We start from the raw sequence: 144,179 nt of genomic DNA on the forward strand, positions 1-144,179 counted from the left end.
AAACAGTGACAGACTTTCTTCTCTTGGGCTCCAAAATCACTGTAGATGGTGACTGCAGCCATGAAATTAAGAGATGCTTGCTCTCTGTAAGAAAAGCTATGACCAAGCTAGGCAGCATATTAAAAAGCAGAGACATCACTTTGCCAACAAAGGTCCATATAGTCAAAACTATGCTTTTTCCACTAGTCATGTACGGAAGGGAGTGTTGGACCTTAAAGAAAGGTGAGCATTGAAGAATTGATGCTTTTGAACTGTGGTGTTGGAGAAGACTCTTGTGAGTCCCTTGGACTGCAAGGAGATCCATCCAGTCAATCCTAAAGAAGATCAGTCCTGAATTTTCATTGGAAGAACTGATGCTGAAGCTGAAACTCCAATACTTTGGCCATCTGATGTGAAGAACTGACTCATTTGAAAAGACCCTGATGCTGTGAAAGATTGAAGGTGGGAGGAGAAGGGGATGACAGAGGATGAGATGATTGGATGGCATCACTGACTCGATGAACATGAGTTTGAGCAAGCTCTGTGAGTTGGTGAGGGACAGGGAAGCCTGGCATGCCGCAGTCCATGGGGTTGCAAAGAGTCAGGCGTGACTGAATGACTGAACTGAACTGCATGAAGCTAGAAATGCCTTCGATATACAAAGGGACACATTTCTGGTGGTGACACTTCCTATCTGCTTTCCTTGAGCACTCATCAAAGGCCCTCATAGATATAAGCCTCTGAGCTACTGATCCTAAAGGCCAGAGTGAAAGAGGATGGTGGAGGCCCAAGGTCAGGGCCTAGTGGTGTTTCTTAGTTGGAAACAGCAGTGACAAATGAGCGGCCTGCACATTTGCCAGAGCCCATGACTGGGTATAGCCAGCCCGGCATGAGGACTGAGTTTAAACAAAAAACACAGGATGGCTGTGGGGCTGGCTGCAGCAGAATTCCCACTTCGACACCAAGACAATTTTCTTGCTGTTGCTGAGTTTTATGACCGTGATGTCACCGAATGCTGCTGACAACAAAGCTGTTATATCGCAAATGAAAGGCCTGAAAGCTAACTGAGGGCCCCCATTATGCCAAGACTGGAGCTTGTCATAAAAATCATCAGTTGCTGATGCCTCTGAACTTCTGATTTGGGCCTGGAGAGAAGAGAACTGTGAAATTTGGGTTCCATTCAGTTGTTTTGATCTGGACCTCTTTATAAATAGAAAGAATGAAATTGGCCACATGTGACCTTGTATTTCAAGGAAATCAAATCATTCAAACAAGAGAATTTAACCTCTTGCCTAACAATTCCTCTGTTTCTCTTCAATGCCAGGGTAATGGACTGAGGCCCGGCCTGGCTACCTTTTACTAGAGTTTAGAAAATTGTAAAAGTTGCATCCTTTCTCTGGTTACACCCCAAAAATGCATTGCATATTTCCTCCCTGCCATTAATATATTGTTGCAATGAAGGGTTGATTTCAGCACTTAAACTACACCAGCGGAGGGAACACCATCAGGCAGTGCAAACAGTCTGACTCCTTTATTCCTGTCTATTTGTTCATCTCTTCACTTGACAGGTATTCTCTGAGCAACAACTATATGCCAGGCATTTGCATTAAAAACTGGAAATATGATGGGACCCTAGGAAAAAATTGTCATTCTTGCCCTCATGGAGTTTTGCATAGGTGGTAGGAAATATGCTTTTCTTTTGTTTCCTTAACTCCAGATCAAATCAGTCCATAATACCTAGTCATTTGGTAGCAGGAAATGTTACCCTGGAAAATGATGGGTCAATCACAGAAGCTGGCCTCGAATCAAAAAAATAAATAAATGCTCATGGAAATCCACATAGGAGTTTAAATAAATAAACAAACATACAAAGCAATCTTCTCTGAATAATGTTTATGGGAATATTCTGAATACCCAGCCACAAATGAGGCGCTTCTCTGTGTGTATGGAGGAGAAAGAGCTCAGGGTCCAGGAAAGGATATGGATATATTTCAGTGAATATTCAATATTTAATTTTTTAGCTGGATGCTGGGTACACAGGTGTTTGCTGTATATTATATATACATATTATATGTACATGTATAATGTGTATAAATATGTATACACAGTAAGTATACACACAGACATATACAATACATAGAATATTTTGAAATATACATAATTTCAATTTTACAATTACACTTTCATTATGAAATTTCACAATTTCAATTTTACAATTAAATTTTAATTGTAAAACTTCACAATTCTAGTTTAATTTCACAATTGAAAACATACAAATAACCAAGAGGCACATGAAAAGATGCTAAACATCACTAATTATTAGAGAATTGCAAGTCAAAACTACAATGAGGTACCACTTCCCACTAGTCAGAATGGCCTTCATCAAAAAATTTACAAACAATAAATGCCGGAGAGGGTGTGGAGAAAAGGGAATCCATCTACACTGATAATAGGAATGGAAATTGGTACAACCACTAGGAAGAACAGTATGGAGGTTCCTGAATAAACTAAAAATACAACTATCATATGATCCAACAATCCCACTACTGGGCATATGCCCTGAGAAAACTATAATTCAGGGCATGGACTTAGAGTCATACAGAGTGAGGTAAGAAAAAAACAAATATTTTATATTGACACATATATATGGAATCTAGAAAAATGGTTACAGATGAACCTATTTACAGGGCAGGAATAGAGATGCAGATGTAGAGAATGGGCATGTGGACACAGGCAGGGAAGGGTAGGGTGGGATGAACTGGGAGATTAGGATTGACAGATACATATTATCATGTGTAAACTAGATAGCTAGGGGGCAGCCGCTGTCTAACACAGGGAGCTTAGCTTAGAGATCTGTGATACCTAGATGGATGCAATGGGGGTTGGTAGGAGGGAGGTCCCGGAGAAGGCAATGGCAACCCACTCTGGTACTCTTGCCTGGAAAATCCCATGGACGGAGGAGCCTGGTAGGCTGCAGTCCATGGGGTTGCACAGAGTTGGACACGACTGAAGTGACTTAGCAGCAGCAGCAGCAGGAGGGAGGTCCAAGAGGGAGGGGATATATGAATACATATAGGTGATTCACTTCATTGTACAGCAAAAGTAATGCAACATTTTAAAGCAATTATACTCCAATAAAAAATAAAAATAAATAAATGAGCTTGACCACTTTCTAAAAAAGCTATGGCTATAGAGTCATAACATAAAAGTCAGCTACAGAAAATCAGGTATGATCATTGAGAACTAGAAGAACCCACCTGTATCTATTCTTCACTACACCCTTATTTCTAAACATAATTCTCTGAAACACACCTGTCCATTTATTTAATATTTTAGCTTTTTTATTAGTCTCTGCTCCTTGTCTTTCCAAGATCTGTCTCTCTAGATACAACCCTTTGTTTAAAATCTCCCTGGCAAGTGAGAGAAGATTTCAAGGAAGCAGCAAGGACTAAAATCAGTCCCTTTTTGCTCACATACCCACATTTAAGAGGAGATGATGAGCAGTCTGAGAGCAGCCTTATGAAGTGCCCAGTTCAAGGAGTTAACATTTCTTTATTACATTTTACAAATTTCAAAGATGGTGTAGAAGCTGAGATACAGTGGAGTACTAACACTTACCATATGAGGGCTAGAATGACTCCTTGGGATTTCTCAACTGGAATACTCCCATGAAATTTTGTGTTGGATTACCCTGGAGGAGGGGAGGGATTAAGTTGTTTAATTACTGTTGCCATTCTACGTTTTATGCATTTTAACTAGCTTTAATTTTGTATTCTGTCCCAAGTCAGTTTCACCAAAGGCACAATTTTGAAAATAATAATGATAAAAGCATATCAATTTTTCCAGTAAATGGTTATATGCTCATCACAGCAGTGGAGAAATCTGACAGGGTCAGACTATGGTATCTGTTCTATTTTATGACTGTGTGAACTTTGAACGTCTGAACTGTCCAAGACAGATATTGCATTTATCCAGACTTTAGACCTACCTTGACTTCTATGGATTTTTAATGCAGCTGATGTATCAGTGAACAATTTACTCTAAGATGCCATGCATCCAAATTGGTGTTTCAAAGGTTGGTCTGAAATGCCAGAGTAGAGTATGCTAAGTGGGTTAGGGCTTAAATGATGCTAGTTGGTTGATAGGGATGAAGGACAGAGGAATAGGGCATGAAAATGAAAAACAAATGAGAATTTCACAAACTGATTTCATTTGGAGGGCTGAGCTCACAGTGGAGATAAGGTCATCCAAGTACAGGCTTGGCTGAGAGGACTTTCAGAAGCGTGCACTGTCCTGACAGCCACATGTGTTAGTCAACACTCCTGTGCTCATAGCCTGAGCAATTTCTGTCCCATGAATGCTGAGACAAAAATAGATTATGTTTTTACATGTGAGGAAATAAGAACATATGGTCTGACATGGTTTGCTCATAGTCACAATGGGAAAGAATATTTGAAGTCCAGACTATTTGAGAAATCAAATCACTATAGTGATGCTTTAAACAGATCAATTCTCTGATTTGAAAATGAAGTGAATCAGTTGTACATATGCATATACCAACTCTCTTTTTAGCTTCTTTCCCCTGATAGGTCATTATAGAGTATTGGGTAGAGTTCCCTGTGCTATACAGTGGGTACTTAGTGAGAGTGATAGTTGCTCAGTCGTGTCCGACTCTTTGTGACCCCATGGACGGTAGCCTGCCAGGTTCCTCTGTTCATGAGATTTTCCAGGCAAGAATACTGGAGTGGGTTGCCATTTGCTGCTCTAGGTAGGTACTTACTAGTTATCTATTTAGTATGTATCTGTCAATCCCAATCTCCATTTATCCCTCCCCCTCCTTAACGCTGGTAATCATAAGTTTTTATACACCTGTGACTCTATTTCCATTTTGTTGTCTTTCTTTTATTCCCCCTCTTTGTTCTTTCTTCCTTGGTTCTTTGTTTCTTGCTCAGATTCCATTTATGCTTCTTTCTCCTTTAACTGTCTTTTCCACTATACGTTCACTGGTGTATCCTCTTTCCTCTGTCCCTAATAGTCCTTTTCAGTAAAATAAGGGAGGACAAGTTACATAGTCAATAAGGCTGTTTATTGATCTAGCACTAAATGTGTATGCAGTATATATACAGAATGCTATACTGTGTATGGACTTAGTATTCTTTGAATGATTTAGTTTAAAAAGAGGTAATTCAAATGTCTTCTATTTCTAAAAATAATCTCAGTAAAGATGACTATATAATACTTAATAGTTATATTCATATACCTTTTCCTTTTTTAACATACTAAGTAAAAAATACATATAAGAATAAAGGAAAGCAAAGAATTTTCATCCATGATCTAGAATTAATTTAGAAATCTGAGCATACATTTTATTTGACAAAAGTGTATTTCTCCTTGTGAGATGGGGATGGAATATATGCCTTTGAGAAGAGTTAAGAACCACTGCTGCCCAGGAGAAAAACACATAAATGTATTCAGAGGATCTGTATGACTGGGTAACCTTTAAGATCTCTTTTATCACCCTGAGGTTCTATGAATCTTGGCAAAGCAACTTAGTGCAGCCACATTAGAATTAGCTAGACTTTTCCAGCAATACTCTAAAAATAGACTAGTTCTAAACAAACCTGCCTACCTGTATCTTAAAAGACAACTAGACAGACTACCATCTTCATCTGTTTCCTTGGATTCAAGTTCATCACAACAAACATTCACCAGTGCCTGCTTGAGGGAGGAAGTGGGTTAATCATTGTGGCTACTGGGAAATGAGGTCAGAGCCACACCACAGAAGGGCTCAGGGGTCAGGGTAGAGACAGATCAGAGGCACAGACAGTAAAGGCTACATGGTCTTGCTGAGCTGTCCACCCAGCAATTAGAGGGGCATGAGAAGCTGCACAGTGACAACCACAAGGAAGTCATCAGCATGAGTCATCTGCAAATATAGCCAACTCCATGTCATCTCCTTGCTTCAGCAGGTGGATCATTTATATTTTCCCTGGAAGCCATCCATTCGTCTAAATGCTGGGGTTGATTTGTTTTTCTGTTGCAGGGGAGAAGGTGGTTTTCCCAGAAGGAACTAGAATATGCCTGGCTCTGGCAGAGGTCCAGACACAGGAGAAAGGCGGGGAGTTTTTGAAGTTCTCTCTCTCCTACTATGCAAATTAAAGGTCCACTCATCTTTCCAACACTCCAACCCTGAGAGAAACACACAGCTCAGGTAGGGTCACTGTGGATCATCTCTGTTGGCTTTCTGATCTTTTGCTCTTTAGCGGCTGGTAGCTAAGATTTAGGATGTAGCTTAAAAAAGGCGAATTTATAGCTCATCTTTTCTGCACACTATTTAATTCCTCTCACCTCTAATGTTTAACCAAAAAAACATTCTGATAGTTATTGAGAAAGAAGAGTGGCAGCTATTGACTATTTCCATGCACAGCTTGGTTTGGAAATGAGAGATCCTGAGATGACAAATCAAAGAATATAAAAGTCTAAAAGTGTGTTAGTTGCTCAGTCATGTCCGACTCTTTCTATTTCATGGACTGTAGCCCACCAGGCTCCTCTGTCCATGGAATTCTCCAGGCAAGAATACTGGAGTGGGTAGCCATTCCCTTCTCCTGGAGAATCTTCCCAACCCAGCAATTGAACCTAAGCCTCCTGCATTGTAGGCAGATTCTTTACCATCTGAGCCATGAGGGATTTCCATAAAAGTCTGAACATGTGAACATTAGAGTGCGGAGGTTTAAAGGAAGGTGTCCTTTATCTACTGGAACACAAGTGTTCCGATAGTATGACAAAATGGAATTTCTCCTGTATGTATCTATTTTTCCCTTAGAGTTGGAGCCATATATTCTTGTAAGTTCTGTAGAATCTGAGCGTAATAAAATAATAATAAATATTACAGTGGACTTTAAATCATAGAAGAAAACTAATGGTCTAGTTAATGACTATAATGATGAGATCAGCAATGATGCTATATTATTTTCACAGATGGCAAAATAACTCTCTGGAAGGGAAGAGGGAATCGTCTTGGCCAAGTGATTGCCTACCTCAGCTTACATGTTCCTCTCAGCTTGCAATCTCAACATGTGGCAAATTCTCTTTCACAGTGTGACAGTTGTTTCCACTGAGGCAAGAGAGCAACACAGCTGGTTTTCACTCCAGTCCAATACAATTCTGTGTGCTGGAGCCACACTAATTAAGCCTCACCCTGCTTCCACATGGTGGTCCTTAAGATATCTGTAAACAGCTGTGTTATCTGTCCTATGCTCTTTCCTCTCCAGAAAAAAACATCTTGAAATGCTGAAGTAGCTCAGCTTGTTCTGGAATAGTCTTTCTAGTTGCATCTTGACATGAGTGCTCTTATTTGACATCACCCAAAGCAAGCTATCAGTGAAATAAAAATTCACAATGTCTTTGGGACTTGTGTGGGCAGCAGTGTCTGGAGTAAGGGAGTAGGAAGTGGGGGGACAAGAGAGGAACACCCCACAGATTGGTGCAGAAGAGGCTATAGGCCATTCCCTTGTGAGTGGCTTATTGCTTTTTCCTCTGGTCAACAGTGGGAGGAACCGCAATTCCCCTTGGCTAGCTTCAATTTACAACCAGTCTTTCCAGTGAACGAGGTTCCCAGGAAGCAGACCTCTGACTCTTGCCTCATTTTCAGATAAAGGCCCACCTTCAGACATCTGTCCAGCTCTTGGCATTGTTCTACAGAGTTGACTTTTCATTACAAGTGTATTCACATGTGTCAAGTTGATTGTAAAGCTGAGGTTCTTCATATTGTTTCGTTTTATGAAAGAAGAAACCAAACACTTCCTGTATCAGTATGTTCAGTGTGAACAGAGTTGAGAGACAGGAAATATAGGTGATTTAGCATTAAAATGTGAAAACAATATTTTAAAATGGATTCAGATAAATATGACCTCATTTGAATATAGGTTGTAAGTTCCGGGAGCATTCTGCTGCTGCTGCTGCTGCTAAGTCGCTTCAGTTGTGTCCGACTCTGTGCAACCCCATAGACGGCAGCCCACCAGGCTCCCCTGTCCCTGGGATTCTCCAGGCAAGACCACTGGAGTGGGTTGCCATTTCCAGAACTGATTTAATCCCACCCATTGGTTTTGGAGAAGATCAGAGGTGATTGACACTAGGGAGTTGATTTTGAAGAACTACAAACATGGCTACATGCAGAAAGATCATGCTGACAAAAAGCCCTCTGTCTCCTAGGCAGTGTGAGTTGAGTTACAGAAGTAAAAGGGGGCTTGGTCTGCAAAGATGTTAACATCAACGCTTAAGCTTTCATCACACATGGCAAACATGAGGGGGTTCTGGGCTCTGTCCCAGCCTTGCTGCCATTAACTTGTTTTGCTATTTTGTACTCATAATTCCTCTGGACCTCATAACTGTTCATCACACACCTTTATAATGAATGTTTTATGCCAGAAAAAAACTGCAAAGTAACTTCTCAAATTTGAGCATTTAGTCTCCACAGTTCTTAGGCAAACAATGCAGTGAAAGACAATGGTTACATACAAGTTTCTTTTGTCTTTTCTTTCTTTTTTAAATTAATTTTTATTGGAGTAGAGTTGCTTTGTAATGTTGTGTTAGTCTCTGCTATAGAGCAAATTGAATAGAGTATATGTATAGATATATCCCCTCTTTTTTGGATTTCCTTCCCATTTAGGTCACCACAGAGCACTGGGTAGTTTCCTTGCTATAGAGTTGGTTCTCATTAGTTATTTAATTCATATAGAGTAGGGTATATATGTCAATTCCAATGTTCCAACTCATCCTGCTCCTCTCCCTTTGGTGTGCATATGTTTGTTCTCTACATCTGTGTCTCTATTTCTGCTTTGCAAATAAGATCATCTCCAGCATTTTTCTAGATTCCACATGTATGTGTTAATATATGATATTTGTTTTTCTGACTTAGTTTACTCTGTATGCCCGTCTCTAGGTCCATCCATGTATACAAGATTCTTTTCTTTTTCTTTCTTTTGTTTATTCCCACCGGAGACCCTTCTGGTTGTAGAATCAGGGGAGATAGTGTAGGAAACACATGTAATGGATCATCCTGGTCTTCTGGTCCCTTTCTGTTAAGTCTTCTGAAGTACTGGGGCCTGCTTTCCTCCATCTGCTTCTCAGAAGGAGACCCCAGGCAATCTAGATGACCTGGTGTAGATTAGGGACCATCTTTTTCAGGCTCTTCATGAGGCAGGTCTGCACACCTTGCTCAACTCATACTGGCCTCCTCTTTTCTCCTCCTTCCCCCTTTCCATGTGTTCTACAATACCAACATTTGTTCTTTGCCCAAGGAAAGTTCCTTTGCATCTTAAAATCTCCAACCCATGGGATCATATCTGTCAGGAATGCTCCTTCTCACTCCTCTTCACCCACAAAAGTCCTACTCACCACTAAGCCTCGACTTAAATACCACTTCTTTAGGGAAGCTTTCCACAGCCCTCTGTGCTTATTAGGTACTCTATGGCATGCTCTTTATTTTCTTCCCAGTGCCATTTGTGAATTTAATGATGTAGTTCTATGAGTATGTACATGTGTGTGATCATTTATTTATCTTTTTCCATCTCTTCACTTTCAGCTTACGTGTGTCCTTACAGTGAGTTTCTTAAAGGCAGCATATTATTTTCCTTTAAAAAGAATTCAGTCACTCTGTGTCTTTTTGATTGGATAAGTTTTCATCTATTTCCATTTAAAGTTCCATTTATTCAATAGATAGAACTTAGAATTGCCATTTTGTTAATTCCCTACTATCAAATCTCCTATTCAGCATCATCCTAGAGTGTTACTTAGAGCAATAAAGCAAAAAGGGAAAAATAAAGGAAAGAAAGAAGGAAGGAAGAAAGGAAGGGGAAAAGAAAGAAAAGGTTTACAGATGGGAAAGGGAAAAATATATCTGTATCTATTTAGATAACATGATTGACTATGTAGACAGTGCCAAGAAATAAGAAAATAACTTCTAGAATTAATAAGTGGGTTTAGCAAAGTTGCAGAATACAATTTCAACATAAAAAGATCAATACTTTGAAGTATATAGAAATATATTTTTGTACACTAGAAGTGTATATGGAAATCAAAATTTTCATAACAATATATGTGAAATAGGTTCAGAAATGAAATACTTAGAGATAAATTTAACAAAACATACATGCCATCTGTAATCTGAAAACTACAAAGTGCTGATGAAAGGAATCAAGTAAGAACTAAATAGCTCTAACTAATAGAGCTACTAACTCTAATAGCTAATAAAATAACTATTTATTTATAATGATATTTATGAATTGAAAGAATCAATATAGTAAATATATCAATTATCCCAAAACTGATTTATAGATTTAACACAAGCCCAATCAAAATCCCAGTAGAATTTTTTGTAGATATAGGCATCAGTTCTGTTCAGTCACTCAGTCATGTCCAAACTCTAGGCAACCCCAAGGACTGCAGCACGTCAGGCTTCCCTGTCCATCACCAACACCCAGAGCTTACTCAAAATTGTGTCCATTGAGTTAGTGTATACCAAAATTTATATGTATAAGAAAGGAACTTAGAATAGCTGCTAAAACAGTTTTGGAAAAGAAGATAAAGCTGGAGAAATTATATTATAAAATTTTAACATTTACTGAAAAGCTATGGTAATCAAAGTAGTGTGACATTGATGGAGAGACAGACATGGAGATTAATGGAAGAAAATAAAGAATATTAAGAAAATAAAGAATAGACCCACATAAATATGGCTAGTTAATTTTTTGACAAAGGTGCAAAAGCAATTCATTTGGGAAGTGGCAGTCTTTCAATAACTGATGTTGGAACACATGGGTATTCGTATGGAAAATGAATAAATAAGTAAAGAAAGAGAACTAACCTAAACTTCACATCCTATACAAAAGTCACCTCAAAATAGATCCAGGATACAGCTAACATTAGGATACCTCCAGAAGAAAACATAGACAAAAAATCTTTATGACTTTGTATTAGGCAAAGCATTCTTAGACATGACACCAGAAGTACTGCACATAGAAGGAAATGTTGATAAACTGGATATCACTGAAGTTAAATACTGTTATTCTGTTAAAAGAAATGGTTAAGAGACTGAAAACACAAGGTTAGACTAGGTATATTTGCAATCACAAATCTGATAAACGATTTGTATGCAGAATATATAAAGAATGCTCAAAACTCAATAATAAGAAAATTAAAAACTGAATTACAATGGGCTGAAGAGCAATTATATTTGGACTCCCATATTCACTGAGCTTTAATGACCTTCTCAAACTATTTATCAATGAGTTAGACTAACCCCTGCTTTCTGTGTTCCTTCTCTGCATTGTTTCTTGGTTTTAGGTAAGCTTTACAGGAAATTCATTCAGATCTCAATGTGAGTACATGCACACACATTTAAAACTACGGGTCTCCTTTTTCCACATGGAAAGTTTTATTGAGAATTCCTTTACACATATGCAGAGGTGAAAAGAGGGAATGTTCAAAGACCCTGTATTGGTTTAGGAGCTGTGTGTATAGCTGGGCACTGTGGGAACAGGTAAGGGGACTCTGGGGGTAAAGGGGTCTTCCCAACTCTCCCGAAATTGTGCCACGTGGGTGGTGTGCATTTCCCTAGAGCAGAACCAAACAGCAAAGGGGAATTCTCGATTTTGTTCCAAGAATGTAAGAAATTCGCTCGCTTGACAAGCAAAAGGGGAGAAGCTAACCATTTAAAGAAAGCCCCCGCATAATTTACTAAAACAACTGCAGCGACAAAACTCTCAGAAGTCTGTGTGAAAGGAATACCGCTTGCTGGCTCGGTTTTCTTTCTGGTCCGAGGACCGCTGATGCCCTAGCCTCTTTTCAGAGATGCGGAGCCAGGGGTTGGGGAGGCGGGGGCCTCCTCCTCCGCAGCCCAGAGGGCTGGACTCTCACCTGGAAGACCCTACTGTTGCCTCAAGGGACGCACTAGGAGGTCTTCCTGTGGCTGCGTAGGGGAGGGACCACAGAGGGAGCAGAGGATGGTCCCCACCCCACTCCCTGCCTCTGTGCAAAGGAAACGCGCTTTCTGTCTCCCACCCGGGGCTGCAGCCATGATTAATGAGCCTGCCGACTGCGGCACTCCTTCCTGCGCTGGCCTGGAGCAGCCCCGCGGGGACTGTGGTGAGCGTGTGTTAGGCTCCCCTCTCTCTTCTCACTTCCCGTGTGATCATCTTCCGCATGCACTGAGCTGCCTTCTTGTTGGGTTTGTTGCATTTTCTTTTTCTTTCCAGTTTATAAATCCCTTAACTAGATAACCACCAGTCTGTAGAAGAAGCGTGACATCCCTAAACATGCATCAGAGCCCCCCGTGGATACAGCTGATTATTCTACTGATGGTGACAATAAAATAACTTGAGATTTAAGCAGTGCATTTCCAAAAAGCTGAAAACGCTGTATATATAATCAGTCATTTACTCCCCGAATAATCCAGTAAGAAAGGGAACATATTGTATTTCCTCCCTTTCTCCCTGTATCCTCTTTCTTTCCTTCCCTACCTCACTCCTTCCCTCCTGATAATTGTATCAGACAAACCATATGAAGTCTGGCTTGGTAGGTCAAAAATGGTAGAATATTTTTTGTGGTTCAACCTAATATATTCTAGTAAAGGTAATAAAAGCTACATTTTAAGTGGACTTAAATTTTTTATTGAATACTGTAGAATCAGGTTTTTAATTGGACATGATCTCTTAAGATCTAAGACATTTTTAGCTTTAACTTAATGTTAAAGAAATCTTTCTGTCAGAAGGAAATTGATATATTTCTTTCTCTTCCTTTCCATCCTTCTTCACTTCTGGGAACCCAGCTCCCAGATCCTCTAGCCTGAGCCAACAGCCTCAAAGATCTTGTAAGCCTGGGGACTGTAACTAACTTACAGATGCATGGAAACTTGTGTGACTTTAGCATGGCATGGAAGTTCAACTTATGGAAATATCCATACTTTTCATTTTTCACACTACATTAGCACAAAAATTCAGGAGCCGACCAGAAATGTCAATGGCACTGGGCTCAGCTTTCTCTATCTAACCATCTATTTCTCCCTTTCCTCATGTCTTCACTGGATGCACTTGCCCTGATGGACTGATGCTCCACGGCAGGTCTCCATTCAGCCACTCACATCTATCTTGGTTTGTTTGGCTTTCTTCCTTTCTGTCAGAAGGATCTGATTTGAAGGTTTGCTGTGATTTAACAAAGGGGGAAAGTGGGGACCATTCAATAGAATGTGGTGATGAATGCATAACAGAACTACCAGAGGATGCGAGGTACCAAAGTCAAGAGGAACCTTGATTTGGGGACTCACTCTATTTTTTAGGGATTCCTATTGGCTTCATTCCTCAGTTTTAGGAGCTTAAGGATACCTCAGATTGATTTATTAATATCTCAACTTTATTCACTTTTCAAGAGAAACTGTGTGACATCTTTGTAATGGTTCAGCCAGAAAGCTCTTATGCTGCTCAGGTCTGTTCCAAATGGAAGAGAAAAAAATGGAATTTTGAAACTTATTCCTCAATATTGATTTCTTTTTTGTACCTGCTTCTTCTTGTGTACTCTTTAGCTTCTGGACTAGTGTTTGTAGAAAGGGTTTATTATAAATGATCATTGTTTCCCTAGACAACTAAAAAGAGTTATGTTAGGGAATTAAATCAGCTGAAATTGTACACAGCAACACAGATACCCACACAGTGCTGGGATACTCACTCATAAAGGAGGCATACAAAGATGGGCTACCATCTGAGAGGTAACTTTAGGGCCCCAGCTGCTACCTAGGTTCTTAACTGGCTTCACACCTCCAATGTCCATCCCCATAAAGCCCATAACTCCTTGCTTGGTTAATCTTCTCCAACCACCGATGTTTTCTTGTTACTCCACTGCTTAAAGACCTATCCTTAAAGACCACATCCTACCCTTCTCTTGTTATTAAAAATGGACAGCATTCAGCCTGGACTGGAATATAAACCATATTTTTCCATGTTAGCATCACCAGGTCAACTCTTCCACTTGTCCATCACAAATCTGAAGCACATGGAGCTCCCCATTTAAAATGAACATACACTTCAGGCACAGTTCAAAACCTAATCCTCAAAGAGTTCCTGCCAAAAGTACTGTGGAAACTATTGTTTAGTAGACATCATATAAGGCTTATACTCTCCATCCATTTTTGCAGTTCCTTTACTTACTCATAAATTAGGTTACCAAAAGCCAGTGCATGTGCTTGTCTGTCTCAAGAAAGCTTTTCCAGAGGATCATGAATTCTACTTGCCTTCATTTCAGGAATGCTGCAATACAGCATTTAAAAATGGACTGTGAAAGTACAAATAAAGATAGCATTGCTGATTCCTCCATGCATTATGTGGCAAGTGCACTGGATAACTCTCTGGCTGGCACTTTTTTTTCTTTTGTATCAGGAGTGTTGCTGACTCTAGTTTGGCTTTGCCCCCCCCCCCCCCCCCCACTTTAAAACTCTTTTATTCCTCTACTACATTACCCAAATGTATTTCAGATAATATTGCAGGCCATCCTCGATTCTTTCTGAAAAAATGTAGGTTACCAGTAAGTACCACAGACAGACCTTCAGCTGGATACTTCAAGAACTAGGTATGTCAGGTCTCAAATATCAAGAAGTGCTCCACATGGCACTGACTAGAGCTGCCACCTCCCTGACCACATCACAGCCCCAGATGCTCTGAGCTTCCCTGCTAGATCCTTTGTTGACCATCCTATTTTCTCCATGGTTCCCATGCTGCCCTATGTTCTTGGCTTCCTTTGGGCCTTGTGGGTAACTTCATTTTCAACTTAGATGCCTTCCAAATTGCCCCTTAACCTGACTTATAATGTTCAGTCATTTGAACTACCAAAACCAGCCTGCCTGGGAAGGAACTTCTTTTATTGCAGCATTTTTCAAATTTCAGTCAGTTGTATCCTGCTTCACACCTGAACCTTATTTTGCTTAGTATCTTTCCTTAAATCCTCTTCCTTCCATTTCTAATTGGACCTGAAATACACAGAATTGAGTTCATCATTTTTTGTTGCTGTTGTTGTTCTTGACAGACTCTCATCATCAAAGCTTATGTTTCCTTATTTTGTTAATTATTTAATTTCTTTGACTATGTGTCTGTAAACCGCCACCCCAAACAAAAGCCAGGATGTCTATATGACCCCTTCCCACAACCTATCCACCTACCCACTGCCCCCAGAAAAAACATATTGAATCTTGTGGTCATCATTCCTTTTCTATATAGTCTCATTTCATCAATATGTAGATCTAAAATGTGCATGTTTTACTCTAATTGTTTTTAACCTTAAAAAAATTAATCTAACTGCATGTAATCTTTTGAGTCTTGCTTTTTTTTTTCATTTTATATAACTCAGATTTATCTCTATTATTCTCAGTGGTGGTAGTTCATTCATTTTGACTGTTATATAATATTCTGTTATGTGAATTCACCACCATTTATTCATCTACTTTTTTTTGCCATTGGGTATTTATTTGGTGAAGTTCTGTGATTTCCTTAGTGTTCAGAGGACTGCTGTGAACCTTATTCCGCATATCACCTGCATTCAAGTGCTAAAATGTATCTTGGACATGAACATACAGGCTGGGATGGTGACTCATTAAAACAGGCAAATATTCCATTTAAGGAGGCAATGCCAACCTGGTTTCCAAAGCAGTCACATCAGTTTACTCTGCCACCAATCATTAAAGATAGCTCTGAATTCATACCTTCCTCAATGCTTGCAAATGTTAGACTTCTGAGTTTATACCAACAGGATAGGTGAAAAGTCTCACTTTAAAAATTAAGGGGAAATGCTATATTTTTAATCATAAGTAGAAAACTCATATCATTTCATACAAATAGAAAACCATGAAAATAAATAAATAAACCAAAACCAAAATCATGTTCAAAATCAACACTGGATACTTCTACCTATTGAAAGCAATTAGCCTGAGGTTGCCATTTCTTTTTTAAAAGGGAAAGTCAGCAGACATCAGCAAGTATTGGAGTTTATGACAACAAGCTGAGATGGTCTGACTGAAAGAACTTTGTAAAGAAGCTTCCTTTATCAATCTGTGATTTACTGTATTTAATTTTGAATACTCTTAATTCTTAACATCATCTGTGTTGCCACCCACACACTTGCCCTAATTTGGTTCTCTGCAGTATTTCCTTAAATAATCTCTTATTAATCACAGCCAATTCCCAAGTGATCCCATGAGGTTCTGATATCTTGTTGACAGTGTCAACTTATATTTTGAATTTATTCAAATAAATTCATTACATTTCATAGCAAGAAAGAGTTCATTCTTTGGCTTTACCTAATGAGGACATCTCTGGAGAAGGAAATGGCAACCCACTCCAGTACTCTTGCCTGGAAAATTCTATGGATGGAGGAGCCTGGTAGGCTGCAGTCCATGGGATCGAGAAGAGAAGAGTTGGACACGACTGAGTGACTTCACTTTCACTTTTCATTTTCATGCATTGGAGAAGGAAATGGCAATCCACTCCAGTGTTCTTGCCTGGAGAATCCCAGGGATGGGGGAGCCTGGTGGGCTGCTGTCTATGGGGTTGCACAGAGTTGGACACGACTGAAGTGACTTAGCAGCAGCAGCAATGAGGACATCAAAGTCTGTTTGGATTTTACTTTCTGCTTCAGTAGTAAGGGATTCTTGTTGTACTTGAGGGCTCTTAGTCGAATATTTTTTTGTCTGAACTGTTTCTGATCTTTCTGGTTTATTTTTTAATGTTTTGTATCATACGTATTTTAACACTGGAAGCTATCTCAAGTGTTTCAGCCATGTGTGCTAAATAAATTATGCTATAGAAAAGAGCTTCTACTGTGATGACTGATGATCAATTCTACTCTGCATTGTTTTTATACTGTTCTATGTGGTGACCTCATGTTTTTCACCTAGAATATAAGCTTATAGGAGACAGGAATTGCCTCACATTAAATGTATGTATATGGCTTCCCTGATAGCTCAGTTGGTAAACAATCTGCCTGCAATGCAGGAGACCCTGGTTTGATTCCTGGGTTGGGAAGATTCCCTGGAGAAGGGAAAGGCTACCCACTCCAGTATTCTGGCCTGGAGAATTCCATGGACTCTATAGTCCATGGGGTTACAAAGAGTCAGAAACAGCTGAGTAACTTTCACTCAAATGTATGTATTCCTTGGTTTTTAGCAAAATGTTGGATAGTAGGCATCACCTAAACACTTGTGTTCCAGGGGGACATCCTCTAAAGTAATGGCAGGAAATCTGGAGGTGGCAATGACCTTAAAAAGAAAAACCAACAAAAAATAGAATGAGAAAGGCTTTCTAAAATCATGTCACCTTCCCATGCAATAGAACAGCTACAGTACTGTTTTTCTTCATAAAACCAGTCTGTCGGTGTGCTGAGTGACAATTTTGCTTCATTTCTGAACACTCAATGTTCCTTCACTTCATACATAATCAGGGAGAAAGATATTCAGGATTGTGTGGATACTGCATCTCTCCCAAAGGATTTTATTGACCCTGAGAATATGTGCTGGAAATGAGGGATAACATTTGTGTTCCGTGTGGGATAGGGCCTTGTATACTCCAAGACACCCTGATGAGAAGGCTGGAGAATGTTATTCACACGAGGCCAGCATCAAATCCTGGGCTAATCAATGGGGGTGCTTGTAAGATATGAATCATGCCCATTATTTGGCCCACACTTAAGATTCTGAGTCTGTCAATGAAGTTGGTCAAATTGGCAGACATGTCCGTTCTGGTCTCTGTGAACACTGGAGAGCTATAAAATTGCTCTGAGTGGAAAATTCAACTCAAGCAGGAATTACGCGTCTGCAGCCAACACCACCAAGCAAACTGAAAACCAACCAGAATATTAAAAAAACAAATGACCACAAACCATACAAAATGTTCAGGTCCGTGGTATAAAGAAAAATACTCCAAGGACTCCAAAGGTCTGATTTATTAAAGACTTCGGTTCTTGCAAATGCATAAAATTGCACAATGACTCATAGAAAATCAGTCCCTCAATGCATTTTGCACCAGGTAGAAGATATATGAAGAAAACCCCCATTTACACAAGGAGCCCATGATCACTGTGATTTATTAGGCAATTTCCCCATGTGCAATACTGTGTGAGCACCAGACCCAGCGTGGAACCCTAACCAGAAGAAGAAATCAGGATGAAGCCAGAGGGGCCAGCAAAAGTCTGGATTCAAAGGCGTGTTTGTGTGCAACTTGGCAGCAATGAGACCAAGTAGGGAGGTTGGAAATCTTAAAGAAAGAAAAACATTCCCCATTGGGCTCCAACAACTACAGAAGGAAAGTTTTCCCAGAGGAGACCATTCATTCTCAGCTAGCTCTCCTGTTCTACAAAATAGTACGGCTTTGCCAGTGTCCCCACATTTTTCCCAAGAAGAGAGAGGTGGCCTGATCCACTGTGGACTAGCTCCCTTTATTGGAAATGTCTGTGCTCCTGTGGACCGACCCCCCTCCGCCACCTTCCCTGAGGGGTGGTTCCATCATGCTGGTCCAGAAGATTAAAATCTGCACTGAGCTGAATAGAAATATTATGCCTTAGGGATGTAAAGGCAGGGAAGAGGATGCTAGATGATAATCCTGAAGTCATGCTGACTGAAAACAAAGGGTGAATTTTAGTCTCAAAATGCCTGAAACCACTCATTCTGTGATCCTGGCTGCTCCATCTAAGATGGAGTCTGTTTGGGACCTTGACGTCTATTAAGGAAAGTTCATTTAACCAGATGACTAGAAATAAGGCTGGATCTCTTTCATGTTTCCATGTCATGATTTTCTCCAGGTAGATTCATGGAATATTGCCACGTGGGGCATATTTCTGTCTCCAGACACAAAGTATCTAAATTACATGGCTGGAACTCAACATGAGACGATATTAAAAAGTTTAATTAGGAAGTTCATATATATATCTGTAACAAATGATGTATGTGTGGAAAAAAATGTATATATGTATGTTTTCCACAGACAGAGAATTCCTGGGCAACTTTGTCCTGGAAAACCCATTCCCTTTCCTTTAAAAAATCTCAAGGTACATGCAGCCCTATTTCAGACTTTGAAGTTTGTGTCATGGCAGAATTCTGTCTAATATGCTGGCTAGAGTTGCGGAAGCTGGTGGGCCTCCATATCTCTTCTGGTATCTCTGGCCTTCCTCTGGGTGTCAGCACTGGAGATGCTCAGGTTCCACTCTGTGTCTGAGTTTTTTTTTTTTTTTTTTTTTTTTTTTTTTTTTTTTTGATATTATTTTATTAGTTGGAGGCTGTGTCTGAGTTTTTAACTTGTGGCTGCAGGTCAATGAGATCAGGATCCTTCTGGGTGTGGGGATGGGGGAAATGAAAACAAAATGAGTATTTCACTTGAGGGCTCTCCTATCTTCTTCTTTCTCTAGTACGATTTTCCTAGGGCTTCCCTCGTGGCTCAGTGGTAAAGTATCTGCCTGCCAACGCAGGAGACACGAGTCCAATCCCTGGTCCGGGAAGATCCTACATGCTGTGGGCACCACAACTCTTGAGCCTGTGCTCTAGAGCCTGGGAACCGCAACTGCTGAGCCCATGCACCGCAACTACTGAAGTCGCCATGCCCTAGAGCCCATGCTTTACAACAAGAGAAGCCACCAGAGTGAGAAGCCCATGCACCACAACTAGAGAGTAGCCCCAGCTCTCTGCAACTAGAGAAAAGTCCATGCACTAATGAAGACCCATCACAGCCAAAAATAAATAAATAAATAAAATTATTTCTAAAAATTGTGTTTCTAAAAAAAAAAAAAAAGATTTTGCTATTTGCAGAAAATCATTCCTTGATTTCTTGTTTTACCTTCCCCATATTTACCTACTCAGTTCTCCAACTGCATTAAAAACATGTATTTAAGTAAAACAAACAAGCAAACAGTTAACTCACCAAAGCACCTATTTTCTTTTTTTTTACTATGCATTTTTTAATTGAACATAGTTAATTTACAATGTTCTGTTAGTTTCAAGTATGCAGCAAAGTTATTCAATTGTATATATATACATTCTTTTTCAGATTTTTTTTTCCATTATAGGTTATTACAAGATAGTGAATAGAGTTCTCTGTGTTACATAGTAGGTCCTTGTTGTTTACCCATTTTATATATGGGCATGCATGCTAAGTCACTTCAGTTGTGTCTGACTCTATGCGACCCTATGGACTATAGCCCACCAGGCTCCTCTGTTCATGGGATTCTCCAGGCAAGAATAGTGGAGTGGGTTGCCATGCCCTCCTCCGGGGATCTTCCCAACACAGGGGTCGAACCCACATCTCTTATGTCTCCTGCATTGGTAGGCGGGTTCTTTACCACTGGTGCTACCTGGGAAGTCCTAGATTCCTAATTTATCTCTCCTTGTCACCATCTCCTTTTGTAACCATGTTTGTTTTCTACTATTTTTCAAAGAAACCATTTGAATTCAGGTAGATACAGGTTCTAATATCAGCTTCACAATCTGTGAACAGAAAAAGCCTAAGCGATACAAGAATACTACCATCACCCTAAGCAAAAATGTCTGCTTTTCAATCTATAAACTGATAACTTCCCGTCAATTATTGTAAGTGGACTATATTAGGCCACTGTGTTTATTATCAACCTGAATTTTCAAAGCCTTGTGAGGTTTAACTGTTAAAAGAATAATTTATAAAATTCCATGGTTAAATGTGGAAAATACATCTCAGTTCAGAACTAAAATTATATATTATGGTTTCAAAAACTGTATTTTAGAGAGATATACTTAATAATTACCAACATTAATTAAGTATCCATGAATATTAAATGCCTTGCTTTCCTACTTTTTGAGTGAGACCATGAAATACTAGGCTTCTCTAATAGCACAGAAGGTAAAGAATCTGCCTGCAATGCAGGAGACCCGGGTTCGATTCCTGGGTCGGGAAGATCCCCTGGAGAAAGAAATGGCAATCCATTCAAGTATTCTTGACTGGAGAATTCCATGGACAGAGGAACCTGGCGGGCTACAGTCCATGGAGTCACAGAGTCAACACGACTGAGCGACTAACACAGACAAACACACATAAAATACAGATTGTCTTTGGCAATTGTGAGCATTTGAAGGGAAGGAGGGAAATGAACTTTAAAAATTCCTTAATTTATTCCTCTCAAATAAATTACTTAAGTCTCATTCTGCTTTGCCAGTGAAACTTTCAGGGACTAATTGGTTAATTAGAGGACATATTTGAGAATATCCCACTCATTTTTTTTTTTTTTCTGGTAAGACCAAATGATGGAAAAGAAGTATAAAGCATAAGAAATGGATGAATTTATGACCTAATATAAGTGGAATCATGCAGAAGTTTTGTGTGTGTGTGTTTTCTTATTTTGGGGCCCATCGTGATTCACTACTAATATGTTTTTAAAAATCAAGGAGGAACTTGTCCAAACCTCAGTTCATAGGAATGGAATTAATATTGCTGTAAAAACAAAGAGTGGGGGGAATAAGCTCTGGCACTCTGACTAACAGGAACCGTTGAACTGTCTCTGTGAGGACCGTGTGACTCATTCCGGGAAAGAACTTTCCTCTGCCATTCTCTGAAGGGGGTTCGACCTCGTCCATCAGCTATTAGCTCAGCTTTTTAAATTAACCGCATTAAGACCCACCAAAATTGCCTAGAAAAAATCATATGTTGCTGTGTTGTCCATGTATTTGAAGACACAAGGACTGTGAGAATCGGATGCTCTAAAGAATTTTTCTTTTCTTTTTGTAGCATTTATTGTAAACTTTAAAAAAATCTTAGTTGGAAAAATTGGAAAAATAAAGTTTTATGGAAAAATGTCTGAATCCTGTTCAAATGAGAAACATTACAGGGAATTTTTTTTTTCCTACCTCAATTGGTTTTGTTTTCAAGAAAACATGACACATGCCACTTAAAAACTTCAAGATGGGAGAAGAAAACTCATGTGCTTTCAATTAAAATAGGTTCTTTTTGTCTCCCAGAGAGTATTTAAGTATTCCATGGGAGCCTGAGAAATCAGTGCAGTTTTATACTTTTTTTTCAGAAGGGATGTGCTACATTATCCCACAAATTCTTGTCTATGGTCTGGTCTCATCCAAATTTCCCAATTTGCCTGAAAGAGAAAGGCTATTTCCTGGTTGAAACAGGTTTCTCTTTCACATATTTTATCAGACGAGGCTTCACTGATGAACTCTCACATATCAATGGCTAAACCACAATGGTTTATTTCTCATTCATGTTACACAACTACACAACCATCATGGTCATTATGGGCATTCAGGGACCCAGTTGCTGAGAGTCAAGATGGGTTGAAAGACGGCTTTGGAAGATCTTGCCTTAGCAATTAAGTGTTTTGCTCATAACTGACCCAATTCAGATTTTGGCCAGAATGAGTCACATGATGCCATCCCACCTCAAGGAAGTCAGGAAGTACAGTCTTCCTGTTTGCTAGCTTTGTGTGATGAAGTGTAAGAACACAACCACACATATAATTGCATACCTACATTAATTACTTAAAGCTTGGCTTCCAAAAATTCCTCCCTGGCATGGAGGTGTCTGTGAATTCTAAAATCACTTGCAATTCTTGTAATGTGTTTGTGCATATGTGTGTGTGTATGTGTGTCTGCTCAGTCATGTCCGACTCTTTGTCATCCTATGGATTATAGCCACCATGCTCCTCTGTTCATGGAATTTTCCAGGCAAGAATACTGGAGTGGATTGCCATTTCCTCCTCCAGGGGATCTTCCCAATCCAGGGATCAAACCTGCATCTCTTGCATCTCCTGCATTGGCAGATGGATTCTTTACCACTGACTGAGTCACCTGGGAAGCTCTATTCATGTAATATGTTGATCCATCTCTTCCACCTTGTATTTATGGACAGACATTAGTTTAGGTTAAACATATGGACATTTTGATTGTGGTTATCATCAAGCCAGTGGTTGGACATATATTTTCCTTTGATTCTTGTATTTTCATAAGCCAGTTAATTCACCAATCATTATCCAATTGATAATTTATTTCTGCTCTCTTTTTCATTGACATGAGATTTTATATTTTTCTATTACAACTCACCAGAGACATCATTAATTGGAAACTGCTTCCCCTCTAGGAATTCACAAAATCTGACTCAGCATTCTGGCTAGAAAAAGAGATGTTTTAAAAAATTAATATAAAAAATTAATTTTAATAGCTGTCCATTCAGTGAATATTTTGAAGATAGCATGAGGATTTTGCAACTATTTTGGAAAGCACTTCAAAATGTCCTAATAGTAATTTCAAGATTATGTCTAAATCTATTTTCACTCTAACATTTAGTATGTGAAGGTATTTGGCAAATGCCTTGAAGCTGTAAATGCTTTGAATTCCTAATTTTAAAGATATTAACCATAAAAAGTTCAGAAGCTGCTCTAATTAGGCACTACTGCTAGGAAAAATATCCTAAAAATAATAAATGAAAAAGTTAAAGAAATGATGAATTTAAAGATCAAGTGCAGTGGTCTTGAAACTTTTCTCATCCCCCCAATAAATATTTACTCAGAACGCTAAAGTATTAATAGGTAAGAGCAGGTCTGCTTTCCTTGACATGGAGCCACTGCAGGTGGTAGGGATGGGAAGGAGGGAACTGAGACAGGGCTATGGTGGAGGGTTTTCTGCCCTAACCATCTGATTTTTTCCTTGCACCTGCCTACCTCATGATTGCTTTGGGGGCACTTTCAAAACCTCTAGGGTTACATAGAGTACAGCTTCAAATTTGCTGATCTACTTCAACTCCTTATTTAGCAGACGAGACAACCAGAAACAGACAGGTCAACCAGGGGACTAAAGAGGCATAGCTAATTGATTGAAAAGCCAAGTGTCTAGAAGTAAAAGATTGAGGTTTAGGGGTTTCGTGAAATTATTTTATTGACAGATTCCTTTTCTGGCAATGTATGCTAAATATACATGTAACACCTCAAATGACATGTATTTATTAAGTAAGACCTTGATGCTGGGAAAGATTGAAGGCAAAAGGGGAAGGGGATGACAGAGGATGAGACGGTTAGACAGCATCACCAATTCAATGGACATGAATTTGAACAAACTCTAGGAGATAGTAAAGAATAGAGGAGCCTGGCATGTTATAGTCCACGGGGTTGCAAAGAGTCGGGCATGACTTAGCTACTTAACAACAAAAACAAATGTCTCTACTTACTTACTGATAAGGGCAATATATCCTAGATGCCATGGGATTAAGAAAAATAAGTGACATTTCCCAGCCCTGAGGAATTTGTTGTCTAGTTGGAAGAGAAAATTCTTCTAATCTATTTCTCTGAATCTAGTACTCAACCATTTATGCATTCCATGAGCACTTATTCCATAAATATTTAATGAACATCTGATTTATCAACTATACTCTATGTCAGTTCATATGCCTCTTCAATCTCTTGCATATCTTCTGCTTTTCAACTCATTCCTTTTCCCCTCCTTATTTCTGGTCTTTTTCTTCTTTCTCCTTTACTACTACCATCTAAAATAGGCTGTGAGCTAGTTAAAGCCTTGTAACATAGAAAATAGCCTTTCATTCCACATTGGAAGATAAAAGGATTAAAATGCAGATGAACAGTTGAAGGCACAGGTTATTCTTGTGTGACTAGATTTCAGTTAAAGTGCAATTAATCAATCCATCATCAAGGGTAAGTGACTGATAACAGAGTCTTTCCTGTTTTCATAGGTGTGTGGTGAGTGGGAAAGGGAGTGAAGAGAGTAAGAGGCCTTTGGGCAAAGGGAGGGCGAGGGGGAGAGGTACCATCAAGAAGCAGAGGGGATCTGGGACTGCCCAAGTTTGATAGTTTTGCCTGGGACAAATAGAAGCATTACCCTGAAGTATCAGCGCCGTGCAGCTGCACCGCCAAGGCAGCTCCATGTGATTTATGAAAGAGCTCACATGATTTATGAAGACTTAAAAAAACATCAGCACACAGCTGACTTTCTATAAAGGAGCTTCTTTCCCCCGGGATTCAAGGAGCTTGGAATTTAATGAGGGAAACGGAATCTACAATGAGAAACGATAAGGAAACGGGACTGTTTCTCACACAGACAGACCAGAATTGATGTATTCTGATACTCTGGCCTTCACAGGCCTCAGCCAAACCCAGAAACTCCTTGTTCTCAAAACACTCTTTGGAACTCTTCCACTCTGCCCATCACCCTGACACCCTTTCTAATATGGATCACCCCTGAGGGTTTTCTCAGAACCTTTAGTTGGCCTGGAATGCCGGCCCAGCTCCTCACCGCCCTCCGTCACGGCTGCCAGTTGAAATCCTATACAGCCTTCAAGTTGTAATCCAGATATCACAAAGCATCTCTCTTGCCTCCAAACTTTTTAGCACTCTGTTCATGTCTCAATCATCTTATGTAATATACTTTTCTTTGTTTTCGGTAAACATTTTTTTCAGTTCAGTTCAGTTCAGTTGCTCATTCATGTCCGACTCTTTGTGACCCCATGGACTGCAGCACACCAGGCCTCCCTGTCCATCACCAACTCCCAGAGTTTACTCAAACTCATATCCATTGAGTCGATGATGCCATCCAACCATCTCATCCTCTGTTGTCCCTTTCTCCTCCTGCCTTCAATCTTTCCCAGCATCAGGGTCTTTTTAGATGAGTCAGTTCTTTGCATCAGGCAGCCAAAGTGTTGGAGTTTTAGCATCAGTCCTTCCAAAAAATATTCAGGACTGATTTCCTTTAGGATGGACGACAGCAAAAACAAAAAGATGAAACTGAATAACTTAAAAAACAAAAACAAAAACCCAAGTGTTAGGGTAGGATGTGTGTGGCCCTGGTATGATACAGATAACGGAGGACCCCTCATCTCTTAGTTTATTCCCACAGTTTCTGCATAGAGAATGGGAATTGTTTCTGTGTTTGCCTGACAAGCATTTCCATTACCCTGATCTTTAGCCATCCACAGTCAGGATGGAGTGGTAAGGAGCAGGGGAATGGCCATGTAGAACAGGCCTGGGCTTGACCTATTACTCTAGTCCCATTTCAGGGGACATGATGATTGGTCTAGAGCTGGCAGGTGTCTCAAGTCCAGCCTATCAGAACCAAAGTCTCTTAATGTAAATTAGGTAAGAAGCTTTAGGGGCTATGATGGGGGTTGCTGGATTGAAGTCAGATGAACAAGTGAAGAAGCAGATGGAGGGAGAAAGAGACCAGGATATATTTCATCCTGGTTCCGACCCCCAATGTTACAGTTTCTTCTGTCGATTGTTTCAAGATATATACCCTAGTATTTTCTTTTTTGTTTGCTTGTGCTAATTTAAATTGGCTTTCTAACACTTACTGTTAAATATCTTTACTAAATTGATCTTAAAGAGAATGACCTTAAAACCCAAATGAGTAAGAAACAAGCCAAAACAGAATCACTTAGCGAAAAACAAATATCATATGTTAACGAATATATACGGGATCTAGAAAAATTACATAGATGATCTTATTTGCAAAATAGAAATAGAGACACAGATATAGAGAACAAATACATGGACACCAAGAAAGGAGAGAAGGGGTGGGATGAATTGAGAGATTGAGATCAACATATATACACTATTGATATTATATATAAAATAGTTTACTAATGAGAACCTACTGTTTAGCTCTAGCAGTGCCCTGTGGTGACCTGAATGGGAAGGAAATCCAAAAAAGAGGTGGATATACTGGTTCACTTTTCTGTATGGTAGAAACTAACACAGCATTGTAAAGCGACTGCACTCCAAAAAAATTAAATAAAAAGTATAAACAATGAATGAATGAGTGAAGTAATTTTAACAGAACTTTCTAAAAATTGTTTGGATGTCATGTTAGCAATTCTCAAGGACAAAAAAAATGAAAGAAAAGAGACATATGGATAATTACAAATAGAGTTACAATTTTCAAAAGGAAAGGCAGGAAATATAGCAGACCTGCCCACCAGAGATTTTCTTCCCATTTCCATAGCTCAGAGTGCGGCTGGAAGAGACTGGAGCAACACTCCCATTTGGCAAAGCCAGGTGGTTGGTTGTCACCCATGGCATGTAAAGGTGACATGGAGCAGGTGTACCTTCTCAGCTCTCTTTCTCTTGGAAGCCCTAGGGGATAACAGAGACATGAGGAATTAAGACCCTAAACCATGACATAAACATTCTAAGAATCATAACTACTCTGAGAATGAAATTAACTTATATTTCATTAATCCTCTGAGATTGTAGAGCTTACCTGTTATGGTAGCCAGCAGTACCCTACCAATTCAGACAGGTTTCTCAAGCTCAGGTCAGAAAGTGTACCATGAAGTCCTGGAAAAATTTTGTGCCAAATCTTATATGTTAGAAAAGGAGACTAGTATCCAAGAAGTTATAGGTTATGTGAGACTAACTGCAGTCCTGATTGAAAGAACTTCTTACTGAAACAGGAGATGTACCAGTGCATTTGTTATCTCTGGGTATAAACAAGGAAACTGACATGGCTCTCTTGATATCCTTGGACACAAGACAAATTTGTAAAGAACCGAACTAGAGGGGTCCATTGATTATGATTGGTATTACCTGGAGGAGGCATTAGTGGTACGTGACAGGACCCAAAACTATTCTTAACCTCATCCTACTCTGTATTCATTTTGTTGTTGTTCAGTTGCTAAGTCGTGTCTGACTCTTTTTGATCCCATGGACTGTAGCATGTCAGGCTCCTCTGTCCTCCTCTATCTTCCGGAGTTTGCTCAAATTTGTGTCCATTGAGTCAGTGATGCTATCTAACCATCTCATTCTCTGCCTCCGCCTTCTCCTTTTGCCTTCAATCTTTCCCAGCATCAGGGTTTTTCCAGTGAATCAGCCCTTCATATCAGGTGCCAAGGACTGGAACTTTAACTTCAGCAACAGTCCTTCCAATGAATATTCAGGGTTGTTTTCCTTTAGGATTGACTAGTTTGATCTCCTTGCAGTCCAAGGGACTCTCTAGAGTCTTCTCCATCACCACAACTTGAAAGCATCAGTTCTTCAGTACTCAGCTTTCTTTATGGATCAACTCTCGCATCTGTACAGGACTATTCATTTCAGATTTCATAAATGATATAAAACATTATCCTTATAAGAATGGAGCCCTTATGTAAAAGGGTTGGGTTATTCTATGTTTAATTCTAGAACTAAAAATCTAGACGAGGATTTGGCATATTTTTCCTGTAAATGGACACACAGTAAATATTTTAGGCTTTGTGGTCCAAGAGGTAAAATTGAGGACATTATGCAGGTACTTTGACACAATTTCTGTGTGTCATTAAAATATATATATATATTTTAAAATATTTCAAATATAAAAATGACTCTTAGATGGTAGGCAATATAAAATAGGGGGTGGGTCTGATTTAGCACATAGGCCACTATTGTCAACCACTGATTTAGAGCAAAATATTGGAGTGAATATAAAAGATGAAGTTATTAAAGACTGAAAATAGGATGATGACATTAGACCTAAAAATAATCAGTCTCACAAGCACAGAATGAGGCTTAGGGGTAGATGAGTTTCCTCCATGGACCACATCATAGAGAAATGATTGAAGGCTCTGGAGATGGTGCTAGGAGGGACAGAGGACACTGGGTTTGATAAATGATGAGCTGCTCCTTGGAAGAGGAACCAATGCCTTTCACGTAAGGCACAGTGAGTCACCAGGGGCCTTCTCTTTGGACTTGAAGTCTGCCCAGTAAGGAGAGAAGCCAGGAGATCTCAGCTCCCAGGACTGGCTGGCCTAGAGAACCCTTAAGACCTCTCCAACCTCGAGAGTCTGTTTCTGTTCTTTTATAATCATGCTTCTTTAAGACATGGGAGATATCTATTTCACGATTCTATCTCTCACCATAAATAAATATCTACTAGTGAGTGAACCAACTAGATTTGGCCAATTGCTTTGATATATGAGACAAGGAAAAGTAAATTCTCCAAGCAGAGGGAGGTGGATTGCCCAAGTGAGGGGCTTGGTGTGGTGAAATGCTCAAGGGTTACTGGATTCAATTCAAAGTTTGGCTCTTGTTCTTTGTAACCTTGGCCTTGAGGGATAGATAGCAACCCTTGGGCTTTTCTTCCCAGCCTCAGACTGCATCCCATTAGCCCTTTCAACACCAGAACAAACGTTCCTCCGGCTTTTAGGCTCAGCTAATCCCGGATGCCCTCTGACACTCACCCACGTATGGCTGGGTGGGAATCTTCCCCCGGAAAGGCTAAGCTTTCCAGCTTGGCTCATAAACAGGCATCATACAAGTCCTCAGAAAGTCCTGGAATGAGTGTCATCCAGGTCTTACAAGCTGACCGCAGAAAGAAAGCTCAGTAAAGCACCCATTGGTGTCAGAGCTTTTGGAAACCAAATGCAGGGGCAGGCACTAGGGATCTTTCAGCGAAAGTAATTTCCAGAGCTCACATTCAGCGCCTGGCATGCTGATAAGCATTTAGAAGGGGTCCTATTACTACCGAGAATGAACCGGCAGCTGCCTCGCCTGGATTTTGCCCCAAGGGGGAGGGGTCAGCAAAAGGTCACCCCAGAGAAAGGCTGAGACCAGGGGGGAGGCCGCAGGCCCCTGTGACCCTCAGTTTCACCCCTAGGAGCAGATGCTGTTCTCAGAACAAGTTTCATCAGGAGGGCCGGGCCTGGATGCCTGGTAAGCAGGTTATTTCCCAGGATGAAAGGAGGGCTGCTCACTGCATCCCCTCGAGGCTGGGACAGAGGTCTGAAGCGGCAGGCTGCAGACACCACCTTCTAGGAACTCATATGCCAGCAGCACAAATGGCTCTTCCTTTCTGCATATCGTGTCTAGTGGGCTTTAAACAGACACCAAAAAGTTTGTTGTTTTAACAAGAAGTTTTCTTAAGAGACAAGCCCCACCTGTTTCCTCTGCTCCCACGAGACTGTCCGTTTACTTAACAGTTGAGTCCTTTCCCTGGGAATACAATTAGGAAGGCAGAGACTGAGCTGCTCCTGGCCTCATGCAACCACCCAGACGGCCTCTCACCGCAGGGCCAGCACACCCAGAAGAAAAGGTGGGCCATGCACGGCCCTGAAACGTGGATGTTCCAGGACGACTTCCAGCTTCAGGTTCTTTGTGAGGATTTGAGAAACCTTAGGGAGAGCTGGATGCTGCGTAGGCCTGGGTGTGTGTTAAGTCACTTCAGTCGTGTCAATTCTTTGTGATCCCATGGACTGTAGCCCGCCAGGCTCCTGTGTGCATGGGATTCTCCAGGTAGGAATACTGGAGTGGGTTGCCACTTCCTTCTCCAGGAGATCTTCCTGACCCAGGGATGAATCTGGGTCTCCCTCATTGCGGCAGATTCTTAACCATTTGTGCCACCAGGGAAGCCTGAGATTTGGCAAAAAGTGATTAGTACACTTACTTATTCCAGGTCCTCCTTATGGCCTTGAGCCCATTCTTATCCCTGCTCCTTATCCTTATCCCTGCTCCTCTGCTAAGGACAAATAGGACAAGAAAGGAGGCTCAGGGACCTACAGTCTTTGCCAGTCTGAGGGCACAAGGGGCAAAGGTGTAGATGAGAGACAAGATGTCAGAGGCTTAAGAAACATCTTCTGAGCTCTGGTCTCACCCCCCAAGTTGTCAGCTGGCCCCTAGGGCGGGCCTGGACCTTGCTCACTCTCTGGGACACTGTCTGCCAACCACAGGGGTTCCCCAGCCAGTTCACAGGGGTGGCCTTGCTACAAACTGACAAATCCTCCAGACTTCCACTGGCACTACTCCAGGACCCACATCAGCTTTGATCATGCTCTGATTAAAAATAAAACCCTTTGGAGTAAAGTGTAAAGTTTTAAAAATAATGTCAAAGGCCCTTGTGGGCCCTTCCAAACTCTTTCATAACATCTCTTGATGACTTATTCTTTGCTGCTCCTCACCACTGATTTTCTCCCAGGTTTCCACTGTTAAACTGGTCCTTTCCACACTGACACCCCTACACCCCAGCACACATTCAGACACACACACATACCACCTGGCCAGCACCTATTTGCCTCTACAAATCAGCATTAATATCACTGCACTTAGAAGCCTTTCTTGACTCCTTACTCCCACAAAGAACGTTATATGTCCTAGGTCCTCTCTAAAACTTTGTTCTTAACTTCATAGTATAATGGTTATACCATCATATTTGAATCACCCACTAAATGGGAAGTTCCAGGAAGGTAGAACCATAACTATTTTTCTCATCGTTATGTTCCAGGCACTAGCAGAGCCTAGAACTTAGTAGGAGCACAGTAAAAGCTGATTCATTCAATGAAAGAATGAATGAATGAATGCACTTTGCATTTGCTTAGTTCCAGTGGTTGGCTGATTTCCATCACAGTCTCTGCATCAGCTACCCATTTATAATCACGAATGCTCTAACGCAGGGTGCCGTGTGGTGGTAACTAACCTGGACCATCTCTTAAATTGCCAGTTGGCTCCAACACAACACCTTCTTCATTCCCATGGGGAATTCTAATTCCAGGTCCTGGCCTCTTCTAATCTGCTCCACTGGGTGATAGTTGACTGGGTCTGGCCATAGGGTACCTGTAGACCTAATGAATGGAGCTTGATAGAAATACAACTTAGCATCAGCATATCAAGAAACATCCTCGGAATTTTAACTGCCAGCACACTCTGTGTGCATCTGCCATGTAACTGCTGAGGAAGCAAGTGCTAGAGTCTACATTTCCTGTACTGCTCTTCTGATAAAGAGGAAGTAATCACCTAGCCTACTGGGCATGTGTGATACCAAACCTATAGAGCCAAACTCAGTTCAGCACATCCCCAAAGAGGGAAATAAATGGATTCAATTTGGGAGAGAAACATGAAAAGTGAGGAAAGACTTACATAATTCAAGTTGTAGATAGAGAAGAGAAAATGATGCTTGAGAGCGCTCTTTGAATACATGAAACTTGTCATCTGAAAGCCTAATAAGCCCAATGAGGGATACAAATGTGCCTTCATGGGACAAGGTTGGTCCATAAACTCTCTGAATTATAAGCATAATTTCAATTGTAGGTACATTTTTCTTCCTGGAGAGAAATCCTGTAGTTTTTTTTTTTTTTTTACTTTTACCCACAAAAGTAATGTCTGTTTATAAAGTATATAAAATTTAAAGTCTAAGCTCTTTCCTACTTCTATCCCCAATTATACTTCCCAAGAGTAACTAACTAATGTTTACTATCTCTAGAATTTTATCTATACAAATCCAAAATGTACACATATTTTTACATTTTTTGTTAACACTGTAGTATTTTAGTGATAGATATAGTCTACTTTATGACTTTTAGATGGCTCTAATTCAAAATGCTTTATAAACATCAAAAATTACCAGATACTCCTTCCCCTTTTAAGGTTGTAAAAGTAGTAACCAGTGGCTGAGAAACTGTACAATAGCAAAATGCTAATGTGAATTCAGAAATTAAGACATTTTATATCAATTTGAATTTATTCATCAAGCAGCAGCTCTAGATATTTGAAAAATATCTATATTTATATTCGGCCTGTAGATTTTCCTTGTTTCTCAAATAGGTCCCCAAAATATTAAAAAAAAAAACTAGATATGATTGAAAGGCAAAAAAGTTTTAAAACCATTGATGTCTGTTATCAAGCAGAGTTGAAGATAGATTCAAGGCATGATCAAATAGAAAGTGAATATATCTGGAAGGAGAAGAGCAAAGGAAAGCACTGAAGAAAAAGGAAAACTCCTTACTGGTTATGGGGCAAATGTTTATAAAAATGCTCTTGAGGGGAGGTTTCCAGATGAGGTATTTTTACATTCATTTAGCTGAAGCCTGACCACTCCTGTAGTTTGGTCCTATGGTTCCCTTCAGCTAGTCTTTAAGGCTTCTATCATCTGAGTCCTTTAGAATATTGGGTTGGCCAAAAAGTTCGTTTGGATTTTTCCATGCCATCTTATGGAAAATCATAGTTAGATTATTTTTTTTTCTAGAGGTCTTTAGCTGTGTACAGTTGCTGGGCAGTGTTGACAGAAAAATCAGCCTCAGAAATAGCCTCAGATAATCCCTAAAATAGACTTGATTCTGGGTGCTCTCTGTGTAATCATCCAGAAACTTTGACACTCCTCCAAGCACCCCAAGAAGCAGCCACACAGGTGTGTGATTACACAGCAACAGGTATGAGAGGTTTTAGCCTGCCCTGGTAGAGAGAGGGTGTCCATATAGACCAGGGTAAGGGTCTCACTCTCACTCTCCAAAGCCCCAAGAGAAACCCTGCTTCCAGGAGCATGACAGAGTTGAGTATTAATTACTTGCTGAATTTCATGCCGAATAAAACCACATGTGTCTTTCAGCTGTGGTTTGGAAACATTTCTACCCTGGATATTATCTGTGGAAATTGGATGGGATTACATCACCTTGCCGCTGGTTTATGCATGTTCAAATTTCACATCAGCAGGGAACAGAAGATGCTTCTGTGTGCTTCTAACCTCAGCGTGCGCACCATGGAGAGCTGTGTCTACCAGCTAGGGAGCCCAGAGTTAACCCTGTGCCAATAAGGAACCCATGGAAAGTTTTGTTTAGAAATTTGAATGAAATGTTAGCACTAAGCTAACAGCATGGCATAAAGAGAGTACAAGAGGAGAAACAAGAGAAAGATTAAGGATCGAGAGCCTGAGAATAGAAGATATAAAAGATGAGAGGCATTTTGAAAAATATTTAGGATAAATATTACAAGAAGTATAATAGTAGAATGAATCAAATTATGCAGATAATCAAGTTCTGTAGTAGCAAAAGATAATTATTTTTTAATTGAAATATCAATGAAGAGAGAGTTGATGCTTTTTTTTGGAGGAGTTTTAGGGTTTTAGTGAGGGTAGATGCTTATTATGAGACTCTGAGGTGAGAATGGGCAATGAAAAAATTTAGTGAGGAAATATATTCTACTTTTTCAGGATCTTCAACTTACAAGAGAAGTGGACTGAGTCAAGGGTAAAAGTATACTGTTAGGGGAATGGTTTAAGTTTTAGGGTATTTACTTGTTTCTGTGTTTGTTTTGATGAGGGAGACTTTATCAAGTTTAAAAACCAGAGGAAATGAGACAGTAGAATAGGATAGATTGAAGGCAAAATGTAAGCGAGGGAACCAGGTCTTTGGGGGACAAAAGCAGAGAAGATAAAGAGTTAAGGTGGCCATTAATAGAGGGAAGAACTAGGTGGGAGGGAGAGCTTGATAAAGATTGAAAAATCCATAGTCAAGCCCCTCAATATCCTCCAAAAATGTTATAGAATATAATATCACCTTTGGAAAGAAGGGTAAGTATAGGATTGAGGGTTTGAGAAAAGTTGTGAGTCCATTAAAACGTTGCTTAGGTGAAGACTGAGCTAATCAAAGAATAGCAAAGGAGTTGTCAGAAGATATTAGTAGGAGACTTGGGAATTTGTTCCTAGAATTACTAGGATATTATAACTACACTAATGACCAGAGTTTCAGCTCTAAACCAATCAAGGCACCAGTAGGCATGAACCTGTGAACTTGAAATGATGGTGTAACTGACCACAAGGATATGAATTTCACCTGGGAAGAAAGAAACATGGAATGAAGAGAGAGGCTGAGTCTTTTGCCATTGTTTTTAGCGAAAATGAGGGAGTGTTCTGTAGTATGTTTAAGAGCAAGAGTTTTCAAGACAAATACATCCGGGTTTGCATACCAGTTCAACCACTACTTAAGTGTAAGATCTATGCTAATGACTTTGTGGCTTCTTGTGCCTCACAATCTACAGTGTTGATGAAGGAATCACAAACTGGTAGACCAGATGGCCCAGAATGCTTCCCTTGCCATATCACTGAAATGGGAAGGAGGAAGTTGTTTTTAACAACTGATGTCTTACCAAACTGGTCTATCAGCCATTATCCTGCATGCTGTCTCACAAAAGAAGTGTTTCACATGGGAAAGCTAGAGATTAGAGCGAAGTTTATCACCGATTGCGTTCTGCTCTACCCAGGCCATAAAGTGAGAACTCTGCTCATTAATCATGTGACTCCACCATTCCCAGATGGGATCACGGCAGAAGCTGGAGATAAAAGTACAGGTATACTCAACCTTGCATCCAATCCAGTAGAAACATACATTAATGCAGTTACTACTACTTACATTATATCTTCTTAGAAAATGAAAAATCCAGGACAAATGCAAAACCAAAAGGGAATTGGAATCCAAGACAACAGTCATAAACCGGACTCAATGAGGCAAATCAGAAAGTAAGGTCACTTTTGTGGAAGTATGAACATCAAACCCAGAGAAGAATAGATTGAACGTAGCATCCTCAGGAAAACAGCTTCAGTTATAGCTGAGCCCGGATCTAACTTCAGGTGGCTGTTCCCAAACCCGTTTCCTACTAGACCAATAAATCTCCATCCTCAAACACGACTAAAGATGCAGGCATTTCCAGGCATTGCTCAGCCTGGTCAGAAGAGCCAGCAGTGCTTGGATGTTTTCCCATCATGGCCTCTGCTGAGGTTGACTTCTTGCTTTTTTCAGTGGCAGCAGCTAAGAAAAAAATTTTCTGCTATGAAGATTAGCTTTCATCTTTGAATTGTGGTTTCTGGTTTGGAGGCCACAGGGATAAAGTTAAAGACTTCTTCCTGTCTTCAGAAGTCCCCTTGCCTAGAATAGACAAAACCTTCCAGGGCAGAAGGTCTTGGGTCTGCTCACTGCAAGAAAACTTGGGTAACACCATTCTAATTTGATGTAAAAAACTCATCCAAAATCTCCCCTAATAGTCTATCACCATGGCTGATTCTTCCTTGTGATAACTTTCCCCTTACCATTGCCCTTGTAAAATGTAGACAGCTTCTGGAAATATAGAATAATCCCTCCTTTTTCACATTCCACTGTGAATTATTTTATCAGACTCTTTTTCATCATGCATGGAGAAATCTGGATTGAGCATTGTTTAGGGGTGGAACCTACAGATCGAAAAGACAAACACAGGACAAAGGACAAACAGGTGTATGTATGTGTGTGAAGGAGCTGAGGACTGTAAGAGCCATGTGCCTGAGATAATTCACTGGCTCCATAACTTTGCCAGAGGTAGATCTGCTGAGGAAATCTGGCTGAGTGAGCACTTCTTCGTTTTTGCTGTTTGAATTTTGGTCTTATAAACACTTTAAGTGAACTTACTTGACAGAGTCCATATTTGTTATCCCTGTGTCTGGTCTGAAGTTGGCAGCAAAAACAGAAAAACTGAGGTGTTTGAGAAATGACTTTCATTTCAGCCTCTCTGGAAATATTTAATGTCTAAAATATTTGGATAGTTACGATTTACAACTTTAAGGGACCTGCAAAGGGTAACAGCAACTACCTAACTACTGAATTTGATCTTTCAAAGTTTTATTTTCACTTGTTTTACTGTAAAGTAAAGCATATGCATATGTATTTATATAAAATACATATGTATGATTTTAAAATAATACAGGCATACCTTGTAGACATTGTGGGTTCAATTCCAGACCACCACAATAAAGCAAGTACCACAATAAAGTGAATCACATGAAATTTTTGGTTTCCCACTGCGTATATAAGTTATGTTTACACTATTATTGTGGTCTATTAAGTGTGTACTAGCGCTACATCTGAAGAACCACCAATATACATATCTGGATGAAAAAGCACAAAAAATCTCTAATTACAAGAGTGACATCAAAGATCACTGATCACAGATAATTACAGAAAATATAATAGTAATAGAAAAGTTTGAAATACTGTGAGAATAACCAAAGTGTGACACAGAGACATGAAATGAGTCAATGATGTTGGGAAAATGGCATAGATAGCTTTTCTGGACACAGGATTGTCACAAAGCTCTAATCTGTAAAAAATGCAATATCTATGTGGCACAATAAAGCTAAGTGCAATAAAACAAGGTAGGTCTGTAAATCAGAGAATGAACACACTATTTATGCATGGAGCAACATAGATAATTTCACAAACAAAATATTTATGGAAAGCAGCCAGGAAAAAAAAGAGTATATATTATATAGCTCCATTTATATAAAGTTCAAAAACAGGCAAAACTGATCAATGGTGTTGGCAGTAAGAACACATTTACCTTTGAGAGGGAGTTGGCCACTAACCATTCCTTTTTTGTGTATTTACACTTAATATCTTTGTTCTTCAGTAAGATAGCTAGTTGATTCAGACTTGGGAAAGTTTTGGTGCTGATTCACTGTTTCAACTTCATTCACTGAGCTGCATACTTCTGTTTGTGCATTTTTGTGTATATATATTCTATTTAAATAGATTGCTAAAAGTAATACAGCAAATACTTGAGAACTTGACACCTATGTAAAGAAATAGATTGTGCCACTTTCTTAGATACCCTCCTTTGAGCCTTGCTCCTATCTGCCCACCACATGTAACCACTATCTTGACTTTTGTGATAATCATTGCTGTGCTTTTCTTTAGGATTTTATGACTTTTGAATGTATCCAAGCAATGTTTAGCTTAGTTTGGTCTGTTTCTGAAACAGTACTCCATGTACTTTCTCTGACTTGATAACATTGCTTATCATTATGTTTTTGTGATTCTTCTGTGTATCAAGCTGTAGTTCATTTATTTTCACCACTCTCTAGTATTCCACTGCATAAGTGTAACACAAATTATTTAGCTATATATATGTACATAGTGCATTCAGAGTAGGAGAATGGGTCATTTTTGTCTAGAAGTGAATTTTACTGAAAGGTCTAAAGTCTATCATCACTCTTCTTCCTGGCAACACCGCTGCATCTCCATGACTTCTCAAGCTATGTTATTTGGTGCATACACATTTAGAATTCTTATATCTTACTGGTAAATTAAATAATTTATTATTTAAAATAACCTATATCTAAGAAAATCTTTTGCCTTAGGATCTATTTTGTATATTACTAACATACAATGACTTTTGTTTTTAATCTTTAATATTTTATGATTCATATTTTTCATACTTTTCTTTAAACCTCTTCTATCCTTATTGTTGGGAATCTGCCTTTTGTAAATCATGTCTCATAGAATCAGATTTTTAAAAATCCAGCCCAACAACTTTAGCACTTTAATGGGATTATTTAGTCATTTACATTTGCCATAATGTGTAATGTGCTGTATTTGGGTTTATATTTATTGTCTTATTCTTGTGTTCTTTTATTTTGGCTTTCACACCCCACAGGATCATAAAAGCTTAAATGGTTATGGTCTTCAAATCTTAAGGTAAAAATAGCGGATGAAATGCCATACTTGCTCCTCCAGGTTCTCACCTGCACTTAGATTTTGGCCTAAAGATTCATTATTTTCTTGCTAGCTCACCAAATCAGTTATTCAACAAATATCTATGGACTTCCTGCAATAAGGCAGCTACTATTCTATGTTCTTAGCATAAAGCAGGGTAAGAAACACAACAGTCCCCTCAAAAAATTGATATCACAACAATTGAGTGGCTGATTTAACAAGATTTAAAAAAGGTTTTCATCCAGTATGTTTGTTTTCAGTGGGTTGATGCAGGTATGTAGCCTGACATATACCAAAAACCAGAATATCTTTCTTTCCATCAAGCTTTGTAAAACAGAATAATGACAGTTTTCAGGTTTTTGTTTTTTTTTTAAAGGTGTCTTGGATTTAGTGTTTTGGAATGAGCACAGGACTGAAAAATGGGAGACCTAGAAAATTGTCCTATTCTGTATCTTACAAGTGCAAATATCAGGGCTTAACTTTTTTCCTCTTGGGTTAAATGGGCTGATCATGTCTCCATCACTGGGTTACTTGGGGACACTAATTACACAATGTAAGGGGAGACATATTGTAAAGATTATTCTTCAAAGTCAATGTTCTTTTACTTTCAGTTTAGAGAATTAGTTTTAAAAGAGTGAAGACTCATGTCCGAAGTCACATAATAATAATTTAGTGTTCAAACTAAATCAGTTTTCTTTGAGTAAGAGGGTATGTGCGAGAGAAAGAAAAATTCATTTCTAATAGAGGCTTTTACTTTATCCAGCTTTGAGTGAGAAATCACGTTTTTGAATCCACAGAACCCATCATGCCTTCCCCGTTAAATGAGGTGTAAGCGACATCAGTGTGGTCACTGGAGAGCCACACTAAAACCACATTCTGTGCGCTCATGAGAGCCGGAGAAGGGAGGAAAGACGCGAGTGTGAGTGGGCAGGGGAGGTGATACAAAGCCAACCCTTCTTAAAGATCCTCCTTTCCGATACCCACAGCCCCTTAAAAAACGATCTCATCTGGGTCTACTTTACCCCCCGAAATCAGCAAACACCCACAGTGAGGGGGCTGAAAGGCAAAGCAACTATCTGATGGGCCTCTCCTGTGTTCTGATAATTAGCAAAGTGCTGACTGAGGCGTGTTTCTCTCAAAGGAGTGCCAAGCATCTCTGCACCATTCGCTCATGATGTAAATCAGGAAAATCAAGACCCTGTTCTAAGACTCTTCAGGGTGGCTGAATCAGCTGCTACATAGGATGAAGCAAAAGCCTGCCGTGGACTAGCTAATTGTTTGTCTACTCTGTGTCCACTGATGGATTCTAGCGAGATTTAATCATACCTTGTGCTTCTGGCTCAGCACTCAAGTTGCTCAGGAAACGCCAGTCTTTGGACTAATGGAATTCACAATCTTACCAGGACAAAGTGTTTATTTATAATAAAAAGAGAATTTTTCTAATAAAGAGAGGCAGATGTTAACCATCTTGATTCATTTCAAATGTGCTTGGACTAATTCAACAAGCTTCAAATGGAGGATCAGAGGGCAGGCCCTGTTTTGCTTATACCCTTCAAGGTCACATTAAATCCATGTTGTGTTTTCTGCAAGATTAGAAACAGACAGCTAAATGAACTCAACAGCTCTGAGATGCAACTTTTCTGCATTGAATAGAAAATCCCACAGTTTGGTTTCCATGCTTATGAGGAAGAGTTCTTATTTATGCTAAACAGTCTTTTATTCAAAATCTCAGATGTGGCTGGCCTAGATGCTGATTATTCAACATTCTCATTATTCACTATATTCATCACTGAGTGCCTAGTGATATCGAAGTACATAAAATTCAAGGGATTTTTAAAGAGAAACATTCATAATTTCTTAACAATAAAAATGTATGTTTCTTGAACGGAAAAGACAGTGATACATGAGTAAGACTTCCTTGAGTCCAGGAGATGCTGCTTAACTCTTTGAGAAGTTTGTTCTTGCCTCAAGTAAAATAAAACTACTAAATATTAAGCCACAATGCTGATCACCTGATTAACAAATTGCTTTAGTGCAAATGAGAGGCTCACATACTTTGACTTTACCATTTTTCACTGAAGTCTTTCACTAAACCTGACCACAGCTGTCCCTGAGGCCAGATGTTAGCTGTAAAATTCAGTGAATTTAATATACCATGCAACCTCCCTGCCTTTTTAGACAGGCTAAAGCCTACAGCGTCTGTGTGTATTAGCTTTACATAGCTCCAGTCGCTGTGCTGAGATGGCTATTATCCTCGTGTGGTTTGGCCATGTCTCAGATTGCCCCTAAGCCTGTGCACAATTACTCCATTTAGAACCTTCTGCTTCTCTTTGAGTGAGGGAACCTCACAAATGCACTTGAGACCGGCCGTTGCTAAAAGTATTTGGATGAAGTCAAATACCTTCCCTTTTTATCATTGTTCAGCTGCCCAAGCCCAGTGCATTGTGGCCTCATCAAATGCATTTTCCTGGAGGGTTGCAGGAACGGGACTTTGCACGCCTCACAGGAGAGTGAGCAGTCTGCAGAGTGCCGAGTTGTCGGGGTCCTTCACTCCTGCCTTGGCCAGTACATTTTCTGGTCTGTTAATTAGAGACTCAGGACTGCAAACGCCTGTCTGTAACTCCTCAGGGCGAATTCACAAAGCCTGGGGAGCAGTGATGCAATGGAAAGAGTACAGGGTTTCAGAATTGGAAAGACCCAGGCTTAAATCAAGCAACACCATTGAATTCCCTGAATGCCCGTTCATTCCAGTCTAAGCCCTACTCCTCCCGATTTAAAGCAGTCATTTTCAAGCCAGGTTTAGGACTGCTTCAGGGTCTGCAAATGTTTGAATGGCTTTTTAAAGAACACATTAAAAGCTTTTTAATAAAATTGAGCTTAAAAAAAGCACATATGCTCTGATGCGTTAGGTACCAAAATGTGGTTTTCCCCTAAACTGCCCCATTATTCCTATTGATTGCCCTTAAAAATGTGAAATTGTAAATTAAATTTTGACTCATAAAGTTATGCTTTCATCTATATTATATGTTGGAATCTCAAGTAATGTTTCATGTGAAAAAAAGAAAGGGCCTCCATCGTTCAAAACATTTCAAAAACATGGCATCCCAGTATGAGTTCAGCATTTCTAAAATGATCTTTCTCTCCTGGGGAATTCAGTGTTGCCCATCACCCCATGAAATGTTGCGGTTTAATGTGCCTAACTTTCAGATCTCGCTTTATAATTTCTTTCGAGGTTTGAAAAATGACAAGGATGTGGGCAGGTTTGGTGAAGCACATCCTCTGTGTTGCCAAAGAGGCTCCACCCAAGTGACGGCTCCGTGGAGAAGTCAATCCAGTGGAGGGCGTGGGCCTTGTAGTAGAGGGAACTGAACTAGCAAACGTGGAAGAAAGCAAGACATTTGTCGGAGGTTGTTCTGTATGAACGGACATACAGAAAAGTAGGTCTTAAGCATGCAGTCTTGTATGCTGCATAAATGTGTTTGAATTTTATCCAGGAAGAACTTGCTAAGCAATGGGAAGTTTTTTTTTTTTGTTTGTTTTTGGTTAAAGAAAGATGTTTGGAGACTTCTGCGTATATCTTCTGTATTTTCCCAATGGTTGTTTATGTCTCTTCCTTTTTTTCTGCTCAGAAGTTTAAATTCTATAGAATTTTTTTGGAGGGGAGGGGATCAAATAGGTTAAATAGAGTAGTTTAGGTTTTATCTAGTTCTTGTCACTTCCAAGTGTGCCTTAGGCCAAGCCCTTAAACATCTGAATTGAGTTTCGTAGGTCTGGTACCCTTCCTCTAAAGCATATTTGAGCTCACGGTAAAGGAAAACCTCATTTGCACATGTTCTTTCTTCCAAAACACTCTTCTGACTCCTCTTCACAAAGTAAACTTTTCTTGATCTTAGCCAGATGTGCTTTCTCCAAGGACACCGTTCTCAGATGCTCAGGTTGGATCCAGACCACAGTCCAACAGCACCCAAAACTAGCCTATAGCTGTGGTCACTTTTGTAATAATTTGTGATTTTAAATAAATTGTCATAGAGGTATGTCTTCTGGGTTCTTACATACTTGAGAAACTCCATCAAATGTTTTCAAAAAATCATTACCTAATAAAATAAAATGATATTGTCGTGAAGAAATTTGAGGTTGTCTTGAAATTTTTCACCATTTTTAGAGCTCGATTCCTATGTTTAGGTGACTGAAGAACTAATTTTTAGAACGTATGGGGAAGTACAGTTTACATACAATGAACTGTACATATGTATAGTGTACAATTTGATGTTTTAAAACAGGAGTCTCCAACCCCTGGATCACAGACTGGTACCCCTCCTTGGCCTGTTAGGAACCAGGCCACACAGCAGGAGGTGAGTGGCAGGGGTGCAAGCCAAGCTTCATCTGTGTTTAAATCTGCTCCCCGTAGCTTGCATTACTGCCTGAGCTCTGCCTCCTGTCAGATCAGTGGCGGCATCAGATTCCCATGGGAGCACAAACCCTACTGTGAACTGTGTGTGCAAGGAATCTAGGTTGTGTGCTCCTTATGAGAATCATCCCCAAACTATCTCGTCCCACCCTGGTGCCAAAAAGATTATGAAAAAATTGTCCTTCATGAAACCAGTCCCTGGTGCCAAAAAGATTGGAGAACCACTATTTTTAAAATGCACGTTACTTTGAAATAATCACCACAATCAAGATCATACAAACATTCATCACCCCCAAATGTGTGCTTGTGCCCCCTTTTAATTGCTCCATCATGCCCACATCTCCCCCTCCCCAGAAAACCACTGCTCTGCAAGTTATCTGGCAATTTCTAGTGTTTATATAAGTGTAGTCCTCCAGTGTGCACTCTGTTTTTTGGTCTGACTTCTTTCACTGAGCATAATTATTTTGAGATTCATCCATGTTGTTGCATATATGAATCATTGCTGATTGGTATTCCATTGTATGCTTTTATCAACATTTATTTATCCATTCACCTGTTGATGGCATTTGCACTGTTTCCAGAGTTTTGGTATTGCAAATAAAACTGCTATGAACGTGTGTGGGTGTGTGAGTGTGTGTGTGTGTGTGTACATTGGAACTTAAGAAAATGAGAACTTCTACCCTCTTTGAAAGACATTGTTTAGTGGTTAAAAATACAAACCACCTACTGGAAGAAAGTATTTGCAAACTGCATATGTGCAAAGGTCTTGTATCAAAAAAATATATATATTGTATATCTAAAAATTGATGAGAGTAGATCTTAAAAATTCTCACCCCAAGAAAAAAGCATTTGTAACTGTGTGAGTTGATGGGTACTGAGTAAACGTATAGTGGTCACCTTTGCATTATATATGTCTATTAAATCATTATATTAAGCTAATACATTACACTAAGCTAATACAAGGTTATGTCTCAGTAAAACTGTATAAAAAGAATATATGAAGACTTTTTGAAACAATAATAGAAAACAAAAAATTCAGCTTGAAAAGAAAGACAAAAATTTGGTTAGACACAAAACCGAAGAAGTTACTTGGAAACATTGAACACATTGAAAACATTTTGAGTCTTGCTTCTAAACTTTATTAGGCAGACCCAAAGCAGCATTTAGTCTAGAGGGAATTTTTTCTTACGATTGAGACAGTAGAACACTCTACCGGATGGCCTATGATTTTTGAGGTTTCCCATCTGGCTCTTGGGAACAGGAACAATTTCTAGCTTTGTGTGAACCTCAGAAACTATTTCCCCTAATCCTTGCAGTGGTTCTCAGGTCCCTTCCTCTAATGCATTCGTTGCCCTACTCAACTGCAGACTGGACGGTGCACCCTGCAGATCTCCAGAGCTGGTTCTGGGCAGCTCTCTCCTGTCCAGAACTCTGCCCTGCGTCCTCTGGGCACCAGACGCCCACCTCCATCTCTTCAACTCAGAGAAATCCCTTCGGACTGGCCTGGAGTCCCCTCTTCTACACTGCAGCCTAGAAACTCTCCCCAGGAAGAAAAATGGGGCAGTGGGAAGGCTCAACTTGTTACCAGTCTCCCAGGGATCACTGTGGTTTGTTGCCTGAAAATCTTTGTTTCATATGGTTGGTCTATTTTTTAGTGTCAAGAGGGAGAGTAAATCCAGTCCTTGTTACTCTGTGTTGGCCAGATGGAACTCTGAGTGATTATATTTTTTATGGCAGTGGTAGCTAACAGTTAGTGACACAGTTACTGACAGTTGGTTAATCCTCATGACACCCCTGTGAGATGCGTACACTTTGAGCCTCCAGAGAGTAGCACAGACTGCCAGGGAAGACAGATGGTAACTGGCAGAAGTGTGGTCTGAACTCTGGGGGGTCTGACTCCCAGCCCCAAACGCTTCAAAACTACACCATACAGTTTATTTCTGAAATGTGATGTCTTAATCAGCATTTCTCACATATCTAGATTCTATATATATCTTTTTCCCAATCAGAGTATATCTTATCTTATGGACAGTTTTTCCTTACAATTTGAATACATCTTTGAGTTTTTTTATTCAGGTACATCTACCATTTATATATTGGATTACTGTGAAACAAATATTTATGAAACAAATATCCTTTCATTCAAATTGGGGAATGACTCACTGACATATTTTCTTTTATTTTTCCCCCTCTAATTTTGACTGTGCCTTATGGCATGCAGGATCTTAGTTCCCTGACCAGGGATAGAACCCATGCTTCCTGCAGTGGAAGCGTGGTGTGTTAACCACCAGACTGCAAAGTCTGTATTTTAAATAATAAAGTCCCTGTATTTTCTTACCGAGCAGTAGTAGTCACAATTAGATGATGCTGTCTTATGTTGGGTTTACTGAATATTAAACAGAAAAAACACAGACATCAACAATTCTGAGTTGAAAGGGGACTCAGCAATTGGACACTATGAGAAGAACTAGGAATGTCTTAACTAATTTATCTCTGTATATATCTTGATAACATATCCTTTTTGTATGCACCAGAAAAATATGTGATGTAAAACAATCAATGTCTAAGATTAAGTGAGCTCCTTTGGTAAATATAAAAATTCTAAGACATAAGACAGTGTCACATCATAATGTAATTGGCAGTGCTTTTTTCCTTTTTCAGTGGTACATAAACTAATGGTGTGTCTTACAGTTGATGGCACCTTTGATTTAATGAAACATGGTGTCATCTATCTTAATGTTTTATTTTTTTATATTTGTCCTCTGTACTAACTCTTGTATCTCAAGAAATTTCAGGCATGGTATTCTCTTTATTATAGTTTCTAATGTATGTGTTTCTAATACTGTCATTTCATTCCTTGTTTTATTGCTTTAACTGCAATCACTTTTCCCCTCAATTCATTCTATTGTCTTTACTATTCTTTTTTCTGAGCTTTCTCTTTGAAAATGAGTTTTTATTAAGTTCTATCATGGTAAGGGAATTTCTTTCATTTCTTTGAACTGAGTTCTTGCCTATGGAATTAATTTCCCCAAAGAACTTTCCCCCTTTATTTTTTTCTACTTAAGCTCCAGTCAATTTGTCCCATATTTATCCATTCCTCCATTCTGCAGCGTCCTGCCATGCAACTTCTGCTTGTCAAAATTGCCATCAACCCTTCAGTTTTTATCTCAAATACATCTTTAATAAAGACATTATGGTATCAGGGAGACCTTTCCCTCCTTCAAACTCTCATAGCGCATTTTCCATCTCTTATAGATCCTACCAGATTCCCCCTTGAAGTTTAAATATGAAAGTAATTGTGCAATAGGTTTTGGGATTTTGTTTGTTTGTTTATAGCATATTCTCCAATCAGAGGTAGGTGGCTTGTACATAATATATTCTCAATAAATATTGGTAGAGTTGAACCAAATGGATATATTTAAATTATATGGGGAAACTCTGTCATATGAACAATTAATTTTCCAAAATGATTGTTAAAATCATTGACAAATTATTAGGATATTTCAAGATCATGGTTCTCTACCTTTAGGACATATCAGAATCACCTGTGTAACTTTTGCTTGTTTTAAATAGCAGTCCTTGTATGAAAGTTGCTCAGTTGTGCTTGATTTTTTATGACCCTGTGAACTGTATGTAGCCTACCAGGCTCCTCTGTCCATGGAATTCTCCAAGCAAGAATACTGGAGTGGGTATCCATTCCCTTCTCTACAGGAAATTTCCACCCCAGGGATCAAACCTGTGTCTCCTGCATTGCAAGCAGATTCTTTATTTACCCTCTGAGCCACCAGGGAAGCAATCTTTGGTTCCAGCCAAATCTATTAAAATTATCATCATTGAGAATGAGCCCCAGGATATTGTTTTGAACGGCTCTAAGGAGATGTTGCTGGAGAAGGCAATGGCACCCCACTCCAGTACTCTTGCCTGGAAAATCCCATGGACGGAGGAGCCTGGTAAGGCTGCGGTCCATGGGGTCGCTAAGAGTCGGACACGACTGAGCGACTTCACTTTCACTTTTCACTTTCACACATTGGAGAAGGAAATGGCAATCCACTCCAGTGTTCTTGCCTGGAGAATCCCAGGGACGGGGGAGCCTGGTGGGCTGCTGTCTATGGGATCACACAGAGTCGGACACAACTGAAGTGACTTAGCAGCAGCAGCAGCAGCAGCAAGGAGATTTTGCTGCTCACAAAAGATTAAAATACTGGTTTTAAGAAGTCAAATGATGATGAAATAGTCTTCTGAGTTCTATTTAGATTTGGGGATGTTTCTTGGATCTCCTAATAATAGGGCATGTGTCCTAATTAAACAAAATGGTGAATGTGCAAGAATAGCCAAAATCTATTTTCTCAGAAAGGGAAAGAGATGGAACAAATAAAATATGTCACTATAAGCCATTGCTTCACAGATTCAATATATATGTTGATGTAGAAATAGTCTATCCCTGACTATATTCTCTTTCCATGAATATATCCCCAAGAAACAGAGAAATGCATAATTATGTTGTGCCCATCATAACATAGACTCCTAAACAAAAATATACATCAAGAATATACTTACATCCTTTCAAGCAAGAATGAAACACTTTTTTTTTTGGCAGCTTCAGCTTTATTTAGTGTAAATAGTCTGGAAACGTGATTTTCAGCACGGCTATCAAAGCGTGTATGGACAAGTTTGTAAGAGAGCATTTATATACCACCCTAGGTAAGTCGTTAATCAGATAATGTGCACAGTTCGCTACTGTGTACTGAGTAACACAGTGTTAATCATCCTGAAGCATTAGAGTTCTTATTAAGAATTAATGTGTTTAAGTTAGTGTCTGCACAAACTTCAGAGTAGCCTCTAGGGTCCCTTTCTTCCAGAATTTAGAATCTAGTGTGAATGAACAAATGTGGATATGACTGAACTTATTTAAATGGCACTGAATTGATGGAATAAGTATTTTCACCCCCATTGGCTGTATTTACAGGTTTGTAGGCATGTCTTTGCCTTCTGTCTTTTATTGCACCCATCTTTGCATGAAATATTCCCTTGGTATCTCTAATTTTCTTGAAGAGATCTCTAATCTTTCCCATTCTATTGTTTTCTTCTATTTCTTTGCATTGATCACTTAGTAAAACTTTGTTTTCTCTCCTTGCTATTCTTTGGAACTCTGCATTCAGATGGATATATCTTTCTTTTTCTCCTTTGCCTTTTGCTTCTCTTCTCTTCTCAGCTATTTGTAAGGCCTCCTCAGACAACCATTTTGCCTTTTTGCATTTCTTCTTCTTAGGGATGGTTTTGATCACAGCCTCCTGTACAATGTTGCAAACCTCTCTCCATAGTTGTTCAGGCACTCCGTCTATCAGTTCTAATCCATTGAATCTCATTGTAACTTCCACTGTATAATTATAAGGGATCTGATTTAGGTCATATCTGAATGGTCTAGTTGTTTTCCCTACCTTCTTTAGTTTAAGTCTGAATTTTGCCATAAGCAGTGTATGAGGGTACCAATTTCTCCATCCTTGCTGACACTTGTTATTATCTAGTCTTTTATAATACCTTTAAACTAGTTATTGTTGCTATAAAGTAAAATTATACCAAATCTTATAATAGATCTTCCCAAGGCCTCTTCCTTCTGTGTCTCTGTTAGACCTATTGGTTAATGCCTCTTGCACAATGACCTGTCTCCTGCTCTCCAGGATCTGCCCAGGAGAATCAAGGTAGTGCACTGTTTAAAGGATATAGGTTGGGTGTCCAAACTGTCTGGGGCCAAACCTCAGCTCTGTCATTTACCTGCTTGTGTGACCTTGGGCTAGTTGTGTACACTGAGTCACAGATGCCCTTGAGGTCTTTGCATTAATAATGTGATTTATGTAGCAAAGTGAATTTTAATGGATACACACACACTAAAGGAAATGGCCTTAACTTCATGCCCCTTCATGGCAAATTGTCAAATATTTTAATTGAAATAATATTTCTCAGATGTGTATATATATATATATACTTTGCATATACATATATATGTGTGTATATATATATATATACTTATATAATTTTTAATGATTCTTTACTGAATAAGTTGTTTTCTCATGAATAAACCAAATACACTTAGTTTTATCAAATAGGACATGTACACCCATGGCTGATTCATGTCAATACATGGCAAAAACCACCACAATATCATAAAGTAATTAGCTTCCAATTAAAGTAAATAAATTAATTTAAAAATATTTCCATAAGTATTTTTGCCTTTATTTATGCAGTTAGGTTTTTTTTTTTTTTAATAAATAACTATCATCTACAAAAAGTGACAGCTGGTAGATGTTTAATAACTGGCTCTGGAAAAATGTATGTATATGTGTATATATATATATATATACACACACAATACACACATACATATACAGAGGGATAAAAATTTTACTGATATAAAGGATTGTAACACACAACTGTTAAAAATTTACAATACTTTTTATTGAAATCCAATATAGCTAATTGAGTTTTACAAAATGCTTTCATTGAGTTTTGCCAAACTCTAGTATTTATAGCCAACTTATGATTACAATTCAGCCATGAATCTAAAAGTAGACTCACAACCTAATTTGCTTTTCCCGATAAATTTATTATCATCAAATTGAGTGTGTGATCTATGGTTAAACTCTTTCTCACCCTTGATAAAGTGCAGGCCAAGAACAATAACCCATCACATTCTGACCTCCATCACTGCCAGGATTCTGCTAGAGAGGTTGTCCAGAGTATCGTCTGTGGTTGGAGTACATTCATCCCTTCTTTGATTGCAGAACAAGTTATTAAATCATTCAACAGGACAGAGGCTGCTCAGCTAACAGTTAAGACACTGTTCAGATAGATCAGTCAATAGTAGTAGACATAATTAGCTTTTATTTATCATTCTCCTCTTTTCATCTTTCCCATGTAACTTTGAAATTTCTCATATGTGTCTACTATTTTTCCAGTATGATTTTTGCAAAGCTAATCTATCATACTCTACTTGATTTGTTTATAATCCCTCAACTAGCCCATATATATTTTCATTCTTTTCACAGACTCCCTTGAGCCCTATTCATGACTGCTCAAATTTGTTTTAAAGATAAAATCCCCTTCAATCATTTGGAATTGAACATGAGAAATTCTCTAAATTTTCCTCGTGTTCTTTGTAGCAAGTTACTTTGTTTTCCTAGAGAACTTTTTTTTCATAGATATGCCATATTTTTTAAGAGAGTTGATGATTTTTCTCTTTTTGTTCATCTCTACACACTAATCTATGGTTAAACATGAATTATAGTTATCCCAAGAATGGGAGAAGCATCTTCAGGAAAATTTTGGATCCAGAATGAAAAAAAAAAAAGATGACATTTACTGTATTTATGCATTAATTTGCAAACACCCCCCAAATCTAGCAAAGTGGGTAAACTATCATTTGACCACCCCAGCATATTTTGATTCTAAAATTCTTGCACTGTGTTTGAAGAAGCAAAAGGCGGACACAAGCTCCACTGGCAATCAACTTTCCCTCTAGCATGGCCTACACTCTAGAAATAAGCAATGGCAGGAGCCAGTCCCCTCCCTGTTCTCCCTTCATGTCAATCACCCCAACCACTGTGGCCTTGCCTGCATTGGCCACTTCAGGTGGCAGAGGGCTCCATTCTCCCTGTGGTCTTTTCTCACCTCTAGCTCTCGTATTATTGCTGAGTTAAGATACCTTAGAGGAGTTTTATTAGCATCTTCTCTGATAACTTCTCAGGCAGTTGCTGTTTCTTAGGAACGGAGTCTGATTTATACTACTTCCTGCTACCTATATTTCCTGATGTTTCTAGTATGTGGATGGCATTCCTGATGCTGGTAGAGGTTGATCTCTGCTTTGACTTCCATTTGTTATTTAAATAAAAATCTGAGAGTTGGAATTGTTATATGCCTATACTGGTTTTGCTGTTGTTCTCTGGAAGTCTTTATTTGTATGTTAGTTTTAATTTTATATATATTTAATGTTAATTTTATTTTATATAAAATATTTATGTTAATTTTTATTATATATACATCCGTACAGAAGTCTTTCTTTAAAGCATCATTAAACAGGGAAAAGCAAAAATATTCAACTCAAATTAAAAAAATTTTAATTAGAAGTCACTATGAGGAAAATTTGATGTGTTTCAAAATAAGCTGAAAAAAAAAAAAGAAAAAAAAAAAGAAAAAAAAAGCTGAAAAAAGTTTACAGATAATCTTTTTCTTTGATTCTTTAACCAGTCATTTGTAATACAGACCGTGAGTCCCATATGGGACCTCATATTGACCACATCTTATTGTTGGCTTCTGTGAAAAATTGATCCTTCTCCTCCATCTCTACTTTTTATTCAATCTGGACCTATTTAAATAGCTGAATTGTCACTTTATTTAAGAATAATAACTCTCTTTGAATATGGTGATACAATTATGGTTATCTAATAAGTTACTTTTTCTATAAAGTCTTTATGTCCTGAGGCAGCTGTGAATTCAGAAGTCTTGATGTTGAAAAAATAAAAGAAGAAAAGCTGTAATCTCAGTTGGTGAAATGTGTCAAAGACTTTCAATTGAATTTAACCACACCAGTTCAACATAAAGCATAATAGCTTTACATCAGTGGTATAATAAAGAGAATGTTTTCAGAAGAGACTAAAAAGACATATGTACTATACTATGAGAATAAAACAACATCATTTTACTAATAATACTAAAACAAGGATCAAAAAAAATTAAGACATATCTGACTGGTCAGATCCAACAATTTGGGATGTTTCCTTATGTAACAGACAAAGTTTAGCTAACAAAAATTACCCTGTCCAGAATGTTCTGACTCTGAGCTAGATGGAGTAAATACACTCTATCCTGTAACATTCTCCCACTGAACACAATTATAAATTCTGGACAGAATCCATAAAACAACTCCCTAATGACTCTGAAAAGTAAATGATAGCAGGCATAATTAAGAAAAGATACCATAACTTGATGTAATATGACACTGGCAGGGAGTTTCTCATTTTTTTTTTCTTTAGGATCATTCTGCCTGGGCTCAAAAACAGCCAAAACCCAGAAGAAGACGTACAGCAGGTGGAGATGGAAAAACTTTGGAAGAATGTCTCTTTCATAAGCCCAAGAGCAGGCCACAAGACTCCTAAATATTGTAAAGAGAGGGAGAAATCCCTCCTTTATTTCTTTTCTTTCCTACCCAGCCCCCTGACAATACCATGATGGCATGTTAGAGGCAAAGATGATGGCAGCAGTGGGCCTAAGGGAACCACCCTAAAGGGAAAGAATTCTCTCTGACCAGAGGAACTGTACTCACAAGAGGGTGGGGCAATGCCTATTGCTGTTTTTTTTTTTTTTTTTTCTCTGCTCTGTAATTGATTCGTGGTCCTAATACAAATGCAGTTATGGGAATTGTGAAGCTGAAAAGAGAAAATAATGCTCTGGCTTTCTGACTAAAGTGCTGGCAAAGTGAGAGGGAGACCTGGGATCCAGAAAATTTCAAAGAAGGACTTTCTAGGTGGTCAAGCTTCTAGGACTCCACACTTCCAATGCAAGGAGCATGGGTTCGATTCCTGGTCATGGAACTTAGATCCCATATAACACAACTAAAAGATTCTTCACACTGCAATGAGGATTCTGCATGCCACAACTAAGACCCTGCACAACCAAAGAAATAAAACTAACTAAATAAATATTTTACAAAGTTTTGAAAAGAAAATTTCCAGGATATTGCAGAAAGGAAGGAGATAAAGAGGTCAATGCAATAATATTGTTTATGAACTAGATTTATCTGAGAGCTGTCCATGATTGTATCTAACTATAAATAGTGTACTATATGTGTTGAGAACTTCATTAGAGGACAGACAACCAGTCATGTTTGGCTTTCAGGTTTTCCATTTAGATCAGTCCAAGTAGCACTCCAAAGGAAAATAAATGGGTATTGAAACCACAGCTGAAAGAAGGTAGATTGAAATTGCAGACTAAAACTAACTAGATAAATTGTTTGCTAAATCAAACAATCAAAAAAGTCAACAGTCTCCTCAAGATTTAAATAAGATCCACAATCTCATGATACATTATTCAAAATGTTCAAGATACAATCCAAAATGGCTTAGCAAATGAAAAACAGATAAACTTCAATTTATCATGGAAAAAGCAATCAAAAGCAGTTAACATGACTTTGTCCCAAGACGTTAGGCTGAACACTCTTTAAACAAATAGTAAGATAGAAAATCTCAGCATAGATATAGAAAATATGAAAAAAGAACCAAACTGAAATTTGAGAGCTAGAACATACAAAAGTTGACATAGTGATTCAATGGATGAGGTCAATAGCAAAACAAAAATGACAGAAGAAAGAGTCAATGAACTGAAGAAAGAAATTATACCACCTGAACAGCAGAGAGAAAATAGTTTTAAAAAATTGAACAGAGACTCAGAGACTTCTGGAAAACAAAAAATCTAGTATTTATGTCATCAGAATCCATGAAGGAGAAGAGAACACAGAAAATCTGCTTGAGGGAAAAAAATGTCTGAAATTTTCCTAAATTTAGCAGAAGACATAAACTTGCAGATGTAAGAAGCACAACAAATCTCAAAAAGGATAAACTCAAAGAAATCCACACCCAGACATGATGTAACAACTGCAAACTAAAGAAATAGAAAAAAGGAGCTAGAGAAATAAATGTGTTACCTATAAGGAAACAAGGATTAGAATGACTACATATTTCTCATCAGAAACCATGGAAAGAAAAGACAGTGCAACAACATTATAAAAGTGTTGAAAGAACAGAACTATCCATTGAGAACTACATATTTAGCAAGAAAAAATAACTTTATAGAAAGAAAAATGAAGTAAAAATATTCTCAGATAAAAGAAAAATAAGAGAATCTGCTGTTAGCAGACCTGCTATATAAAAGAAATGTTAAGGTGAGTTCTTCAAGTAGAAGGAAATTTATATCAGAGAGAAACTTGGGACATCAGCAATGAAGGATGAAATAAATCATAAATATATAAATAGATATAATAAACTATTCTTTTCCTCTTACATTGTTTGACGCAAGTATTCAGTTGAGAGATAATATCATAGCATTATCGATAACAATGGAGTTTTGAAGTGTGTAGATGTAATACAAGACAGCTACCGCAAAGGATGGGGGAGAATAAAGAAACTTCTGTGGTGGGAAGTTTTCAACATCCCGCTTGAAATGGTAAAATATCAGCTTTAAATATACTATGAGAAGTTAAGTTTGTATATATACTGCAATCCCTAAAGGAACAACTAAAATAATTATACATGGGCATATAGTCAAAATTCCATAGAAAAATTAAAATAAAATGCTCGCAAATTCAAATAATTTGGAAGAAAGCATCAAAGGAGAAAAAGAGGAATGAAAATCAGAGGAAGTGAACAGAATATGGAGACTGTCATTATGAATAAAAAGAAGATCCAATCATATACTATCTAAAAGGGTACTACTTTAAAATAATGATATAGATAGGATAAAGGTAAAAGGATGGAAAAGATACCCCCTATGCAATCAATAAGGGAAAGAAATCTTATGTAAGTAAGTGGTATGTAAATATCACATAAAGTAGATTTCAGAGCAAGGAAAATTAACAGGGATAGAGGGAGACACTGCATAATGATAAAACCCCAAGTGAACATAATAACCAAAATGTTTATATACCTAACAAAAAGCTTCAAAATACAGGGAAAAGTGATAGAAATAAAAGGAGAAATTAAAGTTGCAACATTTCTCTCTCAGTTATGAAAAACAAGTCAAAATAAAATCAGAGATGAAACAGAACAAAATAATGTGTCAGCCAAATGGATCTAATTGATACTTACAGAATGTTTTATTCAACAGCAGCAGTGTACACTGAAGTGCACGTGTGTGCATTTGTGCTCAGTTGCTTCATCAGTGTCCAGCTGTTTGCGACCCCATGGAGCCTGCCAGATTCTTCTATTCACGGGATTCTTCAGGCAAGAATGCTGGAGTGGGTCGCTATGCCCATCTCCAGGGGATCTTCCTGACCCAGGGATCGAACTCACGTCTCCTACATCTCCTGCAGGTGGATTCTTTACAGCTGAGCCACAGAGGAAGTCCTGAAGTGCACGTGGATATTCATCAAAATAGGCCATATTCTGGGTAATAAAACAAATTAACAACTAAAAAATAACGGCATATAAAAAATTGTGGGATGCAGTTAAAGCAGTACTTAGAGGGAGATTTATAACATTGAAAGATTATGCCAGGGCCAGAGATATCTAGGAGCCAGTTAGTGGCTGGGGGATGCTCTGCCAGATGGAGGATGTCTGGAGCAGAGACTTGGAGGATCTCAAGTTGTGCTTCAGACTCTGTCAGGTTTCAAGGAACGAGGACAAGTTGGGGAACCACGTTTAGGGAGAGTTTATTGGACTAGGGCACACAGCATACAGGGGAGAGCAGGCAGCGCCCCCTGGGGAGGGCTTCCTTAGCCTTACGCTGCAATCCATGCTGTGTCTGTGTCTCAGGACATTCCCATCAGAAAGGATCTCCTTATACTGCCCTGTAACCCCTGAAATGCTACTTAAGTGCACTTCCTCTCGGAGAAGAAGAACAGTTGGTCTCCCTTCTCTGTGTCAGCATACCTTAGGAAAGTAAGCACTTGTTGCTGGCACATTTAATATATGTGGAGATTACTGAAGCTGCCAAGATGTATGGCTTCTTTGTTTTATTAATTTTTTTGGAGTATAGTTGCTTTACAATGTTCTATTGGTTTCTACTGTACAGCAAAGTGAATTAGCTATATGTGTATATTAGCTATACATGCTAAGTCACTTCAGTCGTGTCCAACTCTGTGTGACCCCATAGACGGCAGCCCACCAGGCTCCACCGTCCCTGGGATCCTCCAGGCAAGAACACTGGAGTGGGTTGCCATTGCCTTCTCCATTAGCTATACATATATGTGTATATATATGCATACATATATTCATATACATGTATGTATACACATATACAGCCCCCTTTTTTGGATTTCCTTCCCCCTTAGGTCACCACAGAGCCCTGAGTAGCGTTCCCTGAGCGATACAGTAGGTTCTCATCAGTTGCCTATTTTATACATGGTATCAAAAGTGTATATATGTCAATCTGAATATCTCAATTCATCCCAACCCCCTTCACCTACACCTTGGTGTTCATTTCGTTTATTCTCTATGTCTGTGTCCCTTTTTCTGTTTTGCAAATAAGGTCTCCTATACCATTTTTCACATGTATGCTTTAATATGCATTTGATCTCCTCTTTCTGACTTACTTCACTCTGTATGACAGTCTCTAGGTCCATCCACGTTTCTACAAATGACCCAATTTCGTTTCTTTTTTATGGTTGAATAATATTCCATTATATACTTATACCACATCTTCTTTATTCATTCCTCTGTTGATGGACTTTTAGGTTACTTCCATGTCCTGGCTACTCTAAACAGTGCTGCAGTCAACCTTAGAGTGCATGTATATTTTTGAATTATTAAAAGGGTAACCCGTCCAGTGTTCTTGCCTGGAAAATCTCATGGACAGAGGAGTTACTGTCCATAGCGTCACAAAGAGTAGGACATGACTGAGTGACTGAGCATGCACTGGGTATATGCCCAGGAGTGGGAATGCAGGATCATACGATAACTCTATTTTTAATTTTTTAAAGAACCTCCAAACTGCCCTTCGTAGTGGTTGTATCAATTGTGTTTGTTTTGTCTTCCATTATTCCAAGATAATACTGCTGAAGAGTGTTCTCCATGTGTCAAGAGGGCCTAGACACCTGATTTGTGGTCTTGGAAAATGTGTATTTTACTTTAGCCTGTCTATAGGATCTGTTGTTGCTCACAGCTCCTGCCTCTCGACCTTGCAAGAGCTCATGGTGCCTTTGCTCAAACGCTGTCTCCCTGTTCTCCATCCTGTCCCCTTCCCAGTACGTCTCAGATGGCTGAATTGTGGCGTCTCTATCTTCCTTGGTTTCGAACCATGGCTCAGTCATGCCACACTATCTGAAAGAGCTTCCCTCATCTTCATCGCATTTCTTTAGCTTGCCAGGCTTGACTTATTTCTGCAGCATCTGCTTTCAAGTCCTGAGGCCATGCAGTTTTCAATCTGTTCAAATTAATGGCCTATTCTTTTTTCTTTTTAATTTTTTAAAATTTATTTGCTATTGAAGTATAGTTTTACAGTGTTGTGTTAATTTGTATTGGACAGCTATACATGTGTGTGTGTGTGTGTGTGTGTGTGTGTGTGTGTGTGTATATATATATAATCTACAATCTATACTTTTCATCTACTAACCCCAGACTCCCAGAACATCCCTCCCTTACCCTCCTTCCCCCTTGGTAACTAGAATTCTGTTCTCTATGTCTGTGAGTCTGTTTCTGTTTCGTAGATAGATGTTATCTGTGCCTTATTTTAGATTCCACACATAATGGTATTTTACTTTCTCTTTCTGACTTACTTCACTTAGTCTGATAATTTCTAGGTCTATCCATGTTGCTGAAAATGGCATTACTTCATTCTTTTTATGACTAAACAGTATTCCACTGTATATATATACCACATCTTCTTTATCCATTCATCAGTTGATGGACATTCAGTTTGTTACCTTGTCTTGCCTATTATGAATAGTGCCGCTGTGAATATAAGGGTACCTGTTTGTGAATTACAGTGGCTGTCCCCACATATAATTTTAGCCACCAGTCTGAACTCAGACCTTGAAATCTAGCTACCAACCTTCCCTTAGACATTTTGCTCTTTTCCGACAGTGGTCCTCACACTTAATGTGCATTTCAGTTACTTGTGGAACTCAGGGAAAAGATAGATGAGTAAGCCCTATCCCAGACCAGCTGAATCAAGATGATCAGAAGAGAGCTCCTCATGATGGGCTATTAAGAAAAAGCTTCCCCTGGAGGTTCTGCAAGGCCAATATTAAGTGGTTTTCAACTGTCTCTGGATAGTGGTGGTCCTAAAGCTTGAGCACATTTCAGAATCACCTAGAGAGCTTGAGCAAACATGAATTGCTGGGTCCCCCCCCCCCCCAAGAGATTTGATTCAGTAGAATAGTGACAAAGTATCTGCCTTTCTAACAAATTTCTAGCTGATATAGATGCTGCTGCTCCAGGATCATGCTTTGAGAATCACTCCTTTAGAGAATCTTTTTACTGTTTGGTTTATGGAGTTAGTAATTTGTATGAGGACAAAGAGACTATAAGAGTCAGAGAAATGTTTTCTTCCAAGTGAAGACATCTGATCAACGTGATGAATAATCAAGGAACCAAAGATGATACATGTGACATAGGTCTAAAAAAATAAAAAGCCTAAACAGAGAGGCACACCACCAGACTTTATGTATGTGTGGGAAAACTTAGTGTACATTTGTTGATTTTTCGCCTGCCTGGGGTCTTGCGTTGAAAGAATTCTCTTATCAAGAACCTATTCCATGCAGTTGGAGTGGAAGTGACTCCTCCTCCTTCACCTCCATGGTGGGTAAACACATGACCTTGACCTGGCTCCCCATCATTCTGCATTCCCCTGTCCACAGTGTTTAGATTACAGAGGGATATATCACCCAAGCTGGCCAATAAGTACTCTCTCTGGATTGCACTGGAATTCCCAGAAAAAGAGGCATTCTTTCATTCTGAAATCACAGATTTGCCACCTTATAGAAAGAGCCTTTTTGGGGGAAGGGAGAATAGGGAGAGACTGAGCTGAAAGATGAAAGGAGAGAGAGAGAGAAAGTGACCAAGAAAGAGCATGAGATCTTGAAAGCAGATGAGACCATTCTTTACCTGAAAACCTACTCAGGCCTGCACCAAGCCGCTCTATAAAGCTTCTCAGCAGCACTGCCAGTGCATTTTGTTTTTATTTAAGTTACTTTTGCATTGAAATTTTATCACTTTGTTCCCTAAGAGTTTTGCCCAATCCAGGGCACCTCCCAGATAACTACCGTCTTAAGCAAATGCCCATCCCATAATAACTGAGATTTTATACCAAGCTAAGACTGAATGTGTTTTAATAACATTATGTCACACAAAAGGGTTTCCTTGATCAAAAACATTGGAGTAATACTTCACATTATGTTCTTCTCTTAGAAATATTTCACTCATTAGCATAGTGAAGAACCTGAGAAGTTTTTGGAGTAAATAAACCATTTAAGTTTTTGTAACTCAGCATGTCTCTAATACATTTGATCATAGAGGCATGTATGTGTGTTTGTGTGTGTGACTGGCTACACAATATCCATAGCTTTCATTTTGCTTCTGTGATGAATTTGAGGCCATTTTATATGGTCCATACATGAAGTGTTACTCTTATATATAAACCATTCCTCCAAAAATCACATTATATCTGTTAGAGAAGAAATACTATGTGAAATGCAAAAGCATGTGGTACCTTTCCTGGAGGATTGCTCTTTACATAAATAACACTACATTTAGCTTAGACTATGAAAAATTAAGTGGTATGATCAAAGTGAGGAGGGAAAGAAGTTTTCCTTTGATTTGTGAAGAGGCTTGTATTTCCCTGCAGCTGGTCTCTCTTTTTGATAGCAAATTCCGAGCATGGCCTCAAAGTCTTTTCAGTAGAGTGAAGTCGTTCTTGCCCTGCCTCTCTGTGAACCTACAGAGAAAAGCAGATGAACCTGAGTGCTATCACCTTTTATCCAGGAAGAAATATGTGGAGTGAGGTTAGCAGAAAGAGTCAACCAGAGGCACACATTCTCTTCTTCACACCCTGGTTGGTCCAAGACCAATTCTCTGATTCCCATCCCCTCTGATTCCCATGGCTACTTTCAAAACAAATGGGAAAATAATTCTGATGGAAAAGATATTTGTTCCACCCACTTCAGTGTGGTCATGGTCTGTCTTTTAGCAACTCAAATAAAATCTGCCAAGGCTGGATTCCTGAGTAATGTTCTTTAACCCTCAACCAGCTCTGTCAGGCCCCAGGAACTATAAGCAGGCACTGAGGTTCTCTCTATACATCTCCTCCTCTGACCTCCTCTGAGCCTCAAGGGCTGGCACTTCTGTTCAACCAAGCTTTATTCAATAAGCACCACTAAGGTGACTGCCTTCGGCCATCTTGGCTGCTACATCCTTGGATACCAGAAACTGACTAGGGTTCAACATGGTCAAAACTTCATGATATAACGTGGCGCCATGGGGAGGGATGCCTCTCTCCCTTTCACTTTGTGACTTTATTGCCCTTCAAAGAGATCCCAGAGCAGCACTGCATTTGATCTCTTAAGAGGTGGTAGTCAAATAACTCAGAAGAATTCGTTATTAGAATGGGAGGACATGAGTCCTGTCAAGTTGGCACTGGAACATAGATTCATGTAACTGAAACTGAGCTGTGAGTTCTCTGAAGATGTTCTTCAGTCCCCATAAAAATGGATTTCTGGATCCTCTAGCTCCCTGCCTATGTATGTCTGAGGCTCCTACTTGAGCTGGAACACCTACTACAAAATCATTAAAAATGAAACAAAGATAGCAAAGGAAATAAAAAGGCTATCTAGACAAGACTATAATTCAAAATGACACATACACCCCTATGTTCATAGTAGCACTATTCACAAGAGCCAAGACGTGGAAACAGCCTAAATGCCCATCAACAGATAAACGGATAAAGAAGATGTGGTACATATATACAGTGGAATAATACTCAGCTTTTAAAAAGAATGAATAATGCCATTTACAGCAACATGGAGGGACCCTAGAGGTTACCATACTAAGTGAAGTAAGTCAGAAATACAAAGACAAAAACAATACAACATCAGCTGTAAGTGGAATCTAAAATATGATACAAATGAACTTATCTACAAAACAGAAACAGACTCACAAACATAGAGGACAGACTGTGGTTGCCCAGGCAGAGGGGGATGAGAGGAGGAAGGATGGGGAGTTTGGGGTTAGTAGATACAAACTATTATACAGAGAATGGGTAAATAAGGTCCTACTCTATAGCGCTGGGAACTATGTTCAATATACTGTGATAAACAATCTTGGAAAAGAATATAAAAAAGAATGTATATGTGTGTATCTGTATAACTGAATAAATTTTCTGTACAACATAAATTAACAGAATATTGTAAATCAACTATACTTCAATTTAAAAAAGAGGATTTCAATGATATTTCATACATTTTCTCGGGACTATTAGTCATAGATTCAAGTAGTTACCCCTTACCATCTTCCATATTAGAGGTTGGAAAACATTTTCTATAAAGCGCAGATAGCAAATATTTTAGGCTTTACAAGCCATAGAGTATGTGTTGGAACTACTCATTTCTGCTATTGTAGCCCCAAAGCTGCCATAAGAAATCTGTAAATAAGTAGGAAAGTCTGTATTCCAGGAAAACTTTATTTTTGAAAACAAGGGACAGGCTAGACTTGGTCTATATGCTGTAGTTCTACAACATCTGTTCTGTATGATAGAACTATTTAAAGATCTTTCTTATTTGAAGTGTGAATATAATGCTTCTAATTCATTTTCCTCATATATACATATTGAAAGAAAACATTTGATTGATATTTTCTTTTGTTGCTGTTCTTAGTTTTCCATTAAAGTGTTCAATCCTTTGTAATTAGGAGCTGTTGAAACATGTCTTTTTGTTCTCAAGCTGCAGTTAATTTGGAAGCCTGAGATACAAGTTGCCTGGGAAATGTTTATTTAGCTCAGTCTTATTGCCAGAGTTGATATGTATTTCTCAACCTCTCTTGCAAATATGGAAGATAAACACAGCCTGAACCCCTCCTGTGCACACAAGAAGGTAGCAGAGGTACCGAGTTCCTTCAGTTCTGAAACGTCTGTCACCTCCTTCATCCCAATGCATCCCTGAGAACAGTTCTAAGGCCCACATTTATTTTGTGTCCCCTTCTTGTAGTTGAGCCAAGACCAGATGGCAAAAACTTCTTTGCCTTCTGCTCTATCTTCTTTCTTCTTTCACCCTCTAGTTCCACTCTTTTCTAACTATCCCTTAGATGAGTAGCTAAAAATCTCTGCATTTTTTAAATGAACTTATATTGGTTCAGAAAAAAACTTGAAGTAAATGCAGGTACGTTACAGATTCATATAAGAGGATCTCACATTAAGAGAAATCTTTCATTTTTTTTCAAGAATGAGTTAGACATCCTTGCCATCAACCAACAAACCCATGTGGAACACCTACCACATACCAGGTCTGTGCCAGGCATTTTACATAGTTATTGAGCTCAGATACAGTTATATTTTGCTGCCTGAGACACCACTCAGAACTTAGTGAATCAGAACAACTAACATCATTTTCACGCATCATTGTATGCAGTAATAAAAGAAAAAATGGGTTAATATGCAAACATATTCCACTGATAAGTCTGCTAGTGAAACACCAAGAAGGACTTTTAAAAGTGAAAACTATCAACAAGAAATTAAAAATGTAGTTTAACTGAGAAATGAGGTTAAACAAATATTTGTTTGCTTGTTTTTCCAAGTATCCATTGAAGGGAATAGAAGGCTGGAAGTGCATGAAAACTTCCCTGAGTGCTCACATCACCAGTTCTCCAGGTTTCTGTGGAGTCTCAGATGGGTTCTGGGATCTCAGATGGACTGGCAGGGCTACTCTCCCCACAGGTAGCCTGTAGCCTGCCAGCCCAGGCTTGCTCACCCAATGACAGAAAGTTTCCGACAGCAGAAAGTAAGTCCCAGTGGGCAAGCACTTTCAAGCCTTTGTCTGCATCCCGTTTGCAGTTGTTGCATAAGCCAGAACAAGACCCTGGAGTGATGCGGAGTAGAGTAGAGAAATTGAGGAGTAGAGAAATGGACTTCATATTTGTGGGCAAAGTCACATTGCAAGGTGGCCCACATACAGGGAGGCAGGAACAAGTTGGGGCTGTTATTGTGACAATCTCCTCCAGTCATCTAGGCATGGAATGAATATGCATCCTTCCTTGTTGTATTTCCTCCTAAAAAAGAGTTAGAAAAGGACTCTGCAGCCACACATACCATTATTATAACTGACAGTACAAAATGAGAAGGCCAGCTGCCCCACTGCCCGGTTGTGGGTGATACAACCCAGAGTTCTTACTGAATGGTTGCTGCAAATTATATTTGGGTGAATTATGGCTTTTTACCTAGTATAGTTGTTTCTTTGGAAAAACAATGAATAAAAAGTAATAGGAAAATTTTCCCTTCCTGGCACTTACTGTGGGCCTCAGAATTATAATGTTAAAGAGATGAATTCATTATTTGAAGAATATAATCTTCTTCCTTCTAGACATTGGTTATACAGGAAAAAAATTATCCTTCTCTCCATGCCCAGTGATGATCAACACACCACATGGCCAAAAACCCTGGATTGTTTTTCGATCACCAAGTCATATCTGACTGTTTCTGACTACATAGAGTGCAGCACACCAGGCTTCCCTGTCCTTCACCATCTCCCAGAGTTTGCTCAAACTCATGTCCATTGAGTTGGTGATGCCATTCAACCATCTCATCCTCTGTTGCCCTATTCTTCTCCTGCCCTCATTTCCCCCCAGTATCAGGGTCTTTTCCAGTGAGTTGGCTCTTCACATCAGGTGACCAAAGTATTGGAGCTCAGCTTCAGCATCAGTCCTCCCAATTAATATTCAGGGTTGCTTTCTTTTAGGATTGACTGTTTGATCTCCTTGCTGTCCAAGGAGCTTTAAACCCTGGTTAGGAATTTTCAAATGCACAGTTGTGAAGATAATGTAATGAACACACAGTCATTCTTCTTCAGATACAGATATGATGGATTCTACAGAGCTGAAGAGCCAAGAATGGAATAAGATGGGCATTACTCCTGATGTGAGGAATAAGTGGAAATTGTACTATGGAAATTGGGAGGGTAGCTAAGAAACATGGAGTTTGCAATGCCCAAAGCCTAATGACTGCATTCATTATAATTACAGTCTGCCTTCCATATCTGTGGGTTTCATATCTGTGGGTTTTACATCTGTAGATACAGAGAGCAAACTGTATTTGTTGTACTCTGCCATTTATGGTTTTTTAGGCACATTGCACAATATGAAGGATCTTCATTCCCCAGCCAGGGATCGAACTAGTGCTCCCTGCAGTGGAAGTTCAGTCCTAACCACTGGACAGCCAGAAAATTCCCAGTCCTCTGCCATTTTCTATAAGAGACTTGAGCATCCATGGAGTTTGGTATCCTTGGAGTCTCCTAGAACCAATTTCCTGCAGATATGAGGGACATCTGTACAATGTTTGAGCCTCATCCCAAATTCCAGATTTTAACTTCTTGTTGGAACCAGACCTTCCAGGTAGGTTTCTAGTCCTTCTTGGTCCTCGTTAGTTAGGCAGATGACCACAAAACAAACAAACAAAACAAACTAAATAAATAGCTCTATATTCAGTGTTCGGGGAGAGGAGGGAGGACGAGAGGTACAGTGAATATGGGTCCCTTTGTCATTCATGTGCCATCTAGGAAAGAAGAAACCAGTTGCCATCATTCATACCAGCCACTGAAGAGCTGAGAGGTCAAACAGAGGAAGAAGAGACAAACAGAAGTTAATGGCAGCAAGAAGCCACCCACATTCCAGGAATGGAGAAAACTTGGGAGGAGGCCAGCAGCTCGAGACATGCGTTCGGAACTCGAATCACATGGTGCTATTCAGTGGAAGCTGGAGCCCCACAGCTGGTGGTGGAGATGCTGCTGGAGCAGCAGTTGGAGTTGCTGTGTCCTCCTCTCTCTGGGTGATGCTCCTTGTGGAGGTCATGGGAAAGCTGCTACAAACAGCCTCCAGCTCTTGGCCTCCCCCAAAGGTGGCCACCCACTCCACATGTGTCTGGCTGCTCTCTAGGGACATGACTCTGCATCAGCCTGGCCAAGACTCTTTCTTAGCTCCACTGAGGTTTGAGGCTCCTCCTCTTTAGTCCGTTTTATTTCCCTCTCTTTTCTGATATGGGTCCGACTGTATAGCAGTCCAAGACTCTCTAACCTCCTCCTGCTCTCTCTTTCTTTCCCCAGTCTCCAGCATTCTGCACCTCTATAAATCTCTTGCATGTCTGATTCCATCTTGGTTGTCTGCTTCTCAGACAACATAAACTGATAAACACTCCCCAGTTTCTCACAGTGTCAAAGGGAATCCCAACTTGCTGCAAAAACTCAACCACAAACATACCAACCTCCTTCTCCCTCTTTCTAATTACATTGAAAATCTGTCTCCTGCTCAAGCTTTAGTCCTCCTCTTGTCCTCTGAAGCCATTTCTCCCTCCTTTCAAAGGGACTTCCCTCTATCATTGTTCTTCTCCTTCTTTTTTTATGCCTAATTTTTATTGGGGTATATAGTTGCTTTATAACACTGTGCTAGCCCCCACTGTGCAGATACAAATATCCCCTCTCTCTTGGACTTCCCTCCTATCAAAACTACAATGAAGTATCACTTCACACCGGACAGAATGAGTGTCATCAAAAAATCTACAAACAATAAATGCTGGGGAGGCTGTGGAGAAAAGAGAACCCTCCTACACTGTTGGTGGGAAAGTAAATAGATACAACCATTATGGAGAACAGTGTGGTGATTCCTTAGAAAGCTAAAAATTGAGCTACTATACAACCCAGCAATCCCACTCCTGGGCATATACCCAGAGAAAATTATCATACAAAAAGACATGCACCCCAATGTTCATTGCAGCATTATGCACAATAACCAGCACATTGGCACAACCCTTCTCCCTCTTAAATCTTCAGTTTCACACTCCCTCCTGGCTCTTTTCTATCAGCATAAATATGTATCAGAATCTCATCCATTTCCAAAGGTGTTCACCTCAATTCCCAACTTTTCTGCTTACTCTCTCTTCTCACAGCCAGGCTCTTATGAGCACCAGCTACAGGAATTGCCTCCATGTCCTCACCTTCCATCTACACTTCAACCTCAAGGTCCTCTCCTGTGCCTGTCCCCTACCTCCCACCTCCCAACCAGTGAAAATATTCACTTCTGGGTTCCCAAGGACTCCTTGGTCACCAAGTCCAATAGTACCTTTATGTCCTTAAATTACTTACCATTCAGCCTCTTTGGAGCATTCAACTTTCTTATCTATTCCCTCCTTTTCTGGAGACTCTTCTCTTTCACTGTGGGGCATATTTTCCTTCAGTTCTATAACTGATGTTTCCTAGACTCTTTTTCTGATCATCCAACTTTCTTTGGGCCCTGATCATCACATTTTTCATACAAGGATGTTCATACAAGGACTGTCATAATGTGGCCTTAACCTTCATCCTAGTCTTCAACTTCTCTTCACTCTCCACCATTAGCTCTCTCCTCTTCTCTCTTCTCCCTTCTTTTTCTCATCCTCACCTTCTTTTTCTCTTTCCCTCCTGTTATTTCCCATTTCAGGTCACATGTGAGCAACTGCAGTTTTCTGATCATGTCATTTCTCTCCTTTGCAAAACTTTGTCCCAATAGCTCCTCTTCTTAGAAGATCTCTACATCATGTGACTGCCAAATTCAACACCTCTGTGGTCACTTCATAGTTAAGTCCAACAACCCTTCCTCTGATACCCATCCCTTCATCACCATAGCCTGTTAAGATGGCTGATGTCTTTCCCTGTAGAACTGCACACCTCCTTTTCTATCCCATAACACATTGTGTTGTAAATGCTTGTCTTCCTGTCATTTTTTCCAAGAATAATTCCTTGAGGGTGTAGCTATGTGTTCTTTACCACTGAAGCTCCAAGGCAATGCATAGGACCTGGCAGAAGGAAGATCAATTTATGAAATGAATAAACAAGTTATTCCGCTTTAAATCTATTAAGTACTGGTCAATAGATAACAATGCTATTTTTACTTAGGTGATCACATTCTTAAAGATAACTAGTGATCATAGAGTAAAATGCTAAACCCTTAGAAGGCATTTATAATTTTATAGTTGGAATCCTACATAGTAAGTCTTAAGGCTGTTGAAAAAATAAAACTCTCCAATATCTGTCCAACATATGGAAAGTCTAAATTTTTCAGAAGGGCAATTTGATGGAAGAAAAAGTTACTCAAAATTATACCAATGTCCTTTCATACACGGAAGTGATCAAGGAATTTTAACATTTGACCTATTCAAGTTTCAAAAAAATCTGATAACTGATAGCTGATTAGATATTTCAAGTAAAGGAATGGAATTGTCTTTATGTAACCAAGGCAATGGAAGGTATAAATAAATGAAGTTATCCCTGGGAGAAATGTGATGAAGTGAGTTCCTATTTTATAGTTATGGAAGTATAGATTAGATTAAGCATCAGATTTGGGGAGAACTCATCAGATGACATTTGAGAGTCTTTATAACCCAGCAGTAAGATTTTGATTCTGATGATTTATATGTTTAGATCTCATAGACATACAATCACAGGCCTGAAAAATATTTTAGAAATTAATGCAGAATCTCAGAGTTGTAACTTGGAGGAAAGCAGTCTATAAGCCTTTGAGTATATGTATGGGTGAAAAGCTGGAATTTTTAATATTTAAAAAAACCTCCAGTATAGCAAATAAAGATGAAGTAGCATTGCATGAACATCAGCCAATTTTGCCTACAGCTCTTGACCTAGTGGGCAATTTGGTAGTGCATATATGGTAGGGTCTTTGTCCAGCCATGTCAAACAACAACAAAGTTGCAAAGTTCATCTTTGTTCTTCTTTGGTCCCTATTTCTTTCCCAAGTCTTGTGCTCACTGTGCTTTCCCAAGTCTTGTGCTTTCATACTTTCACTATGATCCCTGATTTCTCCCCCTGGATGTTTGATCTGGAACAGCTCCTCTGCTTAGCATGCTACAAGCCAATGGGCATGGGCCATGCCATCACAGCTTTCTAAAGACTGCTCTATAGACACATATTTTAGAAAACACGTGTGCACAGAGTAACCTTCGGATACAGAGGTATCATAAAAGTGTTAGTCACTCAGTTGTGTTTGACTCTTTGAGACCCCATGGACTGTTGCCTGCCAGGGTCCTCTGTCCATGGAATTGTCCAGGCAAATGGGCGGGGGTGGTCCTAAGATGGGAGGAATAGGACAGGGAGACCACTTTCTCCCTCACAAATTCATCGAAAGATCATTTGAATGCTGAACAAATTCCACAAAACAACTTCTGAACTCTGGCAGAGGACACCAGGCACCTAGAAAGGCAGCCCATTGTCTTCGAAAGGAGGTAGGACAAAATATAAAAGATAAAAAGAGAGACAAAAGAGTTAGGGATGGAGACCCGTCCTGGGGAGGGAGTCATAAAAGAGGAGAAGTTCCCAAACACCAGGGAACCCTCTCACTGGTGGCTCTTTGGGGAGTTTTGGAATCTCAGAGGGCAACATAACTGGAAGGAAAAATAAATAAATAAACCCCACAGACCACATTTCTTTTTTGGGGGGAGGTGGTCTTGATTCCTGTCTCCTGTACAATGTCATGAACCTCCATTCATAGTTCTTCAGGCACTTTATCAGATCTAGTGCCTTAAATCTATTTCTCACTTCTACTGTATAGTCATAAGGGATTTGATTTAGGTCATACCTGAATGATCTATTGGTTTTCTCCACTTTCTTGAATTTAAGTCCGAATTTGGCAATAAGGACTTCATAATCCGAGACACAGTCAGCTCCTGGTCTGGTTTTTGCTGACTGTATAGAGCTTCTCCATCTTTGGCTGCAAAGAATATAATCAATCTGATTTCAGTATCAATCATCTGGTGATGCCCATGTGTAGCATCTTCTCTTGTGTTGTTGTAAGAGGGTGTTTGCTATAACTAGTGCATTCTCTTGGCAGAACTCTATCAGCCTTTGCCCTGCTTCATTCTGTACTTCAAGGTCAAATTTGCCTTTTCCTCCACGTGTTTCTTGATTGCCTACTTTTGCATTCCAGTTCCCTATAATGAAAAGGACATCTTTTTTGGGTGTTAGTTCTAGAAGGTCTTGTAGGTCTTCATAGAACTGTTCAACTTTAGCTTCTTCAGCATTACTGGTCGGGGCATAAACTTGAATTACTGTGATATTGAATGGTTTACCTTGGAAATGAACATAGATCATTCTGTTGTTTTTGAGATTGCATCTAAGTACTGCATTTCAGACTCTTTTGTTGATCATGATGGCTAGTCCATTTCTTCTAAGGGATTCCTGCCCACAGTAGTAGATATAATGGTCATCTGAGTTAAATTCACCCATTCCAGTCCATTTTAGTTCACTGATTCCTAGAATGTCGATGTTCATTCCTGCCATCTCCTGTTTGACCACTTCCAATTTGCCTTGATTCATGGACCTAACATTCCAGGTTCCTATGCAATATTGCTCTTTATAGCATCAAATCTTGCTTCTATCACCAGTCCCATTCACAACTGGGTGTTGTTTTTGCTTTGGTTCCATCCCTTCATTCTTTCTGGAGTTATTTCTCCACTGTTCTCCAGTATCATATTGGGCACCTACTGACCTGGGGAGTTCATCTTTCAGTGTCCAGATGTTCAACCTGGTTTTAGAAAAGACAGAGGAACCAGAGATCAAATTGCCAACATCTGATGGATCATCAAAAAAACAAGAGAGTTTCAGAAAAAACATCTATTTCTACTTTATTGACTATACCAAAGCCTTTGACTGTGTGGATCACAATAAACTGTTGAAAATTCTGAAAGAGATGGGAATACCAGACCACCTGACCTGCCTCTTGAGAAACCTGTATGCAGGTCAGGAAGCAACAGTTAGAACTGGACATGGAATAACAGACTGGTTCCAAATAGGAAAAGGAGTAGTCAAGGCTGTATATTGCCACCCTGCTTATTTAACTTATATGCAGAGTACATCATGAGAAATGCTAGGCTGGAGGAAGCACAAGCTGATATCAAGATTGCTGGGAGAAATATCAGTAACCTCAGGTATGCAGATGACACCACCCTTATGGCAGAAAGTGAAGAAGAACTAAAGAGCGTCTTGATGAAAGTGAAAAAGGAGAGTGAAAAGTTTGGCTTAAACCTCAACATTCAGAAAACTAAGACCATGGCATTCGGTCCCATCACTTCATGGCAGATAGATGGGGAAACAGTGGAAACAGTGGCTGACTTTATTTTTTGGGCTCCAAAATCACTGCAGATGGTGATTGCAGCCATGAAATTAAAAGACACTTACTCCTTGGAAGGAAAGTTATGACCAACCTGGATAGTATATTTAAAAGCAGAGACATTGCTTTGCCAACAAAGGTCCGTCTAGTCAAGTCTGTGGTTTTTCCAGTGGTCATGTGTGGTTGTGAGAGTTGGACTATAAAGAAAGCTGAGTGCCAAAGTACTGGTGCTTTTAAACTGTGGTGTTAGAGAAGACTCTTGAGAGTCCCTTGGACAGCAAGGAGATCCAACCAGTCCATGCTAAAGGAGATCAGTCCTGGGTGTTCATTGGAAGGACTGATGCTGAAGCTGAAACTCCAATACTTTGGCCACCTGATGCGAAGAGCTGACTCATTGGAAAAGACCCTGATGCTGGGAGGGACTGGGAGCAGGAGGAGAAGGGGATGACAGACGATGAGATGGTGGGATGGCATCACGGACTCGATGGACATGAATTTGAGTAAACTCCGGGAGTTGGTGATGGACAGGGAGGCCTGGTGTGCTGCGGTTCATGGGGTCGCAAAGAGTCAGACACAACTGAGTGACTGAACTGAACTGAACAGATTACATGCCTAATGGCAGCTCCCAGTGGAAAAGTAGCCCAGACGCTCACATCCACCAACAGCAAGTGGGGGCTGAACAGGGAGGCTCAGGCTGCATTGCTTAGAGTAGGGACCAGGCCCGAATACCCTGAGAACAATCTGAGGGAGCTAATGTGAGATAGCAACCCAAACAGTGGGATAGCCAGAGAGAGAGAGAGAGAGAAAAAACAGAGAGTGGAAGAACTTTCCAGCGAAAAGCTCTAACCTAAGGCACTGCTGGGCCCTCTCACAGAACAAAGGATGACAGCCAGAGCCAGAAAGGGGCAATCTCAGCCCCAGAGATGGCATCCTCTACCAAACTGCGAGCAGGCTCCCAGTTGCTAGCCAAGTCTTCCTGGGTTCCTGGATGGTTGACATCTGCCAGGAGGGTCGCAGCCAAAGATCAGCCCACTAGAGGAGACACACGGCATGAGGCGGCGCTCCCGCTATGCACCCAGGAAACCGAGGGGCTGGGATTGGGGAGGTGATAAGATCCCCCACCCAATCTGGGGAGAGTGTGCTCACCAAGCACCTGGTCTCCTGAGCTGCCCGGACCTGGGAAGGACACAAAATACAGGCCCAACCGTGTCTGTGCCTGAGAACCTGAACCTGAGCAGCATAGACCTTGGAAGTGCAGGCAACTCAGGGCCCGCTTTAGACAGTTTCCCTGCAGAGCAACCTGGAGCCTGAGCAATATAGACTGGGAAAGCACACATTCCATGAGTGGGGGCAAACCCAGTGTGGCCCAGATACTGCAAGCACTTCCCACGCATGCCAGTGACATTTGTTTGCAGTGTTCCTTCCTCCCCACAGCATGACTGAACACGTGAGCCTAAATAAGTGACCACCTCTGCTCCCTTGTGTCGGGGCAGAAATTAGACATTGAAGAGACTTGCAAACAGAAGAAGCCAAAAAAACAGAGGGAACCACTTTGGAAGTGACCGGTGCAACAGATTAAAACCCTGTAGTTAGCACCGACTACATTGGAAGGGGCCTATAGACCTTGAGAACTACAAGCTGGAACAAGGAACTATCTGAAAATGAACTGACCCCACACTGCCTGCAACAGCTTCAGAGAAATTCCTAGATTTATTTTTACTATTATCCCTGACCCCAGGGAACATTAATCAGTAAGAGCTCACCCAAAAGCCTCCATACCTACACTGAAACCAAGCTCTACCCAAGAGCCAACAAGTTCCAGAGCAAGACATACCATGCAAATTCTCCAGCAACGCAGGAACATAGCCCTGAGCTTTAATATACAGGCTGCCCAAAGCCACACCAAATCCATAGACATCTCAAAACTCACTACTGGACACTTCATTGCACTCCAGAGAGAAGAAATCCAGCTCCACCCACCAGAACACCGACGCAAGCTTCCCTAACCTGGAAACCTTGACAAGTTACTCATCCAACCCCACCCACAGGGAGAAACCTCTACAATAAAGAGGAACCACAAACTGCCAGAATACAGAAAGGCCATCCCAAACACAGCAATCTAAACAAGATGAAAATGCAGAGAAATACTCAGCAGATAAAGGAACATGATAAATGCCCACCAAACCAAACAAAAGGGAAGGAAATAGGGAGTCTACCTCCCTATTCAGAATAGGGAATTCAGAATAATGATAGTAAAAATGATCCAAAATTTTGAAAACAAAATGGAGTTACAGATAAATAGCCTGGAGACAAGGACTGAGAAGATGCAAGAAATGTTTAACAAGGACCTAGAAGAAATAAAAAAGAGTCAATCAATAATGAGTAATGCAATAAATGAGATCAAAAACACTCTGTAGGGAACCAACAGTGGAATAACAGAGGCAGAAGAACACCACAAGACACATATTAATCAAATTAACAAAGATCAAACACAAAGAACAAATATTAAAAGCAGCAAGAGAAAAACAACAAATAACACACAAAGAGATTCCCATAAGGATAACAATTGATCTTTCAATAGAAACTCTTCAGGCCAGAAGGGAATGGCAGGACATACTTAAAGTGATGAAAGAGAAAAACCTACAACCCAGATTACTGTACCCAGCAAGGATCTCATTCAAATATGAAGGAGAAACCAAAAGCTTTACAGACAAACAAAACTGAGAGAATTCAGCACCACCAAACCAGCTTGTCAACAAATGCTAAAAGATCTTCTCTAGACAGGAAACACAGAAAAGGTGTATAAACTTGAACCCAAAGCAACAAAGTAAATGGCAATGGGATCATACTTATCAAAAATTCCCTTAAATGTAAATGGGTTGAATGCTCCAACCAAAAGACTAAGACTGGCTGAATGGATACAAAAACAAGATCCTTATATATGCTGTTTACAAGAGACCCACCTCAAAACAAGGGACACATACAGACTGAAAGTGAAGGGCTGGAAAAAGATATTTTATGTAAATAGAGACCAGAAGAAAGCAGGAGTCACGATACTCATATCAGATAAAACAGACTTTGAAATAAAGGCTGTGAAAAGAGACCAAGAAGGACACTACACAATGAACAAAGGATCAATCCAAGAAGAAGGTATAAGAATTATAAATATATATGCACCCAACATAGGGGCACCGCAATATGTAAGGCAAATGCTAACAAGTATGAAAGGGGAAATTAACAGTAACACAATAATAGTGGGAGATTTTAATACCCCAATCACGCCTATGGATAGATCAACTAAACAGAAAACTAGCAAGGAAACACAAGCTTTAAATGATAAAATGGACCAGTTAGACCTAATTGATATCTATAGGACATTTCACCCCAAAACAATGAATTTCAGCTTTTTCTCAAGTGCGCACGGAACTTTCTCCAGGATAGATCACATCTTGGGCCATAAATCTAGCCTTGGTAAATTAAGAAAAAAAAAATTGAAATCATTCCAAGCATCTTTTCTGATCACAATGCAGTAAGATTAGATGTAACTATTAAAAGTTCCAACATATGGAGGCTAGACAACATGCTTCTGAATAACCAACAAATCACAGAAGAAATAAAAAAGAAATCAAAATCTGCATAGAAACGAAAGAAAATGAAAACACAACCCAAAACCTATGGGACTCAGTAAAAGCAGTGCTAAGGGGAAGGTTCATAGCAAAACAAGCTTACCTCAAGAAACAAGAGAAAAGTCAAATAAATAACCTAACTCTACACCTAATGGAACTAGAAAAGGAAGAAATGAATAACCCCAGGGTTAGTAGAAGGACAGAAATCATAAAAATTAGGGCAGAAATAAATGCAAAAGAAACAAAAGAGACCATAGCAAAAATCAACAAAGCCAAAAGCTGGTTCTCTGAGAAGATAAATAAAATAGACAAACCATTAGCCAGACTCATCAAGAAACAAAGGGAGAAGAATCATATCAACAAAATTAGAAATGAAAATGGAGAAATCATAACAGACAACACAGAAATACAAAGAATCATAAGAAACTACTCTCAGCAATTATATGCCAATAAAATGGACAACTTGGAAGAAATGGACAAATCCTTAGAAAAGCACAACTTTCCAAAATGGAACCAGGAAGAAATAGAAAATCTTAACAGACCCATCACAAGCACGGAAATTGAAACTGTAATCAGAAATCTTCCAACAAACAAAAGCCTAGGACCAGACGGCTTCACAGCTGAATTCTACCAAAAATTTAGAGAAGAGCTAACACCTATTCTACTCAAATTCTTACAGAAAATTGCAGAGGAAGGTAAGCTTCCAAACTCATTCTATGAGGCCACCATCACCCCAAATAGCAAAACCAGACAGAGATGCCACCAAAAAAAAAAAAAAAAAAAAAAAAAAGAAGAAGAAAAGAAAGAAAGAAAGAAAGAAAATAAAAATACAGGCCAATATCACTGGTGAACATAGATGAAAAATCCTTAACAAAATCCTAGCAAACAGAATCCAACAACATATTAAAAAGATCATACTTCATGACCAAGTGGGCTTTATCCCAGGGATGCAAGGATTCTTTAATATCCACAAATCAATCAATGTGATACACCACATTAACAAATTGAAAGGTAAAAACCATATGACTATCTCAATAGATGCAGAGAAAACCTTTGATAGAATTCAACATCCATTTATGATAAAAAACCCTCCAGGAAGCAGGAATAGAAGGAACATACCTCAACATAATAAAGACTATATATGGCAAACACACAGCACACATTATCCTCAATGGTGAAAAATTAAAAACATTTCCCCTAAAGTCAGGAACAGGACAAAGGTGCCCACTCTCACCACTGCTATTCTACAGTTTTGAAAGTTTTAGCTACAGCAGTCAGAGAAGAAAGGAAATAAAAGGAATCCAGATTGGAAAAGAAGAAATAAAACTCTCACTGTTTGCAGATGATAGGATCCGCTACATAGAAAACCCTAAAGACTCCACCAGAAAATTACTAGAGTTAATCAATGAATATAGTAAAGTTGCAGGGTATAAAATTAACACACAGAAATCCCTTGCATTCCTCTACACTAACAATGACAAAACAAAAAAAGAAATTAAGGAAACAATTCCATTCACCATTGCAACAAAAAGAATGAAACACTTAGGAATAAATCTACCCAAAGAAACAATATATCTATATATAGAAAACTATAAAGCACTGATGAAAAAAATAAAAGATAACACAAATAAATGGAGAAATATACCATGTTCATCAATTGAAAGAATCAATATAGTGAAATTGAGTATACTACCCAAAGCAATCTATAGATTCTAAGCAACTCCCTATCAAGCTACCAACAGTACTTTTCACAGAACTAGAACAAATAATTTCAAAATTTGTATGGAAATACAAAAAACGTCGAATAGCCAAAGCAATCTTGAGAGAGAAGAATGGAACTGGAGGAATCAACATGCCTAACTTCAGGCTACACTACAAAGCCACAGTCATCAAGACAGTATGGTACTGGCACAAAGACAGAAATATAGATCAATGGAACAAAATAGAAAGCCCAGAGATAAATCCATGCGCTTATGGACACCTTATCTTTGACAAAGGAGGCAAGAATATACAATGGAGAAAAGACAATCTCTTTAACAAGTGGTGCTGGGAAAACTGGTCAACCACTTGTAAAAGAATGAAACTAGAACACTTTCTAACACCATACACAAAAATAAACTCAAAATGGATTAAAGATCTAAATATAAGACCAGGAACTATAAAACTTCTAGAGAAAAACATAGGCAAAGCACTCTCCAACATAAATCACAGCAGGATCCTCTATGACCCACCTCCCAGAGTAATGGAAATAAAAGCAAAAATAAACAAATGGGACCTAATTAAACTTAAAAACTTTTGCACAACAAAGGAAACTGTAAGCAAGGTAAAAAGACAGCCTTCAGAATGGGAAAAAATAATAGCAAATGAAGCAACTGACAAAGAATTAATCTCAAAAACATACAAGCAGCTCATGCAGCTCAATTCCAGAAAAATAAACAACCCAATCAAAAAATGTGCCAAAGAACTAAACAGACATTTCTCCAAAGAAGACATACAGTTGGCTAACAAACACATGAAAACATGTTGAACACCATTCATTGTCAGAGAAATGCAAATCAAAACCACAATGAGGTACCATCTCACACTGGTCAGAATGGCTGCTACCCAAAAGTCTACAAAGAATAAATGCTGGAGAGGGTGCAGAGAAAAGGGAACCCTCTTACACTGTTGGTGGGAATGCAAACTAGCACAGCCACTATGGAGAAGAGCGTGGAGATTCCTTAAAAACCTGGAAATAGAACTGCCATATGACCCAGCAATCCCACTGCTGGGCATACACACCAAGGAAACCAGAATTGAAAGAGACACGTGTACCCCAATATTCATCACAGTACTGTTTATAATAGCCAGGACATGGAAGCAACCTAGATCCCCATCAGCAGATGAATGGATAAGAAAGCTATGGCACACATACACAATGGAATATTACTCAACCATTAAAAAGAACACATTTGAATCAGTTCTAATGAGGTGGATGAAACTGGAGCCTATTATACAGAGTGAAGCAAGCCAGAAAGAAAAATACCAATACAGTATACTAATGCATATATATGGAATTTAGAAAGATGGTAACGATAATCCTGTATACGAGACAACAAAAGAGACACAGATGTATAGAACAGTCTTTTGGACTCTGTGGGAGAAGGTGAGGGTGGGATGATTTGGGAGAATGGCACTGAAACAAGTATAATATCATATGTGAAACGAATCACCAATCCAGGTTCAATGCATGATACAGGGTGCTCGGGATTGGTGCACTGGGGTGACGCAGAGGGATGGGATGGGGAGGGAGGTGGGAAGGGGGTTCAGGATGGGGACCACATGTACACCCATGGAGGAGTCATGTCAATGTATGGCAAAACCAATACAATATTGTAAAGCAATTAGCCCCCAATTAAAATAGATATATTAAAAAAAAAAGAAAACATTTAAATCAGTTCTAATGAGGTGGATGAAACTGGAACCTATTATACAGAGTGAAGTAAGTCAGAAAGAAAAACACCAATACAGTATACTAATGCATATATATGGAATTTAAAAATATGATAATGATGACCCTATATGTGAGACAGCAAAAGAAACACAGTATAGAACAGTCTTTTGGACTCTGTGGGAGAAAGCAAGGGTGGGATGATTTGAGAGAATAGCTTTGAAACATGTATGTTATCATATGTGAAACAAATCACCAGTCCAGGTTCGATGCATGAGACAGGGTGCTCAGGGCTGTTACACTGGGATGACCCTAAGGGATGGGATGGGGAAGGGAGGGTTCAGGATGGAGAACACGTGTACACCCATGACTGATTCATGTCAATGTATGGCAAAAACCACTACAATATTGTAAAGTATTTAGCCTCCAGTTAAAATAAATAAATTAAAAAAAATATTGTCTAGACAAGAATACTGCAGTGGATTGCCATTTCCTTCTTCAGGGGATCTTCCCAACCCAGGGATGGAACCTAGGTCTCCTGCATTGCAGGCAGATTCTTTACCATCTAAGCCAAAATCAAACTCTTCAGACTGAGTGAAACAAAGCAGAAAGACAAGTTTGTTGTAAGGGTTTCAACCTGCAAGCTGGGAAATTCAAGGCTATGGGAGCAATGAGTTCTGAGTTGCCCACAGACTAAAGGGTTATTATTTCAACTTATTTATTGCCTAGTGATCTTCATCCTTATTTAGACCAGGGTAGTTGAATCAGGAAAGCAAAGAAATCCAAAAATGGAGTGAACAGACTTGGTGTTTGGGCGTTGGCTGGTGTCCTTCGGTTGAGTTTCATTTTTCTTTAACGTGCTTGTACTGGCCAGCTCCTTTCTGTTGTCAACATAAATGACTCCATTTTACTTTGGGTCTTTAGCAGGTACTTCTGAACAACCTTATCCCACATTTACCATTCCGAGAGAATAATGACTAACAGTTGTTTTCTCTTGCATTAGAATTTACAACAGTGGGGCTCTGGGAAATCATCATGGGACCTTTCCAACTCCTGCTGATCTTTCCACGCCTGATTTTTTTACTCTATGATGTGCTAGCTTTTGACTTATCCTATGACTCCTTGGTTAGATAAAAGTACATAAACAAGCAATCGAAAAAGGAATCGACCAGGAAAGACTGGAAACATTTGCCAAAGATACCATACATCAATAAATGAAAGAATTCTGTATCAAGCTAAAGTCCTCTCTTATAGCCTCAAATGCCACCTCTTGCTCAATTACTCCTCTCTTGGCTAAACTACCTACTATATTGTTATGTCCTCAAAGCCATGCTAAATAAATTGTCATCTAATTTTTGAGAAATCATTTCATTAAAGTATTAACCCTCACTATTTTTTAACGTATTATTCTCTGCCAGGTAATATCTGAATTCTGAGAGGTACTTTTAATGCCTCAGTCAGAATACTGAGCAATATGTTAACTTTAGGCACTATGTCAAATCTTTGGAAGACCCATGAAAAGAAAAAGTGAAAATGTTAGTCACTTAGTAGTGTCTGACTCATTGAGACCCCATGTACTACAGCCTGCCAGGCTCCTATGTCCATAGAATTCTCCTTTCAAGAAGACTGGAGTGGGTAGCCATTCTCTTCTCCAGGGGATCTTCCTGACCCAGGTATCAAACCCACATTTCCTGCATTGCAGGCAGATTCTTCACTGTCTGAGCCACCAGAGAAGCCCTGAGACACCTGTATTTGCCCATTAATTCTTCAGTTCAGCTCAGTCACTCAGTCATGTCTGACTCCTTGTGACCCCATGCACTGCAGCCCGCCAGGCCTCCCTGTCCATCACCAACTCCCAGAGTCAACTCAAACTCATGTCCATTGAGTTGGTGATGCCATACAACCATCTCATCCTCTGTTCTCCCCTTCTCCTTCCACCTTCAATCTTTCACAGCATCAGGGTCTTTTCAAATGAGTCAGTTCTTCACATCAAGTGCCAAAGTACTGGAGTTTCAGCTTTAACATCAATCCTTCCAATGAATATTCAGGACTGATTTCCCTTAGGATGCACTGGATGGGTCTCCTTGCAGTCCAAGGGACTCTCAAGAGTCTTCTCTAACACCACAGTTCAAAAGCATCAATTCTTTGGCTCTCAGCTTTCTTTATAGTCCAACTTTCACATCCATACATGACTACTGGAAAAAGCATAGCCTTGACTAGATGGACCTTTGTTGACAAAGTAATGTCTCTGCTTTGTAATATGCTGTCTAGGTTGGTCATATCTTTTCTTCCAAGGAGTAAGTGTCTTTTAATTTCATGGCTGCAATCACCATCTGCAGTGATTTTGGAGCCCCCCAAAATAAAGTCTGTCACTGTTTCCACTGTTTCCCCGTCTATTTCCCATGAAGTGATGGGACCATATGCCATGATCTTAGTTTTCTGAATGTTGAGCTTTAAGCCAACTTTTTCCCTCTTCTCTTTCACTTTCATCAAGAGGCTCTTTAGTTCTTCTTCACTTTCTGCCATAAGGGTGGTGTCATCTGTATATCTGAGGTCATTGGTATTTCTGCCAGCAATGTTGATTCCAGCTTGTGCTTCATCCAACCCAGTGTTTCTCATAATGTACTCTGCATATAAGTTAAATAAGCAGGGTGACAATATACAGCCTTGATGTACTCTTTTCCTTGTTTGGAACCAGTCTATTGTTCCATGTCCAGTTCTAACTGTTGCTTCCTAACCTGCATACAGTTTCTCAAGAGGCAGGTCAGGTTGTCTGGTATTCCCATCTCTTTCAGAATTTTCCTCACTGCCACTCGCTGGTGCTTGCTCAAGTGCCACGCAGCCACCGCTCGACCCAGCTCCATTCTGTCATTTTTGAGATTGCATCCAAGTATTACATTTCGACTCTTTTGTTGACTATGATGGCGACTCTATTTCTTCTAAAGGACTCTTGTTCACAGTAGTAGATATAATGGCCATCTGAGTTAAATTCACCCATTCCAGTCCATTTTAGCTCCCTGTTTCTTAAAATGTCGACATTCACTCTTGCCATCTCTTGTTTGACCACTTCCAGTTCATGGACCTAACATTCCAGGTTCCTGTGCAATATTGCTTTTTACAGCATCAGACCTTACTTCCATCATCAGTCACATCCACAGCTGGGGGTTGTTTTTGCTTTGGCTCTGTCTCTTCATTCTTTCTGGAGTTATTTCTCCACTGATCTACAGTAGCATATTGGGCACCTACTGACTTGGGGAGTTCAACATTCAGTGTCCTATCTTTTTGCCTCTTCATACCATTCACAGGGTTCTCAAGGCAAGAATGCTGAAGTGGTTTGCCATTCCCTTCTCCAGTGGACCACATTTTGTAAAAACTCTCCACCATGACCCATCCGTCTTGGGTGGCTCTACACAGCGTGGCTCATAGTTTCATTGGGTTCGACAAGGTTGTGGTCCATGTAATCAGATTGGTTAGTTTTCTGTGATTGTGGTTTTCATTCTGTCTGCCGACTGTTGGAGACAGATAAGAGGCTTATGGAAGGTTCCTAATAGGGTAGACTGACTGAGAGAGAAACTGGGTCTTGTTCTAATGGGCGAGGCCGTGTTCAATAAACCTTAGAGGAAGCCATTCACACCTAGCACTGTTTCATTTTATTGTTCCAGTTGTTAAGAAATTGTTTTAACCAATTCCAGGCAAAAAAGTGTCCCAGATGGTGAAATTTTAGGTACAGCTGATGGCGAGTTAGTGAGGGACACATTTTGGATCCAGTGACCGCAGTTCTGCTTCCAGACTTAATACTTCATAGTTGTAGAACCTTGGACAGATTATTGGCCTTCTCTTTGTTTTTGTTTCCTTCCCTAAAATGGTTCTTGCTGTAACAAGAAACACCATTAGAATTTGCCATAAATTATTTGTTACAGGTTGAAAATATCCTGCTGAGGCACACTATAAATCTGAAATATTTATTTACTAAGAAATTCTTGTGTTTTTCATCTACTTTTTTACAGTGGACTTTAGGAAAGCCATCCTTTTGTGGATGACAAGAAAAAGTAGCATACACATGGCTAATGACAAATACCACTGAGGGTTGAGCTATTTGAGAGTTGGCTTAGCTTTTGTTACTTGGCAAGCTCTTCTTTTTCCCTAACTGGTTAATTCATCTTTTGTTTACAGAACCCTGAGCCTCTGTTTATACCTTAAAGGCAACAGAATTTTACTTAAGTTCCTAAAGCAGTTACGCCTAGAGGAAGATCATAAGATACCCTGAATGTGGCATTTGACCTTTAAAGGATGGATAAGTCATTCTCAGTGCCTCCAAGGTTAAACTCCGCAGCTGTTATTTTAAAGAGGGCAGTACAGACTGCTTTACCGCAACCTAGAAAATAGCAAGTTATATTCTCTCTGGGGTGACCATTTTTTCCTAAACAAATAGAGATAATTGCCTATTTAATTTATGACTTGAAGCAAGTCACTTATTGCCTGAAAATACTCGTTGGAAGAGCCTGACATTTTAAAATTAAAATACACTGTAATTTAGGTTACAATCTGTCATTTCTTTTTAATCCAATCATCATCCATTATTATATAAACAATTCTGATTGAAGATGTATATTTTATAAAATAGCTCCTTTCCCAACTTCCCACTAAATTAACTATTGTAGACCCAGAAAAACATAAACACTCAGAACAATGAAAAAAACTGCAAGTTACCAACAATCCATTGTCCATTGACAGAATCTGGGGGAAATTTCTGCTAATGACAAAGGTGACATGAACAGTTTGAAGTAGGGAGCCCTTGATTAGGCCACCAGCCAAGTGGTGAGTGTCTGAGATTGAATTCAGTGAGGCTGGAACTAAGAAAAGAAGAAGGGACTATCTAAAGCAACATAAGACATCAAGAAATAGGGAAACATTCCAAGTCAGAGTCTTTTCATAAAAATTAAGATTTCTACCATGACAACAAGAGGTTTTGAACACAAAATATATTTACCAGATTTCTTACACAGAACATAAAAATCATTAATAATAAAAGAAAAAAGTGATAAATTCAACTTTATAAAAAACTAAAAATTTTGCTCATCAAAAGACACCATTAAAATATAAAAAGGTAAGATACAAACTGGAGGAAGAATTCACATATATATGTCACTATAAATATGCCACTGTATATGTGTGTATATATATATACATTTATATATAAATATTTATAAGCTGGCAAAAATGTAAACAGTCACTTGGCAACATAAGATATACAAATTGCTATCATACACACGAAAAGTTGCTTGTTGGTTATTGGTGAAATGCAAATTAAAACCAGAGTGAAATACAATTGCACATTCTCTCTAATGGCTACTATTAAAAAGAATGACAACACTAAATGATGGAGAAGATGTGGAGCAACTGGAAACCTGATATATTACTTTGGAAAGCATATATTTCTTTTTAAAAATATTTTTAAACTTATATTTACCCTATGCTCCAGCAATTTCACTTCAAGTTGTTTATTGAGGAGAATGACACCATAGGCTTTCAAAAAGACTCATACAGTCAATAAAGAATTATGGTATATTCACTCATGCAGTGGAATATTGATTGCAATGCAGAGGAAAGCACTCTTCCCCCTAAAAGACTTCATGAATCTCATAGATATCATGTTAAGAGAAAGAAGTGAGGCACAAGAACATGTACAGTGTGGAGTATGTACTATCCTAATGTCCAGCATCAACCCTGAATTTTGGAAATGAGCATAAGGGAACTTTTTGAGATGATAGATGATCTATATCTTAATTGAGTTGTAGATTACACAAGTTCATTCATTTGCTGAAACTCCTCAAACTGTATTCTTAAAATGTTTACATTATAGTACATAAATAAATTTCAATTTCTAAAGAGTAAAGCATTAAGTAAAATCATTATGTTCAAGGAATTAAAAGACAAGGCATTAAATTTTGGAAGAGTACTTTCAACTTGTTTTAATTTGGGTTCCCACAGAAGCACATTTTGAGACAGTATTTCAAAAGTTTACAAGGTAAGTTCGGGAAACACGGGAAGAGGGTGGGGAAGTAAAACAGGGAAAGGAAGCCAGCCAGTAATGGGTGTGTTTTAAAACAGATTCCACATTGGACAATCAGAGCTTCATTTCCTGAAGAAACCTAGGGAACGGGTGCAAAACACAGGGTCAGTGTTATTCTCCTGGGAGAAGAGGACACTGAAGTGTTTATATACCTACTCTCAATAGTCTTTGGTTGGGGCTGTTCACACAGGTTGTTAATTTCTGGACACTCCCAGCCTGCCGTGTGAGCGAGAAGAGAAAAATTTTGTAATTCCATAAAAAGTCTTCAGGTACAGTAATAAGACACCAGTAATTAGAATTTATTTGTCCCACAGTGAATGACAGTGTCTGAGGGATATGTGGGAACATTGGTAGCATTTGCTAAAAGCCTTTAAAAATAATCAAATAGGGAAATTTGGCTTAAGGTTGACATATGGGTTATATGAGACTGCCCACTGCCAAGAAAAACTGTAAAAGATCAACAAAAACAACAACAACAACAACAAAACCCACAAAAATAAAGCAAAAAATAAGGAAGAAATACAATTTTTTTTATTGTAAATATAATGAAGTAAACCTAGAAGAAGTAAAACCTGCAAGAGATAAATAAATAAAACTGACCTCATATTCCCCTTTACAAAAAAATCACCAGAAGGCAATGGGATATTGTACAAAGCTTTGAGGAGAAAGAAAAGTAACCTGAGAATTTAAACACAGTTTTTGTTATTGGCTCCTGGAAAAATACTAAAATCCACTAGTGCTGCTATTGTTGTTGTCGTTCAGTCACTAAGTCATGCCTGACTCTTTGCAGCGCCATGGGCTGCAGCACACCAGGCTCCTCTGTCCTCCACTACCTCCCGGAGTCTGCTCAAATTCATGTCCATTGAGTCTGTGATGCTATCTAACCATCTCGTACTCTGTCGTTCCCTTTTGACACCAGGCTCCTCTGTCCTCCACTACCTCCCGGAGTCTGCTCAAATTCATGTCCATTGAGTCTGTGATGCTATCTAACCATCTCGTACTCTGTCGTTCCCTTTTGACTTGCCTTCAATCTTTCCCAGCATCAGGGTCTTTTTCAATGAGTTGGTTCCTCACATCAGGCGGCCAAAGTGTTGGAGCTTCAGCTTCAGCAACAGTCCTTCCAATGAATACTCAGGGTTGATTTCCTTTAGGATTGACTGGTTTGACCTCTTTGCAGTCCAGGGAACTCAAGAGTCTTCTCCAGCACCACAATTCGAAAGCATCAGTTCTTCAGTGCTCAGCCTTCTTTATGGTTCAACTCGCACTTCCATACATAACTACTGGAAAAATCATAGCTTTGACTCTATAGACCTTTGTTGGCAAAGTGATATCTCTGCTTTTTAATGCGCTGACTAGTATCATCATTTGATGACCTTTTTTTCTTGCTTATGAGGAACAAATAGAATATGGATGTGACTATCATTTTAAGCCATTTTTATGTGTGCTTTTCCTCTAGAATATTAGCTACAGATTGCAACGAAATGGAGAAGAATCAAGGGGAACACATACAATGCTTGCAAATTTCCTGTTAAGAAATCATCTTTCTTTTTCAATGTGCTACCTTATTTCATGTTAAAGAATAAAGGGAATCTTCCCCTTCCAATGCCTCAGATGAAGTCAAAGTACGATGACTGCATGCTTCCACTGAAATGTCCCAAAGCAAAGGGTCTGATCCCCTATCCAGAGGGAATCTTCCCCTTGGGCATCAACTCCCATGCCCTCTTATCTATTCAAAGACATCTCATCTGTTTTTTCCTATATGATCAAAACTCCTTCTCTGTCAGATCATTTCTATTAGCATACAAATAAATACTGCATATTTCTCCATCCTATTTCTCTTCTCCACTTTGCAGCAAATGTCTCAAAAATTTCCTTTCTTTCTTGCCTCTATTTCTTTCTCCATTCTTCTTGAGCTGATTCCAATAAAGTTTTTCCATACATTACTCCATTAAAACAGCACTTCTCAAGATCTTCCTTGTCAGATTCAAATCCTAATTGTACTTGACATTTTCAGTGACATTTGACAGCAGTGAGCACTCTTTCCTTATTTAAGTAGTTTTCCACACAGCTTTGGGGACTGTATTCCCTTTCACTGACAGGCATTCTCTATCTTCTTTACTGGACCCCATCCCTCTGAATAGGTCTTTCCTGATAGCTTAGTTTGTAAAGAACCTGCCTGCTAGACAATAGACTCCATTTCAATTCCTGGGTCGGGAAGATCCACTGGAGAAGGGATAGGCTACCCACTCCAGTATTCTTGGGCTTCCCTTGTGGCTCAGCTGGGAAAGAATCCGCCTGCAATGCAGGAGACCTGGGTTCAACCCCTGGGCTGGAAAGATTCCCTGGAGAAGGGAAAAGCTACCCACTCCAGTATTCTGGCCTGGAGAAGTCCATGGACTGTATTGTCCATAGGTTCTCAAAGAGTTGGACACGACTGAGTGACTTTCACACACATACACATATCCCTCTGACCTTTAAACATTGGAGTGCCCCAGACTTAGTCACTTTCTGGTGATCTCCCATAGTTTCATAGCAATAAATACCACTTGATATTCTGATGCTTCCAAATTTATATCTGTATTCTCTTTCCAGAACCTCCTATTTGTATATTTATGTTTGGTTTGGGTGTCTAGTCAAATTCTCAAATTTAACATGGTCCATTCACATAACTGAAATGCTCTGTGCCACCAAACCTGTTTCTTCCATGTTCTCCGTGTCAGTGAATGAAGACACCATTTTTTCCAGCTGCTGTGAAACTGGAGTCCACTTTAATTTTTCTCTGTGCCTCACACCTCACACCCCCGAGAAAATCTTGTTAGATCTTTCTCCAAATTATATTCAAAATCTGGCAAATTTTGATCAGCTCCCTAATCAGCACCATAATTTTAGTCACTTAGACTCTTGAAATAGCCTCTGAACTGGTCATCTCCATTCTGGACTGTGGGTGAATATGATGTGTCAGTTTATGTAAAAATGTACCATTCTGATGAGTGATGCTAATAATGAGAGAAGCTGTGCATGTGTGGGGGCAGTGAATATATGGGAATCCTCTGTACCTCTCTGAAAATTTTGTGATCAACCTAAAACTACTCTGAAAAGAAGTCCTAAAAAAAAAAAAAAAAAACACCCTACACACTATAATATTACTGATTTGGTTGGTTGTCTGAACTGCAAAGAAAGGAACTGATAATCAGAATTCAAATCACTTTTTCTGTTGTTTCTTAATTTTTTATTTTGATGAAAATTTTTGTTTTGATGCCTTTTGTTTAAGAAAATAGTGTATTCATTGCTCATTCAAAGTGGAGGAGAGATCATGTGGTCTTTTTCATGTATGGATATGAAAATCTGTTTTTCCCCACCAAATATCTCAGTTCTTTTTATTTTTGAAAATTGCTCAGTTGTGTCCAACTCTTCATGACTCCATGGACTCTACAGTCCATGGAATTCTCCAGGCCAGAATATTGGTGTGGGGAGCCTTTCCCTTTTCCAGGGGATCTTCCCAATCTAAGGATCGAACCCAGATCTCCCATATTGCAGGCAGATTCTTTCCCAGCTGAGTCACAAGGGAAGTCCAAGAATACTGGAGTGGGTAGCCTATCCTTTCTCCAGGGGATCTTCCCAAACCAGGAATTAAACCGAGGTCTCCTGCATTACAGGCAGGTTCTTTAGCAACTGAGCTATCAAGGAAGCCCATCTCAGTTCAGAGAAGAATATTAATTTTTCATACATTTCTTAAAGATTTTTAATGTGTTTGTTGAGTATTTATATACCAGGCATTCTAAAAGAAAGTTGTTGCTTTCTCTTTTGTTGAGCCTGGGGTTGACATACTAGAGCCTCCAGGCCAAATCTGAAAGTCAATTGCCCATTTTTATTCAAAAAATTTTATTTGGCATAGCCACATTTATTTATAAATGTCTGTGGCTGCTTTCACTCTATAATGATAGAGATGAATAATTGCAATAGAAATGGTAGACCCACAAACAAAATATTACTCCTAGACTTTACAGAAAAAAGTTTTCTGACCCCTGATCTAGGGGATATGCCATGACATAAAAGTATTGGCTTTCGGATAGATAAATGTGAATGGAGTTAGGAAGAATGGAAGAAAGGAGGCTATGGGTGGCCAATGGGGCAATGCCAAGGGACCAAGGAGATAAGACTTGAGAAAGCTGGAGAAATCCAGGAGAAATCTGGCCAGGTGTGAGAAAAAAAAGAATGATTGGTAATAAAGAGTTGATCCCAAGGGAAGATGGTGACTAAAGACAAGTCTGAAGTGTTGCAAATAAGCCGTGTCTGTCGGAGTGGAAGTCGGCTGAGACATCTGCTTGTAAATCACGTGGAAATGCTTGACAGAAAGAGACCTGCAAAGGAACAAGAATGATACTATGACTGGAGAAAAATGTTTAGCACAAGAGGAAAACAGAAATGCCTCATTTTTCTTATGCTTGAGAGGAAAAACAGGTTATTGCTAGCACAGCGTTGGGAGGAGATGGGTAACCACGGCCCCTTGTTTTTCTGCCAGAGCCTGCTGCTGCTTACTCCACCGAAATCTCAGAGCAAACATACATGTTCATATTGGTCGTTAGTGGAGCTGAGTCTTTTGAGGATTGTCTATTGGGGAAATACTTATGTTTGAACAAAGGAAGGTCACATTTCAGCACAGCTGTTTTAGTGTTTGTTGGACAGTATTGCATAGGTTTTGAAATGAGAAGAGCTATACATCATTCAAACAGAAGTTGTCATAGGTCCAGGGATAGGGCAGGAGGAGCGAAGGCCACAGTTGCAAAAGTTACCTGCATCCTCTTATACACAACTGCACAATGGCCGAAGTTCCAACTGCCTGTGGGCTCTCTCTGGCAATTGAAGCCGACTCAGTTGGGCACAGAAAGCTGAAGTTCCAGAAATAGCACCCCACCCTGGCAGGCAGCCCTCCACAAATGACTAAAGAGAGTAGGCAAATAATCTCTAATTCCTGTAGCTCTCAGATGGGATAACTCCGAGTCAGATGTCCCACAGAGTTCTTCCAGAGTTCCCTTGTGGGGTTGAGCTCCCATCAACCACAGTGACACTGGCTTGAGAAACTACCCTTTTCCTGTCTCCCTTCCCCTTCCCCTACCAGTCCTGGGATCACCTTGAATCATTGTCTTCAGGTCTCCTTCTGGAGAATCCAAAGGAAGGTAATTGTCTACACTGAAGTGAGAGGTGGCATGAAATTGAATGCCTACATGATTATATATCTGAATTGTACTCAAGAAAGAATATTAAGGTTGCATTGAGACTGACAGGTTCAACTTTCCAGCTTGAGAAACAAGACAAAGCCCTTAATATGAGAACAAATAACTAAGATCACAGACAGTAAGAAAGATTGAGGGTATTTGGGATGGTGTTGCTGAGCTAGTTGGGCTAGTGGTTTGGAATTAAAGTCATGCATGACAGAAAGCTGTTCACTGAAGATGTACCACTCTTTAGCTCAGATTTGGGGCTTCTAAATAACTAATGAAAATTAGTAAAACCTAGACATTCATTACAAGTAAGTTCAATTCAAGCAATTTTTGTAGAAGTTCAATTGTATGCCTTACACTGCATTGGGAACTTGGGGGTACAAAGTTGAATAAACAAGATTCCTGCTCTTGAATGACATGACAAGAAGTAAGGTTTTAGTCATTGCCACATTTTATCGTTAAAGCATTCTTGTAGGGCAGCCTGGGTATGCATACTGGTATTCTAAAAAGAAAAAAGCTAAGAAGTCAAGAGTGGTCGATTTTCAGGAAGATCATAAATTAGAAAGGGAGCTCAAAAATCTAGGATTGTAAGAACTGATTGAATTTTTAATTTTTATCCATTTTTAAGTTTTTTTTTCTCTTTACCACTCTACTCCTTTGTAACTATGATGTTTACTCAGAGGATCAGAATTACATAGTACTCAAATGGGAAGAAATTCTCTTAGTCAATTATTTGTAGAGATTTAACACTATTCAAGTATTCACGTATTTATAGAGCATCTAACTAGGCAAACTGCAGTTTCTAGGTGAGATTAAGGGCATATGTTTATGTATAAGGAAATAAGGTAGCCGTTTATGTTGCATTTTATTTATAACACCATGACAACTATTTTTAAATGAATTTTTATTGGATTATAATTAATTTACCATGTGTTGTTAGTTTCCATTGTGCAACAAAGTGAATCAGTTGTATGTATACATAAATGCACTCTTATTTAGATTCTTTCCCCATGTAGGTCATTACAGAGCATTGAGTAGAATTCCCCATGCCATACAGTAGGTTCTTACTTATCCGACTGTATATAGTAGTGTGTATATGTCAATCCCAATCTCCCAATTTATCCTTCCCTATGACAAACACTGAAGTGACAAATTATCTGTTTCAGACAGAGCTGGTATTAATGAAATGGTACTAAGTCTATCTGTCAAAAGTAGCACTAAGTGGTCTTTAGTCTCCAGAGGAAGCTCCCTAAAACATCAGTTGCTGAGTAGACACTGCTGGCTGGATGGAATAAGGCTGATGGAGAGGGAGAGGGGTGGATGGAGGAACGGCATCCATGGAAGATGAGCAGGATATGGGTGGAGAAAAGTGAATAGAAGAGTATTTTATAGCTGTTCTGCTGGGTTTCTCAAGGTTTTAATTTTTTTTTAAAACTAAGACAAAAATGTAAAAAATGATGATAGTAATTTAGTATATGATAATTTGCACAACTTTCCTTCATCCTTATCCTCTGTTTGAATCTCAGTCCTCCCTGATCTCATTTCTCCTCATCCATCACTTCATCCCTGCACTTTACCTTATTCCTTATCTTCATCTCATCCTTACCTCTTCTCTAAACCTATTCCATTCCTCATCATACCTCTGAATTTCAGCCTTGACCCAAGTTGCACCTTATCCATTCTTATCTTCCAAGAAATTAGTTGTTAAACAAATGTCTAATTTAGCAGTAGTTAAAAACTAAGTCATCAATTAAGTGATTAATAATAACTAGTAAATCAATAATAACTAATTTTCTAAGTAATAATTAATACTTATTTAGTTAAACAAATTAGTTAATTGATTATTAAACTGACTCATTGGTAATTTTTTTTAAGCTGAAATTTTAATATTTTGATTTTGGCTATATTAAAAATTCCCTGCACCAAATACCACATGAAAATGCTTTGTATACCTTATATAATCTTGGTGACATAGTGAGGTAAATAATAGCATAATTTTACGTATCATTGCTGAAATCAAAGTAAGATGAAATAAAATTTGCTATATCAGTCAGTATGCCTTTAAATGGCCATGGGTCCCTATGACTCTTTGCAACCACATTAACCCTAATGTGCATATAATATTTTGATTAGCTTTTAATTTGGTATTTATTGGAGGCCTTTAGGTATCACCAGAAAGTGAACCAACAGTGAAATCCACGGTGGAGGTGAAGAGAAAAGGGGAGATGAATGTGTGGGGGCCCTGGAAAGGAGAAGCAAAAAACTGCCCAGTAATATGCAATGAACTAAATGTCCAACTCAGAGTTATAAGGAGCACTTGGTTTTGAGCATGGATGATTAGAGGAATCAGCCTTCTAGTAGGGAACTCCTTTCTTGAACGTTATTATTTTATGATGGATAAACTCAAGATCTTAGAGATGTTCTTTAAGGCTGATAGAACTCAGTAACTATGGTGGATTTTAAAATGCCCACAGTTCTTTGCCAAGAGATGGCATGCATATCCTCACCCATGCTGGCTCTGGGTTGGCCTGTAATTTGCTTTGACCAATAAAATGTGCTGGAAGTGACATTGTTCCATGGACGAGCACTTCAGAAGGTTGGCAACTTTTGTGTTTGCCATCCTGGAAGTCAGTTGCCATGTAAAATGTGCAATTACCCTCATGGAAAGGGGGGACATGTGCAGAGAGGCTCTGGAGAAAGAGAGATTGTGAAGGGAGAGATGCAGCTCTCCCAGCCAGCGAACTTAGTCATCAGATGTGAAAGGGAAGCCATGTTGGGTCTTCACGCTCATGTGAGACCCCAGTCCACACCATAGGGAACAGCGATAATCCACTCTGCCTAGCCTCACGCTGACTGCAAATCATGAGTGTACACATTGTTGTTCTAAGTCACCAGGTTTTGGAGTAGTTACTTACATAGAAATAGATAACTAAGACAGAAATTGGTACTTGAAGCTCCCACACTGCTTTTAAATAAGTTTGGTGAATAAATAAAGCCATAAGACGTGCAGTGTTGGCCTTGGATGAACTGATGGCAAAGACTGGTAGGGTGACAAGGAAACTATTAGAGGAGGTTGAAAAAGCAATGAGGAAATTACTAATGGAAGCTGGATACAGGATGATCCCTGTTTTGTAGAGGCAGAATTTTGGCAACACTATTGTGTGTGGTAATGTGAAAGATAGAAAATTAAACTAATAAATTTGTGGATTTGGCTAAGAAGATGTCTGGGCAGAATGCTTAAAGTGCCATTTGACTTCTTTCAACTGTATATGATAAGGTATTATAAGAAAGAAGAACTAAAAAATTAAATATTAAGTGTGCAAGCAAAACAGATGAAATACAGAAGGTTCTAGACAGTCTCTCCTAAAAGGAAAAGATTACCTCATGGCAAAGACAAAATCCAGGGTATATTGAGTACAATATGGCCTCAAGCTAAAAAGCAAATCAAGGGGGAGGATGTAAGAAGCTTGTTAAATTTCTTAAAGATTTACAGCACCTATATCCTAATCACCTATATCCTTTCAGCTAGACAAAATGAGCTCTAAATTTTTAAGGATATTGTCATACATTAGTTTGACACACCAAAACTAGAAAGAGGTTTGTTTGGCAGGAATTTTTGATGAGGCTTTTAGTACAGAGAGTAAAGTTCCCCCAAATATTCATAGAAAACCCAAAAGGATTTCAAGAGAAGGATTTTGGGCAAAGCATCACCACCTTGGACTAAAATGGACAAAAACAGTTCAAAATGAAAAGGAAGCCTATGGGCTTTCTCTCAACTTTCTATGTGAAAGAAGCAGACTAGTTAATTGCAAGCATAACCATTTGTTAGAGGAAATGAAGGATTTCTAGGAAGAGAGTCAAGAAAGTGTAAGGCAGAACCAAGTTCTGTAGAGAGCAAAGGATTGAAGGAAGCAAAACTGGGTCTCATCAAGTAACATTCTTCTGTGTGCCACTAAGTTCTATGATGCTTTGTTACACAGAATAGATAACTGAAACAGTCATATTTTGTGCATTACAGGAAACTGAAAAAATTAACTGGTTTCCTATTCTATTCATATTTGTATTAATTTGGATTCCTTATTCCTATTCTATTAAATCATCCATAAGGACAGTAGTTTTAAACATAGGAACAAAATTCTATAAAGTGTCTTCTGAAGAGAGATCACAACAGACTTTAATCAGTTAAATGCCTCTCAGTTCAGTTCAGTTCATCACTCAATTGTGTCTGACTCTTCAGCATGCCAGGCCTCCCTGTCCATCACCAACTCCCAGAGTTTACACAAACTCATGTTCATTGAGTTGGTGATGCTATACAACCATCTCATCCTCTGTAGTCCCTTTCTCCTCCTGCCCTCAATCTTTTCAAGCATCAGGGTCTTTTCAAATGAATTGGCTCTTTGCATGAGGTGGCCAAAGTATTGGAGTTTCAGCTTCAACATCGGTCCTTCCAATGAACACCCGGGACTGATCTCCTTTAGGATGGACTGGTTGGATCTCCTTGCTGTCCAAGGGACTCTCAAGAGTCTTCTCCAACACTACAGTTCAAAAGCATCAATTCTTCGGCACTCCGCTTTCCTTATAGTCCAACTCTCATCCATACATGACTATTGGAAAAACCATAGCCTTGACTAGATGGACCTTTGTTGACAAAGTAATGTCTCTGCTTTTTAATGTGCTGTCTAGGTTGCTCATAACTTTCCTTCCAAGGAGTAAGTGTCTTTTAATTTCATGGCTGCAATCACCATCTGCCGTGATTTTGGAACCCCCAAAAATAAAGCCACTGTTTCCACTGTTTCCTCATCTATTTGCCATGAAGTGATGGGACCAGATGCCATGATTTTAGTTTTCTGAATGTTGAGTTTTAAGACAGCTTTTTCACTCTCCTCTTTCACTTTTATCAAGAGGCTCTTTAGTTCTTCTTCACTTTCTACCGTAAGGGTGGCGTCATCTGCTTATCTGAGGTTATTGATATTTCTCCCGGCAATCTTGATTCCAGCCTGTGCTTCCTCTAGCCCAGCGTTTCTCATGATGTACTCTGCATATAAGTTAATTAAGCAGAGTGACGATATACAGCCTTGACGAACTCCTTTTCCTGTTTGGAACCAGTCTGTTGTTCCACATCCAGTTCTAACTGTTGCTTCCTGACCTGCTTACAGGTTTCTCAAGAGCCAGGTCAGGTGGTCTGGTATTCCCATTTCTTGAAGAATTTTCCACAGTTTATTGTGATCCACATAGTCAAAGGCTTTGGCATAGTCAATAAAGTAGAAATAGGTGATTTTCTGGAGAGTTATTTGTATATTGTGTTTTGCTGGAGGCTCAGGTGTTAAAGAGTCTGCTTGCAATGCAGGAGACTGGTGTTCAATCCCTGGACTGGGAAGACCACCTAGAGAAGGGAATGACTACCCACTCCAGTATTCTTGCCTGGGAAATCCCATGGACAAGGAGCCTGGTATCTTTTTAAAAAATTAATTAATTTATTTTAATTGGAGGCTAATTACTTTATAATATTATAGTGGTTTCCCTCATACATTGATATGAATCAGCCATGGGTGTACATGTGTCCCCCATCCTGTGTCTCCTTTCCACTTCCCTCCCCATCCCACCCCTCAGGGTTGTCATAGTGCACCAGCTTTGAGTGCCCTGTTTCATGCATCGAACTTGGACTGGTGCTCTATTTCACATATGGTATATTTTTTAAAGAAATTGTTAATGGGTTTTAGTCATTATTAGAAGAATGTTCTCATATCATACAATATTATTTATTGTGGCATATTTGTGGGGTTTTTACATTTTATTTTTATTTAATTATTTTTTATCAAAGCATAGTTCATTTACAATATTATTTTAGTCTCTGATGTACAGTTCAGTGACCCAATATTTTTGTAGATTATGTTCCACTGGTGGCTCAGATGGTAAAGAATCCACATACAATATAGGAGACCAGGATTTGATCCCTGGAGCGGGAAAATCCACTAAAAGGGAGTGGCTACCCACTCCACTATTCTTGCCTGGAGAATTCCATGGACACAGGAGTCTGATAGGCTACAGTCCATGGAGTTGCAAAGAGTTGGACACGACTGAGCAACTTTCACTTTTCCAGTTTTTAAAAAATAATGACTATATTTCCCTGTTCTGCACAATGTATTCTTATTGCTTATCTATTTTATACATAGTAGTTTATGTTCAGTTCAGTCACTCAGTCATGTCCGACTCTGTGACCCCATGAACTGCAGCACACCAGGCCTCCCTGTCCATCACTAACTCCCGGAGCTTATACAAATTCATGTCCATTGAGTTGGTGATGCCATCCAACCATCTCTTCTTCTGTCGTCCCCTTCTCCTCCGGCCCCTAACCCCTCCCAGCATCAGGGTCTTTTTCAGTGAGTCAGCTCTTCACATGAGGTGGCCAAAGTATGGGAGTTTCAGCTTCAGCATCAGTCCTTCCAGTGAACACCCAGGACTGATCTCCTTTAGGATGGACTGGTTGGATCTCCTTGCAGTCCAAGGGACTCTCAAGAGTCTTCTCCAACACCACAGAGCAAAAGCATCAATTTTTCAGTGCTCAGCTTTCTTCACAGTCCAACTCTCACATCCATACATGACCACTGGAAAAACCATAGCCTTGACTAGATGGATCTTTGTTGGCAAAGTAATGTCTCTGCTTTTTAATATGCTATCTAGTTGGTCATAAGTTTCCTTCCAAGGAGTAAGCGTCTTTTAATTTCATGGCTGCAGTCACCATCTGCAGTGATTTTGGAGCCCAAAAAGATAAAGTCTGTCACTGTTTACACTGTTTCCCCATCTATTTCCCAAGTACTAAGGCCCATATTCCTATCTTTCCCCTCCCCCATTCCCATTGATATGTGGCTAATTCTATCAGACTGACCAATGGAAATGGAACACAAAACTTATACCATGTTATAAAGCTAATTATCTCTCAATTTAAAAGATGTACTAGATGTGAGAATGATATTGTGTTTATATGTGGGAAAATGTCTTTTTCAGAGAAAGAAGAAATAATTGACACATATTACTTTTCACATATGCAACTTAATTCTACCTGTCTTTGTAAATGTATTTTCAAATTGCTGATCTAGGCATCTCAGTCTTCATTTTCCCTGACAACAGACTTTTCCTTGGGTACATTCATATTTCTGAAATCAAAACTAAGTTACTGCAAAATTTTCTTAAGAGGGCTTATGATTGCTAATCTATGGTTTCTACACCAGGAAATCAGTTTATGAGACTTTAGATCAAGATAAAAATCTGAAGTTTCTTTTAAAAATTTCAAGTACGTTTACTCTAATTCTCTGCACAAAATAATCCTCATTACTTTGAAAAGAGAAATTACTTTCCTTTAGAAGTTTCTGCCTTTATGATGATTGTTTTACTGCACTTTACCTAAATCTAAAATCTCTGCAGCTCACTCTTGAATTCTCTTGAAAGCGTTCTTGCTCTCTTTTTGTCTCTGTCTATATACTGATGTTTAATAGGTATCCAGTGAAAGTCACCCTTTAAGTGTACAGTTTGATAAATTTGGACATATGTATAATGTCATGTAACCAGCACCAAAATCAAGATAGAGGACAATTTCCACTATCTCAAAAAGTTTCCTCGTGAGTGATGATCCTTTATGGACATTCCCTTCTCACCACTCCTAGGCCTTGACAACCACTGATCTATTTTCTATGCCTATATGACATTTTGCAGAATATCATATATGTGTGTGTGCATGTGTGTATGTGTGTGTGTGTGTATAATCACATACTATGTAGATTTCTGTGACTGGATTATTTCTTTTAGCATATTTAATATTCATTCATGTTCTTACACATATGAGTAGTTCTTTTTATTTTACTGAATAGTGTCTCATTGTATGGATGGACCACAATTTGTTTACCTATGCATCAGTTACTAGACCATTGAGTTCTTTCTAGATTTTTATTATGAAAAAACTGCTCTAAACTTTTATATAAGGTGTTCGTGTGGACTTATGTTTTCATTTCTTTGGAAGAATACCTACGAACAAAACGACTGTCATGTGGTAAGTGCATACTTAATTTTCTAAGAAAAGGACAAATTGTTTTGCTAAGTGGTTGCACCATTTTGCATTTCCAACAACAGTGTATACATACCAAAACTCTGTGTGTATGTGTCTGTGTGCAGTTGCTCAGTTGTGTCTGACTCTGTGATCCCATGGAGTGTAGTAGCCTGCCAGGCTCCTCTGTCCATGAAATTTTACAGTCAGGAATACTGAAGTGGGTAGCCATTTCCTACTCCACCAGTAGGTATGTAGTGGTATGTAATTGTGGGTTTTATTTTTTATTTTAGCATTTAGCATTATTTTATTTTAGCATTTTTCTAATAGCTAACAATTTTGAATATCATCTCAAGAGTTTGTTTGCCATCATGAATCTATTTTGGTTAAATAGCTGTTTCAATCTTTTGCCCACTTAAAAAAGTCTAGTTGGTTGTCTTCTTGTTGAGTTGTAATAGTTCTTTATATTTGTTTAATACAAGTCCCTTAGCAGATATGTTTTGCAAGTATTTATCCCAATCTGTGGCTTATATTTTCATTTCCTTTAGCGGTTTATCTCAAATACTAGATGTTTATGTTTCAAATTTAAATAAATTCACTTCTATTAATTCTTTTGTAGTTCAGGTTTTTTAGTCCTACCTAGGAAACTTGCCTAACCCCAAGGCCACAGAAATTTTTGTCTCAGGCTTTCTTCTAGAAGTGTTGTAGCTTCAAGTTTAAAAATTAAGTCTATGATTAATTTGAATTATTTTTTGAATGGTGTGAGGTACAGATTGAATTTCATCTTTTTGCATATAAATATCCAATTGTTTCAGCATCATTTGTTGAATGGTCTAGTCTTTAAACGCTGAATTGCTTTAGCTCCTTTGTCAAAACTCAATTAATCATATATGTGTACGTCTGCTTCTAAAGTCTATTTTATTACATTGGTCTTTATATCTACTATCATGTTAATATGTAGCTTTATAGAAAGCCTAGAAATTGTATAGTTTATACAGTATAATTTTATTCTTCTTTTTCAATATTTTATTTATGTAAATTTAAAAATTTTGCTTATCAGTTTCTATAAAATAGCTTACTAAGATTTTACTGATTTATATTGGTGTTATGTTGAATTTATACATTACTTAGGGAGTGAATTAACATCTCAGTCATATTACTCCAGTTATTTACATATGTTTTGATTTTCCTTAGCAATATTTTTTCATTTTAAATGTAGTGATAGTGCACAACTTTTGTTAAATGTATTACTAAGTATTTCATGTTTTGGATGCCATGTTAAGGAATTATTTTCTAAAATTTAATTTCAAATTGTTTGGTGCTGCTACAGAGAGATATAATAGAGTTTTAGTATACAAACTTTGCTAAATTTACTGATTTGAATAAGCTGTTTTTTTATAGATTCCTTGGGATTGTCCGTGTATAAAATCATGTCATTTGCAATGAAAGACAATTTGCTTTTCCCTCTCAAATATATATGCTTCTTTAAAAACTGTCTTTGTTGCATTAGACATAACCTGAAGTAAGCTTTAGATAGGAGTGATGAGAGCGGACTTTTTTTTTTTTGTCTGTCTTAGAAGGAAAGCACATATTTTTTCACTGTGAAATACAAGGTTAGGAAGAGATATTTTGTAGATATTATCAGGTTGAATAAGTTTCTTTCTATTCCTAGTTTCTATTTCTAGTTTTCATAAATGGATGTTGAATGATTTTGGACCTATTCTCACATATTTTGCTGATGTGATTAATTACAGTGGTTTAGTTTTTAATGTTGAACTTCTTATATTCCTTGGCTAATCCCCAATTGATAATGATTTATTATACTTTCTATACTATGCTGGATTCATTTTGTTAATATTTGGCTAAGAATTTTTGCATCTGTATTTATAAGATATATTGGATGATAGCCTTATCTTTTCTTGAAATGCCTTGTTTAGTTTTGGTATTAATGGCTCCACAAAATAATTTGGAAAATTTCTCATCTTCTTTGATTTTCTGAAAAAAAAAAAAAAAAAAAAGGTGTATAGATTGATATCTTTTCTTCTGTAATGTTTTATAGAAATCACCTGTGTGTCTATCTTAGCCTGAAGTTTTTATTTGTATCTATCTATCTATTTTGTGGGAAGATTTTTCAGTATACATTTAATTTCTTTAATTAATATAAGATTAGTCATGTTATCAGTTTCTTCTTTGGTTTGTTGTGTCTCACAAGGAATTTGTCAATTTCAGTTAAGTCATATTTATTGGCAAAAGGTTTTTTCATAATATTCCATTAATATTCTTTTATCATCTGTAGTAACTGTAGTAATGCTTCCATTTTTATTTCTAGTATTAATCATTGTGTCTTCTCTTTTTCTTAATTAATCTATCTTGAAGTTAGCAGTTTTCTTCTTTTACTTTTGTTATTTTTCTTTATTGTATGTCTGTTTTCATTTTCATGTATTTCTGTGCTTATTTTTATTGTTTTCTTATTAATGCTTATCTTGTATTTAATTTGCTCTTCTTGTTTTAGAGTATTAAGTTGGGCACAAGTCATAGACTTGAGTCTTTTCTTTCTTTTATTTCTAAAACATAAAACTGTAAACATTCCTTTTACTACTGCTTTCATTGCTCTTACACTTTTGATATGTTGTGTTTTATTTTCATTCAGTTTACAGCATTTTCTCATTTCTGATGTGATTTCATTTGTTACTTGTGGGTTTTTGTGGTATGCAAAAAATTTTAGTTGTTTAAGTATTTTAATCATTGGAGGTCATGTATGTGTTACCCTACATGATGAAAGGGACTTTGCAGATGTGATTAAGTATCTTGCAAGGGAAAGATTAGCCTAAATTATCCAGATATACCAAACATAATTACCACGGTCCTTATAAGGGAAAGAGGGAAGCAAGGAAATCAGAGAAGGAGATGTGACAACAGAGGAAGAGGACAGAGAGATGCAATCTTGAGCCAAGGAATGTGAGAAGTCTCTAGAAGATGGAAAAGAAAAGGAATGGACTTTCTTTTAGGGTCTCCAGAAGAAATGCAGCTTTGCCAACACCTGGACTTTAACCCAGCAAAATGTGTTTTGGATCTCTGGCTTAAAGGGCTGTGAGATAATACAATAGTGTTGCTAAAAATCACTAAATTTTTTGTAATTTGTACAGCAGCAATAGAAAAATAATAAAGTCATATAGAATTACTTTTAGAATAGATATGTGAACTAGTGGAATCATTACTTTCAAATCTCTCTCTCTTAGACACACATGCACACACGTGGATTTTCATTACATACATGTAATCCCCACCCAGATCAAGATAGACAAACTAGCAGGGTAGCGAATAGCTTGTATCTTAACATCCCATAACTGTAAACATGCATTTATTTATATGTGTATGTACATGAAACACATTAACAGAGAGGGAACTTTTTTGGGAGATGAGTTATTAAAGTATTATTTACTAATAATGTGAAAGTATTAGCTTGGTATTGTGAGAGAGTAAGCTCAGGAAAACATGTCAGTTTTATTTAGGGAGTGGTTACTTAGACAGGAGCTGAGAAAGATAGTGCAGAAAATGTCCACGAAAGTTGAGTTTGCAATCTAAAATTCCAAATACAGACATTTGTGCTCTATCTTTCTAGCTCTCACAATGATTTCTGTTTCTCCTTTTTTTGTGGGGCATATGCTCCTTAGATTTAGACACAACCTGGTATACAGAAATTGCTGTCATTCTTTAGCAGTTGTATGGGACCTCCTCCATGTTTTTTTTCCTTTCATGGCAAACATGAAACAAAAAAATGTGAAACACCCAAACCATGTGTTAGGTGGCTTTTGACTTTCATATGTTGTTTGAATTATTCCAATCAGCCTGAGTATGATACATAAATATTTATCAGGTTGTACATTAAAGATGTTGAGTATTTGCCCCCAGTCCAATCTTCTGTTAACAGAAGGCAACTTCAAGGCCTACATATCTCCCAAGGGGGCGGCAATCCACACGACCCATGGTCCCTACCTCAGCTATGGCCAAGAAAAACCTCAGGAAGCAGAATACTCCCGAGAGTGGAGGAAGCGCCCTGAGAACAATGGGTGAAGTGGCTCCCTGTGCAGACCCAGGCCCTGGTCAGAGAATCCCCACAGTCCATGTGGTGAGCCTTCACCCAATCAGCCAGGAAGATTTCACAGTTGCTATAGGGCTATCATTCTTCACTTTGAATACTTAAGTAATAAACAATTCCAGACATTCTTATTTAAAACAACAAAAAAGTGTTTTTGAAAAATTTATTTATTTTTAATTGGAGGATAATTGCTTTACAATATTGTGTTGGTTTCTGCTATACATCAACATGAATCAGCCATAGCATACATAAGTCCCCTCCCTCTTAAACCTCCCTCCCGCCTCCCACCCCATTCCTCCTCTCCTGGTTGTCACAGAGCACTGGGTTGTGTAGCAAATTCCCACCGGCTATCTATTTCACATGTAATGTATATGTTTCAATGCTACTGTCTCTATTTATCCCACCCTCTCCTTCCCCCACTGTGTCCACAAGTTCGTTTTCTATATTTGCATCTCCATTGCTGCCATGAAAATAGATTCATCAGTAAAGGTTTTATTCGCTTATATATATCTGAGCAAGGCAACTCTGCCCATCATAGTCTTCAAAGATCTGGATTCATGAAACTTCTACCCTTTTAAGGTACTGCTACCCAACGCACGACTTTAAAGTTTGCCAAGAAAGAGAAACAAAACATTGAGATCCTCACAACCTCCTAGTGTGAAAGTCACTTCTGTTCCCCTGGCCACGTATAAATCTAATGAGTAGGTGCCCAAAAGGAAAGGAGAAGCATAAATTATTATGAGCACTAGAAAGATGCAGCACAGTTGCCTGTATTTGGAATTTTAGATTGCAAACTCAATTTCTGTGGACATTTCTCTTTCCGTACTCTCTCTATCATCTCTTGTCCAAATATCTACTTTCAAGATAAAGCTTTTATTTTTTTCCTGAATTTAGTCTCCCACAACACCAAGATAAGACTTGATATTATATCTGCAGCTCAATAAAATTATTCCTTAGAGCTATTGCAAGGTAAGTTCACTAAGTCAGCAGTTGTCTTGACTTGTAGTTGGGGTTTGCCATCGTCTCTGTGTCAATCTGACAATTTTTAAATGTCTGACTAATGATGGCTTTTAAACCTCATCCTTCTCTTTTCTCTTCTGTCCCACATTTGGGCAAGCTGATAAAAACCCAGATGTTCCCTGCTTTGACACTGGTGGGGGATTCAAATCCTTCAAGTTCATCCTGGTGGGACCCTCACTCCAGCCTGATACTCTGGTGCATGCATGGTGTATGCATGCTCAATCGTGTCTGACTCTTTCTGACCTCATGGGCCATAGCCTGCCAGGCTCCTCTGTCCATGGGATTTCCCAGGCAAGAATACTGGAGTGGATTGCCATTTCCTCCTCCAGAGCATCTTCCCAATCCAGGGATCGGACCTGTGTCTCTTGTGTTGGCTGGCAGATTCTTCACCACTGAGCCCCCCTGATACTCTAACCAACTTAAAAATTCCAAGCCAGTTTCCTTTTTCTACTCTCTCAAAGCATTTTCCAGCTCAGTAGGGAGTCCTCTCCCCGTGTTTTTGAAAGACCTTATTATATGAGACATAAATCTTCTCATACCCTCTTGATGTGTGTCTGGAACTATCAATCTCAACATCAAACCAGATTGTGAGTTGGGGTCCATCTCTGCAGGGTATACAAAATACGTTGCTTCTTCCACACACCATATAGGTGCAGGTTAACATCAGTTGAAATCCTAGAATGCAGCCACTTTTTTCAAACTCTAAGCATGTACAGAATCTCAACTAACTTTACCTGTTTCAGGGCCAAAGAAGTCCATAACTGCTTCTTATGCATATTGCTATGTGCTCTTTGGATTCATCAGCTCTTTGGAGATATTTGTCTTGTTTTTTTTTTAAGTTCAGCAATGTGTCTTGATTTAAAAAATTAACTGCGGCTGCTATGTATTTGTGCAGAAGAAAGTAGAAAGAGCTATGGAGTAACTTGCAAGTAAATAAGCAATGACAATACAAAGTGACAAGTGTTACAACATGGTAGTAGCATCAAAAAGTTAGGGAGAATTTAGACCTTTCCCCACAACCCAATTAGGAATCGAACAGGGAAATCTTCTGGGAAAAAAATGAATATGCTTAAAAATTGAGTAAATAGATACTGAAACCAAGGAAGGAAGAAGAGAATTAATTGTTCAACACAAAGGAAGCAGCTTTAGTGGATGCCTCAGAGCCAAATTCATTAATGACCTGAAGGAGTTCAATAGGCTCCTGAGTAGAATGGGTGAAACCAGGGGGAAGCCTAGTGACTTATTAAAAGTGAGGTGAAGCCATAGGTGTCATCTGAATCTTGAAGGCTACTGGTAGACTTTTACTTTCAGACTTTTCCTGAGGGATATTGGAAGTCACTGCAGGATTTTAAGTAGATAAGCGGCTTTATCAGAACAACAGTTTAGGAAAAATTCCTCTGGCTGTTGAGTGGTCACAGAATTGAAGTGGGAAGAGCTAGAGGTCAGCAGAGCAGTTTGGAGGCTGCTGCTGTGATCTAGATAAGAGGTGAAGATTGACACCCCTGGGAGTAGCCAATGGCAAGTGAGAAGGCGGAAGGAATCGAGGTGCTTCAAAAGTTCAGAAGGTAGAAGTAACAGAACTCATATAGCATCAGAATCATGACACCCTCGAAGCCCCCCATCACTATCTCCCCCGAGCTAGTCTCTACCTGCAGCCCCAGGAGTCCTGGCCCCGAACCCAGGAACAGATTTGCCAGGCCATGCCTCCCAGAGGTCCACCAGTCGTCAGCATCAGGGGCTTTGGAGCTGCTGTGAGAGGCGGCCTGCGGTGCCGGCATGGCCATGCGCTGGACCCAGTCCTAGGAGACACTGGAGGCAGGGGCCCAGGCTTGGCTGAGCAGCGGGAGCATGCTGTGGGCCGGGTGCCATTCTGAGGACTGGTTCCAGTGTCGCCTGGGCCCTGGTCACATGGCCAACCTGTATGCGGTCCTGGAAACCTGTGGGTTTGAGAACTTCCCGAGTAGTTCAGCTGATAAAGAATCTGCCTACAATGCTAGAGACCCGGGTTCTCTTCCTGGGTCGGAGAAGGAAATGGCAACCCACTCCAGTATTCTTGCCTGGAGAATCCCATGGACAGAGGAACCTGTTGGGCCACTGTCCATAGGGTCGCAAAAGTCGGACACAACTTAATGCAATCTTTCTTTCTTTATACTCATGATGGGGATTCCTTGTGGCTCAGCGGTAAAGAGCCTGCCTGCAGTGCAGGAGATGCAGAAGATGCAGGTTCAGTCCCTGGGTCTGAAAGATCCCCTGCAGGAAAGCATGGTAACCTACTCCAGGATTCTTGCCTGGAGAATCCCAGAGACAGAGGAGACCAGCAGGCTACAGTCCATGAAGTTGCAAAGAATCGGACTCAACTGAAGTGGCTCAGCCTACATACTCATGATAAGAATAAAGGAGAAACCATGGGGTGAGGAGAGAGTTACAGGAACTGGATGGTCATCCCTTGAGAAATAAAATGCAGGTGAAGTTCAATGTATAAATTTTATAGAAGCCATGGGAGATTAAACAAACATTTTACTATGATTATATCACAAATTGTGTTTATTCCATAAACTGGTTACAGACAAAAAGAAAGGGGAAGAGTAAAAAAGTCAAAGAGCGAAGGGCTGAAGCTGCATCCTACTGAGTTTGTCTGATACAATTTCTTCAGAAGCCCCAGCAAGGGAATTTCACTTCCATCCCATTGGCTAAAATTGGTTTACATCATCCCTCTGCTGACAAGAGAATCTGGAAAAGTGGGCATTTTAAAAATGTTATCATTTCGGAAAAAAACTGGGGTTTTATGTTGAGTAAATAATTAGCAACCTCTGTCATAAATTACCTATAAAATGTCCCAAAAGAAGAGACCAACATGTGTTTGAATATATAAGCAGAGTTCAATAATGAGATCTGGACTGAAAATAAAGATTTGAGAAGTTTTAGCATTAGGATGGCAATTTAACCCACAGAAGTGCATGAGATTATTCTGAATGGTAAGGAACTGGAATAAGAATGATAAAAACAGAGAAGAAATTGATATGGTCAGTCATTTTAAAAAATATTTTAAAAAATTGAAGTGTAGTTGATGTGCAGCATTATATATTATAGGTGTACAGTATAGTGTTTCACATTTTTTAAAGATTATACTCAATTTCTGGTTATTATGAAATATTGGCTGTATTCTCCACATTGTAAATATATTTTTGTAGCTTATTTAATTTTTTATTTCATTTTTGTTTGTTTGGACATTTTTTTTTTGGCTGTGCTGCCCTCTCCAGCATATGGGATCTTAGTTCCAGTTCCCAGACCAGGGATGGAACCTGCATACCCTTGCATTGGAAACACGGAGTCTTAACCACTGGATTATCAGGGAAATCCATCTTGAAGCTTGTTTTATACCTAATAGTTTCTACTTCTTCATCTACTACCCCTATATTGCCCCTTCCACCTTCCCTGTCCCCACCAGTAACTATTAATTTTGTTCTCTATATCTATGAGTCTGCTTCTTTTATTGTTAGTCACTTGTTTGTTGTGTTTTTTAGAGTCATTTAATTGACTGTATTTAGTAATAATATGCAAAGCAGCAGAAGCAGAAACCCAGAATAACTTCAAGTCTCTGTTTGGTCAGCTGGGTGCCCAGCAGCACCATCACGATGATAATAAGTGATGCACCAGGAGGAACAGGATGGCTGGCGAAAACCCTGGGGGTGATTTCCAGAAGGGGTTTAAAATAAAAATATATATGTCTGAATAAAATTTAAGGTTGGAGACATTGATTTATGAAACATCTGTGGAAGTGTACGCTGCTGCAGCTAAGTCGCTTCAGTCGTGTCTGGCTCTGTGCGACCCCATAGATGGCAGTCCACCAGGCTCCTCTGTCCCTGGGATTCTCCAGGCAAGAATACTGGAGTGGATTGCCATTTCCTTCTCCAGTGGAAGCATATAAAGGTGGGTAAATGAATACAGAAAGATAACAAAGATATACTTTGAATTACACTAAAACATAGAAGTGAACCCTATCTGCCTATTAATTTCCTTACTAATTCCTATGTTTGACTCATTTTCCCTAGCTAAATTGTAATCCCTTTGAGAGAAAAATAAAACAAAGCAAAAAATGTATTTCAGAGTACAGAATAGATTACTTGACAGATGATAGGTGAGGAAAAAAACAAACAAACACCTGGTCAGAATATAAGCATATTGGATGCATCCATTGGGGACAGGAGATAGAAAAGCATATTAAAGGAAAAAAAAAGAAATTAAATGGATAATTTGGACTAAAAGCCTTTGAAATCAAGGTTTCCCAGACCTATGTTATTAAATAACTATAATATTCACAACATGATCCACTTTTGATTGGAAAACTCGAAGTATGGTTTTCATGAGACAGACCTGAATTTTAATGAAGTTATTGAAACTCTTACTTTCACATGCATAGGGATAACTTAAGTTGTATTCAAGTGTTGTGTGTTTCTAAAGTAACTTGCAAAATGATTTTGAGGTAACACTAGCCCCTAAACCTAAGAATCACTTCAGAAATTTGGGGTTTTAATTGGCTTGAGTCTTCAGACTCAGTCTTCTTATCTTCGGTTTTAATTTTCCAAGTGTCATCCCTGAGGATTGATTGTCTTCTAACCAGGAAACCCCTTCCAGTCTAAATCCCTCTCAGGTTGTGGTGGGGGGCGGCGGGCAGGGGGGGGGCCCCTCCAAACAGGGGACATCCTAAAATTCCCCGGATTCTTCTTAGATTCAGCTACCACCTGGGCTTCATTTCTTTTCAAACCAGACCTATAAAAGGTTCGTCAGCACTCTTCCTGGGGGTAAGGGTCACTTTTTTCTTAGATAAGAGGTCAAGCGAAGAAAGTAGAATCTATTTGTTCCTCTTGAAACTAAGGACAAAAGGGTCAAAGAAAGTGCTTTTGCTGCTCTGTTTAGCCATTCTATGTTGTTATGAGCAAGTGGTTTTAAGCCTGCCTCAGCTCTATCGAAATCCCTGTTTAGATATCAGAGTCATATCTCCCTGATCCGGCTACTCGCAGCCTGCATTAGCTTTACCCTCCGCTGGTGCCTTGTGGTTGGGAAATGAATCACTCAGATTCATGCCATTTTGACAGAGAGCTTAGAGGCAGCTCAGCCTGGCAGAGTTGGCCGCAGCATACAAGGGCAGCCTCGGCCCGCCACGCCACACTTGGGCCTGTGTAGCTGAACTGCTTAATTGGGTTCTTGCTCTTCACAAGCCTCCAAATAGCTCTTCGAGCCCCAGAGTTGGTGGTGGAATTTTTTTTTCTCTCTCTCTCTCTTTTTTTTTCACCTGGCTAATAAGATTTTCCAAGTCACCAAAGCCAGAGGGGTTTGGGAAAGAAAAAGCCTTCTTTGTTAAACAAAGCAAGTTCTATGGGACTTTCTGCCTTCGAATTTAGGGAACCCGTCCCAATTAAAGTGTGAAATGATTGTGAATATGGAGGGATCTCAGTGGAAAAAGCAGCCTCCAACCCTGATGAGCATGGGCTTGGAATATTAGTTTTAGTGCAAATCCCTTCTTTGAAAGATCCGGAGGCTAGGACTTTGTTACAAAGAATTTAGAGAAACATCACAGAGTCAAAGGCAGAAAGAGACTGCAAAGAGTCTAAGAATTTAAAATGTGTTTGTTTTTCCAGCTATCATGCTACAGGTTCTTTTTTTTTTTTTTTAATTTTTTAAAATAAAAACTCAGAAAGTAGCCAGTATTACCAGATGAACAGAATTCAATAAAATTTCCTTTGAAAACTGCCAAGTGAAGTGATGCATCAGGTCATAGTTCAGCCTTCTAAGCCAAGGTAAGCATCCTTAGGTATTATTTTCATCTAGAATGATATATGTCATGTAAATTTACACTAAGCTCTATGTCCTGCAAATGTATCCATATTTAGCATGATGATATATCGCACTATAAAGAAAGAGCAGACTCAATAGGAAATGGACTTCATCCTTCAACAGCATTTTGAGCAATGTGACTAATGGAGGAATAATTGTAAATGATGAGCTGTGTGCATGCTCAGTTGCTCATTTGTGTCTGACTCTTTGGAACCCCAGGCACTGTAAACTGCCAGGCTCCTCTGTCCACGGGATTCTCCAGGCAACAATACTGAAGTGGGTTTCCATTTCTTCCTCCAGGGGATCTTCCCAATCCAGGGATCAAACCTACATCTCCTGCACTGGCAGGTGAATTCTTTACCATTAAGCCATGCCTAACTCCAAAGATACTTTCAATGGCCTCTGAGATTCGAATAAGGGTGCGTTGGTCTCCTTGAGAATTTGGAGATCCTGAGGGAGAAGCTGCTGTGGGGAGGCATGTGTTTTTCTAAGGGGGCAACAGCTACCTCATCCCAGCAGTGGGCTGCCTCAGGGCAATGCTGCTCACTGGTACTAATGATGCCAAAAACTCAGCCTCTGTGCCCTGGTGTTGAATTGAATCTCAGAGACAGAGTTCTGAGTGAAGTAGAAAAGAATAGCTTTATTGCTTTGCCAAACAAAGTAGGACACAACTCTACTGTATATTTGCCTTTACCAACGAGATTTTTCTTTTCATACGTTTCATATTTCTAGTTGTGGTCTTTTCTTTCCCACTTAAAGAAGTCCCTTTATCATTTCTTGTAAGGCTGATTTAATTGGTAATGAACTTTTTTAGTTTTTGCTTATCTGAGAAACTCTGTTTCTCCTTCAGCTCTGAATGATAACCTGTTATAAGATTTTTTTCTTTTAGCATTTTAAATGTATCTTCTGCTTTGCTAAGTTTTCATTGAAAAATCAGCTGACGACCTCATAGAGGTTTCCTTGTATATGACTGTTTTTCACTTGCTGGCTTTAAAATTCTCTTTCTAATTTTTTCCATTTTTAAAAATTTATTTTTAATTGGAGAATAATTGTTTTAAAATATCGTGCTGGCTTCTGCCATAGAACAATGTGAATTATCTGTGAGTATACATATGTCCCTTCCCTCCTGAACCTCCCCACTGCCCCCTACCTCACCCCACCCCTTTGTGTTGTCAGAAAGCACCGGGCTGAGCTCCCTGTGTTACACAACAACTTCCCAAATAGCTATCTATTTTACATCTGGTAATGTATATATTTCAGTGCTACTCTCTCAATTTGTCCTACCCTCTCCTTCCCCTGCTGGGTCCACAAGTCTGTTCTCTATGTCGGTCTCTATTCCTGCCCTGCAAATAGGTCCATTAGAACCGTTTTTGTAGATTCCACATATATGTGTTATAAAAATTTGTTTTTCTCTCTCTGACTTACTTCACTGTGTATAACAGGCTCTAGGTTCATCCACCTCACTAGAACTGACTCAAATGCATTCCTTTTTATGGTTGAGTAATATTTCATTGGACTACAAGGAGATCCAACCAGTCCATCCTAAAGGAGATCAGTCCTGGGTGTTCATTGGAAGGACTGATGCTGAAGCTGAAACTCCAGTACTTTGGCCACCTCATGCAAAGAGTTGACTCATTGGAAAAGACCCTGACGCTGGGAGGGATTGGGGGCGGGAGGAGAAGGGGATGACAGAGGATGAGATGGCTGAATGGCATCACTGACTCAATGGGCATGAATCTGAGTAAACTCCGGGAGCTGGTGATGGACAGGGAGGCCTTGCATGCTGCAATTCATGGGGTCGCAAGGAGTCGGACATAACTGAGTGACTGAACTGAACTGAATATTCCATTATGTATCTTTATCACAACTTCTTTATCCATTCATCTGTCAACGGACATCTAGGTTACTTCCATGTCCTGGCTATTGTAAATAGTACTGCTATGAACAATGGGGGTACATGTGTCTTTCTCAATTATGGTTTTCTCAGGGTATATGCCAAGTGGTTGGGTTGCTCGGTCATATGATGGTTTTATTTCTAGTTTTTAAAGGAATATCCATACTGTTCTCCACTGTGGATGCATTAATTAATATTCCCACCAACAGTGCAAGAAGGTTGCCTTTTCTTTACACCCTTTCCAGTATTTATTGTTTCTAGATTTTTTGATGATGGTCATTCTTTCTGATATGAGGTGATAGCTCATAATAGTTTGGATTTGCATTTCTCTAATAATGAGTGATTTTAAGCATCTTTTCATGTGCCTAATGGCCATCTATATAATTTTTGCAATTTTAATTATATATGTCTTAGTGTAGATTTCTTTGGGTTCTTCTTGTTTGGGACTCTCTGTGGTTCCTGAACCTGGATATCCATTTCCTTCCCCAGGCCACAGGAGATTTTTTTAGCCATTGTTTCCTCAAATACATGTTCTGCCCCTTTCTCTCTCTCTTCTCCTTCTGGGACCCCTATGATGGGAATGTTATTACACACGATATTTTCTCAATGATCCCTTAAACTATCCTCACTTTTTAAAATCTTTTTTTCTTTTGCTGTTACATGATTTCCAATATTTTGTCTTCTAGGTCGCTTATGTGTTCTTCTGTATCATCTAATCTGCTATTGATTTCCTCTACTGTTTTTCTCACTTTATTGTATTCTTCAGCTTTAATTGGCTGTTTTTTACATTCTCTAATTTTTTGCTGAAGTTCTCACTGTGTTCTTCTACTCTTCATCTGAGTGGTGAGCACTTTTCTTTGAACTCTTTATTAGGTATATTATTTATCTCCATTTCATCAAGACTTTTTTTTCCCCCTAGAATTTTATCTTGTTCTTTTGTTTGGAATATATTCTGTCTTATCATTTTATTTGACTTTCTTTGTCTTTATGAATTAGGGAAAACAGCTTAAAGTTTTGTCCTTGTGTGGATGCATCTCTATGCAGACTGTGTATGCCCATTGGCTTTGGCAGGATGGGAAGTGAGTGCAGGCTGGGGCTTTTTCTGGGGGGCACCAGGCCCATAACCTTAATGAGGGGCCTAAAGCTGGAACATGGGGCAGGCCAAGGCTTCACCTGGGGCCTGTTGGGTACCACTCCCTTGGTGGGGGTGCTGGAGCTGGATGCAGGCTGGGAGGTATTCAGGCCATCTGGAGTGCCAGACATTTTCCAATCAGTTGCCTCTGCACTAGGTCTCAGAGCAAGTAAGCTGTGCACAAGTCCTTTAAGAATGTAGTCTGAGTTTCCTATAGCCTTTTGGTTCTCCAGGTTGTAAGCCTCACTGGCTTTCAAAACCGGTTAAAGGAGATGGGCTTGTCTTCCCAGTGCCAATCACCAAGTTTGGGGTGCCCAATGTGGGGCTCAAACCCCTTACTTCTTAGGGAAGACCTTTGAGTTTGTGATATCCCCTTTTTCTTTTGAGTCACCTGACTAATTTCTTCTCTTTTCTGCTTATACATCTTGATGTGATGTTTTCTTTATATGCTTAACTGTAGAAGAGTTGTTCTTCTAGTCTTCAGGTCATTCTCAGAGAGAGCTGTGCCATATTGCAGCTGTAGTTTTGGTGTGTCTTCTTACTTCACCAACTTGATCCTGCCTGTCTCAGGAAAGACTTTTTTGTAACACAACTTCAGATGATTTAACTTTGTCACACTTTCTGCTATGGCTTTCCATATGGCCCTTGTTTAGGTAAACTCTAATGATTAGATTTTGATTTTATAGTTTTTTTGGCTTGTTGAGAAAGCACAAATATAAGAGCACCATAGCTAATTAATTACTTCAATATATGGTTTTATCATCTGTTCTGCTTATATCTGAAATGTGTGCCATATTTATATTCTGAGCTCTTAATAAATATTTTGTAATAAAGAAGTCAATGATCAACTCTCAATGGAATAATTATCCCAGGAGCTTGTTAATGCTGTTAGCTTTAAAGATAATAACTAGATGGAGGAAGGTTTGGGGAGAATTACTTCCAGTCTTGCTCGAGCTCATTTATGGATTAAGTCTTACTCTAATTCAGAATTGGCAACTTTTTGAAGTGAAATGCATCCCCACCTTGTAAAATGGAGCTACAGGGAAGAGAGAGGAGGGTGAGAGTTGGCAGTTATTCTCCAGCTGAGATAATGTATCTTTCATCTCAAGTGCCAACTCCAATCTGTCTGCTTGGAGCCATGTGTAGAAAATCAGTCTTAGGCTGAGTACATCAGGATCACTGAAGTGCTGATTAAGTAAATCTAGGATGAAGCCTGATTTTCTTTTTAATCTCCACAAATGATTCTGATGCTCAGCCAGAGGTAAGAATTATGCCCATAAGCACATGTCCACATTCTGGAGGAAGGCGTGCTCAAATCAGTTCATGATGTCTGCTTAGAGCATCAGAAGGCAAAACAGAGGTGTATATCCCCCATATTTTCTGACCTTATTTTATAACTTTCTCATTTTACTGTAAGATACAGCATTTAAGCCTCTATTATTGCTAACCTTTCAGAAAAGGTTATAGGAGAGAGAGGAAAATCACACACAAGTATGCCCACAGAAACCAAGATTCCGTGATCTTTGTATTTCTTAGGAATTCATGCTCCTCTCCAAAGTCATTGAACCACCAAAAACTATCTCATATAACTAGGATTTCCTCTTTTTAAATTAAAGACTCTATCAACATGGGTTAGACCTAATTGTTGGGAATAAAATACCTTAATTTATAGTATCAAACTTTGAGCATCAAAATTGGGATGGCCCCAAATCAGAACTCTATCTCAGAAAATTTTTATATCAATAACATTTTTAGACACAAAATTATATTAATATATACACATATCTTTAATTTCCTAAAGTCATATTTCTATCACCTAGGAATCAGAAAGATTCTTATTAATCTAAAACAAAACTGCAAAATTTAGGGATATCTATGTTAACCCCCATGAACTTAACTGATAATAAGGAAACTAAAGCCCAATTTGGTTGATCACTATCCTATTAATAGGTACTTTCAAATTTTTCTCTCAGTAATTCTCATGTTACTTACTCCTTAAAGAAACCTTGAATTCAAACTCTCTACTTTGTCAGTTTATCCAAACTCTCTACTTTATCTACCCATCAATTCTCTCCTGTATTCATTTCCTTCAGTTTACATTTCATAGTTCCCTACCTCAACCAGTTTCTTGCCACTATCATCAACTTCCATTTGCCACTGAACCTTTTCTTGAACTCTCTTTCAAAACCCCAAGACAAGACCTTTTTAACTGTCCATATTTTCTTGCCTGAGCTCTCATGCCTGGCCAGATAAAATAGTACAAAAACACATAAATTCATTTACTCCTCACCCCACCTCCCTCTGGTCTTTGCCCCCTATGCTGTTAAGATTATCTTCACTGAGATCATCACTGACACCCTTGCTGCCAAACAGAGGGCTGCCTTTTAGGCTCCATTTGAATTAATCTCTTATCTACATTTGCCCTTAGGAATTACACCTTTCTTTTTATTTTTTTTTTCAATTATTTTTTTTAGTTGGAGACTAATTACTTCACAACACTGCAGTGGGTTTTGTCATACATTGACATGAATCAGCCATGGAGTTATATGTATTTCCCATCCCGATCCCCCCTCCTACCTCCCTCTCCACCCAATTCCTCTGGGTCTTCCCAGTGCACCAGGCCCGAGCACTTGTCTCATGCATCCCACCTGGGCTGGTGATCTGTTTCACTATAGATAATATACATGCTGTTCTCTCAAAACATCCCACCCTCACCTTCTCCCAGAGTCCAAAAGTCTGTTCTGTACATCTGTGTCTCTTTTTCTATTTTACATAGAGCGTTATCATTACCATCTTTCTAAATTCCATATATATGTGTTAGTATGCTGTAATGTTCTTTATCTTTCTGGCTTACTTCACTCTGTATAATGGGCTCCAGTTTCATCCATCTCATTAGAACTGATTCAAATGAATTCTTTTTAATGGCTGAGTAATAGTCCATGGTACATATGTACCATAGCTTCCTTATCCATTCGTCTGCTCATGGGCATCTAGGTTGCTTCCATGTCCTGGCTATTATAAACAGTGCTGCGATGAACATTGGGGTGCATGTGTCTCTTTCAGATCTGATTTCCTCAGTGTGTATGCTCAGGAGTGGGATTGCTGGGTCATATGGCAGTTCTATTTCCAGTTTTTTAAGAAATCTCCACACTGTTTTCCATAGTGGCTGTACTAGTTTGCATTCCCACCAACAGTGTAAGAGGGTTCCCTTTTCTCCACACCCTCTCCAGCATTTATTGCTTGTAGACTTTTGGATAGCAGCCATCTGACTGGAGTGTAATGGTACCTCATTGTGCTTTTGATTTGCATTTCTCTGATAATGAGTGATGTTGAGCATCTTTTCATGTGTTTGTTAGCCATTGTATGTCTTCTTTGGAGAAATGTCTGTTTAGTTCTTTGGCCCATTTTTTGATTGGGTCATTTATTTTTCTGGAATTGAGCTTCAGGAGTTGCTTGTATATTTTTGAGATTAATCCTTTGTCTGTTCCTTCATTTGCTGTTATTTTCTCCCAATCTGAGGGCTGTCTTTTCACCTTACTTATAGTTTCTTTTGTTGTGAAAAAGCTTTTAAGTTTCATTAGGTCCCATTTGTTTATTTTTGCTTTTATTTCCAATATTCTGGGAGGTGGATTATAGAGGATCCTGTTGTGATTCATGTCAGAAAGTGTTTTGCCTATGTTCTCCTCTAGGAGTTTTATAGTTTCTGGTCTTACATTTAGATCTTTAATCCATTTTGAGTTTGTTTTTGTGTACGGTGTTAGAAAGTGTTCTAGTTTCATTTTTTACAAGTGGTTGACCAGTTTTCCCAGCACCACTTGTTGAAGAGGTTGTCTTTTTTCCATTGTATATCCTTGCCTCCTTTGTCAAAGATGAGGTGTCCATAGGTTCGTGGATTTATCTCTGGGCTTTCTATTCTGTTCCATTGGTCTATATTTCTGTCTTTGTGCCAATACCATACTGTCTTGATGACTGTGGCTTTGTAGTAGAGTCTGAAGTCAGGCAGGTTGATTCCTCCAGTTCCATTCTTCTTTCTCAAGATTACTTTGGCTATTCGAGGTTTTTTGTATTTCCATACAAATTATTTCCTTACAAATAATTTCCATGAAATTATTTGCTCTAGTTCTGTGAAAAATACCGTTGGTAGCTTGATAGGGATTGCATTGAATCTATAGATTGCTTTGGGTAGAATAGCCATTTTGACAATATTGATTCTTCCAATCCATGAACACGGTATGTTTCTCCATCTGTTTGTGTCCTCTTTTATTTCTTTCATCAGTGTTTTATAGTTTTCTATGTATAGGTCTTTTGTTTCTTTAGGTAGATGTACTCCTAAGTATTTTATTCTTTTTGTTGCAATGGTGAATGGTATTGTTTCCTTAATTTCTCTTTCTGTTTTTTCATTGTTAGTGTATAGGAATGCAGGGGATTTCTCTGTGTTAATTTTATATCCTGCAACTTTACTATATTCATTGATTAGCTCTAGTAATTTTCTGGTAGAGTCTTTAGGGTTTTCTATGTAGAGGATCATGTCATCTGCAAACAGCGAGAGTTTCACTTCTTCTTTTCCTATCTGGATTCCTTTTACTTCTTTTTCTGCTCTGATTGCTGTGGCCAAAACTTCCAAAACTATGTTGAATAGTAGTGGTGAGAGTGGGCACCCTTGTCTTGTTCCTGATTTCAGGGGAAATGCTTTCAATTTTTCACCATTGAGGGTAATGCTTGCTGTGGGTTTGTCATATATAGCTTTTATTATGTCGAGGTATGTTCCTTCTATTCCTGCTTTCTAGGAATTACACCTTTCTTACTGAAACAAAGGAGAAGGAAATGGCAACCCACTCCAGTATTCTTACCTAGAGAATCTCATAGACAGAGGGGCCTGGTGGGCTGCTGTCCATAGGGTTGCAGAGTCGGACATGACTGAAGCAACTTAGCATGCATGCATGCATATGGAAACATTTTCCCTTAGCTTCTATATTTTTTCCCTACTTCTCTGAGCAATCCTTCTCAATCTCTCTGAGGGTATTTTCTTTCCCTTTTTGGTTCCTAAATGGGGTGCCTTTCAGTGTTTTATCCTGAGGACTCTTCTCCTCTTACTTTCTACACTCATCCATGCTCTGGACTAGGTACCATCTCTGTCACAGGTTCTTAGCTGGGGCAACTTTTGTCCCCAGGGAACATTTGCCAATGTCTGGAAACATATTACATTGTAAAAGTTGGGTGATGTGATATTGGCATCTTGTGGGTAGAGGTAAAGGATGTTACTGAGCATTCTACAGTGCACAGGATGGCCCCATAGCAAATAACCATCTGGTCCCAAATATCAGAAGTGCCAAGTTGTGAAACCCTAGTCTATGTGATAATGAATCACAAATCTATTTTTCTAGTGGAGACTTCTGAGAGTCAGAGTCACTGATATAACTGCCCATGAGGCCTTTCCACTTGTTACCCCACTGGCACTTCAAATTCAAAAATCCAACCCACTTATGTTATCTGCTCCTGAAAACCTTGCCTCCTCCCAGGATCTTTTGTTTTTTTAAGGTAAATTGTACCTCCATCTTCCTATTTACTCAATCAGAACTGTGGATATCATCACTGAGTCATCTTTTCCTTCACCACTAAACCCCTTAGTGAAATTCTGAAACATAACTCTTATCTCTGGAGTCATTGGCTGCTCTCCTTTGTTGGACTTCTACATCTCCAGTATTCTTGTCATTCATGGTCCTGCCCCACTCTGCAACAACAAACATGCCAAAAACACTCCATATTTTAATTGTAATAAATACAGCCCAACATGAATACGCCATACTTCTACTTGCCACCAAGGCCCTACATACTCTTTTCTCTTTGTCTGCAACAGTTTGAACTTGCCCTTTGCTTGCCAACATGCCATCACACATGTATACACACTTCACATGATAAATTCATGTGAATTCATGAATTAGCTCTCGGTGTGGACACAATTTCGTCCAGGAAGCTTTCTATACTATTTATAATCAAGGCACCCCTCTAGTGTTCTACCCTGGTACCCTGTTCTTTCTCTAACACTATTTGAGTGGCTTGTCTACTAGACTGGAATTTCTTTTTTATCTTTGTATCACTGATGCTTATCACATTTCCTGCACCCGGCAGCACTGGATAAATGTCTAGTAGCAGGTAAATGAGTAAATGAATGTTTATCTGGTTAGAACCACATGTAGGTTCTTCATGAATACTTTTTCTCAAACAACTTGTAATAAGAACCTGACCACCTTGAAAATGATTTGGTCAAAAACAATTTAAGACCAAAGGAATTGGAAATTGTATCACACTTACTTTATATGTTTGGCTATTTGTAGATATAGAATATGCAAAGATTTGTAAAGAATAAGTTTACACATGAATTGAACAAATACAATTGGTATGTGTATTTTCAATCCTTCAGTGACGACTCATTCCTAAATTGGGGTAGAAAATATGCCTGCCCTATGAACTACTGCAAACTCTTGGATAATAAAAAGAAAAGTTAACTAGACACTTTTATTTGATCTTTTAGCTCAAGTAAGCACACAAACTGTTTACCAGAACCTAAACTTGATCTTCATTTCTTAAATGTTCAACACTGCTTACCCTTAGCCTTCGAAATAGGATCATTCTAAAGCTCATGCCAGCAAGCTTTCTTTGCAACTGTGCTTAAGGCTGATATTCACACAAATGCTAAGTGTAAGTAACTTTTACAGATAAAAAAATATCCAAAGAAAGTGAAAAATGGAAAGTTAATGTGAATCCCTCTCTTGCAACCATACTCTTTGGATCTTAGATATTGCAACACCCTTGACACACAAAAGAAGAGATTACTAATGAGTTTCAGCCTCCTAAGGTATTAGATTATACTGTGGAAAACAATTCTACCTCTAGGATGTAGGTGGAGGGGATATAGGAAATGCTACTCCACAAGATTTGGACACCTCTATGGGTTTTACCTTAACTTTCTTATATTAGAGGTATAGAAACTCACACCTTGGGCATTATTTAAATATTTGTTGAATCGAAATTCTTTCATCATGATATAGCATATAGGTGAGAAGACTTTCTTTATTGAACATAAAAAAAAAGTGAAATATTGTTTGCTTCTGTCCCTTTAAATCTTTACCCAGTGACTCTGCAGAAAATCATATGACCTCTTAGGCTTCATATATATTCAAATCCCAACATTGTTCATTTGGTAGATCTTCTCCTTTCTGGTCTGCTGCCAAATTATAACATGCTCTATGATATCATTAGAAATTAATTCTTTTAAAGCTGTGGAACTCGGTAGCCACCATCATGCCCTTTACTTCTTTGGAAAATAGCCCCAAGTATTATAGCCCCTTAGTCTTCCAGTGCAAAGGAAAAATGCATGAAGAAGAATAGTCTTTACTAATGGATCCTTCATAGGGCAGTCTGAGAACACTTCTAAAACTGAAAGAAAATTGATTATTCATTCAAAAACTTAATCAATTCATGCTGTGGGAGTCAGGTCTATACAAAGATTTGAGTACATACATGAATAAGAGAATTCAAAGTCTATGAGGGAACATATACACATAAAATAATTATAATGCAGTAAAATACAAAAAGAGGAACTAAAGAGCCTCTTGATGAGGGTGAAAGAGGAGTATGAAAAAGCTGGCTTAAAGCTCAGCATTCAAAAAGACCAAGATCATGGCATCCAGTCCTATCACTTCATGGCAAATAGATGGGGAAACAATGGAAGCAGTGACAGATTTTATTTTTTTGGTCTCCAAAATAATGCAGATGGTGACTGCAGTTACAAAATTAAAAGACACTTTCTCCTTGGAAGGAAAGCTATGAAAAACTTAGGTAGCATATTAAAAATCAGAGGCATCACTTTGCTGAAAAAGCTCCATATAGTCAAAGCTATGATTTTTCCAGTAGTCATGTATGGATGTGAGAGTTGGACCAGAAAGAAGGCCGAGCACTGAAGAACTGATGCCTTCAAATTGTAGTGCTGGAGAAGACTCTTGAGAGTCTCCTGGACTGCAAGGAGGTCAAACCAGTCAATCCTAAAGGAAATCAACCCTGAAAATTCACTGTAAGGACTGAAACTGAAACTCTGATCCTTTGGCCACCTGATGCAAGGTGCCGACTCATTGGAAAAGACCCTGATTCTGGGAAAGATTGAGGGCAAGAGGAGAAGGGGGTGACAAAGGATGTGGTAGTTGGATGGCATCACTGACTCAATGGATATGAGTCTGAGCAACCTCAGGGAGACAGTGAGGTACAGGGAAGCCTAGCATGCTGCAGTTCATGGGATGCAGAGTTGGACAAGACTTAGCAACTGAACAATAACAATATAATATAACAAACACTATATTGAGTCAACATATATTGAGACCTTGTCACTTACCAAATTCTATTCTAAATACATGATATGGATAAACTAATTTAATCTCTGTAATGACCTTATGAGGTAGGTTCTATTGTTACTCTCACTCGCCACTCCCACTTTATTAGTGTGAAGATCTTTTGATGTTTCAACTTTGCTAGACTATAGTCCCAGTTACCCAATCAAACAATATTCTGTGGACTGGATATTTTGTAGATATAATTAAAATACATTATCAGTTGATTTTAAGTAACAGACTATCCTAGATAATCTGGATGAACCTGATTCAATCAATTGAAAGTCACTGAGAGCATAAGTGGGAGACTTCCTTGATAAAGAAGAAATGATAAATTTTGGACAAAAACTTTATCTGGTACCCCAGTGTTCCAGTCTGTCTTTCCTGCTGGTATTACCTTATGGATGTCAGACTCAGCCCTTGCAATCTCATAAACCAATTCCTGTAATAAATCTCTTAATATACATTTCCTACAGGCCCTGCTTCTCTTGTTGAACACTGACTGATACAAGTGAGTAAACAAAGCCAGGGAGATTAAGTAACTTGCCCAAGGTCATAGGGCTAATGCGTGGGGGAAGAAGATTTAAACTTAAGGAGTTTGAGTGCAAAGCCCATGCATGAAGCAAACAGATTCATGGGTCTGATAGAAATTCTGGTTCAAAAGAGGTTCAAAGGAAGCAATTCTTAATTCTGATTGATAGGGCTGGCGATGGAGTAGGAAGGCTTCTCATAGGAAGATTTAAGGTGGAGGAAATAAGGATTTTGAGGGGTAAGATGAATTCCATGAATGCCTAATACATGGACATATCAGAGAAAGAAACTCTTTTTTGAATGAGTGCAATTGAATGCACAGGTGCAATTCAACAAGGTGTGAAAATATACTTAAGTATGTACATAAATAGGGGAATCTCATGTCACTGCTGGGAATGTTTCTCTCCATTTTCTCATCTGTGAAAAGTTGGATTAGATGATCTCTAAAGATTGCAAGGAGATCTAACCAGTCCATCCTAAAGGAGATCAGTCCTGGGTGCTCATTGGACGGACTGATGCTGAAGCTGAAACTCCAATACTTTGGCCACCTCATGCAAAGCATTGACTCATTGGAAAAGACCCTGATGCTGGGAGGGATTGGGGGCAGGAGAAGAAGGGGATGACAGAGGATGAGATGGTGAGGATGGTATCACCGACTCAATGGACATGAGTTTGAGTAAACTCCGGGAGCTGGTGATGGACAGGGAGGCCTGGTGTGCTGTGTGATTCATGGGGTTGCCAAGAGTCGGACATGACTGAGTGACTGAACTGAACTGAAATGAACTGAACTGAACTGAAAGATTGCTGTAAAGAATAAGTAGACAAGATATGTAAAATATATTGCAAGCTACCTGGGACAAGTGAGTATTCCATAACAATCACTTTCTTTTTTCCACCCCTACTCTACTCTTGCTGCCAAAGTCCTCTCCAAGTGCTGATCCTAATGATAAATTTGTGCTCATGAGATGCTTCAACCCCTTTCTCCATGGACTTGAACAGAATAGACCCACCAAGTGCCAAGAACAATGAAGGCATGATCTTTAACCTAATATTGCTTGCAGTCTGGTCTGAAGGAAATAATTTTAAATGTGCTGTGATAGCTGACATGAAGAGGGAAATACATCTGGCTAAGAGAGTAAAGAGGACAGTTCAGTTCAGTCGCTTATGTCTGACTCTTTGTGACGCCATGGACTGCAGTATGCCAGGCTTCCTTGTCCATCACCAACTCCTGGAGCTTACTCAGACTCATGACCATAGAGTCGGTGATGCCATCCAACCATCTCATCCTATGTTGTCCCCTTCTCCTCCCACCTTCAATCTTTCATAGCATCAGGGTATTTTCAAATGAGTCAGCTCTTTGCATTAGGTGCCAAAGTATTAGAGTTTCAGCTTTAACATCAGTCATCCCAATGAATATTCAAGACTGATTTCCTTTAGGCTGCACTAGCTGGACTCCTTGCTATCCAAGGGACTCTCAAGAATCTTCTCCCACCACAGTTCAAAAGCATCTATTCTTCAGCACCCAGCTTTCTTTATAGCCCAACTCTCATATTCATACATGACTAATGGAAAAGCCATAGCCTTGACTAGACAGACCTTTGTTGGCAAATTAATGTCTCTGCTTTTTAATATGTTATCTAGTTTGGTCATAACTATTCTTCCAAGGAGCAAGCGTCTTTTAATTTCATGGCTGCAATCACCATCTGCAGCGATTTTGGAGCCCCAAAATATAAAGTCTGCCACTGTTTCCCCATCAATTTGCCATGAAGTGATGGGACTGGATGCCATGATCTTAGTTTTCGGAACGTTGAGTTTTAAGACAGCATTTTCACTCTCCTCTTTCACTTTCATCAAGAGGCTCTTTAGTTCTTCTTTGCTTTCTGCCATAAGGGTGGTGTCATCTGCATATCTGAGGTTATTGATATTTCTCCCGGCAATCTTGATTCCAGCCTGTGCTTCATTCAGTCCAGCATTTCTCATGATGTACTCTGCATATAAGTTAAATAAGCAGGGTGACAATATACAACCTTGATGTACTCCTTTCCCTATTTGGAACCAGTCTGTTGTTACATGTCCAGTTCTAACTGTTGCTTCTTACCTGCATACAGATTTCTCAGGAGGCAGGTCAGGTAGCCTGGTATTCCCATCTCTTTGTGAATTTTCCACAGTTTGTTATGATCCACATAGTCTAAGATTTTGGCATAGTCAATAAAGCAGAAGTAGATGTCTTTCTGGAACTCTCTTGCTTTTTCGATGATCCAGCGGATGTTGGCAATTTAGTCTCTGATTCATCTACCTTTTCTAAAACCAGCTTGAACATCTGGAAGTTCAAGGTTCATGTACTGTTAAAGCCTAGCTTGGAGAATTTTGAGCATTACTCTGCTAGCGTGTGAGATGAGTGCAAATGTGCAGTAGTTTGAGCCTTCTGTGGCATTACCTTTCTTTGGGACTGGAATGAAAACTGATCTTTTCCAGTCCTGTGGCCACTGCTGAGTTTTCCAAATTTGCTGACATGTTGAGTGCAGCACTTTCACAGCATCATCTGTAGGATTTGCAATAGCTCAAGTGGAATTCCATCACCTCTACTAGCTTTGTTCATAGTGATGCTTCCTAAGGCCCACTTGACTTCACATTCCAGGATGTCTGGCTATAGGTGAGTGATCACACCATCATGGTATCTGAGTCATGAAAATCTTTTCTGTATAGTTCTTCTGTATTCCTGCCACCTCTTCCTAATATCATCTGCTTCTGTTAGGTCCATATGATTTCTGTCCTTATTGAGCCCACCTTTGCATGAAATATTCCCTTGGTATCTCTAATTTTCTTGAAGAGATCTCTGATTTCCCCCATTTTATTGTTTTCCTCTATTTCTTTGCATTGATCACTGAGGAAGGCTTTCTTATTTCTCCTTGCTATTCTTTGGAACTCCGCATTCTAATGGGTATATCTTTCCTTTTCCCCTTTGTCTTTTGCTTCTCTTCTTTTCACAGCAATTTGTAAGGCCTCCTCAGGTAACCACTTTGCCTTTTTTGGTTTCTTTTTCTTGGGGATGGTCTTGATCCCTGCCTCCTGTACAATGTCACAAACCTCTGTCCATAATTCTTCAGGCACTCTATCAGATCTAATCCCTTGAATCTATTTCTCACTTCCACTGTATAATCATAAGGGATTTGATTTAGGTCATACCTGAATGGTCTAGTAGTTTTCCCTACTTCTTTAAATTAAGTTTGAATTTGGCAATAAGGAGTTCATGATCTGAGCCTTAGTCAGCTCCCAGTCTTGTTTTTGCTGACTGTATAGAGCTTCCCCAACTTTGGCTGCAAAGAATAGAATCAATCTGATTTTGATGTTTCCCATCTGGTGATGTCCTTATGTAGCATCTTCTCTTGTATTGTTGGAAGAGGGTGTTTGCTATGACCAGTGTGTTTTCTTGGCAAAACTCTATTAGCCTTTGCCCTGCTTCATTCTGTACTCCAAGACCAAATTTGCCTGTTCCTCCACGTGTTTCTTGACTTCCTACTTTTGCATTACAGTCCTCTATAATGAAAAGGACATCTTTTTGGGGTGTTAGTTCTAGAAGGTCTTGTAGGTCTTCATAGAACCATTCAGCTTCAGCTTCTTCAGCATTACTGGTCGGGGAATAAACTTGAATTACCGTGATATTGAGTGGTTTGCCTTGGAAACGAACAGAGATCATTCTGTCGTTTTTGAGATTGCATCCAGGTACTGCATTTCAAACTCTCTTGTTGACTATGATGGCTACTCTATTTCTTCTAAGGGATTCCTGCCCACAGTAGTAGATATAATGGTCATCTGAGTTAAATCCACCCATTCCAGTCCATTTTAGTCCGCTGATTCTTAAAATGTCAACATTAACTTTTGCCATCTCCTGTTTGACCACTTCCAATTCATGGACCTAACATTCCAGGTTCCTATGCAATATTACTCTTTACAGCATCAGAACTTGCTTCCATCACCAGTCACATCCACAACTGGGGGTTGCTTATGCTTTGGCTCTGTCTCTTCATTCTTTCTAGAGGGATTTCTCCACTGATTTCCAATAACATATTGGGCACCTACCGACCTGAGGAGTTCATCTTTCAGTGTCCTGTCTTTTTGCCTTCTCATACCATTCACAGGGTTCTCAAGGCAAGAATACTGAAGTGGTTTGCCATTCTCTTCTCCAGTGAACCACAATATGTCAGAACTTTCCACCATGACCTGGCATTTTGGGTGGCCCTACAAAGTATGGCTCATAGCTTCATTGAGTTAGACAAGGTTGTAGTCCATGTGATCAGTTTGGTTAATGCTTTTCATTCTTTCTGCCCTCTGCTGGTTAAGGTTAAGAGGTTTATGGAAGCTTTCTAATGGGGGAGGCTGACTGAGGGGGAAACTGGGTTTTGTTCTCATGGACCATACTCAGTAAATCTTTAATCCAATATACTGTTGATGGGTGGCTCTGTGTTCCCTCCCTGTTATTTGATTTGAGGCCAAACTATGGTGGAGGTAATGAAGATAATGGCGACCTCCTTCAAAAGGTCCCATGCATGCACTGCTGCACGCAGTGCTCCCAACCCTGCAGCAGGCCACCACCGACCCACGCCTCTGCCAAGGACTCTGGACACTCACAGGCAAGTCTGGGTCAGTCTTTTGTGGGGGTCACTGCTCCTTTCTCCCGGGTTCTGGTGCACACAAGCTTTTGTTTGTGCCCTCCAAGAGGTATTTGTTTGATACCCCACGTCCATGGGCAGAGAAGCCCCAGCAAGATGGTAGGCATTGGAGCAGCAGTTGCATGGTGTTGGAGTGACTTTGAGGGCAAAGGAGAAGCCCCAGAAAAATGGTAGGAGGGGCGAAATCATGTTTAGAATCAAATCCCATACTCACCAGAGATGCTCAGAGGGCTCAAACAAACCTTGTGTACACCAGGCCCAAAAGACCCCACAGAGACTGAGACAGAGCCGTGTGTGAGCGTCTCCTGTGAAGTTATGGGCCAACAGTGGCCTGCCGCAGCGGCAGGGCCCCTGGGTGCAGGAGACCTGGGTATGCATAAGCCCTCCTGGAGGAGGTCTCCATTACCCCACCATAGACCCACTAGAACTTACACAGGACTGGGAAACAGGCTCTTGGAGGGCACAGAGAGGACAGGGTCTGAGCAAACAACTCAGACTGAGGTTGTCAGGGAAGCCTTCCTGGAGGAAGGGACCTCTCAACCTCAACCTGAACACAGAAGTAATCAGCTAAATGACTGGTGCTCACGTTAGTAGATATGCATATGAGGCTTGGACATGAAAGCAGATCTAAAAGGCCACTGTCATTGTTTATTATTATTGAAGGGGTGAGTAGTATTAAGGGTCTCTAAAGAAGATGTGTGTTTTATATATATATATATATATATATATATATATATATATATATATAAAATGGGATACTACTCAGCTTTAAAAAGAAATGAAATAATGCCATTTGCAGCAACAGGGATGCAACTAGAAATTATCATACTAAATGAAGTAAGTCAGAAAGAGAAAGGCAAATACCATATGATATTGCTTACATGTGGAATCTGAAATATGACATATATGACATAGATTAACCTATTGATGAAACAGAGACAGAATTACATTATGGACATAGAGAACAGATGGATTACTGCTAAGGGAGAGGGGTTTGGGGGAAAGATGGAGTGGGAAATTGGGATTAGCAGATGTAAGCTTATATATATATATATATATATATATATATATATATATATATAATGGATAAAAAACAAGGTCCCACTGTATAGCACAGAGAACTATATTCAATATCTTGTGATAAAACATAATGGAAAAGAATATAAAAAAGAATGTGAATATATATAGTCTGAATTACTTTGCTATACAGCAGAAATTAACACAACATTTTAGAACAACTAAACCTTAATTTAAAAAAAGAAAGATATCCTGGACACAAACTTGTAACCTAGGAATAAAACTAAACAGATTCATTAAAAAAAAAAAAAGTTCCTAAAGTACAAGTTACTGAGGTCTGCCTTTTAGCTGTCAGGGCAGACAGTGAAAAAAACCCATATATGGAATCTCCATACTGTACAGACCATAAGTCAAAATAAACACGTCTGAACTCAAGTTCACTGCATTTCACATTTGCTTGGGCTTCTCCTGAAGCTTGGAATATTTACCCACTTGGCATTTCAACCAGACGCCAGCTTCTGCCTAGTTGGCTGGCTTCCAATGATAATTTAATGTCATGTGGTGTGACAACAATAATTTAGCCTCTGTAGTAAAATGGAAGGTAATAATTAGAGTGTGAGAAAAAAAGAGCACTGATTTTCCTGTGGCAGTACAGAAATGTTTCTAGCTGCATCAGACCCATTTTAGTCTTGATTTTTTTTTTCCCCTTTACAAGCCTTCTATTTTTTGTTGTTATGAAAAGGAAAGATTTTACAAAGAAGCTCACATGACTGATATGCACTGGGAAGTAGAGCTGCACTAGAGGTTGAAGTGAGATCCATCTCTCTGTGGCATCTTGGGATCAGATCATGAGTCAACAGTCCTGATAGAACTAAACATACCAACCCTTTAGAGAAAAGAGCAGAGGAAGGTCATAATCAGGTACCTGAGGTTCATCTAAATAGGGCCCCAGGCCTCAGGAAGAATTAAAGCAAACATTTTCAAAAAAAGATCCCAAGAACTTCATTTACTTGGCAAATGGAGCCTTATCTGAGCAGGCCTGCACCCACTCCATGCATTCATGTGGTATGGCATTTTCCAGAGGGTGCTGCTCAAGGGACCTTAGAGTCAAGTCTCAAAGAGTCAAAGGTGGATAGAGGACATTCTTTGGAAGCCCCAGTAGCAGGTAACATGGCATGGAGTTAGGTGAACATTTAAAATAATGAGCTTAAGTTTTACTTGTCCAAAGGAGTCATTACACCAAAAGTCATTACTTTTTGGTGAAGTCCAGTCAGCTCTGGGGCATGATTGCTCTGTATGGGCTGAGGAACAATAAAAGATGTTAGCAGTGCTGGGGATAGTAAATGAGAAGTAAATTACGAAACATGTCTTGAAATCGCAGAATAGCCGTAAGGCCAGGGATTAAGGAGGGCGGGGCCTGGGTAGAGCCACACAGAGCAATAGTAGCTTCAGAAGAAGACGCAATAGAGAGGACCAGCAAGAACCTCCATGCACATCACAAATAGCATAGGTTTCCTGGTTTCTCTAAAATGAAGGAAATAGAAAAGAGTAGGAATAGAAAAGGTGAGTAATATTAACAATGTCACAAAATATTTAGTGTGAGGACAATTTCATGAAATTGGTGACGGAGTTGGGTTCCCACCTGGACAAATGAGAAAAATAAAAACAGTACATGCAGATGCAGAAATAGAAGGAAAAAAATGTCATATTTAACAATTTTAGAAAGTAAAAGGCTTTATTAAGCAGAATATTTTATGAACTACTTATTTATCACTCATATCAATTATCTGAAAGATATCTTAAATATCTTATATTCCTTGTCTTAAGTAACCCTTTTAACCCCATGATATATCTATCTTCAATTTACAGAAATGGAAACTGAGGCTCAGAGCAGTTATGTAACTTGCATGAGGCCACACAGCTGGTAAGCATCCCTGCCATGTGTTTGTTTGTGGCATTAAAGTTCTCTGGTATAAAAATACCCAGGAATTGGACATAAGGAAGTCTGTCAGGAAGGCCAGCCAAAGAGTCAGAACTGGGCTTTCTATGTGAACTGGAATCCAGGAAGATACTGTAAGTTCACAATAAAAACCCAGATACCTTTATACTCGAGACTGGAAATTAGCCTTCCACACTAGGTAGTGAACGTAAAATGTGAGCTTACTTGAGCTCAGAACACTAAGCTTTTGAGTGACAAGATACAATCCCTGAATTTGAGCTGTATGTCTGGGCAGTATAAATCCAAAGACACACTTACATAAAAATTGACTTGGAGCCAGTGAAATCCATGTGACCAGGCATAAGTAAATAGACCAATAAGAGGTCCCCATATCCCAAGGCACACAATGCAAGATGAACTTATAGTCGAAAATTACAAAGCTTTTGAGGAAGTTCAGTATCATGATAGACAGTTGCTAGAGGCAGCCGCTGGAGGAATTTACATTTTAGGAGTTACAGATAATGTAACAATGTGAAAGAGACTCAAATTATGAATATTTAAAATGTTCTAAGGAAAAAAATTGCACCTGCTAAACAAGAACAGGGGTTATGAAATAAGATCAAGTGGATTTAAAGAAAAAGTAGAAGTTGTTAAATTTCTGGACATGAAAAATATGGTCACTGAGAAAAAATTCCATAAAACATTTTCATCAGTGATTCTTAACTCTGGTTATACATCATAATCACTTTCAAGCTTTAAAACTATTGATGTCCATGCCCTGACACACACCAGTTGGACCAGAAACTTTGGGGGCAGGACTGGGTGTTGATATATTATTTTGTAATCTGCCAGGTGATTCTAAGATGCAACGAATATTGTGAAGTACTTTGCTAAGTCAATTACTAGACATGATTGAAGAGAGATGTAATAACAACAATAAACAAACTAGACAGAGCTTAAGACAGAGAAAAAAAGGAAAAATGATGAAATGATAAATATATGGAAGAAGTTAAGGGACACCTAGGCTAAAATGAGAGAAATTTGACTTATATCCCATAAGCATTCCAGAAGGAGAGACTAGAGATAATGATGGAGAAGAAATAGAGAAAACTGTTAAATATTTTCTCAAAACAAGCAGATGCATGAAAAACCATATTGAACTCTGAGTAGATAAATGTAGAAAATCCAGCCCTAGACACAACATAGGAAAATGTCAAAATGAAATGCCAAAGTAGGTGTGCATAGAGAACAAAGAAGCATCTCTAGTACTGAGGTGACTGTTACAAGAAAAAGTTTAAAATGCCACTGGAGTGTCAGAGCTTATTCTGCCTACAGTCCTACACAGACCTACACAAGGTTACTTACCAAGCACCATCTACATACAAAGACAGTCCTAGGAACTGGCAGACCACAAGGTGAATAAGACACGATTTAAAAACTTACCTGGTGGCTCAGATGATAAAGAATCTGCCTGCAATGTGGGAGACCCAGATTCGATCCCTGGGTCAGCAAGATCCCCTGGAGAAGGGAATGGCTATCCATTCCAGTATTCTTGCCTGGAGAAGTCCATGGATAGAAGAGCCTGGTGGGCTACAGTTCATGGGGTCACAAAAGAGTCAGACACAGCTGACTGACCAATACTTTCACTTTCTAAGAACTCTAAGGGAAGAGAGGACAGGCGTGTACAGAATTTGGTAGGTTACACTAATAATAAGACCAATACTTCAACCCTTCGTGTATCCATCCATCCACTGTGTCTTGTGACTTCACTGTTCTTTTTTTTTTTTTTAAACTTTCATTGGAGTACAGTAGCTTTATAATATGTTAGCTTCTACTGTATAGAAAAGTGAATCATCTATACATATATATATCCCCTCTTTTTTTATTTCTGTTCTTCTTAGAGTTTATTTCTCAGGGTCTTAAAAATGGGCTGACCTTGAGACTTTCTTTGACTAACAGAGCTTATTGGACTTGACAGTGGAACAATTCTGAGCCTAGTTCTGAAGAAGTTATGAGGGTTTCAGCTGCACTTGCCTTCACTCAGATAACACACCCAGGCTAGACTGCTTTAGGCTGAGGCTTGGGGAGCAAAGATCAGTTATCCCAGTCACCCACTTATGAATGTGAGTGACCCCAGCAAAGCTGACCACCCCAGATGCCTGATGAATAAATAATTATAACTGTAGACCACAGAGATGCCATTTGTGACAACACCTCATATTCAAATGTGTCAGAGCACACAGCAAATATCAGCAGGAAAATAACACTCCAAAATCGGAACTCTTTCTCCTCTGCCGTATTAAACTTGTTTCCTCTGCTTCACAAATTTCCACCAGTTCTTTACCGCGAATGCGTTGGTGGCAAAAGCTGTGAGGGGTGGTGGCAGCTGGAATCTCTTGCCCTTAAATAGCTGTCAGTTCAAAACTATAAACAGTAAATACTGTGAAGCCTGTCTCAAAACCGCAGCCCAGGGGAGCCACAGAAATTGGATGCCTTGTAGAAATGATCTTTAAATAAAGGTTGAATACAATAGCCTTGGGGATAGTTTCAAACGGTGGCTCGAGACAGAGGTGCCTAATGGAAAGTGTTGCCAGTCTGGGCTTCCAGGGGCTCTGAGGCACCTAATGAAAGAGAAAGCTTCGAAGTTCATCTCAGTGTTCGCAGAGGGGCCAGGAAGACCGAGTATTTGCAAACGTCCAGGAAAATCGTCTGCTTGTGGATGCGTTCATCAAAATTGAAAAGATAATAGTCAAAGTAAAAAGCTGGACTTTGTCTCAAAGCCTCCATTCTTATAGGGAGCGGCATGCGCCACGCCCCTCGCCATAAATCCTTCCTTTCTTGGGAAAGCCTCCAGCGCGGGGCGCGGGGGGAAAGGGGGTGTTGAAAGCAAGGCAGAGCAGACAGGGGAGCCCTCTTGATGTCCCCCGACAGGAGGTGGCCGGCAGCTCTGCCTGGCAGTCGTGCAGTACACACTCTGAAGAGATCAGAGCAGCTGAAGCCCCTAAGAGGAGACTTTGGGGACCTTGAGGTCACAGGGGGCAAGATGCTGCTGCCCCGGTAGGAATGGCCTCGGGGAACTGTCGCCGGAGCCACCCTGTCGCGGAGCCCTAGGAAGAGCGGTGCCGCGGTGGGGTGGGGGGCGTTACCTAAACCCGGCTCATTCTCTAAATGCTCAGGGCCTGGATGCCCAGAGGGTGGGCATGCCCAGAAAGGGTGCAGACCCCGGCTCTTCCACGCCATCATCCAGCAGCCGCAGAGCAACCGCCACGCCTTGTTTCCACGGTCCGCGGAGTCTACAAGGGTGCGCCCTGGTTAACTAACCGAGGCCCTCTCGGCCGTGGCTGAGGGCGGGGCTGCGAACTCAGAGCCCGCTGTGGGTCCCCACCATCACCCGTCCCACGTGCGTCCTCCTCCCCCACTCCTCTCCCCTCCCCGCCCCCTTCTTGGTCCTCAGGCCACCGCCCCACTGCCTGATTCCCCAATCCCCCGCTCCGTGAATTACCACCCATCCAGTACTTTCAGGCACCTGGCGGGAGAGGCCTGGGGGTGGAGAGTGTGCCCCGCTGATCCTGTAGGATCAATGCCGAGGGCGTGAGCAGATTTCAATTGTGTCCTGAGCTGCTACGCCACCTGGACACTCACAGGTCATTCACAGACTAGAATCACATTGTTGTTGCTTAGTTGCTAAGTCGTGTGGAACTCTTTTGCTACCCCATGGACTATAGCCCGCCAGATTCCTCTATCCCTGGGATTTCCCAGGCAAGAATACCTGGAGTGGGTTGTCATATCCTTCTCCAGGGGATCATTCTGACCTAGGGATTGAACCCACATCTCCTACATTGGCAAGCTGATTTTTTATCATTGAGCCTCCAGGGAAGCCAGAATAACATGGCATCATGCTAACATTTCCTGATGTGAAATTTGTTCATCTTTTATTAAAATGCCCCAAATTTCACACAATACACTCCATTTTGTTATCACATTTACAGTCTGTGGATTTCTTCTCCACAAGTCTTGCAGGAGGAAGCATCCTATGAGGAGACCAGACCAGCAATCCACACAGATGCCAAGCTGACTCCACACACAAAGCTGTTCAATATTTCCGCCTCACATCTACAAAGTATGACTATTAATAAACCTGTTTTCATATTATCTGCTTTTTGTTTTTAAAAAATATAATCCATATCAAGTGCTTAGCTCCAAATCTTGGCACATAGTAAGTCCTCAGTGTTAGCTAGTTACTGTTATGCTAATGATTATTTCTGAAAATACTATGGCAATTATTAAAATCTTTCTTTTGAATTAGCCCTTAATTGGTGGGCAGTGTGAAACATTTTCAGAAGTAGTTTAAAGTAATTTTTTTTATAGGGCCAAGCATCTCAAGTTTTCATATTTTTCTGACTAGACACAAGAAAAGCTGACAAAGACAAAATGAAAGATATTCAGTTTATTAATTAAAAAAAAAAAACGGTTTTTTTTTTTCAATTTCATTATCAAATAGAGCAAAGATGTTAAGAGGAAGATAGTCGTATTTGTGTTTTATTAAAAAAATATAAATTGAAAATGTAATAGAAAACATGCAGAGATGCTGACAATTTTATGTTCATAATTTTGTAATATGATTCCTAAAATAGTATAAAATTTTGATCTCACAAACTTGACTCTGCCCCTGAAAACACATAAAACAAAAACTATTAGACATACAAGGGAGTTAAATAAATTAAGCTTTCATATATTTGATGACTGGAAAACAGGTGTAGGTTAATATTTAACCACACAGAAAGATCATCTTGATAAATTACATAGAAATAAAGAACACATAATGTAGGTTTTGGGTTTCCCTGGTAGCTCAGTGGTAGAGTATCTGCCTGCCAATGCAGGAGACATGGACTCGATCCTTAGGTTGGGAAGATCCCCTGGAGAAGGAAATAGCAAACCGCTCTAGTATTCTTGCCTGGAAAATCCCTTGGACAGAGGAGCCTGACAGGCTATACAATTCATGGGGTCACATAAAGAGTTGGACATGACTTAGCAACTAAACAACAACATAGGTTTTAGGTTTTAATACATATGCCCTGCAATCAAATCAGTTCATGAAGCACTAAGATCAGTTCACTTTTTGGAATTCACCTTTAAACTTTTAGTTGGCATCTTAATGGCTCTGAGGAAGTGGCTATACTCCAATATAAAATTAAAAGTTTAAAAAAATTAAAAAGGAAAAATATCTCCTCCTTTAAGATCATGAAGGGTTAGACTTTTAGATCTAATATAAATGATTACCTAATTTCCTTAGAAGTAGAAACTTTTAAACATCAGTTAAGGAATCAGTAGGGTCAAAGTCTGATAAGACAAGAATCTCTGAAAATTATATGCATCTCTGCGGAGCAGGGTTCATCCCACTTTACTTGGAAATGACTTGGAGCGCAAGGCCCAGTTTCCTAGGTCTCCATGTCCACCAGAGGAAGAGTTGCACCCAGTTCAGTTTCCGTCAAGTCCTGCATCTTCCACGTCTCCAGGCTCTGGGCTGCACCATTTCTCAGCATCTGACCAAACAAGTGGCATCTGGGCTCAGATAGCCTGATGTCCAAGCCCCAGTGTTAATTCACTGACCACCAGGTCACTCATGCTGCCATTCTGCTTTCAAAAGAGAACAGCAAGGAAAATACTACCCTCTCTCCTAAGCAGAGCCCAGAGCCCTCAAGCCCAAACATGTGGCCACAGGGACCAGTGACCTGCTGGTCTCTGCCCGAGGCTTTGGCTCAACAGGTGCACATGACCTACACACCTATGTCTTCTGGTTGCTTACAGAGAGGGACCACTCAAATGGGTTAATTTTAACTAAGTGAGATTGTTTGTGTTCTTTGGCAATACCATCACCTCAAAAATTAAGCTTTACTTCTTGTGGTAGGTTCATAACTCAAAGAGTTTGCCGTTTGTTTTCTTTGGGTAGACATTTTCTACTAATTCAGTACTTCTCAACTGAGAATTTCAAAGGGATTTAAAACTGATGGAAACCCTAATGCCCACATGTCGTAGAAGGGGAAATTGACTCACTGCATGGCGCTGGGTCTAGACGTTAATTATTAGGAAGTGAGCTGGATGCCTTCAGCAGCCATCTTAAATTCTCTTCTATAATCTGTGTCATATATGCATGAAGAGCAGGGCATTAGGGTAGCCTTTCTTGATAAGTTAGTGAGCTAAAAATATTAATACATTTTCTTTTTCCCAAAGATAATGCCTTATCTTCTTAGCATGGGCATTAGCCTATAATAAATACATAATTAGGAGAAAAAAAACTTCAAAGTGGATAACTCACCCACAGGCAGCCATCTATTAAGTATGTTTCAGGGGCTAATCGATTCATTTGGACTACAACTAATTGAAGAACCAATACATATTTGCGTGAATTCAGTGATTCCCTGTGAATCTTCAAACACAGATTTTCACCAGATTATGGGAGTCCACGCATCTGTGAAGGGTCACATGTCAGCCAAATAGCTAATTTTTTTAAGCTCTACCAATATTTTATATCTCTTCTGCCTGTTTAGTAAAATTAAGTCATGAGTTCCTAGAGAATCTTGTAGGAACCTACTAAGAGCTTGTTGAGTGAATGTACAATGGATATTGGAAGTTCAGTGAGATCAAAGTATACAGCATTAGGGCCAAACATAACAGGAGCACTAGGAGCTTTAGGGCCGAACATTATAACATTATAACTTAAAGGCCATGACAGAAAGGAAAATAGGAACAAGGGCTAGAGGTAGGTATCCATATCCTACAGATCAAGCATGTTTCTATCCTGTGGACACTAAAAGGTGTTTGGCAGTGAGATATTCAGGGTAAAGGGACCTGATCTTTTCCACCTCTGAGGGGACAATCAACACAGATCCCTTGGGACACTTACCAACCCTCTCTTCTGACGCTTCCAGGATCCATAAACGGGCTACTAGGAAAAGTCCCTTGGCAACAGTTGCAATTGGCAAAAAAATTCAAGCTAAAGAAAGCCCAGATGGATTTTTCTCTTTTTTTACCTTATACTCGATGTGGAGAGAACTATGAGATACTATTTCTGGGTAGCCAGGATTTAGCTCTTTCTATTAGGCAAGTAATTATCAGGAGACCATAGCCTTTTTATTGTTCTAAATCCAATGAAGCAGCTGCCCCTAGTCTGACCCCTGGGGGCTCAGCCAGCTGAGGCTCAGCCGGGCAAATCCCAGTGAATCCTCCCATTGTCATCTCCTCTGTGGGTTCCCCAGGCCCTGCCCACTTCCTGGCCCTGCACTCTCCTACACACTCTCCAACCAGCTTCTCAGCACAGCTCCAACCACCAGATAGGAAGCTCGTCCCCCCTAAGAAATTAAGATCTTGCCTTGCATTCCTTCCTACCAAAATATTCCAAATCTTTTTTAGAAAGGCAGAACTTGTAACACAACCAGATATAAATGCTAGCTATGGTGCTACTAAGCACCTGCCACCTACTGCCTTGCCAGGGTTTCCTATAGTGTTTTTTCTGCTTTATTTTTTCCAATTGGATCTGTGTTTGATGAAACTGTTTGTAATCCCTTAATGTTACTATCAAACAAGTATGTGAAAAATAAAGATTCTTGAACTTATTTACTGCATATATAAAGTCCATGTGTATGTAGAGCTAAAGATGTTACAATGAAGTTTATAATGAACTGCTGAGAAATTGCTTGAGAAATCATTTGAGAAATTGTTCATAAAACAGTATGTATTATACAGGGAATCCACTCAACAGCGTCACACAAGAACTCAGATGATAGAGTGAATTGACAAGATTGACAGTCACTACATGAAATTCCCACCCCAAGTATAGTTAGGGAATGACTTGGCTATCCTACAAGCAGTCTCAGATTGGTATTTGAAAGGACTTCACAAAGGAGCTTCCTATAGAGCATGTCAAAAGGTAGGGAAAAAACGTAGCTCATAAACACAGATCACGTATGACTGGTTTAAAATGGTGGATTTGACTCTGGGGGAAAATGGGAAGATCAGAATAGCCTCCATCACCATGATGGCAGATAGGGTTTATGGTGGTAAACTAAGGGGGAAAGGCAGATTCCAACTGGGTGAGCGATCATCCCAGTAGGATCCAAGGATTCAGGTAAGCCAGAAATGTAAGGAAACAGAGGCTGAATGCAAAGCATGTCCTAAGGAGCGCCAAGGGAAGTTGCTTCTGTCATCAAGTTCAAAAGCAAAGTGTGGGCACAGAAAGATAACAAGGCCAGGAGGCCCAGGAAGTAGAGAGCTACAGGGGCAAAGCAGGATGTGAGGGACAAAGGGAAGACTGAAGAGAGAGCTGAATACGACAGCATGAGTGCCCAGCAGGTCCATGGCACATGGGTGATTTAGTTTGGTTTAAAGTCAGGGCATTATGGCCAAAAGGTGGTCAGTTGACTTCCATTCTGAATTGTCATTTATTCTTGCCTAACTAGTGGTGAAAAGAATAGGAGGGTGGAGATCCCTCAGGATGTTAAGGACCACTTTGAAATTGAAAAGAGAAACCAGACTTTGGGTTGTGGTCAAGAACTGGATGTCAGCAAGGAAGCTGCTAATATAAAATCTGAGCAACTAAGAGAGAAAACTAGGGTCCAGTGTTCAAAACCTGCATGAAGCTTGAAAAAATGGAAGACTAGAGGACTAGGACAAAGTCACGTGGTTAGTATGCATCTGCACTGGCCTCTAGAAAAGAATGAGGAGGTCTCCTTTTTTCCTGGTATTATTGGCTATCCTTTACTTTTCAAAACCTGCTCTTCTTTTGGTTAATATATTCCACTCTTTCTGGCTAATGGTACCTGTTACTCATCCTCTCTCACTTAGGGAGATGATGGCCAGGGAGCCTTGGTGACATCACTGCCTTTTTTTCCCCTTTTCCTTAGTACCATGGACTACCACTAGGCTCCACCCTTCTTTTCTGCCAAGCAGGTGGTCTTAAAGATGGAGGGGGGTGTCTTATGTAGATGCAGATGAGAATGTATATAGTGTGATATATATTTTAAACTTTTGATAATAACCTATTGAGTTCTCACCACAGCAGTCTACTCCACCAAACTTCTACCTGAGGTTAGCCAAAATTACTCATCTAGTCAAACTTTCTGAGGAGAAAAATCAGGTTATTACTGCATGACATTTCTAAATAATAAGGCATAGAAGCAAGTTTAGTCATCAGATGATCTGACTTCCAGGTTTCATGATAACTATCCAGCTATCGAATTTTCATGAGAGTTGATAACTCCAAAGGACAAGCTGTTAAAACTCAAGTTTTCAAGTTTGACAAAAGCCTCGAAAGGGGCCTTATAAATGTGAAAGCAAACTCGTTCCCAGTGATTGCACATTCAGAAATCCATCTGAAAACAATCATCTAAAACATGGACTAAAGAACCATTACATAATTATTTATATTAGCTGGATATTGTAAACAAATGTTCAACACTGTGGAATTAGTAGGTATATTGGAAGTGATGAAATTCCATTTGATGGACTATCGTTCAACTATTAAAACTGATGTTTACAAAGAGTTTTTTAAAGCTTGGAAAGATGTTTACATTACAATTCTAAGTGAATTATGAGACTTCACCAATGTATGTGCCTTATGACCTCAACTATTTCATAACATGTTCAGAAAAACCAAGGATAAAACATATACAGATTTTTAACTGTGATTTTTGTTCTCTAAGATTATAGGGTTTTTTTTTTCTTTTTACTTTTCACTGTCTCCACCTTTTCCCAGTAAGCATATATAACATTTATAATAAGAAAGAATACATAAATATATAAGACATTTCTTTTAAAAATGACAATCCCAAGGCAGCACTTGACTTCACTGTAGTCCTTTTATGCATGAATCAACATGACATTGAGAACCAAGTGGCTCTGAGCCATTGTAACAAGATATGTGGGCCAGCCAGAACCAGAGCTGAGAGAATTCACAGAGAAAATTGAAACCATGAAGCCCAATTTACAGAAGAATGGTAAAATGGATATGACTGTGAAAAAACTTGTGGGGGATTTTTGGTTATAGTTCGGTTACGCAGCTTTCTGGCAACCAGAAGCAGCAGTCCTCTGTTTCACAGAAAAGGGTAAGGAGAGCTCAGAGGTTAAGTTTGTGATAAAATTCAACAATTCCTTTTGACCAAACTCACAGCGAAGAAATCCAACATAGTTAACTTTTTAGGTGGCACGTTTCAGAGACTTACTCAAGTCAGTTCAACTCGAAGGACCAGTTATTAAGGACACACATGCAGTGAGAAGCAGGAGAAATTTTTCTGAAGGACAGCAAAGGGGAGAGTGTGAAACCAGCAGCTATCATTAGAGCAAGCTTCGTTGCCACCTGACATAAAGCGTCGCTGGGTCTGAGGATGTTCTAGAGATTTCAGCAGTAAGAGTCCACACCTGGTCACTAGTGCCCTGTGTTCATACAACTCAAGCCCTCTGGACATGGCTTTTGTTTTCGTGCTGGTATCAACTGACCTCTACACCTTCTTACTCTGTATATATTCTGAACCACGTGTCTTCTGCTCTGTCCCCCATCAGTTTATTTGCCTGTGGCTCATTATGGCCATCAAAAATTTCATCTCCTCCTTGGCATTCTGTGGGCTTCAACTTTGATCGAAGAGAAGAAAAGCACCTCATTCTCTCTGTATTCCTAGTACAAAAAGGAGTTGAAGTGTCTCATCCCTTATTTACAGTAAACCATTTGATAAACCCCTGATAAGCCCACATGTCGTGGCCCCTTTGGCTTTACATGTTTTCTCCTTGTCCATGAAATAGAAATTCTACCTGTGACTGTCCAGTGGGAAGGAGTCTTAGGCTAAGCAAGAAGAGACAGGCCAAAGAAAAGTTTATAACACAAGGACAGCACCCAAGACTTCATGCCTAGCAGCTTTCGTACAGCCATCAACTGAGTTTTGTTTGCCTAATGAACATTTAGGGTAAAGAATCCTGACTCTGGAATGTTGACATGTCTGTCTCAGGTCAAATCAACATCATCAAACCCACTGAATAGAGGTGCTGTATAACTATTTTGTGCCTATTTGCCAACAAATATTTAATAAATATTTTTATGTTAAGAGAATAAAAGACAGGTAATTTGCATAGTTAGCAAAGAACCAGGTCACATTTCTGATCCTTTGTTATGTTTCACACAAATATACTATTCCCTTTGTTGTTGGCTATGTTAACAAAAGGAGTGTTGGTGATGTCTTGACTGATCTAGATTTTTATTTTTAATTTTTTTTAATTGGATTTTTTTCTTTAAAAAAAAAAGCCTGGTTTTTTTTGTTTGTTTGTTTGTTTGTTTTGGTTGAGGTGCACTGCATGCGGGATGTTAGTTCCCCACCAGGAATGGAACCCCCATCCTCTGCATTGGAAGCTTGGAGTCTTAACCACTGGAGCACCAGGGGAGTTTGAGCTGGGTTTACTCCTTTTTGCCTCAACGTGAAAATTGGAGAGTAAGTGTAATTATCTAGATTAATATTAATACTAGATAGTACAATTCTCACGCCCTCACAATAGAGTTGACATTGAGCCACTTGGAACACTGTGGCCTATGGATTATGTGCTAATGGGAATGGATGTACCTGGCAAAGGGGGGGAAGACAGAGCCTCATGAGAAGGAGAAAAGAATGGTCAGTACCACAGAGGACCAAAACAGGGATTTCACACATGGCCACATGTTCAAATAGCAACAGGTCCTATTTGAAGGCTGGACTTCCTGCCCTGCTGCCTTCACCCATCAAGGCCTCCATCTGTTTCTGTCCCTGCCAGCCAAGTTGACTTTAGTCATCTATGCCTATCTGTTCAGAAGCCCAGATAAAGTAATGAGCTTCCTAATATATTTGAGCAATGCATGGTCAGTGGAGAATGTAATGCTCTTCCTTGATGGCTGCTGTCTGTCCAGTGTCTGCTAAGAAAACATAAAGCTTGTTCTTTGCCTCTTTCCTCATGTGGCAGGAAAGGTCTTAGAAATACCCTTGGTTTTAGGCAGGAAAGAGCTAACTTTAAGGCTGAGTGCTACTTGACATCCCCCTCCTCTTCAAAAACCCATCATTCAACTGTTGTTTCCTGCACACGTGGCAGAATGCCCTGGGCTGGGAGAAGAGACAAGGCTCAAGGTTTCACACTTAGGACTTTGTTGTAATATTACTGTTCGTTGTTTGGCAGCCACTTACATGGAAGTTCCTTGCCTGTTGATACCTCTCTGTTTAAGTTCAAAATGACAAGAACAGTGAGTAACAATGGTATGAATCAGCACGGTCACCAGGGAACGAATTCTTGAGGACTGTGTGCCTAGGAACAAAGAATGCACTTGAAGTCTTAGTGATGTGCAAGTTGAAGAACATAAGCAAGTATCTGGGTCCAAGAAGACATTTCAGGTCAGTGTCTAATCATGTGGGCCAAGAAGTAGGGACACAGAGAAATGGCCCCTTAAGTGAAAGAAAAGGAGCAAATGAGACTCAGACTGAGCAAGAAAGCGCAGGAGAAGTAAAATCTGTCTTTTCAGTGATCAGTACATCAAAGTTTACCCTGAGTAGGAAAAGTTTTTGCAAATGGTCCTCACCAACACTTAATATCTGGGTTGGCAAGTGGTTTTCAGACTTGAGCCTGAATCAGAATTAACTCAAACACAGATTGCTGTGCCTCTCCCCTTTTGATTCAGTAAGTCTTGGGTGGGACCTGAGAAGTGACATGTTTTTAATTATTATTTTTTATTAGAATATAGTTGCTTTATAATATGTTAGTTTCTACTGTTCAGCAAAGTGAACCAGCTATAAATATACATTATCCCTTCTTTGGATTTCCTTTGCTTTTAGGTCATCACCGAGTGCTGAGTAGAGTTCCCTGAGTAGACAGCAGCTTCTCAATAGTTTTCTATTTTATACATAGTAGTATATATATGTCAGTCCCAATCTCCCAATTCATCCCATCCTCCCTTTCCCCATTGGTATTCGTATGTTTGATCTCTATGTATGTGTCTCTATTTCTGCTTTGCAGATAAGATCATCTATACCATTTTTCTAGATTCCACATAAATGTGTTAATATATAGTATTTGTTTTTCTCTTTCTGACTTCCTTCACTCTGTATGACAGATTCTAGGTTCATCCGTGTCTCTACAAATGACTCAATTTCATTCCTTGAGAAGTGACATTTTAAATAAGTACCCAGATGACACTGATGTTCTAGGTCTGAGAACCTACTTTGAGAACCATTGGATTAGCAGATGTACCCAGGCAGCTTGGTTGGAGGATGCCTATTGTCCTTGGATAGTAGCCTTATGTCCTCTTGCTGTAGCCTTCCTCTTACTGTGAATACACTTGTGCTGACAGATGGCCAAGGCTGACCACTGCAAGCCATTAGGCCTGCTTCTGATGTGAAAACTTGCTTTAGGTGGGCCTTGAGAAAAGTAATACATATCACGTGATCATTTTGACCTTATGTCTCTGCTGCTTCCAATAAAAAATAGAAGGCTTATGATAACTGATATACATATTCAAATATGCAGAAAAAAGAAAGAAAATACACTAACAAAAAACTAATAGGAGTCTAAGAATCTACAATCATTTTAGCTCTGAATTTTTAAGCACCCAAGGTAAGAATGGTGAAAATGATGGTTGACATAATTCTCAACACTGATTAAATATATGTGGAACCATTCTTCAAGTGGCACCCACATATTTGGGATTTTAAATAATGAGGAGAGTAAAGGAAAATTTAGGCTTGGCATCACATGATCAGTTTTTTTAAAGATTGAAAGTAGAGATAAGAAAGGCCAGTGTAAAGGATGGTGAGGAGGCTAATTGAGGTGAAATGTGAGTTTAATTTTGAAGATAAGGGATCAAGACTCCTAGCAGCCAACAGATAGTAATCAAGTAGCATAATGGGTTAGCTCTAGAAGACCTCAGGCCTCCATTCACTGGAGTGAGTTTCCATATCCTTCTTCAGGGGATCTTTCTGACACAGGAATTGAGCCCAGATCTCCTGCATTTCAGGCAGATTCTTTACTGACTGAGATACGAGGGAAGCCCTCAGGCCTCCATGCTCACTGCCAAATCTGACTCTGGTTCCCAGAGCTAAGCAGAAACCAAGACTCTTGAATTGTTGCTGGGTCACCCCAGGTGGTACACTGGTAAAGAATCCGCCTGCCAATGCAGGGGATGTAAGAGATGCAGGTTTGATCCCTGGGTCGAGAAGATCCCCTGGAGAAGGAAATGGCAACCCACTCCAGTATTTGTGCCTGGAAAATCCCATGGACAGAAGAGCCTGGTGGGTTACAGTCTATGGGGTCACAAAGAGTCTGATCACAACTAAGCATGCACACACCACTAGGAAAACCAGACCCACGTTCCATGAGCCCTGGCATTGGACAGACTTCCTCATAAAAGAAACACTGATATTAGAACAGAGAGGCAGACACAGGTCTGGAAAAAGGCCCAAAAGGATTCTCTGGGATCTTAACACAAGGTCACCCACCATAAAACAAGCACCAAAGTATTTATAAAACGCCCAAGAAACACACTCGTGCAAAGTAAATCCAACCCTTTAACTCTGCCCGCAGGGTTTTGTGAGATGTCTCATGGCTCCAGTTCAACTTCCTGGTCTGTCGTCAGAGTTTCCAGACTACTGGGACATTTGGCGAAGGCTGGGTGTTACATCTCCTGTCGAGGGACCCACTCCTGCCAGGAAGGGTGGAGTAGCTGCAGTGGAATAATCCAATCAGGTCTTTTCCATTCCCACTTCTTTGGTCTCCTTTAGACTCTCCTCAAATCATATGAATCAAAACAATCTGGAGACACGTGATCGAACCAATGTCCCAACATGCCTTCTGTCCCTAGCGGCCTCTTTCTCAGGAAAAAAATAAAAAAAGGAGAAAGAGAGAGACAGAAAAACAAAGTCTCCCAAATAAACACCATTTGCTTTGGAATTGTCGGGAAAGAGAAGGCAGCTGAGCAATTTCTACTCCTCCACGCAGTCATGTGGCAATTTGTTTACACTCAACTATTAGGATAAGCGTCAAAAGTCAAGGTACGTGAATCTAAGGCTTTCTGGCCCTGGGCTGATTGTTTACTTTTGCCTGACTGTCAAAATCCATCATAAGCTTCTCTTATTATCTTTCCCATAAATATACCAGAGTCGGTGGAAAGAAGAACATTCCTTCGGGCTGCTTAACAAGCAAATTATTTTTCAACTGCTTCATCCCCTTCCTCCCCACCCTCTTTTGAATAAACATTTGGGAGACAGGATTCTGCCGCCTGGCGATTTGCAAAGACTCTCTTTGTCCTTACAAAGGCCAAACAAGATGGACGAGGTTAATGGAGGATGTGAGTTATCTTGGATAATCAGTTGAAATATCCACATCTCTAATTCAAGGCTTCCTTTGATTTATCAATGTCAGATTTCACATTAAGGCCCCCAACGCCCATTTTCTTCATTTCCTTTCTAATTATTGCTTCCCAACTCAGTAATTGGCTGTTATATAGTTTCTGAAGTCTTGCATCTAGTTTGTTCAGCATCTTGGAATGTGATGAGAAAAGGGGTCTCTCTGTTAGAAAAAACCATATGGACCTTTTGTTCTTTTCATTTGCTCATCCCGTCCATCCTTGTCGGTAAGTCTATCCAGGCTAGTGGCTAATGATGCAGAAGACAAAGAGTATTTAGCTTTTCTCAGATTACTGGGGGAAGGGCTGGGGAGAATGGGGGCTCAAGACCCAGTTTTCCCCTCTACGAGGGGCAGACAGTAAGAGTTTCTTAACCTATGAGATGCCTGGGTACCTTATCTATAAACCAAGAGATTTCAAACTCTCAGAAGATATAACTTCAGAGAATCAAAAATAAAGAGTCGCCTTGCTGGGTTGTTGAGAGAATCTGAGAATGGATACCACTTTTTGCCTCTCCACTATTTCCAACCCAGTACAAGCTACTAGCATCTCTTGCCTGGATTTTGAAATAGACTCGACTCCCAACCCAAGTCCATCAGACCATGTTACAGGCATTTTCACAGAGTAAAAGCCAGACTTTTCTCATAGGAGGAACCCTCATTCTCTCTCTAACTGCAACTCCTACAACTGTCTTCCTTGCTTATTCCATTTAGCTACACTGACTTTCTGGTGTTACTTGAATGCCTCCAGTATGCTGTTACCTCAGGGCCTTTGCACTGGTTGTTTGTGCTGCCTGGAATATGCTGCACCTCCTCATGCCACCCACTCACCTGACTTCACAGCTTTTAGGAGCCGTTCCACTGTACATCACCAACATCTACATCATGAGTATGCCATTACATCACCCTACTTGACTACCCTGGAACAGTTTCTGAAACCATGGAAAGCAACAGAATTTGAATTCAGGTGCAGTTTGAATTCTGGTCCCTTGGGGAAGTTATTGTGCCAACAACATCCTGCATTAATGGGATTTGGTGAATAAATGCCCAACCTCCCACTCCTTGGTTGGGATTCTACATGGGTCCTCAGAGATTCCCTAAAGGATTGAGCCCTAGTTGTATACAGCAGTAAAGAGCTGATGTAGCCTCAGTGACTTTCTCATTTCCCCATCCCACTCTTCCCCACTCTTTACTTCTGGTTCTGGGAACATCTTTCCAGACTTCAACCTCAAAGCTGTATTCCTTGATGACATTCTAAGATGAAAAGCAAAAGGCACTATTCCATGTTCCTTTTCAATTTGATTACCATTGGGGCCTGGGCTTCCCAGGCGGCTCAGTGGGTAAAGAATCCACTTGCAATGCAGAAGACTTGGGTTCGACTCCTGAATTGGGAAGAATCCCTGGAGGAGAGCCTGATGACTCACTCCAGTATTCTTACCTAGAGAATCCCATGACAGAGGAGTTTGGTGGACTACAGTCCATAAGATTGCAAATAGTCAGACATGACCGAGCATGCACGCATGCATCGTGGGAGCCTAGAAAAGGATGCTTCTGAATTTCTTAAAGTCAAACAAAGACTCACCTGCTCCTTTCCCAATGGTACTAAGTTCTGGTAGTGGACAAAGAGTGATACCTCTTACCTACAGTAAATTTGGAGATGAAACTCAAAGCATGGATCACAAGGGGTAAGAGATAGGTCTTTATAAAAGTATTCATGAAATTCCTTCCTGCTCTTGTTAATTTTCAGGCAGAACTGTTCTCAGATCAGAAAGAGCTTGTCTTGGCTCACCACTGTCTGCACCTCCTACTGGGCCCTGGCACAGATGATTCAGAAGGAACAGTGGGGGAGGGGGGGTGTCAATCTCACCGTTGTTTGGGGTACATTTTCTTTCTGAAAAGAAAATCTCCCTCTGGCTCTACTGGAGGATAAAATGATGTAGTGCCTTCATCCACTCAGGCAACCATAACAAAATACCACAGGCTGGGTGGCCTAAACAACAGATATTTATTCTCTCACAGCTTTGGAGGCTGAAAGTCTGAAATCAAGGTGTTGGCATGGGTTGGTTTCTCTCTCAAGGCCTCTCTCCTTGGCTTGCAGACAGCTGTCTTCTCCCTGTGTCCTCTCATGGTCTTGCTTCTACGTGTGACATCCCTGGTATCTCTCTATGTGTCCAAACTTCCTCCTTT

Source organism: Muntiacus reevesi, chromosome 6 (genome assembly GCF_963930625.1).
Source record: "Muntiacus reevesi chromosome 6, mMunRee1.1, whole genome shotgun sequence".
NCBI lineage: Eukaryota > Metazoa > Chordata > Mammalia > Artiodactyla > Cervidae > Muntiacus > Muntiacus reevesi.